The following is a 123,574-nucleotide window of genomic DNA, read 5'->3' on the forward strand; positions in this document are numbered from 1 at the left end:
TTTTCTTTTTCATCTTTAGATGTTTATTTTTCTGTTTGAGTCTATAATTTATTTTTTACTCTCTTTTATCTTTTTGGCCTTTTTGGGATAATTTTTCAACTTTGTTTTTCAACTCTTTATGAAGTGTGTGTGTGTGTTTACCATATTTCTAATTTTAAAGGAATTTTTTTTGGTCATCTAGATATTCCTTTTGTTCTTGCTTCATGAATTGTCCCTTGTCCCTCTGAAACTATCATTTATAATTTTTTATTGAGGATTTCTTGTTTTCTGCATTATCTTTTTCTCCTCTCAGTGTGTGTGTGTGTGTGTGTGTGTGTGTGTGTGTGTCTGTTTGCTTGTTTTGTTTCTGCTTTATGTTGGAGATTTTTCAAATGTCTGAGGATCCTTGACTCACCACTCTTATTTAAGATTGAGGCCTGATAAAGAGGCTAGCAGATCTGTGTGAGTAGAGCTTATCTACTGGTGGGCTTCACCACAGGGTGTTAGACAGGAATATGACTGTTTGATTAGAGACCTCCTGCACATGTAAGAATATGTAGGTCTTCTCCTTTGTGCTTGTCAATCTTTCTAGAGAAGTAACCTCCTGTTTAAAGCCAGGCCGGAGGATGAGATCTAGAGACTTCCCTGCTCTTTTTAAAGACTTTAAAACATGCCTCTTATTTTGTTTCATCCATTACTTCTACTTTCAAAGGTACTAGGTGCCTCTAAATTTTGAACCTCAAGAGCTCTGTAGTCCAAATTAGTTTGATTCTTGTTGGTGTTAAACAACAACAACAACAACAACAACAACAACAACAACAACAACAAAACACTTCCATGGCTGAAAGTCTTTAAAAAAAAAAGTGTATTGAGTCATATGCTAGCCAGAAAAGGACCAAGTCCTGGGCATGAAGTCTAAACTACCGACAACATCGCTAGGTGGAGAAAGCAACATGTCCACCATCTTGGAATTGATGAGCACTTTTATACATTATGTTTTAAAGAAGAAAGATGTAATTTGTTTTGAAAGAATTTACATTGGCTACGGAGAAGGGAGGCAGAAAAAAGTGAAGCGGGGCAGTTCTATGATAGGAGCACAGTCTGCAAGGAAGAAGTATTTACAGACAACATCCTGAAAGTTAATTTAGAACATCTCAAGATTTTTCTCTTGTCATTACTCTGTCTATACTCCTTGTCTCCCCCAACACAATATGTCACTTGAAGGCCCAGAACTTCCTCCACTCTGATAAATCCATTATTACTGTTCAATTGCTTACCTGCTTGTGAACTTTTGACATCATTTGTTGCATTTGTATCCCTTCCTTTTTCTCTTATTCTTTCGAGTTTATGCCCTTTTATTCTCTACTGTCCTTTTAGTGGTGTCACAAGAGGAAGTGGAAGTAAGCAAATGCATTTATTTAGATAAACTATGTTGTTTCTCATTCTTCGACCCTATTTGCTTTGATATTGTAACTAGTTGTAAAAGAGGCATGTTTTTATGTTTTTTTCCCTCTCCATTCCAAGCTATTCTGACAGGAAGAACTTGAGAGGAGACTAAAGAAAGGATGACATTTTTGAAATTTTTTTTATCTCAAGTCATTGACAATTCTATTTAATCTTTTAATGAGAGACTTCTATGTGACTATTAATATTTGTCTTTACACCCATTAGGATACAAGCAGTCTTATAAATCGTGTGTGTCCTATTCCATCTGATTAACTTTCTGCATCTTCTCTCTTGCTTTTCAGTGAGAGGTACCTCTTTTTCTCTTCTCCATGGTTTTGATTCTGTGGTGGTTCTGTTTCTTAAATGGGCTTTCACTACAACTCTGATGTCACAAAACTGCTGCTTATCAAGTTTACTTACAGTATAAAGTAGTTTTGTAGATCATGTTTACTAGCTCAGTAAATAAACATTTTATGGAGTTTTAAAAATTGTTTAGTTCCTGGGCAAATCCTACATGTGTACACAGAAGCAAAAGTATAAAACAATACCTAAACTATCCCCTAAAAGTTGTATAATTCTCATAGCTAAGTATCAGGTAAAATATTTTATTTAAAACATTAAACTGTGGGAGTTTATACTTTTTCTTAAACTGTGCTGCTTTAGCAAAAGCCTGAATAAATTAGAGACCCTTGAATGTATCAAGCAAACAATTAAGCAACAATTATTTGTTGAGTACATATGTGCTGAAGCCTGAGTTGGTACTTGGAGGAATGTAAAGAAAAGGTAAAATACTGTTCTTACTTTTCCCCTAGACATATAGGCATGTCATATGGAGTCCTCATTTGGATCAAAAGCACAGGCTTGCCATTTGATGTAAGAGAACATATACTCTTACTGCCCAGTTGCTGAGACAAAGTTGCATATGAAAAATGCTAGTAACATAACACATCTAAGTACTTAATCATCTGTCAGAGCCAGCAAATACTATAGAAGTTCATAAAAGGAAGTCAAAGGGAATAGGAGCAGAAACTACAAAAATTTATTGAGTTCCTACCCCATGAGGCCTGTGTGCTAGTCTGGGAACATATGGAGGAAGAAATGCCTAGCTAGTTGGGTTGGCCTTGAATGATGCATTGGATTTGTGTGGAGAAAGAAAAAAGACATCCCATGGAAAAAGAAAGGTGTACCACAAAATACAGTAACAAGAGTGATGCCTGTGTGACTTGGAAGGGGGAAGGCAATGGCCTGAATAGATTTGGTGTTTGTACTCAAGAAAAGCAGTGAATGAATTTGGACTGTAGGGTGGGGCAAGAGTCAACAAGTGTTAAGAGAATTTTAGTTTTCAGAAGCAGGAAGACCAGCACATTTCATTACAGAAGTCTCTCGATTTAAGGCACAACTTTGATGCATTTTTATGAGGTTACATGGGGAAACATTTAAATAGCCTCATCATAACTGTGATAGGTCTTATTTTTGGTTGTTGGCTTATTTGTTATTTACTCCACTGGTATCTCTTGGACTTAGGGAAGAAAAGAAAAATTGGGGTGGTTTATGTTTTATTTAAATTATAGGAACAAAGGAGGCAGATGATTTATCCACAGCCCTGGCAGCTATGGGAAAGGATCTCCACCTCCATCTCCCCATCTTTCCAGAACAGAAGAGTGTGAGTGGTTTCTTTGCAGGACTTCAGATGATCTTCATTTCAAAGAACCTTTATTAGGCTCCACTGTGGAGCCTAATTCTCCCCTTCCTTTCTTGGTTCTTAAGGATGGTCCAACAATTAAAATCACATAAGGCAGATTAATAGGAGAAAATAAAATTTAATCTACATGGGAATTCACATTAAGCATGAAAATTCCAAACACTATAAAGCACAATGAGGTATATATGTTATTCTGGACTAAGGAGAAGGAGCTAAGAGTCTGAGACTTCAAAGGGAAGTAAGGCAATTCATAGGGAGATGAAAAGTATTAATGTTTAGTAAACAAATGTTTGCTGGTACATCTAGATACAGTGGGACACAAAAGTTCCTCCCTGCCTGCCATACCTAGTTCAAATTAAACTGTAGTTATCCGTGGTGATAGTTCCTTCCTGGAGCCTGGAATAGGCCTTCCATCTTAAATTCTTTTAGCAGTTAGAGGGAAGGTCAAAGGTTCTTCTCCAGCCTTCTAGGCCTTAAAAAATAACCAGCTTAAAATAAACAGTACCCCAAAGAGTCATATTTTGGAGTTGCAGAATTTGCAGCCCTTCAGGGTCATTCTCCTAAGAGAGCGTAGTAGTGTTGGAAGAATGAGAGTACTCTGGTTACTTGGTTGTTTTTTTGGTAAATAACTTTCTATCAGCTTCTCAAGTTCCACTTCTCAATGGAGAAAGATGCTGGAGAAAGATACCAGGGCATATAACAGAATAGGTTGCGCTGAGCACTGCAGCCTGGTGGGCTGAGCAAATGGAGCTGTGGCCTTAGTTTTTGATTTCATGATGACTAAGCCAATCAGGTTAGTAGGCTGCCGCATTTCTTCTTTGTCTTTGCACACTCTATGCTTGACGAGATGCTTAAGCAAATGGAATAGGCAACCGCTAGGAGGTATCCAAGCTACGCGTCTGCCACCACGGCAAGCATAAATGGCTAACAGTGGGTCCCTGGGCTCCGCGGGTCCAGACTGGTGGCACTTTTCCGAGGTCCGGGTTGTGATGAACTAGTCTGTGAACCGAAAAAGATGAGAAAGACGACTAAGAACAATAGCCCTTTAATCTAAAAGGTGAAGTAGGCAAACGCGCCTCCAAGGCATTGTTATGTTCTGAGGTTTGCGTTCTTGGGAACCAGCTGCCTGCGCATCTGGATGCAGCAGCGCCTTTCCCTGCAGGGCGGAGGAGAGGTAGAGGACCCGATGTGCATACACCTCCTCGTGTGTGCGCGCTGCGCGCGTGCGGGCCCAAGAGCTTCGGGGCGGGTGAGGCGGGGGTGCGCACGCGCACGCGCACGGTGGCAGCTGGAGCCACGGCTCCGGACCGGGCAACAGGGGTGGGGGGCCCAGGAAGAAATAAGTCTCGGCCAGCCTCCTCGCAGCTCACTGCGGGTTAATGGCCAATCAGTTAGAGAGAGACCAGGGCGACAGCAGCAGGGTGACAGTTCCTGCAAGCAGGCTTCGTGTCGAAGGGTCAGGTTATCAGCCCGTCTCTGCTACATATAAAATAATTATATATAGATATATATATATACATTTTTTGAGGGGTATTATTTTTGTTTGTCTCTATCGCCAGAGAACAAGGGCGGGAGAGAGGGCGCGTGCTCCAGCAGACTATCACGAATCTGAACAGGTCGAGGGAGGAAATTTTGCGGGTGGGGAGGGGGGGAACCTTATTTCCAAACCCAATCCCAGCATTTGTCTGCTTAGTCCGGGGCGCAGCGGAAGGCTGCAGTGAATTAACTGATGAGAGCGAGCTCTTTTCTTCTCTGGGAGGGGCAGGGAGTGAGGGTCCTGGTCGGTGAGGAGGAGATGCCTGAGGCAGGATAGCGGTCCCGGGCCGCCGTGGAAATTTCCAAGGACTTGGCGGGGCGCGGAGAGCGCGTCTAGGGCTGGAGGTGGGGGGCGGCTGGCGGCGCAGCAGCACGGGAGGCGGGGAGAGGTGGCAGGGAGGCGGGGAGAGACTAAATGTCTGGGAGGGAACGGAGCCTCTCCCGAACCCACGCCGAGAGCGACAGTGATGCTGCAGAACTGGCCAGAGAGACTCACCGCTGCTGCTCTCCGCACTGGCGGAGACCTCAGTGCCCGCCTTCTGCAGGGGAAGCGACCATGGCCATAGCTCGTGACTTGCCCCTTGGCCACTTCCCCTAGAAAGAAATCCTTGAAAAAGTTGCATTAGAGAAAAATCCTTGCTCTGACCTTTGGGGCTGTGGGGGCCGAAGAAGCGTGCGTGCGAGTGCAAGCAAGAAAGCCAAGGTGTGTGTTCATGGGGGGCCAGAGGTTGGGGCATCCTCCGCTGCTACTTCGCCTAGTGTTGTTCTGAGGCTCTGCCGCCCCGCTCCCCCGGACCCCGGGACTGCCATGAGCCCCTGCGGGCGGGCCCGGCGACACACGTCTAGAGGGGCCATGGCCGTTTTGGCGTGGAAGTTCCCAAGGACCCGGCTGCCGGTGGGAGCCAGTGCCCTCTGTGTTGTGGTTCTCTGTTGGCTTTACATCTTCCCTGTCTACCGGCTGCCCAACGAGAAGGAGATCGTGCAGGGGGTGCTGCAACAGGGCACGGCGTGGAGGAGGAACCAGACGGCGGCCAGACTCTTCAGGTACTCCCGACCTCGCGGCTCCTCCCAACTCGTGTCCTTTCCTCCCAGTGCAATGAGGACAGGGTCACCAGTGGGGACCGCCTCGCAGAGGTGTCCCCTTCATCCAGTCTTTCTTGTCCTACTCCCTTTCCTTTCCATTCCCAACCTGGAGGCTTTAGTCAGGGGTCCTTACCCATCCTTTACCCCAAGAAATGTGCAGACACTTGCTTTGCCCATGTAAGAAGCCTCTGTGATTTCTGCCCTAGCCGGAGTTGTAGCCAAAGATTTGCTGATAACCGTTGGGAAGAGGAAGCCAGGCAAACTTCGTCCCCTGCACTTAATGAGAATTTATCTCTTGGACTCTGAAGACCTTCGAAACTGTAGAGAAATAGAAGCAGGTAGACGATGTCTTAATGAGGTTAGGTGAGTGGTTGGTAACATAAATGACTAATGAGGGAGTAACGGGCAAATCTTCAAAACATGAACACCCAGCCAGGAGCCAGCTGCTTTGTGCAGCATGCCCATAACAAACACAGGGCACTTACTGATGCTTGTACTAAGAGCTGGGTACTGTATGACCTTTATGTTGAAGCCTCAACAACTTTCTAATAACAAATATTAACCCCATTTTACCAATCACAAACTGAGTCTTCAGAAGGATGAGGTACTTCCTCAAGGTCATGTACCTTTGAAGTGTGGCAGCTGAAATTTTCATCACAAAAGTTCTAGAGCTCTCCTGTCTTTCTCTCTGGCTGAGACTGTGGATGCCTTCAGAAGGATGAGAGATGTGCTTTTGGAAAGGACTAGAAATTAGAAAACAAAAAACTAAAACCAGAGGATACCAGAACTCTGAGGATAACTCAGAGGTTATAGTCTCCCTTCCTTTCTGAGAATTTCAGTTTAAGTGTCTAAAAGTAAGTTCTTGGCAGCAGAGGTTGTGTGTAGGTTGGAGGAAAGGCAGAGCTGCTTCTCCTTCCTTTCTGCTTCCCTGGGCATGTTGGAGGACACACCAGTGCTTCCACTGCCACATGCCCCTTTCACTTTCAGTCCCTGGGGCTGATGATGCTGCAGCTGGTTTTTCTTATGATTTTAGTGCTTTCTTTTGCTCTTCATAGGATCTTTCTAAGCAGTATATGGGCAGGTGAGAGCCAATTTAATCAAACATTTCTCATTACTGTTAGTTACAAATGTTCAGAAACACCCATAAATTAAAAAACAAAACAAAACAAAACAAAAAACTTTGCTCCTGAAAAGGTCAAAGAGATAATAGCCAGTTCTTTCAGGGAAAGGTAGCTGAATTCTCCTTTAAACTGGGAGGAAAGAGTTTCCTTTTTCCTCTCTCTTTTTAGAATTCTGCTCTCGTTAAGTTTAAAATAACCCCACTTCCCTTAGAAGTATATAAGGACTAATCTCTCATTTCCATGGTATTGAATGTTGGACTCAAAAGCACCCCAAAGGCATAGCATCCAGCAATTCTTTTCTCAGAAGACAGAAAGCACTTTCAGTTCAAGTAATACAAGGAAATGAGTTAAGAACTTTCCACTGGTTTGCAATGAAAGGGTCCTTTTTTTTTTTTTTTATAGAAGGAATAATAATGAAGCTCTGTTAAGAGAATAAATTTCTTTTGGAGTACATTATCAAGTGGAAAATGCATCATATTCTGATAAACACAGGCCGATAGTTTCTGAGACACATTTGCCCCTTGCTGTCTGTAGCCTGGAGTAATCTTCAGTGTATTTGGCTGTCATTTGGTCTAGTCTCTGTGTGCAGAGACTTACTTATTAAAATGCATACACCACAAAAACTGCCTAAACACATATCCCTCAAAAGTAGTGTTTGTAAAACTTTCTGAGAGTCATCGTTGCGTATTGATAAGAGCTTGGGCTTCAGAGTAGCATTCTGAATTTTTGGACTGTGCCATGACTAGATAAACAGCAGAGTATCTTTAGCAAGTTATTCTATCTCTTTGAGTCTTAATTTCCTTATTTATAAATGAGATGATAACATTAACCTTGCAGGTTAAAAAAAAAACTGATGCTGAGCATATGGTACCTTTACTCAGTCAATGGTGTTATTATCATTGTTATAAATTATAATTTTCTGTATATGTTACAGCTTAAATAAAGACATCTTTTCAGCCCATATGAATTTAGAAAATTTCACCTGCCAAATTTGTAGAGAAAGTTTATTGGTCCATAGTCTGACCCTCCTTATACCCCTCACAGTTAAGCTAATATACAGGGACAAGGAGTTTCAAAAAATAGTAAAAGTATCATAGTTTGTTAAGTCAAAAAATTTTTTTTACTCTATGTTTAATAAAATCCATCTTTTTTTTTTTTTTTTTTTAACCACATGGATTGTTAGTATGCAGGTGGTAGTGTAAGTTTATTAAATGTTAGACAGGCCAGTCAGAAGCCTTTATTATGTTCAGGAGACTCAACTTTGGCAAACAGGTATCTGTGTTTTCAGTTTGAAATATCTTCTGTACAAATATAAATATATGTACACAAATGTACAATGTGCACCTATGTGTGGGAATATATTCACATTTATTCATAAACCATGGAATGATGTCATGTATATGTATTTATATGCACATATATACAAATGTCATCAGTCAATCTATTAATATTTAATAAGTGACTACTATTCAGCTTATATGAGTTAGGCACTGGGGGATAGCAGTGAACAGGATGAAGAGATTGCTTCCTCTGAGACAGCTTACCTCCTGCTAGGGGGTGACTGACAAAAGTAAACGAGTAAAAAATATGATTTAAAGTACTGTTAAATGCTATGAGGACAAAAGAAGGCATTTCACTATGTTTATAAGCACCAGAATTTCAGGATACATCTTCCATTCACTTCTGTGATTTTCTTCTCCTAGCTCAGAACTTGTTAAGTACTGACTTCTTGGAGGGGAATCTTGACAAATCACATCACATAAGAGAGGGCACAAGAAAGTAAGAATGCCAGACTTTTGAACTAAATAGGAAGTTTTCCTAATATTCATCTGGCAATAGAAAGGTAAAGAAATCAGTTGACCCTATCATAGAAACTTAACAAAGTTAAAATACAGCACTTGTTGCTTCTGATTGAATAGTCAAATAGTATGGGGAAAAGCCAAACCAAAGTGGCATTTGGCTCTTCTATCAGGTCCTTACCCATTTCATTTACTTCTCAGAAATAAACTCAGCTCAGAATTTATGTGCAAGGTTTTATTCTTGGCACCTGACATGGTAACATCAACAACAAAACCAACAAATTATTTGGCACTTATTATTTGCATGACACTATGCTAAGTGCTTTAAATGTATTGTCTTATCTAATTCTCCTAAGAACCTTGTATAAATGAATACATTATTATCCACATTTATAAAGATGAACATGCCCTGGTCCCTGTCATCAAGGGATTTGCTGTAATCCCATGAGACAGACGTAAATATATAATTAACTAAGCAACTGGAAATAGGGCCATCAAAGAGAGGCAATATAGCAGAGTGAAAAACCTATGGATTTGAGAGCTGTCAGAACATGGTTGGAATTCTGGCTGTATTCCTTTCTTGTTGTGTGATCATTGGTTAAGTTCAACTCAGAGCTTCAGTTTCCTCATTTGTAAAATGGGGTTTATAATTATTTCTGAAAATTACATGATAGTGTAAAGAAAGCACCTAGAACGATGCTCACCACATACCTTTGTTCAGTATATAGTGCTGGGGAAGTTCACAGAACATAGCATTTAATTCTGTTGGAAAAAGAAATCAGAGAGGAGGTGGTGTCTGTACTAAGCCTTGAAGGATGGTAAGCCGGAGTAGTAGTAAGAGGTGAGGACAGAAGGATATTCCAGGCAGAGACAACAGCAAAGGCCAAAGCAGGGAGGTGTGCAAGTGCCTGGTGTGCTTCCTGTATGGAGAGTTAGTAAGTGGCCCACGGAGAATGTAGTACAAAGGTAGACTGGGAGGAAGGTGGAAGCCAGGGCACAATCTCTGAAGTATGGCTCATGAGAAATGAACAAATTTCAAGTATCTAAGGGCACTGGCTGTGTACTAGCTATCAGCAGAGGTGGCACATTACTGTTACCAGTGGATTTGGGGACAGGGTATAACACACCAAAATACTTTGAAAATCCTGTCAATTTACTGAGTGGTAACCGTTACTCTAAGCAGCTATGTTCCTCTTTCCTTTCCCAAATTCTGAATGAAACACTACTCTAAGCAGTTCTAGCTTTATGTGGCTTCTTTTCTGTCCCTATTTTTGAATGTATGGACACTAGAAACGTCAGTTGTTTCCACAGCTGCCCTGGTGGCCGCAGAAGGGCACTGGGGGTGGGAGGGGGGTGAGGCACAGGTGCAGCCATCTGTATAGATGAGATATAAGTTTTATGTTTGTTAAGTTGGGGGATTTGTAGACTTCACTTTAAAATTAATTAAGGAAAAAGATGGTTTAATAAGTTTTGGTGCTTGAGAAAATAAGTTTCAATTACGTTGCAGATTTACGAATGTGCAAAAACTTCATTAGCAATAACCACAATAGCAAAAATTAATCATTAATATTTATTGAATGCATTAAATGTACCAAGCCTGGTTCTCAGTTCTTATATTTGTTATCTTTCGTTCACATAGCTTCTTAATAAAGTAGATATTTGTATGTTCTTTATTTTACAGGTAAGGAAATGGAAGTTCAGAAAGATCCTTGAACAAAATGATGGGGTTGGCTTTCCAACCCAAGCTATTTGATTCAAAGCTTTATGTTCTTTCCCTAATAATCTCAGATAAATGAAGCATTGCTATACGTACCTCTTATGATCTTGCTGCAATTACTTCTCCAACATTATTTTTTTTATCAGTTTTCTTATTTATGGTTTAGTAGTGTTGGTAATTATTATAGTTCCTGAAATAAGCCAGGCCGTGTTGGTTTTGCTTGTCATTCCCTCTGCCTAGAACGCTTTCCTTCACAGCCACATCTCCTGCTCTTCGCCTGGCCAGTCTTACTCATCTCTTGACTATGCAGCATAGTGGTTAAGAGCAGAGTGTCCAAAGTTAGCTGTACTCAAATCCTGATTCCACTATTTTCTTCAGCAAGTCAATCTTCATTGCCTATTTTCTCACCTGTAAAATGTGTCTTGTAGAATTGTTGTGAGCATTAGAATAGATAATGTGTTGAAAATGCTTAGAACCATTTCTTGTATATAATTAGTGTTTAATCCGTGTTAGCTCTCCTCAAGGCAGTGTCCCATACCGTTTCCTTCCTCCCCAGGCTGTGTTAGAAGCTTCTCCTTTGTTTTTTTTTGTTGTTGTTTGTTTTTGTTTTTTAAACACTTTGTGCATATTACTGCATTTCTTTCATTTACCCAAAATATCTACTATTTTTGTGTATCACTCTTACCATAGAAGATATTGGAATTATAAGAGTGAACTTAACAAAATTCTTACTTTCTTAAAATTTATAGGCTAAGGAGGGGAGACATAATGAACAGAACAATATACAAATATCTGCTAGTGACAGGTATATTTTTCATGTTGTATTAATAATACCAGTTTGCCTTTTCTGCTGACTCATTCATATTTGCATTCCCAGAGCTGAACACGGTTCCTGGCACACTAATTTTTGTTGAATTACTGTGTGAATGAATGTTTTAGAAAGGTGTGGGACCAGATAGCTGATCAATCTGTCAACAAATACTTAATGAGTTCCAGTACTCTGCTTGGCCATGTGGAGAGTAAAGGAGTAAATGATATCCTTTCTACTCTTAGAGAGTTCTTACTCTAGACCAGAGTTTTCTAGTCCAGCACTACTAACATTTTGGGCTCGATAATTCTTTGTTGTGAAGGGCTGTCCTGTAAGTTGTTAAGCAACATCCATGGGATATGTCTATTAAATGAAACAACCACATATGACTCCAGACTTACTGAAATGTCTCCAGGGGGCCAAAATTGTCCCTGATTGAGAACCTCTGCTGTAGAGAAACAAAACTAACCCAGTTGACAGGATTAAAGAAAGAAAGCAAAAAAAAAACACCCAGAAAATATCATGCAATTAAGAGACAAATTTGGAACCTACAAACTGTAAATGCTTTGACTACTGTAAGAGGAGTGAATGAATTGCACTTGATAGATGGCCAGGTCTTGGTTAGGGAAGGGTAAGGAGAGGGGATGCTTTGGGGGATATTTCCTGTGAATGGCTATCTCTATCGAAAGCTTGTGTGAGAGCTAGTTAGGGTTGTCATCAGTGCCCCCCTTAGGCCCTGGCAAGAGGAACCCTTGCTCCGTGCACCTAGTTTCAAGGGCCTCACTCTGCTCTTTCTCTGTCTAACTGGCGCATAATGAGGCAGGGCATCACTGGGGCCTTGGTAGACCCTGGAATTCTCTGCTCAAATAACTGAAGCTCACTTCCATAGCCTGCATGCCTGCATGGGGCATTTTCCCCACCCCTCATCTTGAGGGTGACTTGTCCCACTGCTATGTGCACTCCTAGGCTCAAGAGATGGCCAAGAAACAGCTCTTTGAGGTAGGGAGGGCTGTGGAAGGAACTTAGATATGGGACTGTGGGGTTCGCATGTACACTTGGCAAGGGAGCTCTCCCTGTGTTGCCATGTCCAGCACCAAACTTCCTGGAGTCAGAGAAGCCTAAATTTGAATCTGGCATTCCAAGTTGTTATGCAGGTATATATTGCTAATTCTTAAGCCATAATGATGAGAAAAGCTGCTTTCTGGGACACAACCTATATCTATTACTTGCACCTTCAGTAATGGAATATATGACAATTAAGTGTGACCTTACAACACACCCTCTTCTTCCACAGTGTTAGTGCCAAGGATACTATAAAACGGCCAGCAGAATATTAAGGAAGATAGCAGAGCCCAGCCATAGATCACTTATTCGTTCGTTCGTTCTTTCATTCATTCATTCATTCATTCATTCATTCATCCACAATTACTAAATGCCTATTATGTGCCAGTTAGATGCTGGGATACAGTGTTGAAAGTAAGACATGGTTCCTGATTTTATAAAATTTATAGTCTAGGGTAGTGTCATTAATTAAGTCAGTAAGAAATTGAGTAATGTAGTGTTCTAAGGGTTATAGTTTGTTTGGGATAATAATTCCGAGCTTCGAAGCTATTGATTTTTTTCCCTTTCCGTTGGACTGTGTTCTAGCTATAGCATTGCATGAAAGGGAAGCAGCCAAGACCATAAGAGCTGTGTCACTCCTTTAATTAGGTGCCAGGAGGAAGCTGAAATGAATTCAAAGCTACACATTCTCCATTATTCAGGGCTTAAGAAACAGTATGCTACCAGACATTTCCCAGTGAGTATAATGAGAAAGCACTTTTTTTTTAACAAAGTGCTTGTTTCAGTTATTGATACAACAAATATATATATGATTTATGTTCTCTATCTTATTTTAAAAATTTAGAGTTTTTGTTATTTGTATGATTTTGGAAGTAATAGATACCTACTGTAGAAAAATTTTAAATGTAGTAAGAAGGAGAAAAAAAACACTCATAATTCAATCCCTCAGAAGTATTCATTGTGAACACTGTTTCTTTTTGCGTATTTGTTTGCATATGTGTAAATTACTAAATTGTGTGTATTTTGTATAATTTTATATCATCTTTTATTCACTCAGTGTTATATCTTTAACATTTCCTCACGTAATTAAGAAATTTTTAACTGTCAAACTTATAAATAGCTTTATGATTTTCATTTTGGAAAAAAAATTATTTAGAGTGAGTTAAAAAAAAAAACGTTGCCATATTGGAACAAATAACTTTCTTCAAAAAGATCCTTAAAAGAGATATTGAAATTCGTATGTTAGATTTTTTTTTCTTTAAAAATATCTCTGTATATATTTGGTAAATACTGAACATGAGAAATTAAAAAGCCTCTTTAAAGAGTTCTACTTTCTCAAAGCTGACATTTAAATGACAAGAGCAATACTATTTTCATTTGTAAAAATGGATCACATTTAATCACCTAGAGATAAACATTACTAACATTTTGGTATATATTCTTCTAGACCATTCCATGCCTCTGTGTATATGTGTATAAAACAAAAATATAATGAATTTGACTGTACATTGTGAATATTTTTCTTGTAACAGTATATGTAGACCTATGTCATCCCTTTTTAATGGCTGTAAGATTCTCCTGTGTTAGGATAGTCAATAATTTCTTTAACCAATCCACTGTTATTAGATATTTGTGTTGTTACAGTTTCTCACCTTTATAAATAATGGTGTGATGAACATCTTTGTGTATACATCTTAAATATTATTCTGTTTTATTTTCTTAGTATATATTTCTAAAAGAAGTTTCTTGACAGTTTTTTGTTTGTTTGTTTTGCTACTATCAATTCTTATAACTGGTTATTTGGCTGTTCATAGAAAATATTTGACTTTGGCTAAGGGCAGATTTGAAGTTTCCTCCATTTCAGTGTGAGTAGTAATTTATTGCATAAGTAACAGACATATAGTGGTTGTTAACATTAAGTGCAGAAATTTGAAGTTTTGAAGTTTCCTCCATTTCAGTAATTTATTGCATAAGTAACAGACATATAGTAGTTGTTAATATTAAGTGTTGAAATTCCCCTTAGGGAATTTTCAAGAGGCCAAAAGCAACTAAGGAAGATTTCTAGACAATTGGATATGTATAGTGGCAGATTCTCCCCTCATTGAGCGTGGTGGAAACCTAGCTATGAGGAATTTATTATTACACCGGAACATGTGGCTTTATCTGTCACAGTTATCCTCCCTGTTGGTACAGTGTTTCATCTACATTTAAAAAGCAATGCCTTTATGGGACCATTTGCATCATTTTTCTAGGACTTCAACAATTAAATAAAACTGTAATTTAAAAAGAAAAAGAAACTTTTGCTTTATAATAAGATAGAGATTTCAAGGAAAAAGAAACCTGTCTTAAATAGAACAGTTATATTTTCTGACTCTGTTTTAAGAGTTATTTTCCTATGTGCTATAATTAAAAGTCGGGCTTGAATCTGAAGCAGATCATTCCCACCTGGGTAGAGGATGAGGAAGTAGTAAAAAGGCACAAAAATCTTGTGATGATATTTTGTTGGGTTGAGTGTTTGGAGGTTGAGTGTTGGTGGTTGTGCTGATATGTCATCTCTACCCCATGTCCTTTTCCTCCCTTGTATTTGTTTTTGATTCCTTATCACAGTCTTATTAAGTATCTAATGAGTATTTGTTATATGAATAAAAACATTAGGTTGTCCGAAAGGCCTGGAGACAGTTGTCTGAACCCCTTTAAAGGGGTAGTTTCATTTATTGCCTAATATTGATTCCATACTAAAAATATCCACTACCAATTCGCTTATTCACTTATCTATTCATCCTCTGTTGAACAAATATCTATTTAGTGCCTTCTATGTGCCAAGCATATAGGTGCTTATGTAGGTACTGAGAATAAAGTTTTAGGAGTACACGGCCTTCCCTCATAGAACATATAAGTACACAGTACACATTATTTATAGAAACAGCTATAGTCTCCAAAAAGTCTCTCGACTCCTTTTTATGGAGGAAAATCAAGCCAAAGTATAACTTTGCTTTCAGAATTTAGCTGTGCATATCTGTGTTTTGGTACAGTCCAGAGAATCTCAAAGTGCCTCCTCTGGTCCATTCAGTGTTTGGCTTGCATCGTGACTGTGAGAGGCCTTCATGCAGTTTGGTGTCTAATATCTTTTGACTCTGGTTAACCTATGCATCATGTGAAATGTTAGAGAGTAAAAGCCCTTTAAAACACTGCTAAAAGATATATGAGTCCATGGGGGAAAGCAAGGCTCAATTACCAGTAGAATGAAAGAGACTAAGAGGCAGGCAAGCTTGGATGGGGATTGCTGACTTTGTAAGCAACAGACCTCCACTCAGCCCCCTGTCGTATACAATAAAGAGAAGGAGGGGAATTCACTAGGAAGGGGAGGGGCGGGAAATAGGACGTGGGGATTGGGAGTCTCAATCTAGGTAAAGACACGAAGGCATTTCATCTTTTCCTAGTAACTGCTTTAACTATGTGTTGTCAAATCTACCTTTCACCCTGCACCCTTACTCTACTTTTCTGACTCTAATGGATCTCTGACCAGCTTGGCCAGATTTAGTCAATTTGCATCCACCTTGATTACTGGGATACTCTTATCTGGTATTTAGCTCAGTTTTCTTGATTTTAAAGCACAATGAAAACTCTTGGGTCTACTGGCTCTGCTTCCTTCAACACCACCTGAACTTCCAGCAGCTCTGAGTAGAAGTGTGAAGAGCATTCTCTGATGCAGACCCCATCCCCCACTTCCAGGAGCCACTTCTTCTCCATTGGGCAGGAAGTGTATTTATAGTCCTCTCTCTTGGTCATTGCAGTTTCTCTGGTGAACCTTGACTGGCTTCCTATGTTCTGTAATGGCATGTTGTCCTGGTTCCTTCACCTGGTGGGCAGCCTTCTAAGGTGGAGAGCTAGTAAACATGCCATCCCTGCTATGCCAAGGGGATTTTCAGCACTCACCCCCTCTTCACCTCACCATCTCTTTCTATTTCTGTCTACCTTTCTAGATAGTGCACAGCGGCTAGTGCAGCAAATGAGCCAAGAACAAAATGCCTATTTCTCTTTATTGCAGACCCTCACAGTATTTATGAGTGATCTTTTTGGAAATTTCCCCATCTTCTCTTGTCCCTTTGTTGTCAGGGAGGGAAAGCACTTGTCTCCAGTTTCCATGGGGGTGGGCAGGTAATAGCCTCACCCCCAAAACGTGACACTCCCAAGGCTACTCACTCCTCTCAGTCCTTCCTCAGTATGAATCACTTGTGTGGTGGCAAGACTAGTTTTCTGGTCTGACACTAGTGCGAAAACCTGTAGAGAGGAGCTTGGCTCTGACTTTTGGCAGCTCCCTGAACTTAAAAGATGGGGTACTTGGCGCATGTTGGTCTCTGTTTTGTCCATAACCATAATTCCAAGATAAAAGGTAAAAACCCTCACATTTTATTTTATCTTTCCCCTAGATGTTTTGGACCCTTGCAAAACTCCATTATTTTATAGTGTCCCTTAAAGGATCCCTGTGTCCTCCTTAAATAGCAAATGCTCAACTGGGTCAGTTTACTTTCATCTTGAGCAGGTAATCAAGGTTTCATCACAAAAAGCTGTCCAAGCCCTCCACCCTCTATCTTGGGGGCTTACTACGAATTTCTCCAGCTGTCACCTCACCATTTAGTGTTACTCTTCTACTACAAATTCTTTCTCAGTTCCTTTTTTTTTTCCTGCTCAAGAAGCTTGGGAGCAGACCAATAGGTGCTGCTTAAACAGAGTCTAGCTGGGGGATGAAATCTCTCTGGCCAGGTACCCTTAGTCCTGATTCTCTTGGGGGTTACCTCTTCTTCGGGGAAGGGAAGAATCCCCACTTCTCAACAGATTCCTCTCTCAATTTTCCCTTTTTGTTGATTAGAGTTAGGGGCTGGTTATGGTGGTGAGGCCTGATTGCTGATCAGGCCCCCTCCCCTCAAGCCCTGAATGGGGCTGGCCACATATCCAGTGGCTCTCTCAATTCAGAATGTACTTAGCTGCTATGTCTCAGCTTTGGACTTAAACCATAATTCCAGCATAAAAGCCCACTGAACATCCTGTTATAAGAGGAAAGAACCTATAAAGAAGCCAGAAGATTGCTCCTGATGTATCAGATTTCAAGATTTATAACTTATAAGCAGTCCAAAACATTCTCTTTAGACTTTTAAAACAGAAATGTAATATGGAAAATTAAGTTCATATTTAATTAGCATTTACCGAGCACCAGTTGTTCAAGCTCCATGCTAGATGCTTACATGCACAATATATCAATCTAACCTTAGATTTTAAAATCAGCTCCATTTTTTCAGACAATAATGATGATATTTTTAGTAGCATAGTTGTTATTTATTTTGTGTGTGCCATATGCCAGGCACTGTTTTAAGCACTTTATACAGTTATCACTTAACATTCACAAATATTCTATGAGGAAGATATTATTATCCTTATTTTACAAAGAAACAGGCTATAATTATTTGCCTAAGGCCATTTAGATTGTAGGTGGTGCTGAGAGCTACATTTAATGAATGCTTACTGTATTTCAGACCCTCTTTTAAATAATTTATGCATGTTGACATCATCATAGCAGCCCTAAAAGATAATACTTCCTCTTACCCCTAAACAACACAAATTTCATATTTTTGCCTTTCTGTAGGACAGAAGTCTAACATGAGTCTCAGTGGGTTAAAATCAGTGTCGGTAGGCTTCATTCCTTTCTGAAGGCTCTAGAGGAAGATCTATTCCCTTTCTCATAGGAGTCGTTGGCAGAATTTGCTTCCTTATGGTTGTATGAAGGTCTCCATTTCCTCGTGGGCTGCCAACTGAAGGCTGTCCTTAGCTAGAGGCCACCCTCATTGCTTGACCCTTGACTCATGCTTTCCTTCTTCCTCCTTAAATTTCCCAAGGGAAGATTGGGTCTTTTTTTTTTTTAAGCCTTTTTTAGAGCAGTTTCAGGTTAACGGCAAAATTGAGAGGGAGGTACGGAGATTTTCTATATACTCCCTTCCCCGACACATGCATAGCCTCCCCCATTATCAATGTCCTACATCAGAGTGGTTCATTTGTTATGACTGATGAACCTATATTGACACAGAATAATCATCCGAAGTCCATAATTTTACCTTAGAGTTCACTCATGGTGTGGTACATCCTATGGTTTGAACAAATGTATAATGACATGTATCCATTATTACAGTGTCATACAGAATTTTTCCACTATCCTGCCTATTCATCCCTCCCCTCTCCCCCGACCCTTGGCAACCTCTGATCTTTTTGCTGTCTCAATAGTTTTGCCTTTTCTAGAATGTCATTTAGTTGGAATCATATAGTATATAGCCTTTTTGGATTGGCTTCTTTCTCTTAGTAATATGCATTTAAGGTTCCTCTGTGTCTTCATTCCTAAGGATTTCCTCTCCTATGAAGTACACGTCTGTGTCTTTGTCTATTTTCTTTTTGAGTTGTTTATCTCTTCTTCTTTGATACCCAAAGTCTCCTATGTTTCTTAAAAGAATGTAGCTTTTGGTCATATCTGTGGCAAATATTTTTCCCAATTAATTTGTCTTTTGCTTTGCTTATTTTTATATTTAAATTATTTTTCTTGTAAAGGCTTTAAAATAATCAGACAATCAGCTTCGGTTTTTTCTTCTATGGCTTTTGAACCTTTCTGTCATGATTCCTGCAGCCCAAGATATTTTAATGATTGAATTTTTTGCATTTAAATTTTAGATCTATCTGTGATTTATTTTAGCATGATGAGATAAAGGTAATATATTTTCCTTCTATCCTCCAGCATCATTATTCAAAAACAAAAACAAAAAACTTACCTCCTCCCACTCATTTGAAATGCCAAGTTTATCCATGCTAGATAATTCTATATGTGGGTCTATTTTGGAAGTCCTGCTGTTCTTCCTTAGTTCTGTCTAATTAGTTCTATTCTACGACTATAATATCTCAATTACTATAGCTGTATAGTAATTTTTAATATCTCATTAGGCCATTCACTGTTCCTTTCTCAGAATTTTCTTTATGATCCTTTCATATTTTTGTGTTAGGTACATTTGAGATTGTTTTTCAAGTTCACATGATTCCTGTTGATATTTTTATTTGAATTTCATTAACTGATATGTTATTACAAAATCGAAACCTTATATCCAAGAGTAAGATATATTTACTTATATATTCAATACTTATTTTATTTCACCAAACAGTATATAGTTTTTTTCTCTGAGATTCTGCATATTTCTTATTGAGATTATTCCCAAACTATTTTATATGTTTTTGATGCTTCTATTTTTATACTCAGTAACATCTTGTTTTCATAACTATTCCTGTGGTTATTATTTATATATAGGAAGGTTACTAATTTTTATTTATAGCAAGCCACTTTGTTTAAGTTTCTTAGAGTGTTTTTTGTTTGTTCAGTTTATCCTCTTGGGTATTCCAGATATGCACTTATATATTTATATATATTATAAATAATGAGAATTTGTTCTCTTTTCTAGTATTTACTTCTTGTGCTTCGTGTTCTTTAATGGCATACTTTTAGTTTTTTTCAATGAATTCAATGCTGGATTTCTTTCTCCTTCCTCTCCTTCTCTCTCTCTCTCTCTTCAATTTAATCTTACCCCTTATTAGGGGTAAGATTCTGGTTTTGTGACCTTGAGCAAATTAAGAAGAAAATGGAGCTTAGAAAGCTAGTGAGTGGCTGAGCCAGGTTGTAAACTCAGGAGTCTCTGACTTCAGGGCCCATGATCTAACTAAGCATTCCCTCTTATGGTCTCAAAAATGGTTTTAGATGCTTGCTTGCTTCCAGTTCCTTCTCTTCCCTTCCCTTCCCTTCCCTCACTCCTCCTCTCCCTTTCTTCTCTTTTTCCCTCTCCCTCTTTCCTTCCCTCCTTCCCCCTCCTTATTCGTTCTCCTTCTGCCCTCACAGCTATGCTCAACTCTTTCTTTCTCTTCTTTCCTTCTTCTTTCTCCTCCCCTCACTCCTCCTCTCCCTCCCCCCCTCCCCCTCTTCTTCTCACTCCCTCTCTCCCTCCTGCCCTCCCTTTCTCCCTCTCTCTCTCTCTTCCACTCACCCTCTTTCCCCCTGCTTATTGTTCGTGGATCCTCTAAATCTAACCACCAAACCTCATCCCAGAGTGCATCCTGTTTGAATCATTGTGGTGGAAATGTGCAATTGATATATTAGGCATCCAGATATATCACTACAGTGACTAGAAACAGGTATGATGGACCTCTGAATTTAAGAATAACAAGTTTCATCACATAGCATTGCTGTCTGTGATGGATTTGGGGGGAGGCGGGACTTCCTGAATTTGTTTGTTTGCCCTAACCTCTTTCATCTTTTCCAGATTATTCCAAGTACTTAATTTCTTTACTACTTCAAAGACTCTTGCTGCATAGTCTTCTCTTACCCTTCGGTACCCTAAGGTCTTCAGTTTGACAGGAAACACAGCTCACTGTGAGAGTCTTAAATCAAACGAATCTGGTTTCTGGAAATGTCATTATTTTAGAAGGGAGCACAGGAGGGTGGGTAGGAAAATAGTTTAGATTTTTGTAGGGAAATGGAAAAGAAGAGGCCAAATAGAAGTTTTGTTCTGAAGAGAGGAAAGAGTGATAGGTTTTAAAAATCAGTGTATGTTAATTTTGCTGTATTTTCTCTGCATGACTCTTACTTCAGAGAAAGGTTGACTGCTCTAAACCAAGTCTGTTGTTAATAAAGCCCAAGTTTGTCATAGGTGATTGAGATGGGGATGGATAAGGAGTAGAAAAAATTACAAAAATAGAAACTTCTTACTTGCAAGTGATAGAATTTGTAACTCTGCTTAGCACATCTTTTATGCAACAAATCATTGTCGAGCTCATGGTAACTTTGAAGGGGACACAAAGGAGGTTGAGGCATAGTCCCTGACCTCCAGGTATTTGTAGCAATGGTCAAACCACTAAGTAATGGCACCTGAGAGTAGAGAAGAATACTGAACTTATTCCTGAAGGATGGGTGGAATTTGAATTGACAGAGAAAGAGTAATGGCATATTCTGAACCTGGGAAAGAACATGAGGAATGATTTGAGGTTTCAAGTTAGTCCTGAATGGTTGGTTTGAGCAGAACATGTGAGTGTGGCTTAGGATGAGGTTTAATAGGAGTTTGAGAGCCACCGTAAGCCCTTGGTTATGGAAGTAACTTGATAACTATGATTAGGAGCACGAATCTGGTAGTGGTTTAGGGGCAGATTGGCAGAGGCAAAGACATGAGTTAACATACAGTTATGCCAAGAGCCCATGTAGAGTGAAGAAAATGGAATTAGCATAGAATGGGTAGATCTAAGAGACTCAGCAGAAAACTCTCCAGATTAAAAAAATGATTTAGTAGAGTTAATGGAAGAGAAGGAAGATACACAATAAATAAGGTCTGAGTCTCAAATGCTACTATTCAAAACTGAACTGACACGCAAATTTGATATTATTTACATATGCTTCTCCTGAGTCATAGAAACTGGGCTAGAATTGAGGTTACTTTTGCCAATTTAGCCAGTTATCATTTTATTTTTTTCTTTATTTTTTTCCCACTTGTTAGGTAGCGTTCTTCATGCATTCCCATAGTTCTTTCATCAGTTACGTATTGAATTGTCTTCAAATGATCCTCCAGTAGATGCTCCAGTGAGTGAAAAGTCAAAGTTTTCACCAAAATGGCATAAATAGAGAAGGTTAAAACCTCTGTTAGGATTGGCTTCCTTCTTTCTCTTGGATAATACAGGATAACTGTATTTGAGAGCTCTTTTATGACTAATGATCTACAATGAATGCTAGTATTAGTGAGGAGGAGGGAAGGGGAAAGTGTAAGGTTAGACCACTTCCACATTAGCCATTTTGAATCCCTCTGTTCTGGCTCATCGTGCAGTGGATATTGATGCACCAGTTTGAGCAAGCGCGGGTCTGATAGATGGAAGAGGCAGACTCTCTGACATGCTTATTCTCTTTATCCATCCTCAATAAACCAACTTAATACTTTAATGACCACAAAGCACTTATTCCAAGTGCATCCCTTGCCCTGCAACATACCCAGACTTAGGTACTCAACAGTGGGCAAATGCAATCAAAATATTTTTTCAATAGATAGACACTTTTAAAAAATATAAATCTCTAAATTTGCATTATGAGCAAATACCAAGGTATAAATAGAGCATATCTGCTGTGCCAGGTATTTGACCACGGATTGGTCAGCCCATATGGCCTGGGACAGTTTCCCGCTGGCAACACATGCCCTTGGCTCCATGGACATTCCTAGCATATTCCAGATATAAAAGCACCTGTGTGAGAAGTTAAAGCACTTACAATAAAATTGGTAAATTGAGCATATGCATAAATTCATCAATATTGGTATAATTAAGTATAGGATTCTATTTTGTTGTTGAACATCAGGAGTATCTGACTTAGTTCTCTAGGTTTACTGATATAAGGTGACATTTGTGGACAAGTGGTTATCCCAGCCCTTTGACACAGGCTGGAATCCTCTTGATTCTCATTTTCAGCTCCCTTGGGTATTATCCCATTTTCTATCTCTGCTGGTTTCTGTGTGGAAATAACTCTTCCAACATTTGTTCTGGGTTTTTCTGTTTTCTTTGTTGACAAAACTCATGTGTTTATATTGAGGCTTTAATGCATTGAGTTTTCTTGTCCTCTTATTTTATCTATTTTTACTTTATGTTGAAAATGAATTCAATAGTAATAATTAATAAGAATAACTACCTTTGAGAAATGTGACAGGTTTGGTGCAAAGAGATTTACATGTATGTTCTTATTTAGTGCTATCTACTAACCTATGAGGTAAATACTATTTTATTCATATTTTCCACTTGAGAAAATGAGGCTTAGAGAGTTTATGAGACATAATCAAGGTCTCATATGTAACAAGATATAGGGGCAGAACTCAAATTCAGGATAGCTTGTTTCTAAATCCTACTAACTATGAGCTATTACTATATCAGCACATTTATGGATAATCCATATTTGAAATGTAACTAATACAGATATGTCCAAAATTAAAGTTGTTCAAAAATTATAGCATAAAATATTGTCCATATAAATATTCATCTCTATATACCAAGTGGTTAGTCTAGTAATGCACAAGAAAATAAATTTATTTTTGCTAAAATGATCAAAAACATAATATGATATTGGGTTTAGCGAATTCTTTTAAAAATTTACCCATAAAGACTCCTTCAATGTTTTTTAGGAATTCAAGTACAAATTATTAAAAATTATTTAAAGAATTTTTATAATGCCCCAACTTGGTTGGCATACCAGATACAAAAATAGTCTGCCTTTTAGTTAATCCAGTAATGACTAAAGTAATTTATATTTACAAATAAGAGCAGTAGCAAATAAAAATCACAGCCAATTTCCTACAACACTGATGATGCACTGATAAAACATGTCTTTTCTAACAATTGTGGGAATTTCAAAACTGCATGTGTCAGGCACAAAGGAGCATTGTTATATAGCCAAGCGTTGCACAGCAGCCAAGCTTCTTTGTAGAATGTTGAATGAGAATCTCTAAAAATGTGGTAATTCTAGTATCTGAATACTAAATTTTATAACTCTTAACAATTGTAGATTGTTAGTAGGTAGTTCTTGTCACAAATAAAAATCGGAGTGTGTAGAGAGATATGCCATTTGTCTATTAGAGCTCAAGAAGTGTCTTACTGTTTTCGTCACTTCATGTCCTATCATTAGGATCTGTCAGTCCAGTATCCTGGCCAAAAGTAGTCAGGGCAAAAAGAACAGGAGGCTAGATTTTACACATTTGTTAGTTTATATGTTTATTTAGAGAAGAGGGAAGATAATATTGATATTAACCTTTTACCTTTAGAGTATACACTAGAATTTATGGAGTATTTCTTCAACTCATCTTGATTTTGATTTAAGCACCCATAAGTCTGGTAGGTAGGGTGGTTGCCAGCATTAGCATTTTATAAACAAATGTAACATCAAACTTGCTAATTCCTCACCTTTTTGACTGTCTCTACCCTCCTTTTTGCCTGTGGGATAAAGTTTAAACTTCTTAACTAGCCATATAAAACCCTTCATAATCTGGTCCCTGCCTACTTTCTGAATTTAATCTCTTTTGTAAACTATTGCATATTTATTTGCCAGCTTTCTTCTGTCTTCTAAACATGCTAAATACTTGTGGCTCTGTTAATCGTGGTCAGGATTTCCCAAATTTTGGATTTAATGAGTTAGAAAATTACCAAATAAATTAATAAATGGACAGTGTTGATCATTTTGTATTTTGGCAAGTAAGGAAATTATAAAATACAACCATTCCATTTTAGACTTTACACGTTAACATCAAAATATGTAAAGGACATAATCTCAAAAAAAAAAAAGGCTGCTAATTAAAATAAAATATGAAAGCCTCACTCATGGCCTATATTTTCCTTATTTTGCCAGAGACTATTGAAAAAAATTGTTCTGGACTGGCACTGGCTTGTGGTGTTCAGGAAATTTGTGTCGGTACACACTGTTTTCTCTGTCAGGAATTCCCCAATATTCTCATGCCTCTAGCCTTTGGTCTCTGTCCCACTAAATCTTAGTCCTTCAATTCTCAATTCACACATCCAGCTTAGAAAATCTTTTCCCATCGCCCTCCACCTGTTCTCTCCCATCCTACGCACCCCTCCATTTATCTCTTCTTGGTGGTGTTCTGTGCATCCTCTTCCATGCACCAATAATGTCCTGGAGTTATTTGCTGCTTTCTCTGGCCAAGACCATGAGATTCTAGATGACAGAATGCATCTTATTTACCCTCATTTTCAAAGTTTAGTATATGGTCTTTTACACATAGTGCGTATTAAATATTTAATAGATGATTGAATGAATGAGTGAATGAATCAGTAAATACCTGGGTAGTTTTCATGCCCTTTCTTTGTGTCTTATTTGTCTGCTGTGACCTGCAATTTCAAGCACAGAGGATTTATTCAAACAAACACACTCACTGAATTGAATTAATTTGAGTTTTGACCTCATCGGTTCTTCCATTTTTCTTTGTCAAGGAAAATTAATTATGTTCTCCATTATCAGAGTGTATGAGAACAGTTTGCAGCTGCTGTCTGCAATACTCCATGGACTATAATGCTTCTCTCGGCTTTTTAGGTCAATCTGTGTTTTTCTTTTAGTCTGTTCATTTTTGGTTCACCATGTTGGTTTACACATTTTTATTTATTTTTATGGCAAAAGGAATGTTAAGACATGCTATAAAGTACATATGGAGAATATTCAGCATTTTTCGTAGTCTGATCTTTCTAAATCCACAGAGGCTTATGACGCTTTGCCATTTCATTGTTATTTCTTTCAAAAATATGCACATTTTTTGCCCTTTAAAAAAATTTGTTAAAATATCTTTATCCAGAAAAGATAGCCACAGCTTTTCATATGATTCAGTGGTGATACGAGCACCTCATTTGGGGGTTTATGATTCCTAGGCAATGTGAGTTACTGGGTTGAACATTTTCCCAGCTCACAACATGGCTGTGACTCCTGTTATTTCGCTGACTCTTGCTCCATCACAGGGGAACATGCTTCTTTGCCTTTCTCATAGAGATACCCCCTGTAGACAGAGAATTGCTGAGAGCTTTCCTTTAAGGTTGAACAGCCATGAAAAGCTCAGGCAGGCTTCAGCCTGGGCTTGGATCAATGCCTTGGAAGAAACATGAGTTCCTCTTCTTGAAACTATTCCTAGAATTCTCATTTGTTATGAAAGTAATCTGTTTTTTATAGAGTCAGAATAATAACAACCACAACTACTTATGAGCACTAGCTAAGTACTGGGTACTTTATACACCTTATTCACAATTCTTTCATTTGTCATCAATGAATTTTGTCCTTATTTTATAAATGAGAAAGCTGAAAGCAAGTGTGTTAAGTGGTTTGGCCAAAGCCATGCAGCAGCGAGTGGCAGATGACCCCCAAACCTCTGTTGTTTCCATTACACAATGCTGCCTTCCTTATCAGCCAACCTGGATCACTTCTATGTGGTTTTGTGCTGCTGCTTAACTCTTTTTAAGAGAAATAAATTAGCCGACACACAAGATTGTATTGAAAACTAAATGAGGTAATATGTATATAAGAAGACCTGGTATAGTGTCTTGTGCATAGTGAGAACTGAGTTTTTTCATAATTCCTTCCTTTTCCTCTGTGTCTTCCTTTCTTTACTGACTCAATCCTATCCACCCACCCCCAACTTTAGACATCTCCTTATGGCCCATCCTAGGTCTGCTCTGTTTTGTATCTCTTTAGGAGATATTATTAGTTCTCTTGTCAGTATGAGAAATATGGCTATGCCCCAATCTTTCTTTATTATTAGAATAAAAAATGCTAAGAACCAAAGTTTGAGCCTCAGGATATAAGGATATTTAGGTGATGAGAAGAAGTGCTGTTCTGTCAGGAAGAGAGGACAAGAAAATAGAGAGGATGTGATTGGGTAAGTTCATATGCTGCCATGGTTGCAAGAAGGAAGTCGTCGGTCAACAATGTCAAATACCAGAATGATCATTATGAGTAAGAATTGAGGAAAGGCCATTTGATTTCATTTGGTGATTTGGATGTATTTGAAGAGCTTAAAGTGGGCAATTTCAATGAAAGTGATGGGCTGGAGGCAAGTGAAAAAGTTGGTGAAAAAATAGAGGCAATAGTGTTTTGAAATGTTTGGTTTGTGGCCCTTCAAGAGATTTTAGCATATTTTAAAGAGATGGCATATTTGTGGGAAATTATTTTTTTTTAGCTTAGGACAGAAGTTTTTATGAACAGAAATTAAGGATTTAGTTAAGAAGACTTTGAAGAAGCTAGAGAGCAGGGATAATTGATCAATAAATCTATATCAGTTTTGAAGAAAATCTTGATAACATCGGGACCACAGGGAGAAAAAATGTTAATCATATTTTTCTTTCTGGGGTCATATTATTTTTTAACTTTTAATTTCTTCTTTATCCTTTATAATATTTCTGGCTTTTCTATAGCAAGCATCTATTACTTTTTATTTTTTTAATAGCTCTTATAAATTATTCAGATTTAAAATGACAAATTGATATGTGTTCACAGAACTAAAAAAGCTATAGAAACATATAAGATGAAAATCGAAAGTGCCCACATACCCCAATTTTTCATTTCCATTTCTTTAGAGCAACTACAATTAAAATATTTCTTGGCAGCTTTTCAGTTTATAAACATTTATTTTTTTAATTGAAATATAGTTAACATATAATATTATATTAGCTTTAGGTGTACCACATAGTGATTTGACATTTAAATACCTTACAAAATGATCACCACATTAAGTCTAGTAACCATCTGTCACCATACAAGTTATTACAATATTATTGACTGTATTCTCTATGCTGTATATTATATTTCCATGACTTATTTAATTACTGGAAGGTTGTACCTCTTAATCCCCTTTGCCTTTTTCACCCATCCTCCCACCCTGCTCTCCTGTGGCAACTATCAGTTTGTTTTTTGTGTCTATGAGACTGTTTCTGTTTTGTTTGTTCATTTATTTTGTTTTTTGGATTTCACATGTAAGCAAAATCATATGGTAATTGTCTTTCTCTGTCTGACTTATTTCACTTGGCATAATGCCCCCAAGTTCTATCCATGTTGTCTCAAATAGAATGATTTAATTATTATTATTTTTTTATGGCTGAGTAATATTCCATTGTATAAAGATACCATCTCTTCTTGATCCATTCATCTATTGATGGACACCTAGTTGCTTCCATATCTTGGCTATTGTAAATAGTGCTACAATAAACTTAGGGGTATGTATATCTTTTGAAATTAGTATTTTCATGTTCTTTGGATAAATACCCAGAAGTGGAATTGCTGAGTTGTATGGTAATTCTATTTTTAATTTTTTTTGAGGAAACTCCACACTGTTTTCCATAGCAGCTGCATCAATTTATATTCCTACCAACAGTGCAAGAGGGTTCCCTTTTCTCCACATCCTTGCCAACAGTTGTTATTTGTTGTCTTTTTGATGACAGACATTCTTATAGGTATGAGCTGGTAGCTCATTGTGGTTTTGATTCACATTTTCTTGATTTTTAGTGATGCTGAATCTCTTTTCATATGTCTGTTGGCCATATGTTTGCTTTCTGTGGAAAAAGATCTCTTCAGGTCCTCTGTTTATTTTTTAAATCAGGTTGTCTATTTATTTTTTATTATGAGTTGTCTGGGTTCTTTATATATTTTGGATATTAACCTCTTATTAGGTATGTCATTTGTAAATATCTTTTCCTTTTTAGTAGGTTGCCTTTTATGTTTTAAAATCAGAAAACATTATCAAAAAATCATAGATAAAGAAGTTAAATGTGAAAGGGTAAGACTACATGGTTTTCTGACCTCTTTTCAAAGACTAACGATATTATAAGAGAAGAATATAAACAGAAATAAACTTGTAAAAATGAAAGGAATGGAAAAGGAGACAATAGCCAACAAAAGACATCAATAAAATTTTAGATGAAAAGCAGATGGCCCAGTGCTATCTAACTAGAAGGGTACAGAAATCTAAAGCTTGAGTGCTTGCAGCAGGGAAAGCCAGCAAGAAGGAAGCCAGTTCATGTTGCAGAATTCCTGAAAGACTCAGCACTAGGGGTGAGTGCTAATGAGACTAAAAAAAAGGGGGATTGGTTGGAAGTGTTCCAAATCTCCCTTTACCCATAGACACAAGAGTTGCCCTTGTCCATCTGTTAGAAGACTGAAGATGAAACAGAGAGACCCTGGACTTGAGACATCAGCTGAAAACGGGAATTAAGAGAAAGATTGTATTCTGAAGAGTAAGATCTCGGCCGCCCGTTTTCACTTAGCTCCCAGAATGTTATCGACTAGGCTTATACCTTATCACGAAATTGGAAGATTCCTATCTGGGGAAACTGACTAGTACAAGAGAAAAGGCTGTGAATACTGACATTTGGGGATCCTTTGGTGAAATGGCTGGGTCCCTGCTGGATCACACTCTGATGAGGCCCAGCAGTTGGTAAGCACTACCCAAGCATAAAGAGCTTTCATTAGTACCTCATTCTTAAATGTGAATGGACAGCTGTGGATCAGTAAACATTTCTAGAAAGCTTCTAAGATGAAAGATGGAGTCCAAAACAAACGAATAGAAAACACACACGTGAAACAAACAATGCAGGAAGCAGAGGAACACATAACAAATGATTCTCACAAAGAAAATACATTGCATTTACAAAGGTTAGGAAGCTATGAAAATAAAACTTTTTGAAGATAAGAAAGAACATTCTGATATTAAAAATGTGGTAGTAAAAATTAAAAGGTAGCTTGATGGATTTGTAAAATAATGTTTAAGAAATAATCCCTCAAAAAGTAGAAAAGAAAAATAAAGAGGTAAAAATGGAAAGAAGGTGAGAAGTTCAGTTAGTAGGAATTTTAGAAAGAGAAATATAAAAGAAGGGGAGGGTAGCAGTTTTTAAAGAAATAATAGAAGGCTATTTCTAGAACTAAAGGACTTGTTTCCTGGTTGTAAGGGGCCAAGTGTCCAGCACAATGAATGCAAAAAAGACTTGTCCAAGGTATATTGTTATGAAATTTCAGAACCCCCAATTTAAGATCTTAAAAACTTTCAAAGATGAAAACTAATTATAATCAAATAATTCACTGTAAGAATGATGTCAAATTTCTCAAAAGAAACTGGAAGTTAAAAATAATGGACAGTGCCTTCAAAATCTGATAAAAATTATTTCTAAACTGGAATTTTGTATCCAGTCAAACTAAGAAGTGTTTTCAACATTTAAAGACTCAAAAAAATATACTTTGATTGCACCCTTTCTCAGGAAGACAATGGAGTATATGCTACACCAGAATGAGGAAATATTAAGAAAGACAAAAAAATGGATAAAAGAAACAAATGCATACAATTCAGAAAAGAGGTGAAGGCAGTTTCCAAGATGACAGGTATTTATGGAGACTAGCAAGAAAGCAGCCCAAATTAGAGAAGGAGGACAGAAAGCTCTAGATGAGATGTCCCCAAGGAAAAAAATTGAACTGATTGATTTCTTGTCGTGTTTGACTAAATTGAGAAAAACTTACAGTTCTTTGAAGAATTAGAAAAGTACATGAAAAATGAAATGAAAAGTGTTATTAGTTAATAACTAACTCCAGGAAGATCACATTTAAAAAAGGCTACAAGAAAGAAATATAGTGATAGTACATTACATTGCTCAGCTATTAAATAACACTTAGAGACTTATAATACTATGAAAATAATTGCTTTAACTAAAAATTTTCCTGTAATTCTGTGGGGAATGTAGGGTGAAGAAAAATTGATTCATGTCTGTTTGGGGTAGGATTAGAAAATGATATCTTCACCTTTCATATTAATAAGTAGTAAGATAGTATAAAAATTTGGAAAATAAAAATAGCACTATATGAATTATAATCAGAAATATGAAAACCATTACCTTTTTGGTCTAGACATGGAGAGATGAATATGAAAGGAAACTCATGTTTTTATTGCCTTATAGTAGTTTAAACTCTGTACCTATTTTGCTAAAAATAAATTAAAAAAAAATCAAAGATGGTATAACATCTTTTTTTGAAGCAAGAAGAATCTCATTAGTATTTACTCGTTAATTCAGCAAATACTTCTAAATATTTATTCCAGAAAACAATCATAGATATGTTCACACATCTAAGTATAAGAATGTTTACCGCAGAATGCTTTGTAGCATCAGTAAATTGTAACCAGACTAAACTCCCATTTTAAGAGGGCAAGCACTGAGCCTATTTTGTTTACTGCTGTATCTTTTGTCTCTAGAATTATATTGGATACATACTAAGTACTCAATAAATATTTGTTGAATGACTAAAGGAATAATTGAATTTGCATAGGAAAAATGCGCACAAAACAATCTATTAATAGTTGCTCTGTGTAGAGGGATTATCGTGATACTTATTTTTGCCTATTTTTCTAATTTATATTTTTGAGAATTTCTAAAATTAATGTTTTAAAATTATAAATTTCTAAAATTTCAAAATATAGTTCATTACCGTTTAAAAAATAACCATTAATAAAGCGTAGAAGCAATATCAGTTCATGGAATTGAGGCTGAAATAGTCTTATATCTGTATTATATTTACTTCTGAACTTCCTGACCACTCACCAAAAAAATACTTAATGGGTCAAAATAATTTTCATTGTTTGATAAGTAGAAGCATACATTTTTATGTAATTACAAAAATGTTCTTGATACTGAATTCAAGGAAGGAGTTATCATGTAGGTAAATAGGACCATGGCTATGTTATAAACGCTATCTTCAACTTTATTTTTATAGAAAATTGAACGCTGTTCTTTATGTCGCTGTTTCTTACAGTGACCCTTAATAAAAGCATAACTCTGTAATATAACTTGGTGGAGGCATTTCTAAAACATGGTTAGTTAATTCAGAAACTTTTCAACTTTTACATAGCTTACAATTTCAAAAGTTGTTTTTAAGTCCAAAATAACCAAAAGAATTTTTAACCTCATGTTCCCCAATATATTTCTAGAGTGAATCTGTCCTTTGAAAGCATTGTTCTGCTGTTTTTAGGTTCATAACCAATTAGATACATTTTCCCCAAATGGTTAGGTTTTGTCTGCACTGAAGGATTTTGAGGCAGCTGAACTCTTTCCTTGATCTCCTCAGATGTTGTGAGGGATTCCTCACAATGGGTACTCCATAAACGCTTGCTACTACCCTCTCTACTGGGCAGATTCAGAATGACCTTAACATAAGGAAGCAGCCATGGCTTGCTACACATTTTCATCAGCAGTTCTTGCACCATTTAAATTTTTTCATAATGCTCTACCATTACCCTGAATTATCATTGGGTTAATAGGAATTTGAAAGCTATGCTTTTTTCTTTAAAAAAAGAAAAAAAGAAAGAAACCATTTTTGTGCTTCTCCCAGTTGTGTGTAGTCTCATTAATCTCTGAGCACTGAATACCTTTAGTTTTCAGCCTTATTCTTTATTGAGAAACTAAAAAATTGCCAATTTCATTTATCATTTTCCTTCTCTTTTGCTAATTGTTGTTTCTTTGTTCACTTTGTCAAATGACTCATTCCATCTATACTTGTAATATCCTTATTTTCTCAATGCTTTCAGTTTTGAAAAATCATCTCTACTTTTGTTTCTATTTCCAAGGCTACATCTCTCTTTAACTGTTGTTGTCAACTCTCTCAATACCTCTGCACTTTTCTATCACTGTGGGGATCAGTGATATTCAGAAACCAATTCAAGATTAAGTACAAATGTAGCGAACATAGCAATAAGGTGAGAGATGATGAGTGGATGAGATGAAATGTCTACCTGATTGTTTTCACGATATGTTGGTGGTAAACTGTGTTGGCACGTTTGACCCAAAAAACAGCTCTATTCACATCTATAAAAGTTTAAAAGAGGATGTTTAAAAAGAATTACTTTATTTAATGCAAATAGCTGACTTGCTCATGATTCGACTTGATAAGAGAAAGAATATAAAGACTCCGAGGAGAAAAATCATCTACCATATCCCTTTGCCTCTCTCAAACATCTATTCCTTTAATCACACATTTAATGGGAACTAGATTACAGTCAATTAAAGGTTGTTGACAATCTGAAATGCTGATATTCTGTGCTGAGTAAAGAGCACCCCATATGTTTTAGACAAGCAGGTGGCACAGTAAATATTCTGTTAAGAAAACTGAGAATCCCTGGCTTGTGTTATTGCACAGAGTTCCATCTTGTGGAAATGGGTCATAACAGAAAGCCAGAATTTTTCTCAGAAAATAATTTTTGAATCTGTTTAAATACTGGAACAGTTATAGAAATACTAAAGGTGTGTGCCATAAATCATGGAAGAGACAATTATAGTCTGGAAAAATTTTAGAACAAATGCTCCAGTCCTGCATCTATCTGGTAGGCAGTGGAGCTGAGGTGAATCTGAGGAGCTTAACTCCTAGACTTCACTTTCTAAAATTTACCACTCCACTGCTCATCTTAAAACAATGTTTGTTGGTTTAGTTCCCTAGTTTAGAAAAATCTGTATAATTTGAAAATCTCATAATGCAGTTTCTACAATTTTTGTCTCCTTTTCATTTGCTTTCCTTCCATTAAATTCTGCTCATCTTTCACAGAATAATCTCAGATCTAGATGTCATTAGATCAAGAAAAGAAAAGATGTTTCTGAATAGAGTTCTTAGATTTAATACATAATATCCGGCCTCCTAGTGCTATTCAGGAGCACCGCTGCTCATAACGTAAAAAAAAATCCCGCTGTATTCCTCTCTGCTGTGTAAATTTATGCATTGGAGAAACAGCTCACTTTTACATCAATGTAATTTATAATTTGGAGTATTTGCCATTTGGGCACAAGTTCAAAATTCAGTGGAGTATGGAGGTTTATGTGTGGACTGGTGCTTCTGGTCCAGACCTCATTTCAGAACCTCATGGTCCCACAGATGGCTACCCAACTATTTCTTTGAGTGGATGCACCTGCCCCCTCCCTGTGCTCCTACCCAAGGCTCCAAAAGTGAATTAGTTGCATTCTTCCAAACCTGTGTTTTAGTTTCAGACCACTGAAAATATCCTATACAAATTTGGTATATATCTATTTAGCTCTTTTATTGTGATCCTGTGAATAGACCAAGAGAGAAGTAATTTTATTCATAATGATTAAACATATATAACTGGAAGTTTTTCTTTGTCTTTCAAATCCCTCCATTCTCCAAAAGAGGGAAAAATCCAAAAATAGTTTGTATAATGGTTTTTCTCATGCTTAAGCATAATTTTAAGTGATTATTAGGGGAGTAAAAAATAGAGAACCTTATAGAGTAAAATTGCTCTGATAAGTGAGCAACGTGATGGAGAGAGGGCAAGCTTGCAGGTGGTTAGAAGAGATGACAGAACTGTGTCCAGGGGAGAGACAGATATCCATTGAGAGATTTTATGACATTTCTGCCGTGTGGTGACCTCCATTACAACTTCTTTAAAATGTCTTCATATGATTCTGGAGTTGGATTTATTCCCTGTGAGTGACTGGGCTCCTTTGGATAGCACTCATTTGATTTGCTCAAGAAATATTTATTGAGCACATTCTATGTGCCCAGCACACTAGTGACGGGGGGTGGGAAAGCAAATACCTTGCCCTTTTAAATTCTAATGGAGAAGCAGGACAAATAAGATAAGCAAAGTATGTGGGTAAGGAGGAGGTACGTTTTTCAATAGGGAGCTAAGAATGCATTGGATAAGTGACATTTGAGGAAAGACCAGAAGGAGGTGAGGAAACAAGTCGCAAGGATATCTGGGAGAAGAGCATTCAGGTAGAGCAAACAGGTGCAAATGCCTGAAAAGTCATGGAGAAAACCAGTAAAGCTGGAGTAAAGAGAGCATGTGCGAATGTGTGTGTGTGTGTGTGTGTGTGTGTGTGTGTGTGTGTGTATTGTGTGTGTATGGGAGGATCATGTAGGGCTGTGTACATGTGGCTTTTACTTACGGTGAAAGAAATATAATCTACCTTCACCACCAACCTTCTTTGGCAGCATCCACAGACCCTCCAAAATCCAACTCCAAAATCATACAAATCCAATTCCACCATGTGGCCTTGTCTAATTTACTTAAGTAAAGTTTTATGATGGAGACAAGGGGCTATGATAGAGGGGTCTGGATTTCAGGGTCCACAGTGGTCAGGAGACCCAAAGAATGTTTCATTCCCCAGTTTTATTGAGAAATTATATATATATATATATATATATATATATATATATATCACTGTATAAGCTGAAGGTATACAGCATGATGGTTTGATTTACATATATTATGAAATGATTACCATGATAGGGTCAACTAACATCCATCTTCTCCTGTAGATACACTAAAAATAAAAGGAAAAGGAAAAATATTTTGCCATATGATGAGAACTCATAGGATTTACTCTCTTAAATTTCCTATATATCATACAGCAGTATTAGCTATAGTCATCAGGTTGTACTTTACATCCTTGGTATTTATTTATCTTACAACTGGAAGTGTGTACTTTTCACTACCTTCCTCCTATTCCCTCTCCTCCCTCTTCCCACCTCTGGTAACCACAAGTTTGATCTCTTTCTATGAGTTTTTTTTTTTTTAATTTCACTATAAGTGAGATAATACAGTATTTTTTTCTCTGTCTGACTTATTTCACTTAACATAATGCCTTCAAAGTCCATCCATGTGTCACAAATGGTAGGATATCCTTGTTTTTGTTTTTTTTTATGGCTGATTAATGTTCTATTGTGTGTGTGTGTCTATCTGTATCTATATATCTCTCTCTATATCTATCTACGTGTGTGTGTGATCTATCTATCTATCTATCTATCTATCTATCTATCTATCTATCTATCTATCTATCAATCACAATTTTATTCATCCATTCATGGACACAGGTTTTTTCCATGTATTGGCTATTATAAATAATGCTTCTGTGAACATAGTGGTATAAATATCTTTCCAAGTTAGTGTTTTCATTTCCTTTTGACTATATTCCCAGGAGTGAGATTGCTGAGTATAAAGGTAGTTCTACTTTTATTTTTTGAGAAAACTCCATACTGTGTTTTCTAGTGGCTATACCAAGTTACAATACCACTAACAGTGCACAAGGCTTCCCTTTTCTCCACATCCACTCCAGCATTTGTTATCTGTCTTTTTGTTGACGGCCATTCTGATAGGTGTGAGGTGGTAGCTCATTGTGGTTTTAATTTGCATTTCCCTAATGACTAGTGAATTCAGCATCTTTTCATGTATCTGTTGGCCTTTTGTATATCTTCTTTGGAGAACTTGAAATGTCTATTCAAGTTCATTGCTCATTTTTTAAAATTGGGTTATTCGTTTGTTTGTTTGTTTGCTATTGAGTTGTATGAGTTCTTTATATAATTTGGATATTAGCCCTTTATCAGATATATGACTTGCAAATATTTTCCCCCCATTCTGTAGATTGTCTTTCTCTTTGTTGATTGTTTCTTTGCTGTGTAGAAGCTTTTAGTTTGATGTAATCCCACCTGTTTATTTTTGGTTTTGTTTCTTGTACTTTAGGTGTCATATCCAAAAAATCATTACCAAGACCCATGTAAAGGAGCTTTATTCTTGTTTTCTTCTAGGAGTTTTATGGTTTCAGGTCTTACATTTAAATCTTTAATCTATTTTGAGTTAATTTTTGTGAGTGGGGTAAGATATGGATCCAGTTTAATTCTTTTACATGTGAGTATTTAGTTATCTCAACACCATCAGACTATCTTTTCTCTATTGAGGTTTGGCTCCCTTGTTGTTAAATATTAGTTGACTGTGTGTACTTGGATTTATTTCTGGTCTCTCAATTCTGTTCCACTCGGTTCCTGACAGGCTTTTAGTTAGAGGAGAATATAAAAATGGCCTGTAGAATGGTAGCAGGGCTTCCATTTGAGGGACAAGTAGAGAAGCAGCCGGCCTAGAAGAGTAAGATGATTCAGCAAACCCTGGTTTTCCAGAAACTAAGGGAGCGAGGAGAGTTTTGCAAAGGTCGTGGTATTCAACTGTGTCAAATGCTACTGAGAGTTCAATTAAAATAAGAACGTAAAAGACCTATGAGATTTACCAGTTAGAAGGCAGGTTGCTTACCAGTGTCTGAAATGACATAACTCATCTCATTTTATTTCTATTCAAAAGGGTTTCTTAGGGGTTGTTCTTTAATCTTGTCCCCAATTTTGGGAGTGCACTGTCTTTGAGTGCACTGGGTTCATTCTCTATTTCATACAGCTCATGTAAAGTCCTTTGTCACTGAACTTAACTACCTGATTGTTAAATCACTGTAAAGATACATTTCTGTTATAGCTGAATAGCTCAACAGTCTCCAAAGTAAGCCACCCCAGTCTTTTTTGGACCTGGATGTTTAAATCAACCAATAATTCTGCAATTATAATAATTATTTTTACCTTTGGACATATTTCAGCTGCAACTGAGAGCTGATGTATTTTTCTTAAACTTTTTTTTTTTAATTATGAAAAATTCCAGTCATGCATCTTGATAGCTGGAAGAGTGAATTAATAGTAGTCTAATCACCCTGGAGACACAGATGCTTTTGTGAGCTGGCTCTGAGGTAAGGCTGCACATCTCTGTGGGAATGACAAGTGAATGAGTCTACTGCTCACTTAACCTGCTGTTCTTTTCTCTCTCTATTTTCTCTCCTAGGAAACAGATGGAAGACTGCTGTGACCCCGCCCATCTCTTTGCTATGACTAAAATGAATTCCCCCATGGGGAAGAGCATGTGGTATGATGGAGAGTTTTTATACTCATTCACCATTGACAATTCAACCTATTCCCTCTTCCCCCAGGTTAGTATAGAGTTTATTGCCTTTTAATATTCTTACATGTCTTGATTTTATAGTTTTATAGGAAAAGTGTAATTGAGTTTGCCTAACTAATTGGATCTACTTCTTTTCACCTTCTTCCTTCTCTTCTTAATTTTAAATGTTTTTCTTTATAGTTGTCATTTTTTTGGTGAAGGAATCACATACTATTTTGATGCAAGGGCCGAAGTAGGATGCTATAGAGTTACAGTTTTCTTAGCCCTGATTTGAGTCATATGAGACTGAAGGAAGCAAGCAGAGAAGGAAGTAAGGACAGGGGATTGTGGAATTCTAGTGTTTTGAGGTTGGCTGTGAAATGATCTTGAAGATTTGCAATACTGGAATGTTGTCTTTGGGCTATTGTTACTCTCAGGGAGTGGGCACCGTATGGTCAGAAGTTTGCCTCTTAGAGCTCTCGAACCTTCTTCACCCTGCGGTTAGATTACTGCTATGGTACATATGGAGAGAAAGAATTTGACTATTTTCAAAGTGGTCTAAAACAAACTTTGCCTATTTAATGTTTTTCTTGGTTTCTTGAGCATTGAAATCAAATATTCTACTAAATTATATCTATGCAGCAAGTTAGGAAAAAAGAAAAAACATTTCATTCTAGGGAGCCCTAGTTGGGGAGGGGAGTTGTTCTTAGGTGAAATTACTATTAGAGAGAAATCAAGAAATGAATCTTGGCCTCCCCAAGTCTTCTAGCCACTCTTGGTTTGGCCAGATGGTTGTGCAGAAAGAGAATTCATGGTCAGAGCTAGAAAACAGGACTGAACCTTTCATGTATTTGTATTAATTGCAAAGAGTCTTCAAAGGAAAGATCCTGTAAAGTTGAGGCACAGGCTCTCCCAGATCCAAGGTCACACTTTCTATGAAATAGCCCATATTTACTAGCTGTCCTTAGGTGTTTTAATCTAATTTATTGTTTTTAGAATATAATGATAAATTACTTTTATTTTTTAATAAGAAATAGAAGATTTGGTCATTGTCAAGATTCTTGTGCTTTCCCTCTCTTCTTTGTTTGCCCTTGGGAGACTTTCTAGCATCAAAGGAAATGATTAAGAGTCATAAAATGTGGAATTGAATTTTATCTACATCTCTTACCTAGTAAATGCCTTGCTAAGTCACCTAACTCTTCTGAGACTCAGCTTTCTCATCTGTGCAATGGGGAGAGCAGCATCTGTCCTGCCACCTCTCAGAGTTATGGTCTGGATTAATGTAGATAATGCATGTCCAGGTACTTTATAAACTACAAAGCACTATGTATATATTAGGTATTAATATTGTTCTGGTTCATATATTGACTCTTCAGATGGAGGAATAAAAAATATATTAGTCAGGGTTCCAGCAGAAAGATATTTCATATCAGGAATTAGGCACTTAAAAAAATCATTAGGAGAAAGGAGAAGTGGGAGTCAAGAGGTGGCTCCTGGAATTACTTAGTTCAAGAACCGACTGCCATAATTGTGGTTTAGGGATTAGAAAGCCCCAGCTGCCATTGCCATTAGCATGACCACAACTACCTCCAGTAGAAACAGGGCCAGGGAGATGGGTTCCAACTCACTTCCTCCTTTCAAATCTCTCTCGAGTGAATCTAGTGGGTAAGATTAATTTGCATCTGGAACAATAGTTGCTAAGAAGTCCAGGAGAGGAAGTTTTTTAAGCAAGCTTCAGCAGGGAGCTAGAAAAAATGTAGACTAGAAGGTGAACGGCCAATCTACAGTATCCTTTTTGCACAAAGCCTGATATCAACTCGCTATGAAATGAAGAGATAAGTAAGCAACTGCCTTTAACAGCTCATCAAATAGAAACATTTAAAAAGAAATCCAAAATAGGCTTTTTATACATGAGGGCTTTTAGTCATACCAACTGACTTCAAACTTTGTGCTAGAAAACAGATTTGAAGAAAAGAGATGATTAAAGAAATACAAACTAGCTTCCCATCTTATCTGTCAGTTGCAGAAGGAGGAGAGCAGGAAACATTTCCTTTTTAAAGGGCAAGCACAGAATTCTGTGCCTCTTTGTGCTAGTTCCAAGACCAAGACCAATAATAAAGGAAAAAAATGCCTTTTTCTTAGGAAGCAGAAGTCATTACATCATTGTGTGTGTGCACAGTCATTACAAATGGTTGAACCAATTTGAATAGATTTTTTTAAAAAGTTATGTGTTATTTTTCTGTTGAGATTATGAAATGACTCTTAATTTATCAAAATCCTGGAAAATCAGTTTGCATCAACATTATTATTTCTTAGTGAACTATTTCGAGTTCGTTATCAGGAAGCTAAATTGCTAGTAATTGATGTGCTTCATTCGTGTTCCCTGTGGGATGAAAGTCATGTGTGCTGATTAGGCAGAAATGCAGATGAGCGAGCTAGGCTCAGTGTTGTCAGTTGAACAAAGCATCCCTCCTTTTCCTGAGTTTCAGCAAAAATAATGCCAAATCACTCATTCTCTAACTCAAATGTATAATTTTATTTTAATTATATGTTACACTTTTCTCTTAAATTCTCAATATATGTTAGCCATCATTATTGTTTTTATTCCTTTGCTGACTTTTATCCACTGTTTTTGTTATTGTTGTTGTTGCCAAGATGCAATACAAGATGCTCTGTGTGTTGTGGAAAATTAGCAAGTTCTGAGTCAGGGCTGAAGGGTCCAGGAGGGTCCTATTGAAATGCTGAGCACTTTGAGATGCCATATTGAATCTCCTTAATTACAATATTTCTTATTTAGATCTCTCATGACTTCTCATAGCATTATTAGCAAATTTACTCAACTCCGCCTCATATGCAGTTATCTATGTAACTATATATCTACATATTATAGTTTTCTTAAAGTCTATATATCTATATGTAACTATATATCTACATATTATAGTTTTCTTAAAGGAAAAAGAACAGTTTTTTTATTTTTGTGCCTAGTACAGCACTTCCCACTGAATTTCCAGCTGCTCATGTTTGCCAAGGGAACTCTGTCTATGACCTACCTGGGCTGGATCACTGCAGTGCCCTTGCCTGAGCTATATGAGACCAAATAGGACATTTTGATGCAGCTGTTCCCTGTGTCTCTATAAATGTATTTTGGTAAAATATTGGTTAAATATTATTAGTCACGAAGAGCCAAATTTTGACCCTCACATAGGTTTTCTATAATATTCAGTGTGTGTGTGTGTGTGTGTGTGTATGTGTGTGCGCGCGCGCATGTGTGTTAGGAGGGGACAGTAGGATGGTCAGTATTTCCACTTTGAGAATCCTCCCATCCCCTGTGTTGGGATGTACTCCTTTCTGATTTACCAAGAACTGTCCCTTTTAAGCCTGCCTGGTCCCATGTTTATAGATATTACCAAATAAATGCTATTTGGGCCTAAAACACATTTATGTTCAGAAAGAGCATAAATTTCCTTGGAAATAAGTGACAAAGTAGTAGGAATGTTAGTAGCAGCACATAACTGTGCTGATGTAATCTGAAAAATATTTCCTTTTGGTGTAATAAAAACACATTGGCTCATCATTCTATTACATTGCTCTGAATAGTCATGTGATGAAAATGATAAACTAGATTAGTCACTTTTCCTCAGACTAGCCACCCAAGGTCATATGTAAGAAATCACAAAACGTCACTAATGTACCCCAAATGGACACTCATTTCTAGCTCCTCTTGTTGCCCTAAGCTCTTTGACATGTTCCACTTGGCCTGGACCCACAGTCTTCTCGGCCCATGAAAAACCTAGAAGGGCATTTTCAAATAATTTTGTCAAAATGGCTTTGTTATAATGAAAATACATGTTTTTTTTTCCCTTCACAATAATGTGCTTAATAGAATCCTCTCAGTTCCTGGATATCTCTGGATATCAATTATTCTTTTTCCTAACAAAATTTGGATCATACTGTATAATCTACAGCATTTGGTAGCTTTTTACTTATCAATATTATTGTAATCGTTTTCCAAAACACATACCTTTTCGACTACAAGGAAACTAAAAGGACTAATGGTTGGTAGGCATAGATTTTTGCTAATCATTTGCTAGTTAGGATTGTGTTGACAGGCTGGCATTTAGTTGCTTTATAACAGAAACCTGATGCAAGTGGTTAACCAAATACATGCTTATGTATCTCAAGCAATAATGAATTAGGAGGTGGGTAGTTCAGGGTTGGATGATGCTACACAGTGCCATCAAGCTCCTAGGATATTGCCTTTCTACTCAAACATCCTTAGCCGATGGCCAAGGAACCTTCCAGTTTGGGTTCAGGATCCTGCTGATATGTCATTAGTTAGGACCGAGTCACATAGGCATGTCTAGCTGCAACAAAGGCTTGAACTTTCAGTATTTCAGTTCTAGGCAAATGAGCTTCATGGCCAGTCCGTACTATCTGCCTCAGTTTCTTCACATGTTATCTCTGTCCATACAACAACTCTGTGTGATTATCATTATTGTCTTCATGGGTGAAACTGAGACTGAGAAGGGTTAAATAACTTATTCGAGGGTTTAGAGCTGGCAGATAGAAAGGCAAGGAAATGAAACCTGGCCTGATATCAGCAGTTTTATTCTTTATTATTATTTTTTTAAAGACATGGGTTTTAGTAGATCAGTTGTTTAGTTTTATCACTCAGCCATCTTGAAACCATTTTAAGGTGTTTTACCTCTGTTATATGAATATCCTTAGAATAAATGGAGAAGTGTCTTTCATAGCTATTTGAGAGAAAAAAATGGATATAGATATGCAGGCTATAGGAAATGTTTGAATTTCCCTTGACTTTGAGCTCCCTAGCGGCCCACACCTAAAGGAGAAATAAGACCAATTACATTATTTTGGTTTCTATAATAGAGAAATCTAGGTTTTCAAAAGGAAGTAAAATTATTCTTTGCACATTGCTTCTTTATTATAGGAATCTGGAACATAGTTCCACTACCATTAAATAATTTAGGCCATTTACTCTATCATTCTTGGCAAATGCAGGCATTAGAGAAATAGTGAAAGGAGTCTAAAATCTAGGTTTTAAACCTGGCCTTTCTATGATGACATGTATGATCCCAGACAAGTCATGTAACTGTTTTCGGCCTGAATTTTATAATTTTCAATTCAAGACTAATAATACCTGATCTTCAGATTTCAATGTTATTAAGAAAAAGTTAAAATGAGATTATAGATGTAAATGTAATGAATGTCCTATACAAACATATCATAATGTTACTGGTATTATCTACTTGAGCATTTATGACACATAAGTAATCTCTAGGCATTTCAGTAACAACAAGAACTGATGGAGAAAAAATAAAAAACACCACTAGAAAAGGGTGAGATCAAGTTTCCAGGCCAGTTAATGGTGAGAAGAGATAATTCTCTTGAATCTGAGTATTTAGTGAAATATAAGGTCATAATGGATACAGACTGCCAATTGTACAATTGTATCACTATAGTTAGAAAATAATTTTGATAAACTCAAAGTGCAATGTGAATTATTAATTTTCATTGAATTAAGATTGTGTATCTGAATAGTAGATAAACATCCACTATTCTTCAAATTGCTTTGTAACAGAGAAGATGAAAAGAGTGGATCATCATGGGGTTTCCAAGTACCTGTTATCTCCATAGGAAAGGAAAGCAAATGATTAGAAGTGAGATAGCACAACGGAGTTGCCCCACAGAGTAGCTGAAGAGTAAGGTGCCTTGTTTTTCAAAGAAAAACAAGAAATAATAATACCGTAATAGAAACAGAAGTGCTTAGAAAATAATTACAAATCAAGACCTTTCTCTAATGAAAATTCACAGGTTATCTATGGTTGAGAACAAAATGAAAATTAAATGTAAAGAATGGTTTCTTGTGCCATGGTGTAGCAGTAACCACAACGTCTAAAATATTTGACGTTGTGTAAAATTTAGTTTAATGACTGATTATGGCTTGGGCATGTAGCTTCTTGGGAACAATAGAAAAGGATGCATGACATCGATTACCCCCAACTCAAATCTCATCCAGTAGGTCTGATGGAGTGATAACTTTTTTCAGAAGGTGTTAATGTTCTATTTAACATTTTCTTAGGGTTAGTGACATGACAGGGTGTTTTCCTGCAGGAAAGCTGGTTTATCTTTATTTTTTTCTCCTTCAATGGATTTCTTCATCTTGATCTTCCTTACCGGCAAAAGTACAGGTAGAAAGGAATTTCCATTCTATTTTAATATAGTTTTGAACATTTTTTATATACCAGGAGACCTCTGTTTCATTTTTGCTACTGATACGCTCATTCACACCTTTTAATTCTATTAGAGAGCTCTTAAATGCATAAAGATACATTTCATTAACTTATAGAGAGGGGTATCAACACTGCATTTTCTCTGGCTTAATTAATTTGATTAGGAAATAAAAAGATACAAATGAGTTCAGAGAATGTTTTTTTTTCATGTTTGTATCTGTTCAAATCAATTCATTCTTTCTCTTCTGCTCATATACTTACAATCTATAGATTACATGGGATATAGCAAAATATTCTCATCCCTCATGGCCTGACTGGTCATACCCTGTTATTTCCAGGACTGAGAAGTTCTGGGTAGACTTGCCCAACAGAGTAAGAGAGGTGTGGTGTGGGGATGAGATAGGGGAGTGAACTTAGCTGTGGGGACTAGAAGGAAGTCAGAAAGAGTATTTATTTAGATTCTTACCATAGGTAATTTTTAGCAGTAATCAGAAAGTACTAGGAGTAACATGATTTGCTAATAGTGTGCAGAATTCAGAGATAAGGGATGAGTGAGGATGGAGCTCTACCCAGAGATCCAGTTTAAACAGCCATTAACTTCAAATTCCTGGCCACTTGTCTGGAGGTTTTAGCAAATGGCAGCTTCCAGGAAGTACTGGTCAAAGAAGGCAGGACCCTACCCTTCTAGATGCTTGGGAACTAACTATATTATCAAGTTAGGCACCCCAGCCTTGAAGTCAAAATTAGGGACTTGTTTTTTGAAAACAAGACTGAGGCACATTCCCAGAACTAGGTATGACCTGGGCAACAGAAATATGAAAGGCTATCCTAAGGCTATGTTTTGAAACTAAGACAGAAGCCAAGTTAACAGAGCCACACTTCAAAGCCAGGAACAGAAGAATGTAGATATAATTTGATGGTGATTCCCACAGCTTTGGGTGACCACTCCCCAAATTACTCTCCTAAAGCTAGGATTGACCCACATTTCCCAGGGCTCAGGCCAGATCTACAGATGTCCTAGATGTGGGTTCAGGATATATATAGAGGTTGAGAATTAGGCCAGATGAAGCAGAAATTTTTTAGACAAAATTATTAGGTTCTTACTCTCTCCTGTGTCTAGCTCTGTGGAGGCTAACAGTATGGAGGGAGCAAAAGCTAAGAGAAGGAAAGAATCTGGGAAAATTGTTAATTAAGATAATATATTTATGACTTGTCAGAAAAATAGGTGAGAGGATAAGTGTAGTAGAGAAATTTAGGATAGACGGGGTATGGACCAAGATCTGCTGGCTATAATAGAAACAGAAGTGCTTTTTGAGGATAATCAACATTGAATACTCTGAAAACTAATGCATAGGATGTTTCTTGCTAAATTTTATTTTTCCCATCTACCCAGACTCAAAGTCTTAGCTCTGCTAAGAATAAAGAAAAGGTGCTGAGAAAAAGGCAATTGCAAATTAAATTCATTCAGTAATTTCTTTAGCTGAGGCGGTCTGCTATTACTGAAGCACTGGCTAATAGCTCCTTATAAAATATACATCATGTAATTATTTTGCTAAAGTTTTCTCTTCCTAGAATTCAGTCTAATCTGATTTTATATACATTTTGGGTCTAATCTACTATTAAGCTGATAGCATATTCACTAAATATTGTCAATTCTTGAGCCGTAACTTATGAATTTCCTTTTTTCCCCCCGTCATATGTTGTAACACACAAGGTCAATAGGAACTGAAGTTAGCTACAATTTGTAGGTGCTTCCAGATGCCTGAGATGAGGATTGCTTGAGGATTTTTTCCAAACCCAAAGGCCAGTGATATTTACAAACTCAGAAAAAAAATACAGGACTTCTATATGAGCCATCAAATTTAGTTAAATAGAGAATCTACAAAATAAAATCAGAGTTGAAATTAAAATTTAAATAAGGATTTTACACATTAGAAATTCCCTTTCATATTTGTTGGAGTTGTCAACCAAGTGAATAAGTCCCACTGCCAGCAAATCTATACTTTCCTAAAATTTTGATGATTCTATGTAAAACAAGTGTTCAACCATTCATTCATTAAGCATTTATGGAGCAACTACTACTGTGTGCTAGGAACTGTGTTGATTCTTATGGGAATAATGGTGAATGAAAACCAACCTAGATGCTTTTCCTATCTCTCCCATTGAGTAAGCTTTGATGTTTCTTAACATCAAAGTAAGAAAGATTTCTTATGTTTAAAATTAAACTCTCCCTCATTCTGCTGATTTTCTCTATTCCCTGTCTCAAATAATGATACCATAATCCACCCAATCAACTTGAGTTGAGCTGTATACCTGGGTCTTATGTTTGAATCCATCCTTCATATTAACCACTCTCCAAATCCAGCGTGTCTCTCTCTCTCTCTCTCTCTCATGTGCTCTCTCCTTCCCTCTCTCTCTCTTGCCCCTCCTACCTTCTCCCTCCCTCCATCCTTCCCTCTCTCTTCCTCTCCCCTTCTCTTACTTCTGCCTGCCCCTCTCCCTCTCTCTTCTGCCACTGTGTAGGCTCAAGGTTTATTATCTGTTATCTGGACTAATTCAAGAACTTTCTAAAAAGTTTTACTATTTGAACTTGCTTCTCTGAAACATCCTCTACCCTGCTGTCGACATTGTCCTCATAAAAATCTGTTTCTATAAGTTCTCTTCAGTCACTCTTCACTGCCACCCATGCAAAACAAAAGCACATGGCTAAACAGCACACTTGAACAGCCTGCTGGATCAGGGATCACTGGAGAAAACTCGTGGAGAAGGAGAAGTAGCAGCTAGCAGATACTCTGTGTAGCCTTCTCATGATTAGAAATGATGAAATTCTAGATGTTCTAGACTCCAGGAAAGGGACTCTGAAACTGGGTTGGGCGTTTTAGTTGTTTAATTAGAGATGCACTGACTCTTCCCCTGGTATCATTCAAAGGCTATGATTTTATAGTACTAAGATATGGTGAAGCCCTAGCTTCAACCTGATTTATTAGCTAGTGTTTGTGATGCATGGGAACCCTCTGTCGCCATGATTGGCAGCTAGAGAACAAGCTTATAGATGCAGGTGAATGACGTAGCTAGCCAGAAAAAGGATTTAACACATCAGCTCACGGTTGGGCAGGAGCTAGCTTCTTCCCAGGCATGTCGGGAGTGCTGGGATCCCAGCCTTGTCTTGGCAGAGACTGAAGGTCTTCAGCACTGCATTGATGCTGGTTTCTATGGAACTGTACCAGAGGCCTCTTCCTTTTCTGGACTGCAAGGGATCACTCTTGGATAAGTTAACCCTTCCTTATTACCACCTATAGGATGAAGTTCAATCTTCTTTGGGTGGCACACAAGGCCTTTGAGAACTCTGAACTCTCAGAGTATATAATGTATGCTCATTAATTGCCATCTACCTCCTTTCCTCTGCTCCTCATTACTTTATACTGTGTAATTACCAAGTGACTTGTATTTCCTGAAACAAGTTGTGTTTTTTCATTTCTTTACATTTGTGCACGCTGTTCCCCCTGCCCAGAATGCCCTTCCTTTCCTTGTCTGATGAATTCTTGTTTATCTTCCAAGATCTAGCTATAGCATATTCATTTCGGTAAAATCTTCCCAGTTCCCTCTCCGAAATCTCTATTGCTCTGCCATGTTGATTAAAAATCCCCTCCCCACCCAGTTTGTATATATCTCTGTTACTGTATTATTGAAAAACAATTATTTGTTCACATGTTTTTTGCTCACTGGACTGTGAGTCCCTTGAAGGCAGCACCTAGATAGGGCCTGGTACATAGCACAGCAGATGCTAAATGCAAATGTACTGAATGAACAACAGAATGGATGGCTATTCTTCCAACCACATGGCAGCAGCATAATTCTTTTGGAAGGATGTGCTGTCTATACTAGAATGACTCTGGATCAACCCCATGGAGGCAACGGCTTTGGAAGAATGAAAGAAAGGGTCTGGGTGTTGACAATAATGTGTGGAGTATGGGATGATGTGTTGTCACCTTGTCAGTGCTCAGAACTTCATCCTAATTTTTAGATGACAAGATCTTACAGTTTTAAAGTTGAGCCACACTTTAGTGCTTGACATGTAGTTAATTTTTTTTTTCTGCCATTCTTATTCACTTTAAAACATACTTTATTCTTAAGCAGTTGTTTTTGGATAGAGCTTAAGGACATTTTGATGTTTACAAAGATCATTTTTCTCTCTTCTAATATCTCTTTTTTTTTAACCATTACCTCTATCATCTTATTTCAGATGACAATGACCTCTTGCCTAGAATTCTACAACAGTCTCTTATTGGCCTACTTGTATCTAATCTGGTCTTCTCCCCAGGCTATTTCCACATTGCAGTTTGAGTTATTGTTTTATAATGCAAATCAGATTATGCCATCACTTTGCTTAAAACCCTCCATTAGCTTCTCATTGATTTCAGTATAAGACAAACTTCTTAAAGCCCATGAGGCTGTGCTCAGTCTGGCCCCTGCACATGACTAGAGCATTAATTTCCATAGTAGGCTCTCTTACCCTTTACATTTTGCCTTCCCAGCCTTCTTTCAGCTCCTGATAAACACTATACTTTCTCTTTCTGTAGAGCTTTTCAACACATTGTTCCTTTTCCTAGAAGACTTGTCTCCTCTTAGTTCACTTAGATTAATCCTTTACATCCTGCTTGAGTATTACTTTCTTCAGAGGGGCCTTCCTCACACCACCAGGTACTTCTCATTTGCAGCTTTGTAGTCAGTTGTTTAAAGTATTTGATTTAAGGTTCTCTCTCAGTAGTTGGGAAGCTCTCTAGGGACAGTATTTAATTTAGGTGGATAGGGAGCTGTGGTATCTCAGTTACGGGTAGCATAATGCCTGAGACATAATAGAGATTCAGTAAATTACAGTGGAATGAAGGAATGGAGCCGCTTGGTTTTGCTATATAAAATCACTAAATGTAATCCTGGTATACCCCATAGCCTATGTTTTGGTATAAATAGACTTGGAGTTCATTATTGGGGAGTGAAGAGAAAAGTCTATACAATAGAAGCAGTTCACTTAGTAAACCTCAGAAAAACTATGTCAGATTGAAGCCTTTAAGAGAAGACTGGACATGGACAAACTAAGATACAGTGAGGCCCTTTTGTTACTGCAGCTGTGTTTTGCCTTTGTGTGATTATTTATCAATACAGGGTCTCAGGTGTTGCAGTGAAATTAATCTTACGAGGTACTAAGATGGAGCAATTACTGCTCTTTCTGAAGATTTAAAATCACTGTCTGAGATGTCATTTTGGCCAATCTCTACCCTCTTACCCCCTGCCAAACCAGAACTAAATGGCAGAAGCAGTGATGGAATCAAAAGGGGGTGACTTGTGGGTCTACTTCTTGCAATGAGCTGCTATCCCAGCACTAGGCCCCTGTGTTCAGGTCTTGATGCTCTCTTTTCTTCAATCTTCTAATCTTCAGGTATTCCTGCACCAATTTTCCCACAAAATAAATTTGTGGGATTTATATTTTGAAATCACAACTACTATAATACCATCATCTTTCAAATTAACATGCTGCTTCCCTGCTTGTTTTCAAGTTATCTTGGTTCAGCTGCTGCAGGAAAACATTTTTTAGTCTTTGTAGCACTTTGGAACCAATATGTTTAGGAAACAAGCCAATCAATATCACTCCCAAAGAACCTCTTGCCAGAGACGGTAATAATTTTTTTTAACTCTTGGGAACTCTAACCAGGAAAAAGTTTTCAGCCAAATTATAAACATTAGACTAGTGTGTAATATGGGCAGTTAGACAATCATCCTTTGACTTGAAAACATTGCAACTTTTCTGGAAATTAGTAAAGGACATAAAGTCAATCCTCTAAGACTTCTTTTTCATATTGTAACCACATTTCATGGCCTTGTCACAAAGCAGCTAATTGCGCTGTAATATTCAGAAGGAAGAACATAATAGGTCAAAAATTAAAAGAAAATGACAGTCATCAAATTCTTAAGGCATTTTATAATTTCATTGTTGATGGTTTGCATTATGAACAGAGGAAAGAAAGGATTTAGAAGATGAAGGTTTTCATTAGGGGAAATAACTAGTGAGCAAGAAAAGTTTATAAGACGTGAGATAAATGAAGTGAGGGCTAGGAAACATTAAGGAAATAAAGGCAAACTCTTATATTAATAAAAATAGTAACAGTGTCATAGATAATGTCATGTCTTTAAAAATAGAGTGCCTGAGAAACACAAATTTTGAGTTTCAGGCTGTGTTAAAAAACAAAATTCAACTGAGTAAATTTGAATATCTAATTGGCTTTATTAAGCAATTCATGAATCTGGCAGCATCCCATCTAGCAAATAGAAGAGCACTCTAAGGGGCTATATGAAATGGAAGGTTTTTATTGCAAGATGGGTGTGGCAGGTGAGTTATTAGCAAAAGAAAAAAAGGGATTATTTTGGATCAGAACATCCTCTTTTGGGGGAAGGGAGCAGCAGAGGTTTTGTCCCTGCAGACTACTAGTGCTAATCAGGAAATTTCAGATTGACAGAGGCTGCATTCTTGGAATAGGTTGAAAACTGTACTGAAGTCTTAGTTTGCTGTCAGGGGGCAAATGACTCCATTTGGGGCCTTTTCTTTTTCTTTTTTCTTTTTTTTTAACAGTTGTATTATACCATGGGAATCTTGGTGTGTAGAAATCTCCTTTCATGTTTCCAGATGGTTGAGCGATGATGTAAGCAGAACAGTGGAGGGGTGCAGAGCCTACGGGGACAGGAAGGGCAGTTGTGGGAAAGAGGGCACTGGAGAAATTACAGAAAACAGGAAAGAGATTAGAGCAATGTGGTTATTGGAACTTTCATACTTTAAGGTGATTAATAGCTAATATTCACTGAGCGATTTCGAAGTACTAGGCTTGCACTTTTAATAATTATCACCTTATTTAACTCTCTTAATACCTCTGTGGAGGTAGTTTCTTATGTTTTCCCCTGTTTTAGAGAATTGAAAGCTAAGGCTGTGAGCGGGGTTCAGTAACCATCTCAAGATCACACTGATAGTAAGTGGCAGAATCTCTGACCTTATTGTTTGTGTGCTTAACCATTATACTCTCCATGACTTGGAAATCATTTCCACAACCTGGGCATTTAGCAGATGAGCGACTCATAATTTAGGTGTTATGCACATAAATATAGAATCTATGTATGTTATTGTTCTGTCGGCAAAATTTTCTTCAGTTAAGGTGTGCTTGATAAATGCCGAGGATTAAATTGGCCAACTCTAAAGTTTCTATTGCCAGTGCTTCTTTGAGGCTTAGCATTATAGGAAGTTTAGTACACTTGAAAGGAAATCATTGTAGCCTTGAAAATCACCCTGTCAATGCACATTTTTTTCTCACCGGGTCAGTTTAAGGGATGTGTGAGATGAATGGTCCATCAAAGCCACTGCTGACAAAATAACAAAAGCTATATTTACTTGAGAATCCTATTGGTAAGTGAGAAAAAAAAATGGAAATCTATGTATCTCTGGGAAATGCAGACATCATGGAACTATTCTACAGTAGCATGTGAAAGGCTGCCACGATTGCAAAAAAGACAAGGTGGCAACGAAGAGTAGATGCAAGTGAATATGGCCAAATAAATAAGAAAAAAAAGACATTTTAATGAAGTTTCAAGTTCCTTCAATTTTCTAATTACGACTATGCTAAACATATGTACAAATAAAGCAATGAATAAAAACTGCTTATAACTCCTATAAAAGTTTCTTAATTGAAATATTTCTATGTAGAAGAAAAATTATATTGAACACATTTTTGTTTTAATTCAATGTTTTTATTTTAAATTAGAAATAGTAGATAGTACATTTAAATAAATTAATTTAATTTCTAAAAATGTAAATTTTAGGTAAGATGTCTAAGCAATATTAATGAAAATCAAATATATTATAGGAAATCTACTAAATTGTGAGTTAATTATGTTTTTGTAATTTAATTAGGTTTTGTGAATATACTCTAGAGCTATAGTTTGCTGAGAACTTACTGTGTTCTAGACTTTTTGCTAAATGTTTTGCACGTATTGTAATTCCAACATACAAGGCTGGTATTATTCTCTCCATTTTACATGTAGAAACTGAGGCTGAGAGATTCTAAGTGACCTGCTCTGGTCTCCCAGCTAGAAACTGGTTCCAAACTGTGATTCCAAGCTGAGTCAGGGTTCGAACTCATGCCTGTTGAAGCCAAACTGTGAATTTAATCACTTAAGCTACTCTGCCTTCCTCTGAAATTAAGTAATACACCATTGAATGATTACAACACAGTCGAGTCTCTCTCCTGGTATGTCCGATATAGCTGTAATAGTATGTAAAAGATTCCCTGTGAGTTTTTCTTAGGAAAATGCATGGATACTTGCTCAGTTGCTAACATTTATTAATATGACCCAAGTTGTCTTGAAGTAGCCAGATGAGGAGATTGAGATGTAAGTACTGTCAGGCACTCTAGTACAAATTTTCTGGTGAGTAATTTAGCGACGTGTATCAAAAACCTGAAATATGTGCTTATTATCTGACTCAGCAAATCCACATCTAAGGATTTTTCTTAAGGAAATAATTAGACAAGTGCTCATGGTCGTATGTATCAGGTCAGTGACAGCATAAGGAGTTCTATGTGGAATGGGTTAGGTGGTCTTGAAGAGGCTCTTTCACAGTGCTTTGCATAAAATTAAGCAAACTTTATTGTATATGCCAAAGGAGAAAATAGAGTAGGCTGATCCCTTCTTCTCCATCCACCTTCCTGGATTTACCACAATCCAAAGGTGTTTACAGCAGTGTTGTTTATCATAGTGAAAAATTGGGAACCACTTAAAATATTCACGGTAAGGATTGATTAAATTATGAGCCACCTATTCAGTCAAATAGTATGCTGATATTAAAATAATGATGAATAGGTGTCTATGTATCTTATTTAGTAAACATACATGTTGCTACAGCATGGATAAAGTGATCCCATTTTGGTGAAAAACAAAAACAGGATAAGAGGCCTCAGTCGCAGAAGGCTGACAATTCACCGTAGGCAATAAATATCTGAATATTTCTTAATGTTATTTTGAACTGGAATTAGGGACTTTTCAAGAAGCCTTTGGTCTGCTCTCTGTCTCTTGGGAATCTTGAATTTTTCACAAATTGCTTTATAAAAGGATCTATTATTTCATCTGGGCTCATCAAGGAGAATGAGGTTGTTCCCAATCTTTGGCTAAAAATTCCCTGTATTTTCCTACATATTTCTGAATAATTTAAGATTTACACTCATCTCTAACCTCCTACTCTTTGAATAAATATAAGTCTGCCAGGGCCCTGCCTGGGTTCTGGCATAAGAAGTGCAAACTGGCCACCAGCGAGCCAAAACTGGCCCTCAAGTGTATTTTGTTTGGCTTTTACTGTTTAAAATTATCCTTTGATCTATATTTGCCAATATCAAAAAGTAGAAGATTTCACATAAAAATCTGGATTTTTAGTATCACTTGGGAAAAAAAAATCAGAATATTTGGCAGCACTGGGTTCTATGTCCATCAACAGGGTCTGATCAATTGCTAATTTTTTGCTTTGGTCATGTGTCCTGTTTACCCTGTTGTCTTCCTTCCAGTAGCTTTTGCTCTCTGTCTAGATTTTGTAGGTATTTGATTTTGCAACTCTTGTGTTCTAGACTCCTTAGCTAAGTTATGTAGTCTTAACCTTTATTCCAGTGGTCTGAAAAAATTAACAGATTTGCTTATATTCCTGGCATTTCTGGGTCAATCAATCAAGGAAAGCATCTATGTACTTACTATGCTCATAATACATAATGTCTGAGGACATTAGAAGTTATAAGACGTGGTTTATACCCTTGAGTGGCTTATCCTCCATTTGTGGAGGATGGGTATATACATAAAATGGTGATCAGCAAATGGTACCAAATGCTAAGTGTCTTGAGTGTCTGGTTAAAGGGAGTGACAATCAATGCTGTAGGTTTTTTCATGGCAGTGGGCAGGGTCATGGATGCCAGTCCCAGAAGATGAAATTGGTAAAAGAACATTCTGGGGAACAAAGACCTTAGGTTGTATTTGAGAATGTGTAAGATCTGGTGGCTCACAGACTTTACAGTGCACATGTGTTATGTAGGAGAATTTCAGCCCTCCATGCTCTATCCAGATATTCTGTTTTGAGAGGGCTGAAGTGGGACCAAGAATATGCATCTTTAATATGAATTTCAGGGTAATTTTGATATACATGGGCCATACTATGTAAAAAAGGGAGAAGATAGTCCAAGCAGGTAGGGTGAAATAAAGCAGAGGTAGGAGTGTGAGTAGGAAATTTAGGTACTATAAAAGCCAGCTGACTGGAGGCTTGTATGGGGCAGTCCTGGGAGATGGTTAAGGGAGCAATACTGGGAAGAAAAGGATACTCCAGAAAAAACTTCTTTTCTTTTCTCTCCCAAGAAAAGATGACAGATACTTTTTATAAAGTTGCAAGGAAGAAAGAAACAGGAGCCAGTTATTGTCAAAGAAAATATTCTCTGCTTGATTTCATTTTAAAATGGAAGAGTTATATATGAGACAATACCTCATTTGAGTTTTTTAAAATTTCATAGTTAATTTAATAGTTAATTAGCAGACAGTTGATCCTGGTCCTGCTAGTTCAGGTACTTAATCAGTTAAATTGGATTAACAGTTTAACAATCTGCTACATTATTGAGTAATTACACACTATTTATAGTTAAAAACAAAATAGATATCTTAATTCACAACACATTTTAGTGGAACAAACATTGAGCTGGGGGTCAGGGGTTTTGTCCCAAGATTTCATATACTGACTGTCATATGACTGGTTGGCACTCAATAAATATTTGCTAAATGGCCCTAACTGAAATGTGCTTGGTGTTAATAGTTTTTCATTTCTGAAAAAAAATGGGGTTTGACTAGATGAGTGATTTTCTGCACCATCAAATTCCTTGGGGGTGTCTAAGTGTCACTTTCAGAAATAAGAGCAGGACCAAGAAATCAGGGAGGAGTACCCACCTCTACCTCAAACACGATCTTCTCTTTTGTTTTTCTATTTTTGTTATTTAATGGGGTTTTTATGTATATGATCTTGTTTGAAAAACAACAGACTTCTGCTGCAAAACAAACAAAATAAAAACATCGACAATAATTTTGAAAGTCTCTGAAGTATTGAAGAAATGATTTTATTCAATTTCACATATATTTACAAGCCACTGTGCACAGTTTAATACATAATTCTCATGACTCATTGAGGATAAATGAATTTTAATGCCTTTCTGATCTGTTTCAAGTTTTGAGCATTCCTTCAATTTGTAGGGGATCTTACTGAACACAGTGCTTGAAGACACTTCACAGATCCTAAGGATAAAAAATAATTTGTTAAGTAAATAATAGAGTTGGGAAAGGAGAGCAAGAAGAGGAGGACACGTTATAGCTGCTTTAACAAAAGTAGGGGGTTGAAAAACTCAGACTATTTTGGAAGAAACACAGATAAATAAAACTGCATGGGGGTAATATTGGGTGTGAGCACAGATCATGCAGTGTGAAGAAAGAATGAACAGGGAGTTTGGGGTGTTGGTGGGCCATGAGTGCCTCAGTGAGGATCTCAAATGTTTTTGTCTGTGGACAAAAGGGCAAACATGGTACATTTTTTACATTTTTTAAAAGGGAATGATTTGCACTAGCCTTTATTTGTTTGTTTATTTAAAGATTTACTGAGGGATAATTCACATATAAAGAACCACACATATTTAATGTGCGTGATTTGATGTGTTTGGATACATGCAAACACCTGTGATACCATCACTTCGTTTTAGAAGAATAACTAGTATATGAAAGTGAAGGATGGGTGGTGAGCAAGAACTGGAAGTTGACTAATAGTACTAAGCCAGTTAAAAAATATTTACAATGAGGGTGGAAAGAGGAAAAGAACAGAGCCTCTGCAGAAGTAGGTGTTAGGATAATATTGAGAAACGAGCAAAAATAAATCCAAGATTTCTAGGCTGTATTGCTGAGAAAATGTCAGCCTATTAAAAATAAAAATAAGTTATTGATTATTTATCTTATGCCAGACAGAACTCATTTAATCCTCACAACAACTATATGAGGTGGGTGGGTACCATTATTACAAATAAGAAGGCTAAGGCACTAAGGTTAAATAACTTGCCAGTAGTCATAGAGGAAACATTAAGTCAGGACTCAGATGCAGGCAGGCAGGCAAGCAGGCAGGCTCTAGGGCAATGCTCATCAACAGGAAGATAGATGCACTGTCTGTATGTGCAGGAAAAGAATCCTTCAGGAGTACTTCCACCACGGGAGTTGAGGATGCAAAGTCCCGCAATGGCATGAGGCTTTGTTCCCACTGCTGCTATGGCTATTTTCGGCTCCACTACTAAGAATCACTGGCCACTACCTTTGAAATATTGTGCATGTCCTTCATATTTTCTTTTCTTTCCACCACGAAAAAAATACTCCACAGTTTTGAGGACTCTTGAAATGAGGCCAACCTCTGACCTAAAGTATAGGCACAGCCTTCCAATTGTTTTGGCATTCATGGGTCAGAAACAACATTAGTAACAAATTTCAGTTAACCAGGAGTTGATTATGAAATGTTTAATAAATTCTCTGCATAGCCACATGAATTGATGTTATATTTGGCTTCCAGAGGTTATATACAGAAAAACAGATTATTTGTAAAAAATACATAATACTCTTTAGAATACTTAAGTGTTTTTTTTTTTTAAATAATAGATTAAGTAAAATTTTTAATAGGGAAATAGTATCCATATATAAATAGTCACATCATTCAATTTCCAAAGATGCATCCTGTGCACAAAGGATATTAATACTGCACTTTGTAAAATCCCACTTTCATTAGTGGAATGGGGAATACAACTCTGAGGAGCAGCTTTCTGGAAATTCGTTTTCATGTATTTGAAGAATAGTCAAACTTCCTTGAATAATAATGATGTTCAAATATTCTATAATTAGTACTTATAAATACATATCCCCAGGCAAAGTTTTGGGTAATGTTTTTTTAAGGGTTCAATAATTAAATATCTATAATGAGAAACATTTGTCTCTGATATAAATTACTAGATATTTTCATCATAAGAATACTTACACATGCAAAGTAAGAAAACAGCTGAAATTTTAATTTGGACTTCCAAGAGGTTAGTTAAATGACTGAAAAAGCAAATACATATTCACTTATTTACTAGAAAGAACCAAAGCTGCTTTCAATTCAGCTGCATCTTGTCATTATTTTGCCTGTTTAGCTGGGCACTAGGCTTATTAGGAATTTGCCTGTGGGAAGTTGCCAGTCCTTAGCTGAAATAATAAAGCGGGGTACAGAGTTAAAGAGATGTACATCTGAAGAATATTGTTAAAGGGTTGGGGGCTTAATTGATGCACTGGTTAGAATGTAAGTAGGTTCTTGAGCAGGGCAGTACAATTAAATATGTCAAGGAGGGCATAATTAGATGGGTGGCTGAATGGTGTAATTACATTCATAAGAGAGGGGCTGTAATTAGATCTGAGGCAGGGGGTGTATTTGGATGCTTAGGTTGAGGATATAATTAACATATGGGTGAGAAATTAAATTATGTGTGTGGGTGGAGCATAATTATGTGTAGGAGTCCCTGTGGATACGTGGGTGAGAGTACATAGAAACGAATGGGTCAAACTGCAATAAGATATATGAGTTAATATGCTTATGGACAAAAACTTGATTTTCATCAGTAAGAGCAAGCATATATTTTGACATCGTGACTAATAGCAGTTGGCATATAGTGACAGCTTTTCAGACCACTCTGAAGAGTTGCAAATCAAAATCTCTGCTTTTCTATTAAGACTGCTTTTCTATTAAGACATTGACATTGATTCCTCTTCTTAATAATGGAATTCGATGGTGTTCTCAATACTGAATAGCTTGGTAATTAATTTTGCTAGCTTTGAAACACAACTGCGTGACAGGGAAGACTAGCTTCCCCTTCCTATCAAAGAGAGGAGTTTAGAGGTAGCAGTAGAGCAAAACAAACAAACAAAAAAAAAACAAAGATTTTTCCTTTGAATTGTGAAGTGTGAAAATAAAAGTGCTAATTCTAGTTAAGAATATCAGCATAAAGTTGCATGTGTAACAAAGTCAGCAAGATTTAGCTTGAAAGCCTCACCTTTTTTTTCTTTTAACTATGAGACAAAGTTTATTCAGAAATATATATGGCATTGCTCTCCCCACCCTCCCCTACCCCCACCTAAGTATAAAAGCACCAAGGCAGGAAATGTAGGTTACAGGTCAAATAGGAGCAGGGAGTGGTGGAGGGAAACTAGAGGAAGAAGAATCTAGAGCAAGGTAGATGCAAAAGGTATTCAATGCATCTGAGAAATTTATATTGAAGTAGTGAAGTATGGTGAGAGTTATAATAATTGATATATACTGTATTAAATTTAAAACCTGGAGTCTTTTGTTGTCATCTTCAAAAGTAAGAGAGCATTTAAATATACAAGTCTGTTGCTTAAATTCTTGAAATTAAAGATGTTTTATTGGCCACTACTTTGCTTGATCTGACAGTCTATTATTCGATTTTCATAAAGCCGTGTGCCTAAGAGCCTCCTTCCATCTGTCCAGGATTTAGAGGTGCACTATAGATAGAATTCTAGTGGGCTGCTTCTGGGATTATAAGCTTTTTGGCTTCCTTGGACACCCAAGAAGCCTAGATTTAAGGTTAGATATTTCTTGTAACCTGGATATAGGGACATTAAAGCCTGCTCCCTGATTTCTGCTCTTGCTCTATAATGGTTCTATAGAACGTTTTTTTCTTCTTCAATTCTGATTTTATGTCAGTGCATGATGCTAATTTTTTACATTGTACACATGCCTCAAAGGTAGCCTTTTTCAAAGACTATTGTAGTATTCAGAGGTGCTTTTACTAAAATGTAGTGTATTTCTGTGAAAATAATTATCACAGCATTGTTTAATCCAGTTCTCTATTAAATGGTTTACATGTTTCTTTTTTTCCATGCACCTCCTACCTCCTCCCCTTCTCCCAAAGCAAACTCAAACTCTAACACAGTTAGTGATCGATGGTGAACTCAGTTGTTTATGGAGACAGTGTAATTTTCATTCAGAACATCTAGTTATGTCTATGGAGTGGAAGATAAGTAGGCATGATTGTGTTGGTGGTTGAAGTTACTGACTCAGTGCTTTGTCATGTGTGAATTGCACGTGAAGAGGAGGAAGAAGTGAGGTATCTGGCTTTGGAAATGACTCTGGTAAATAATGCTTTATTCACTTAATTATAAAAACCATTCTGTGATGCTGAAGAGCTATTTACATAACGTACACACACGCAAAAAGTTTAAATTCTTCAGATTCTAGTGTAATATTTGTTCAGAAGTCATATTGTCAACCAGGAATATTTTCACAGTTGGCATGTGTAGTTCGTTTCCTAAAAAGTCTTCTAGCCTGTAACAAGTCTTTTTACCCTCATTTATGCCATAAAACATCTAAGACCCTAATTTTTGTCTTTTTTTCTAAACTTCCTAAGATTACCTAATAGACTAAAAATCTCAACTACTTTTCTTATACCTAAAAATGTTTGATCTCAGTGGCACTTCCTCAGACAGATACTCCCTAATCCTAAAGTACTCTGCTCTATCATATTTGTTAAATTCTGTTTTTCCTGTTAGAATGTGAGCTCCACAAGTGGGGTACATGTCTGTTTTGTTCATCAACGCATTCTTGGCATCCATCACAACTTCTGGTCTATAATAGGTGCTCAACAAATAGCTATTGAATAAAAAAAGAAGTTAGACATCTGGACTATTTAAGGAGAGGCATGGGCAACGTAGGCAGTGGATGATGATTAAGGATAAGGGGTATATGAGAAGCAAGGTTCTGAATGGCTTTATTAATAGCCTCATATGGCTTTATTAATAGGCTCATATTTTAGATAATGGTTAGGCTTATGTTTGTTCTTTAAGTTTAGAAATTAAATTACACATTCATTATGACAGTAAGGAAATACCACTTTACATGAGGTATTGAAAATAGATTAGATGCTCAACATAAATCTGCTGATTAAATAATTAACTTATTAAGCAAATTGTTGATCATCTCATCTGTGCTTTGTTTGGATGTAATGTGTTAAGCAAAAGATATGATACCTGTAATGATTCATATAAAAATGAACAATTAAAAACTCATTAACTGATAGAAGTGGTAGATATACCCTCAAAGGCCAATGATAAAAAATATTTTTTAAAACTCTGTATAACTCTTTGAAATTAAAAGTATCTCACACAAAGATAAATGACACAGTGGTCTAGCAATATAATAATAATTTTTCCTTATAGAATTTAATTTTTTAGTGTATAATAATGTACTAATATCATATGTTGATATAGGACTTTAGAGATACCTGATGATGTTCAACACCTCACCTTATTTAATTCTTATAATCACACTGGGAGATGGATGGGAGAGTTATTACCATGCCTGACTTCCAATGAAGCACTGAGATTTTGAGGGACCTGGCAAACCAGAATATGAATCTAGATGGTTAGTATAATATGATAATTAAGAAGATGGCCATTAGCAGATGGGCACAGTGATAGTGAAAACATTTGGACAGAGATCCACAAAATTAACTTGTGGTCGAGCAATATTTTGAGCTTGTTGTTAGTCAATCTGCATAATTCATCCTTTCGTTTAGTGTAGTATTTTTTAAGGTTAGCAGGGGAAGTGTTGTACTGTATTATAGTCTCAGATCCAATAGATTTTTTTTGCATGGATGAATGAAGATACGTTTGAAAAGAAGGGATGTAGTGCCTTAATAAAAATAATCCTTGACAAAATTATAATATTCATGTTAAAGTGGATGACCAAAAGTTCTTTCTATGTATGTAATATACCCAAAAAAGAGAACATCTTGTTCATTCATTATTCTGGTAAGCATTGACCATTGCCAAGTTGAGATGTATTCTAAAATAGAATAATGATGTTATCTCAATTAGTTAAAAAAATTCCACAATGTTTTCTCAATTAAAATTTTCCTCTCTGTAAAGCTTTAGTGAGGTCTTATAGTTCATCGATGTATTACAGTGCCCAGAAGAGTACACTCAGGCACTCAAGAAATATTTATTAAAATGAAATTGCTTGTGTGAGGGCTAGCAGTAGACCAAATGAAGAAGTAGCAAACAAGTATTACCAAGTAGCAAACAAGTATTACAAAAAAGTTAGAAATGGTTTTTTCCCTCTCATTGACTTTTGTTGGAGGGCTTTAAAAACTTTTTAATAGTATGTGGATATAATAGTTAAATGTTCTGCTAATAAAATTATTCTAATTAGTAAGATAGAGTTAGATAAATTACTATTGTACCATTTTCCCCGAAACCCATGGCATCTAGGTATTTTGTGGCTTGAACATGTCAGTAAACTTTGTTGGAAGGAAGAAGGGGATGAAAGGGGAAGGAAGCTGGTGGTTTGGCAAGATGTCTTACATACGTCACCTCATACAACCTTATGAAATCTCATGCAATTTTAGAGACAAGAAGTGGAATGCTGAGGGACCTGACAACCTACTCCCCAAACCCCATTATCCCACAACCTGAAAGTTAGGAGGCAGTGTTTGTACCCAGCTTTATGCTGCTGCTGCTGCTACCACTCCCCAGATCTGCTTGTTTGGGACCCAGATTTTCACCAGTCAATCTGGTTCAAGAATCTCTCTAATAACAACGAGGGGCGTTTAAACTGGCTTTTACAAAGCAAACTAAATTTTAGTTGAGGTTGAATCAACCCACACTTTTCAAATAAACGACAATATATTCAAACAGATATGCAAATATACAGTATAAGTCACTGAATCAGACCAGTCTTCTGTCTTCACTACTGAATTAAATCTGTCCTTGTTAAGGTGACCAGTGACCTCAGTGTTGCTAGATCCAGTGGCAATTTTCAGCTGTTTTCTTTCTTCATCTATCAAGCATTTGATGTAATATTTTCCTTCCTTCTTGAGATATGTTTGTTCACTTGTGGCTTCCAGGACACCACACTTTGCCATTTTTATCTCCCATTTCACTGGCCACTCTCCTTTAACTTCCTTTACTGATTTCTCCTCAGTCTCCCAAGGAGTGCCTCAGGATTCGAGTCTTAGACCTCTTCTCTTTTCTGTCTACATTCATTTCACACCATTTAGTCTCCTAACTTTAAATACCTACTGTATGTATGCTGATCACTCCCAATTTTCTATCTCCAGGAAAGATCAGTTTCCAAACTATATTCTCATACGTACAGTTGCCTACCTGACATTGTCACTTAAATGTCTAATAGGCATCTCACACTTAACATATTTAAAATTGAGCTCCAAATTATTCCGCTCAAATCTGCTCCTCTTGTAGTTCTTCCATATCCCACTAAAATGGCAGGTCCATCTTTTAAAGTTATTCAAGCCAAAAGCCTTGGCATGATTCTTGATTTCTCTCGTTTTCTCTTACCCTATTTCCACTGCATCAGCAAATCTGCTTGCTTCTGACCACCCTCACTGCTGTCACCGAAGTCCAAACCACCAAAATCTCTACTTTGTGTTACAGGAAACTCCTAACCAGTCTGTTTCTTTCCGCCCATGACATCTTACAGCCTATTTACACAGCAATAGAGTGATTGTTCCAAAATATGGCATATTGCCACTCCTTTACTCACCATTCATTGACTTGTTTCCCATCTTAGAATAAAACTCATAGTCTTTTCCATGCCCTACAAGGCTCTATAGAATTTTTTCCTCAACCTCCCCAACAGTTATTTCTCTGTTCTGCCCTCCTACTTCTCTCTCCCTTGCTTACTCATTGCCACACACAATGTTCTCTTTGCTCTTTCTTCAAACCCCAGGAATGTTTCCTCCCCAAGGTCTGCATCAGTGGTTTCCACTGATATCTGTATGTCTCACTACCTCATCTCCTTTAGGAATTTACTTACATGTCTCCTTTGAGTTCTTCCCTGACCACCCTACTTAAATTGCAGTTTCCCTTCAAAAGTATTTCCTGATCTTTTAATGCCAATGTTTTTTTTCTTTCTATAGCCCATATCACCACCTGACTTACTGTTCATTTTAATTATTTATTCTTATTTATCTTCCATTTCCCCACTATAATGTAAGCTCTGTGGGAATGCTTGGAATATAGTAAGCACTTAATAAATACTTGTGCAATAAATGAGCACCAACAGTTAAATCTATATCTAAGAAATTATAGATCTAACTAATGTGTCTCCAGTGTCGATTTCAAACCCTCCTTTCTAGAGTGACTGAGAAAAATGCCACATATCATCCTGAATCATCCTGGATGTGTTAGAGTGCTGGCCTCTGCCCTCTGTGTGTCCTGCTCTGGAGTTGAGTGGACCGGTCTCTGTGGTGGCCATACAGAGAATTCTCAACTCTCCGTTGGCAAATGCTTAGACTTTACACTTTAAGTACTGTGTCTTTGTCAATTAAGTTTTCATAGCTTTAGTTGTTCCTTTTACACATCAGAAATCACGGAAGTAAAATTCTCTTCTTTTGCTGCATAAAGTGCCTACCTTAGTTACTAATGACCACGAAGATTCCTGTATTTTTTTTTTCTGGTTTAATTGTTTTATGCCTATGTAAGACCTTTATAATATACGTTTATGTATTTATTCCATTTATTCTTTTGGTATAATCCATATTATTTACTTCGGATTCATCTGGGATGGCCTACTTAATACCAGTATAGTTATCTTATGTACCAGTTATATATAGTAAGGTTCTCTCCCAAAGAACTCCAACCATTATGCATTGTTTCAGCAAGCAGGAAATTCTGTACCTGGCGGTTCTTGCTGATCCAGCTAAAAGAGGCTGAATGACGCATTTTACTTTCAGGGGCTATTGCTGGGTTTTGATATTCCCTGTACTATAAATAGCACTTCAGGGAACACTCAGGTACAGTGAACATTTTCTTTGCAGTCCAGCTCAATGTTTGCAGAAAGAAAGTCACATGCTGTCTGGTTCAGCACAAGTCACTTGCCCCTCAGTGCCTCCTAACTTCTAGACAGACCCACCCAGAATTCTTAGTTGCTCATAAACACAGCATTTGCTCTCAGCATACTTTCATGCCTTTATTTATACTGCTTTCTCTGCCTGGCAGAATCCTGCTCATCGTTTAAGATTTATCTTGAGTGAGAAAGCTTGCCTTGAGTCAGCTTGGCAGAAATACCTTCTTGCTCTTCTATAGGATTCTCCACAGCATTTGGAACATACCTGTTCTACAGTAATTTCAGCATTATATTAGGGTCTGTTACATAAGTATATATGTTCGTACTCTCCTCATGTCCCAAACTGTGAATCCTGAGGCCTGTGACTTCTGTATCCTTGTATCTATCCTCAAGAGTTAGTGTAGAAAACACTCAGCAGCATTTGCTGAGTGAATGGCTGGTTGTATGAATGAATGAAATTGCATTCAACTAGGGGAATAGGATTCATCTGAGTTTGTTCTCAGCTTAATGCTTTAAAAATAATCCTATATGTAGCTTGGATTTTTCTACTTTCCCAAGCAGACATCCTGTACTAAATGTATGGCCAATTTGATAATGAAAAAAAAAAAGTTATATTTATATATACTTCAGGGTGTTAATTTTTTTTTTAAATTTCAAAAGAACAGGCTAGTTTTTTCCTTACAAACTTCTTGCATCTTTCTTTCTACATACTGTCTTCACTCAGCCCAGTCTTCAGTCAAATTCCTCCAAAGGGTCTGCTGTAAACAATGGTTTCGTGAGCAGTTGTGCATTCTCTGCAGTGAAAACCCGCCTTGTTTTCTGTTGCTAGGCAACCCCATTCCAGCTGCCCTTGAAGAAATGTGCGGTGGTGGGAAATGGTGGGATTCTGAAGAAGAGTGGCTGTGGCCGTCAAATAGATGAAGCAAATTTTGTCATGCGGTAAGAGCACCCACAGCTCGGCCTCTGCTTTTTCTCCTTTTCCCCACCCCTCCAACAGCCCCAGGGCCTTTTGAAACTAGTCACTTGTGATTAATCAGTTGTAGCTGCTCTTTAGCTTCCCTTCAAGTTCACATACAAGTAAGTTCAGGAGAGGGACAGGGGAGCAAGGGAACGTGCCTCAAGAAAGTACAAAGCCAAGAAAGACTCAGAGGTTGTGGGCAGATCTCAGAAGTGGAAACATGCAGATTTTATTTTAGATTACACATTCGAGTGATTAAAACTTTGAAAATTGTTCCAAAGACTAACTCTCTATGCATAAGCATATTAATCTATTCATTTCATTCTATGCCCATTCTTCATTTTTCACAAAAGCGTTCTCAAGTAGTGAGTGGGATTTGAAGAGAGATTTGATCTGTGCTTGACTAAGAAAACTGAAGGAAAGAAGGGGAATAAATTCCAAGCAAGGAAGAAGCTTGGAAAAAGGACTGAGTAGAGTGATGATGTGCACGTCACTTCTGGTGGAAAACATGAAGCTTCTGCCATGACATGTAAAGGAATTGCTGAGACACACATCCAGCCAAGGGTAGAGAACATCACACTGTCGTGGCACCAACCTGTACCGTTGGGTGATTTTGGCCAGAAGTGAGGACAGCAAGTGATTGGATTGACACAAAGTTGGAGTTGTCTGGATGAAAAGTAAGAAGGATGGGGGGGGGACAAAATGTGGAAGGTTCTAGCTAAAGAGTATGTGAAGTGACACATTTGGTGTCTGGGCTGGATAGGAAGTGGGCCCTGAGAAGTGTGAAGGAGAAAAGAAGTGATAGGGTCAGAGCCTGGAGGGGACAGGTGGGAAGAATGAGAGAAAAGTGGAATGATAAGAACTAAAGTCAAAGAATGGCCCACTGGAGTATATGATTTTCGAGCTTAGCTTCTCTAGGGATGCTCAGACTGTTGTAGAAAAAGAGAACATTTGTTACTGAAGAAGTGAAGGGATGTCGAGGCTAGACTGTGGTGGGTCTTTCGGCTGAGCTCTAAAGCCTCCCCCAGGTGGGAATGGCTATGAACCAGGTGCCTACAGGCTCCAGGGCCAGGAAGGCTGAGGCCCAAGCAACACAGAGGATGGAAAGCTGAGCAAAAGAGGGAGGGGTATTTGTATTTTGTGTTCATTTTTAAGGATAATAGGTAATGGTCTAAATGGCAAAAGGTAGCCAAGAGAACACTAAATCACCTCTGAGCTCTGAGCTAAATGGAGTAGGGGAGAGTCTAGACTCTATTTGAGAGTGTTTCAAGGGAAGCCATGTACGTGAGGGAGGGCCCAGTACCCTCTTAGAGAACAGGAGATGGGCTTCTTGAAAGACTTGTCATCTCATTGGCGAAGCCTGCAGCAGAGTGGGGAGATCTTTCTACATTCATCTTTCCTGCAGGGAGATGCCCTGCCATAGTTTTTCCAGCATAGGACTGCAATTTCTCTCCATTGCAAATACTGTTATGTTTTTGGGAATACATTTGAACCACAGGAAAATGGAGAAGATAAAAAGAGTTCTCTTTATTCAAGTCAATGTAACTTCTGTTTATTGAGCATCTACACTGTATTAGCTGCTTCTGTAAATGGTATGTTGAACAATCCTGTCATGGCCTTAGAACCTGGAGATGTGCTAGTGCTATGATGGGGGCAACTGAGAGACAGAGAGAGAGGGGAGCTGGGACTTTCTGAGGAGAAGTGGTGTCTGGGCTGAGTCATTCCACTCCCAGTGCAGAAACAGCCTGTTAGAAGACTTTAATGTAGGAAGGACACCAAATACTGCCAGTGTCATGACCCATGAGAATGGCTTGAGGTGGGGCTGGAGACGTATTAAGGCTGTAGGAGTGGATACAATCATCTAGAGAGCATAGATAGAAGAGAAGAGAGAAGACCCTGGGCCAAATTCAGGTATTCATCTCATTACGTTGGCATTAAGGAGAGGCTGAGAAGCCAGCAAAGAAAATAGGGGTAGGAGGGCAGGCCCTTGCCACAAATTAGTTCTGTGATGTACAGCGAGTCATTTTATCTTTGCTGGTGCTCAGCTTTCCAAGCTATGTGAGGAAGTGGGAGCAGACAACTCCCAAGCCTTTCCGCTGTAGAAATACTGATTCTATCTGTGATTGTATGAATACTGTATAAATGTAACACAGTTCATGTGGTTTAGAGTAAATTTCCAAATTACTCTCGATTATACATTTATTTGGTCTTTCAAAAACTATGTAAGGAAGAAGGAATGGATAATAATATACTCACAGATTCAGGGAAGTTAAGTGACTTCAGGAAGTCTCAATGCAATGTAGAAGGAGGCAGCATGATAAATGTGTTTTTATATTATTCCCGAGTACATATATGGATGTGCCACTGCCATTTAGGAAGATGAATATTTTAAATGTAACATGTGGAAGACTAGTTCTAAGTATCTTAGGGGGTTATCTAGTCGGGCCATGTTTATCATAAATATATAAGACTAAGTTTGCATTATACATAATTTGGTGTTGATATATTCAAGTTCAGAATTAATGAGTTCCTGTGATGAGAGTGCCCAGCACAGTATTCACACAATACTGTGAGGATTGAAAAGAATTCGAAGAAGATAGCATCATTACTAGACCTATGTGTGCATGTGCCTTTAATTTAATTTCAAGAATAGTGCTATTTCATAACACATTTAAAATTTTAAAAAGCTTTGTTTATGGTTTACAGTGGTAAATTGTTTTAAAATTATTTTTATTTGCCCATTTATGGATCTACTTATAAATGGCTGCTTAATACACAATTTTTTGGGCACCCTTTCAAAATTGAGATAGTAGCTTATTTTCGGCATTAAACATTTAGTGAGTAAATACGATTAGAAATTACATAATATGCCTGGTTCTAGATTATAGGGTGCATGGACAGTTACAGCAAAAGAGGATATCCCAAAATAGCTTTACCTGTACTCAGGTATATACCAGATTATAGTTCAAAATGTCTTCTAGGACTAGGGTAGAACACTTTCATAATTTTCTTTGCTTATATGTTTTCAAATACATCTTTCAATGCTAAAAGTCGATTTCCCAGTTTTCAAAGTAAACATCTGTTTTATAACCAAAAACTTTAAAATAACATAGTTGAATAAAACGTATCTGAAGGTCTATAAGAGAAATGAGTGCGTGCATCTTGGAGAGGACATGGGTGGATCAGGGACACAAGTGAGGGCAACATAATTTTGGTGCCTCGAATTATGCTCATATCATGTTTTGCATATTTAAGTATATGTAAAATTTAAAAAGTAATTTTATGATTTTTTTCTATTTAAAGATTCCTCTCTATCAAGCCTATTGCCTACTTACCTCCATCCCCCCTCCTCCAATTCAAAGAATATATAATTCTTCATCAGTTCTGTGATCATATCTTTTAGGATCATGAGCACAGTTACTAAGATACTTCAGCCATCAATCTCTGCTAATTGTGTCAATAAGTGATAATGCAAGTTTGAAACACTTCTACACAATTATGCCTTATTAAAAAACAATTTGACTGTATTAAATGTGCATTTTATGTAAATTTATGTAATTATCAATTTAGGAGCTGAGGAGCTAGATTATAGTGTGCCTTTTCTAAGAAAGGAGCTACAGGGAAGTGTCACAGACATTTGCACTTGAAGAGAAAGTTTATACAGAAGAACTTAAAACAGATATTCATACCAAAATGAACTTTATTATTTTCTAGGAATGCATTTATAAAATAGTATCTTTATTGTTTTAAGCATTTCCCTCTGCTGTAGAATTTGACAATATACACAAGTTTTTCTTGAGCTTTTACTCTGTGGTAGGAGGTATGAAAGAACCCAGACATATGAACTTTGGTTCTACTTGCAAGAAACACATAGAAAAGCAAAGTATTTACTCATGAGAACCAGCTCCTTTCATTTAATAATGGAAAAGTAGGTTGACAGCACTCCCTGGCAATATTTAGAGTCCACAGTTTTAATATAAAGTGGTTAGTTCTCAGATGTTACAAGGACCATCAAGATCAAGGCTTTTTCAAGAGACAACTGTCCAAATTTTACCCTGTGTTTTATCCCAGAAATCATTTTTCTCTTTGCAAAGATCAGTTAAATCTCAAGACCACATCCAGCACCAGTGCCGGATGAGCCTGGTTGTTAATTCATAAGCTTACTCCCTCACAAGGGTCCTCAGAAACCACATGAGATGTGGTGCAACCGCTAGACGGGAGACACCTCAAGATCAGGCTTTGCAACTTGGCTTCACCTGGGCTTTCCACAATGCTCACTATGTTTGTTCTCAGGGGACACTCAGCAAAAGTCACTGACTAGCTGACTAATTAATCTGTGGGTAGCTGCCAAAAGAACCAGCTCCTCATTACCAAAGAACAGATGAAGGGAAAATTCCAAATTGACTGCGACAGGTTTCCACCCAGGACACCCCTATGTGGTAGGAGTCACAGGGTATATGTAAGACATTAGGGAACTAGAGATGGTAGGCTGAGTGGGTGCCCAGACAATTCCATGTCCTGGGGAAAATTTATATGGAAAATTTATTAGTTGGGGAACTGGCAGAGACATTAAGATTCATAGGATCTCTTTACCTACAGATAAACAATAATTTAGTTTGTTGAAGTAATAAAAAGTTAGAAATGCCCTGATGTGGTAGGAGTCAAGTTAGATTTATGGGTGGAAAGGAGAAATGAGAACACAGTAGTAAAAGTAAACCTAATGGAAACTATAGACTCATTTGGGGATGTCATAAATAATGCATGCATATTTAATTATATTTATATGCTATTTCTGGTATGTGATATTTTTGAGCTTTTACTATGTGTGAGACATTGAGGTAGGGACTGTTTATACATTTCTTCTTTTAATATTTACAACAAGCTTATTAAGAGAGAAAAAGTCTTTGTTTTGTGTAATGGGGAAACTGAGGCCAGGCAGATGAATTAACTTGTCTAATGTCCCACTGGCAGAAAGCCATAGGATTAGGATTTTCAGTTGCCTTTTTTCCATTGTAAACATTCATAAGACATTGTGGCCAAGGAAGGCAACAAGAGCAGGGTGTGTGTGTGTGTGTATGTGTGAGGTGAGTGAGAGAGGGAGGAGAAGAGAAGAGTGGCTGAGAAGGGCGAGAGAGCGAGAGAGAGAGAGGAAGGGAGGGAAAGAAAGCAATTTCTATCACCAAGAAAATATCACCTATATTCTTTCTCTTTGCTAAACTAGGATGGTGGAGAATCATTGTGTTTCTTTACAGGCCATACCATATGACATCACCAGTAGTCAACCCATACATTGGTCATGCACATAAAAGTGGGACGTGCATTAATTTAGGTGGCAGAGTTGCATTGAATGTACAATTATGATTTAGAATTTGGGAAAAGAAAAACACAAATACAATTCCTCCCTGTCTCTTGAGGTTTATGAGTATTCAAAGAACACTGTATGTCTTGTGTCCTCTAGTGTACCACACCCTCCTGAGCTCTAATTTCAAGTCTAATACTCCCTGTCCTACCACCTCAAAAATATTTTGAATGGAATAAATTCATTCTAGCTATGTGTCTTTCATAGATCATTTACTCCTCTAGCTGACATTTTTTCATCTAAAACAAGACTAGTTTTTATGACAGCGTTTTGATGATGCTGATAGTAATCTAATGTTTATTAAAAGGGAAAAGCGATAAAAGTTATTCTTAAATTGAGCTAGACTTAAAAACTCCTATTTGTCATGAGAATTGACTTGATTTTAAAGTAGATAAATTTTTCTAAAATGTTTGTTATTTTTCTAGATGCAATCTTCCTCCCTTGTCAAGTGAATACACTAAAGATGTTGGATCTAAAAGTCATTTAGTGACAGCTAACCCCAGCATAATTCGGCAAAGGTAAGAATTTATGACTTATGTTGGTGAGGAACTAAGGAGGAAGGCTTTTGAAGTATTTAGCATCTTAAAGGCAATGAGCGCAATTCATTTTGGGAAACCAAGAAAATCATCTTCACAGGCATGAAGGGTGAAGAAGGGAATTGTAAATAAATTAGGCGGAATTATGAGAATCCAAACACTATAGAATTCCTCTGGGATTCTATTTCTTGCCTTTGGAGATGGTAGAAATAATATGAGGATCCACTGTTTTGCTCAAAGCAGCAACACAATATCCTGCTTACTCAGTTCCTACTTTCTGATTTGTTGGTGAACAGAATTAATATCAATTTTGTTAAGAAAAAAAAAAAAGAAATGACCAATCTACTGCATATGCATGCATAAAAATAGCAATATTGTCAGAATGTACAGGAGTGTATGATTATATGATAATTATAATTGCATTATATTCAATCATATTTGGGAAAGCAGACAGAAAATTCTCTAGTATGATTCCAGAAATCTTGGCAGCTGTTGTGGGAGCTTCTGGGGCAGTCTCTAGTTGATGAAGCCCATTAGTAGTAAACTATCAGCCTTTTCTCCAAGGACTTTTCATTGTGGAGAATGACTCAATCTCTGTAAAAAGACAAGTCAAACATTGCCTTTAGACTCCCCCGTGTAGCTAGCATTTAAGAGTGAAATATCTAGACATTCAGGGCTCTGGTATTTGTCATCTAAAGAAGTCTTATTCAAGTGAATAGCACTTGTGTGTCACTTTATAAACAAAGCTGCATTACTTGTTTTGGTTCCTAAATAAGTAGTCCCATAGACGTCTAGAAACACAACCAATTTTAAATTTTGACATATTGTGAAATTACAGTTCCAAACTGTTCCATTTACTTTCTCTTCAGTAATAGATAACACTGCCTGTTTTCTAATACTGAAAACAGTACGTACTATTAATCTTTAAAATTTTTGTCAGTTTGTATAGTGAAAAATGGTACATTACTTACTTAAAATGTATTTTTTTTCTGAATACAAGAAGGGCTGAATGAGTATTGGCTATTAGTATTTCTTCTGTGAATTGCCTGTTTGTATTTTTGTTCATTTTGTATTTTTTTCTTTTTAAAAAATATTTTTCTGTTGATTTATGGTAACTGTTTATATTATAGATATTATGTCTTTGTTTGCTATATATGTAACAAATATTTCCTTTTAGTCTGTCACATATATTTTAACTTTTATTCTATCAGAATTTAACATTTTTATACAACAAAATCTGTTAGTCTTTTCCTTTATGGAATTTTTTTTTTTTATAAAACAATCTTTCTTTGGATGATCTTTTTTATCTACAGTCCCTCCAAAGAGAAAACATTATACTGTATTTCTCTAGTACATTTATAGTTTCATTTTTCATATTTAAGAAATTTAGTCTATGTAAATATATTTATTTTTATAACAACAATTTTATTGTTTTTCAACAAAAATTTATGCTCACTGTAAGAATTTAAAACAAAAAAGAACAAAGAAGGGAAAAAAATCACGCAAACCTAATTATTTGAAAATAACCATAATTAACATAGATAAACTTTCTCCAGATGCTTCATGTATTCTTCTTTGAACTTTGAACTATGAAGCTATTGTTTTGTTATCTTCTTACACCCACAGTTGTCAATTAGAAGGCTAATGGGGATCTATTTTATGTTCAGGAAAAACTTTCTTTCCTATTGCCACTAAAAGCTTTTAAAAGTTTCTTTTTATCATTTAATTAAGACAGTTTACCAACATATATCTTAGAGTGGGTCTTTTAAAATTAATGTTGCTTAGTACATTAATGAGAGGTTCTTTAGTTGGAAGACTTGAGGATTTAGTGGTTAAGAGTCTACTCTAAAGCAAGATGATTTTGGTTTTATTCACTGTTTGCGCCTTTACCAGCTATGTGAACTTGGCTAAGTTACTTAACACTTTTTCCTTCAGTTTTCTCACATGTAAAGCAGGGATAATAATACTTACATAATAGATTTATTATAGTGAATTGTATGACATATGTATGTATACGTATATATATATATATATATATATATATATATATATATATGTGTGTGTGTGTTGTGTGCCGTTGAGTTGGCTCAAACTCCTGGTGACCTTATAATGACCGATGTCCACAATGTCCTGTCCTCAACAGCTCTGCTCAGAAACTGTAGACTCATGCCTATGGCTTCTTTTATGGAGTCAATACATTTCACACGTAGTCTTCCTTTTTTCCCGGTGCTTTCTACTTTTCCCAGCATTATTGTCTTTTCCAAAGAATTCTGTCTCCTCATGATGTACTTGAAGTAGGACAGATTAGACAGTCCCTCTCTTATGTGTCTGATCATTTTCTCTTCTTCATTGTATTTGCTCTTTCTTTCTCATCCTCCTATTTAGTGGATATTAGAACTTCTAGATCTATTACCCATGACTTCTAACTCTTTTCTTGTACAATAGAATCTCGTGCGTGTGTATATTGATGTATTGTGTCCCATGAATAATCCCTTTCAGCTCACTAAATCATATTTTAGTTATGTCTGTTCTGCTATGTAGCTTATCACTTCCATTTTTTAAAATCATGCTTTTGTTTTATATGTCTTATTATTTTATTTTCAAAGCAGCACATTCTTTTTAATGGAATGTGATGTCCTCTTAAATTTTATCACAACTGTTATTGGACCTAAAAGTTTTGTATTTTTGTTTATTTCTGTATTCCAGATTATTTCCTTTAGTTTTGAATTTAATGCTGCATAGATGATTTGACTTTCTGTAAAATTTGAATTTTAGTTTTCTGTTCATTTTTGTATGATGTCTATTTTGTTGTTAGTGAATATAGGTATATTACTTTCATATTGAACAATTAGTTTTTAAAATGTCACTGGAAACCAAGAATGCTAGTCAAATTTGTGAGTCAGTAAATAAAAGACCAAAAATTTGCTTGATACTCAGTTTTCAGTGTGGTTTGTTAGTTGATATAGCTAACATAGAATGAGAAAACAAAACATCAATCTCCTATAGTTTAGTTATTGACTCTCACTCAATTCTTGTTTTTAAATTTTTTTAAATTATTTTTTAAAAACAATTTTTATTTTTTAATTACAGTTGACATACAATATATTAGTTTCAGGTGTACAACAAACGATTAGGCATTTATATAACTTACCAAGTGATTCCCCTGATAAGTCTAGTACCTGTCTGATATACATAGTTATTGTAATATTATTGACTAAATTCTCTGTGCTGTATTTCACATCTCCATGACTGTTTTTATACCTGGCAATTTTCACATCTTAATCTCTTCCCCCTTTTCACCCTCTACCTACCCCTCCCATCTGCTAACCATCGATTTGTTCTATGAGTTTGTTTGTTTTGTTTGCTTGTTTATTTTGTTTTTTAGATTCCACATATAAGTGAATTCATATGGTATTTGTCTTTCTCTGTCTGACTTGATTCACTTAGCATAGTACCCTCTAGGTCCATCCATGTTGTTGCAGATGACAAGATTTTGTTCTTTTTTATGGCTGACTAATATTCCATTGTCTGTATGTACCACTTCTTCTTTGGCCATTCATCTATCAATACACATAGGTTGCTTCCATATGTTGGCTATTGCAATTATGCTGAGATGAACATAGGGATGCGTATGTCTTTTCAAATTATTGTTTTGGTTTTCTTTGGATAAATATCCGGAAGTGTAATAGCTGGGTCCTTCTTTGTCTCTTGTTATGGCCCTTGTTTTAAAGTCTATTTTGTCTGATGGAAGTATTGCTACTCCAGCTTTTTTTTGTGTGTCTATTTTCACGAAATATCTTTTCCATCCATTTCCTTTCAGTCTGTGTATCTCTCTATCTGAAGTGGTTCTCTCATAGGCAGCATATGTATGGGTCTTATTTTCTTATCCATTCAACCACTCTTGTCTTTTGATTGAAGTATTTAATACATTAACATTTAAAATGATTATTAGTAGGTATATAGTTATTGCTTTGTTATTCATATTTTTGATCTTTTCTTCTTCTTTCTCTCTTCCTCTTTTCCCTCCTCTTCTCCCTCCTCTTCTTCCTCCCCTCCCCTCCTCCTCCTCCTCCTCCTCCTCCTCCAACTTCTCCAAGAAGTCTCATTAACATTTCTTGTAATACTGGTTTGGTGATGATGAACTACTTCAGCATTTTCTGGTCTGGGAAGCTCTTTATCCGACCTTTGATTCTAAATGATACCTTTGCTGGGTAGAGTAATTGTGGATGTAGGTCCTTGCTTTTGTCACTTTCAGCATTTCCTCCGAATCCCTTCTGATCTGAAAAGTTTCTGCTGATAAATCAGCTGATAGTCTTATGGGAGCTCACTTGTAGGTAACTGCTTTTCCCTTGCTGTTTTTAAGATTCTCTTGTTTTCTTTAACCTTTGGCATTTTAATTATGTGTCTTGGTGTGAACCTCTTTGGATTCATCTTGTTTGAGACTCTGCACTTTCTGGGCTTGTATGTCTATTTTCTTCTCCAAGTTAGCACAATTTTCACTCATTATTTCTTAAAATATGTTTTCAATTCTTTGCTCTCTCTCTTCTCCTACTGGTACCCCAGTGATGTGAATGTTAGTATACTTAATGTTGTCCCAGAGGTCCCTTAAACTATCTCCGCTTTTTTGGATTCTTTTTTCTTGTTGCTGTTCTTATTGGATGTTTTATGCCACCTTAACTTCTAAATCACTGATCAGTCTTCTGTTTCATCTAATCTATTATTGATTTCCTCTAATGTATTCTTTATTTCAGTTATTTTATTCCTCATTTCTAACCGATTATTTTTTTATCACTTCTATGTCCTTTTTAATGTTTCCTATCTCTTTGTTGAAGTTCTTACTGAAACCATTGAGCATCCTTATAACCAGTGTTTTGAACTCTGCATCTGGCAGATTGCTTGTTTCCATTTTGTTTAGTTCTTTTTCTGGAGCTTTGTTTCGTTCTTTCATTTGGGACATGTTTCTTTGTCTTGACATGTTTCTTTGTTTCCTCATTTTGGCTGCCTTCCTGTTTATTTCTATGTATTAGGTAGGGCTGCTGTGTCTCCCAGGCTTGGTGGAGTGGCCTCATGTAGTATGTGTCTTGTGAGTCCAAATGGCACAATCTCTCTGATCACCCAAGCTGGGTGCTCCAGGTGTGTCCCTTGTATGTGTTGTTTGTGCTCTTCTGTTGTACTTGATCTTTGGTTGCTGTTGGCACATTAGTGGGTGAGATTGGCCCTCGGGCTGACTGCCTATGAGGACTGGCTATGACTACAGTGGAGGAGCTGTCCTGCAGGAGCTGACCCCATGGAACAGGATTTGCTTTAGTGGGGCTCTGGTGACTGCCAAGTCTGCCCTTTGTATGTGTTGTTTGTGGAAGTGGTTGGGTAGTGCTCTGGTCCAAATCTAGCCACCAGGTGTGTTGGTTCTGGAGCCTCTTGGGGGCTCTGTTGCAGGCCAAAGTCAGCTGCTGCCTGTGCCTGGCCTGAGGCCACCTGGTACAACCTACAGAGTGATCTACGGATGGATGACACTTGTGCTGAGCTTGGAGGTGCTTGGGGAGAGCCTAAGCTGTGACACAAGGCTGGCCGCCACTAGTGTTGGGCTTGGAGCCACTTAACTAGAGATATGGGGCATGCTGAGGCCAGATGCTCTTTGTTTGGGGTTTGTGAACCATTGAGAGATTTTAGAAAAGTTCTTATCATGAATTGAGATAGTCCATTTATATGGAAAAGCAACTTGAAGCAGCTTTGGTAGGCCTGCACACTGGGTGGGGTGGGGTCTCAGGGAGCAGGGAAAATGGTGTTAACCAGTTTGATGGAGACTCAGACTTAGTGCCACCTATGCTTGTAGGCTTGGTGGGGGGGAGGGCTCAGCAAAGAAACAATACCTTCTGCCAGTATTTCTGTCTGGGATAAAGCTGCCCCACCAGCCCCCTCACTCTGAAGCCAGATAATTCATTTCCTCCCCATATTTCCCTGGCTCTTTTCAAGCTGCTGCCCCAGCACTGGAGCTCAGAGTGAGTGAGTTCATCCTTGAGTAGATCTATTCACAGGTCCTTTAGGAGGAATGCCTGGGACTCCAGCAGCTCTTTGTTTCACCTGGACAAAATCCTCGCTGATTTTCACAGCCAGAAGTTATTGGGACTTCTCTTCTCAGCACTGAAGCCTTGGACTGAGGAGCTGGGTATGGGGCTGGAACTGTCAGGGGAGGACCTCTGCAGCTGAAGTATCCTTCCCATTTTTTAACTGCCACATCCTGAGTGTGGGCCCACACCATTCTGTTTCTGCCCCTCCTGCCAGTCTCTACTTGGCTTCTGTGTATCCTTAGTTATCAGCTTTGTGTTCAGCTGGTCTTCAGGTAGTTCTCAATGATGGTTTTTCTGTAGTTTAGTTGTAATTTTGATATGGTTGGGGGAGGAGGTGAGCATAGCATTTACCTGTTCTACCATCTTGACTGGAAATCAATTAATTAATTTTTTATGGGGTCTTATCAGGAAGATTACAGAAAATCAGCAATAATAATGATGTCTCTTTAATTCAGTTAATTGGTTGAGGTTCTGGGAATCCTAAGACTGCAGTTTTTAAATTGGCGGGGGGCGGGGAGTTATCTCAAATTCAAGAGAATGAGCAAAGGGGCAAGAGAATTTACAGAAATATTTTTCTTCAATTCTTTACAAAAAATTCATTCTAAAATAATTGCAAATTCACAAAAAGTTGTAGAAAAAGTATGGGAAGGTCTTATGTACTCTTCATTCAGTCACCCCCAACGGTAACATCTTGCAAACCATAATATAATTCTTTAACTATTATTTTGAGTTAAGAATAAAATAATTTTTAAGAATGAATAAGTGTTCTTGTGGAGGGAAAATGAAACATTCAGCATATTACACTCAAGGGCAAAGGATTCAGTTTTCCTACCTAAATATGTAGAGTTGGTGGTAAGATTTTTTTTTTTTGGTGGTAAGATTTTAAAAAGAAGGCAAAAAAGAATAGAGCAAAATTTAGAGCAAGAGATAGAGATTGTGTTTTTGAGGAAAAATTATAAAAACTATAGGATAAAAAGGGTAAAAAAATGAAATATTTAAGAAGAAAAGTAATCATGTTGGTTAAGACTTAAGTTCATTATAAATAATAAATGCAAGGAAAGCAAAAATCATTATGATTAATATTGGTCAACATTTAGCCAACATTTCTATGTGCCAGGTTATGTGTTCTTTATATGCATTACGTCATTTAATCCTCAAAACAATCCTAATAGGTGGAAAGTCTTTTAATTTGTGTGTTTATAGGAAAAGAAAACGTGATGTGGTTAGTTTAGTCACCTGCTCATACTCACACCTGCTAGTCATCATTTGGGGATTTCACCCAGACATGTCTCAATGCAAAGCCCATGCTCCTAATCAGTGACCATCACACCACTTGATCTTTCCAGGTGATCCTTGTATTGCACAAGGAGACAGTTGAGTTTTCACAAGTGATATTATTTTGGAAAAGTGAGTGAATGTTTTTTCACTTAAAAATGTATTCAATGTAGCAATGTTTTTGGATACAAAATCAAAATGCATATAGCTATTCCATTTCGTGAAATAAGGAAAAACATACCATTGACAATAGCATCAAATAATATGATATACTTAACAACTACACAGAAAAGCAAGCCCTCTATAGAAAAATTATGGAATTTTATTGAGACATTTCAGACAACTTGACTAAATGTACTGATATACCATGACTAAAAGATTCGGTATTGTAAAGCATCAGTTGTACCCAAATTGATCTATAGATTCACTGAAATTCCAATAAAAACCCCAATAGTGATGTGTGTACATGTGTGTATAACTCGACAAGTTGATTTTAAAAACTATGTGGAAAGGCAAAGAGCCAAGAATATCAAAGAAGCTCTTGAAGGAAAAATGGTTGGATGAGTGCCCTACCAGATATTAAGACTTATGTAGCTATTGTAATTAAGACAATGTGCCATTGGTGCAGGGATAAAAAAAACAAAACTGATTAAATAAAATAGCCTTCTCCCAATCAGATCCATATGCATATAGACTCTTAATATATGACAGAGGTAATAGTGTAAATCAATGAGAAAAGGACAAACTTTTCAAAACAATGTTGAGACAGGTGTCTATATGGGAAAAAATGAAATTATACCGCTACCTCATACATTATACCAAATACCATATCTAGATGGTTAAGACCTAACTTTGAAAAGCGAAGCAAGAAAGCTTATAGAAAACAACATGAGCTTTGTAATTTCTGAAATAAATAGCACTAATTATAAGGGAAACTACTGATAAGTTAGATTTATTAAAATTAGTAACTTTTATTCATAAAAAGACATGATAAAACTAGAGCAAGTACAGCCATAGTGTAGAAGAAAACTAACGAAGAACCCGTATCCAGAATATATGAATAACTCTTTCATATTTAATTTATAAAGAAATTAATTTAATATGAAAAACATAAAACCTAATAGGAAAAAAAGTCAAATAGTTAATCCAGACTTTCAAGCACAAATCCAAATAGCAAATAAATGAATGAATATATGTTCTACCTCATTAGTAATCAGAAAAATGCAAATACAAATCCTAATGAGATATCATTCCATATCCATCAGGCTGGCAGAAATTATTCCAACTGTTGAGGAACCTGTGGATCCACAGAAAGTGTCATGTATGCTAGTTAGAGTGAATATAGTTACAACCACTTTGGAATATGTTTGACATTATCTAGTAGAGTTTAGGATGCACATACTCCATGCTTCAATAGTTTCATTCCTAGGAATATACCCTAGAGAAAAAAAGCAGTAATTATTAGTGAGAAATGTATAATTGTTTATAGTAGCTAAAAACTAAAATAGTTGTGTGTCAGCGGTAGAATGAATAAATAAATCGAGATATGTTCGCTTAACGGAATGCTTTACAGCAATGAACTGTAACTACCCACAGTAAAATGGATGAACTTCACAATCCTAATGTTGAGAAAAAGTGAGTCATAAAATATGTAGTAGGATTTCTTATAAAGGTAAAAATAAAACTAATTAGCAATATGGTTGGGGACACATACATAGGAAGTTAAACTGAATAACAAGTGGTTCTTCTTAGGGGAGGGAGAGTGATTCAAAAGATTTTTTTTATTCATATCTTGTAGTCTTCTCTCAAAGCTGTGCAAACCCAAAACATTGGCAGTGTCTTGCACTTTCATGTGACAAAAAATTAAATTTATTGGATGAAGCTATGCAGTGGAAATGCTAAGTACCACTGATTTTTATAGCTGCCCTTCAAAGCCTTGATTCTTACAAAAATTTTCTATTGAGAGTTAATAAGCATTGTGAGTTTTCACTATAGAATTCTCTTAGGAAATATCAGTATCAAGATAAAATAGGTTTGAGGAAAATTAAATATATATGAGGGGCACATATAATTTTGGTAGCAAAAATAAGGTTATAGAAGGTAATGTTTGTTGATATATTTAACAGACTTTCTCAGTAAGAAGGAGCTTTGCTGTAGCTTCTGTTAGGATATCTTGTTTAGAGTGCATTCTTATTTTTTGAAAATCAGCTTTATTGAGGTATAATTGATATAAAAAACTGCACATCTAATACATATATACAATTTGATGAGTTTGGAGATATGCATACATCCATGATACTGTAATGACAATTAAAGTAATAAACATGTCTGTCCAACCTCCAAAAGTTGCCTTGTTGTGTGTGTGTTTGGTAAAAACATTTAGCATGAGATCTACTCTCGTAATAAATTGTTCAGTAGCTATAAAGTGCATTCTTCTTGACAGTACCCAGAACAAAAAGATGACTTAGGATGCCTAGGATACAAGACTAGAAAGGGCTCTACAGTCACATTCATCTGATTGCATTTTTATGAGTTTGGAGAAGAGAGGTTATTCTAATATAGCAGTAGAGCCTGCTGAATCTTCAATTGATATTGTCCTCTTCCTTTCTTTGCTGGGTTTTGTAGGTGGCTAGCAGCAAGAATCTGCTCATGGGGTTACTCTTTTGCAACATACCAGATCTAACCTACTGGTCCTTAAACATTTCTGTTCAAATACCCCTTAAAAGAATGTTTTAAATACATCATTATTTCCTTGATCTTTTTTTTTTTTTTGGCATCAAGTTAAGTTGTTGGCAAGTATGTATTTTCAGTACATCATATATTGTGCATATGCTTTAAATATATATTGTCAAAATCTCAGAAGTATAGATTTAGCTCTTCTGATGTTACATGTCCTCATAGCAAATTCAGTGATCTTTGTCAGATTGTCTCATTGAGTTAACTTTCTGTCAGGAAAAAGCCGACTACCTTTTAATTCAAGTGTTAAAATGTAACCCCATGCAATCATCTCACTTCTGAATTCTAATTTTTCAATATGTAAATAAGGGGTGGGAATTGCTAAGAGTTTGTTCCCCTGAATAAAATAAGGTACAATCTCTTTCTATTTCTTATAAAGATCTTTTTGCTTTTTCTCACAGGACACTCCCTTAGGAGCTGTGTATCTTGGAAATATTTGGTGGCTTGGTGTTTTTTTTACACTCTGGGCAATGCGTAATTGTAATATTTGGGATAAGAAGAGGTATGCTTTTCTTTTGTAAAGTAGAAAAAGGATAATTAAGAAAGTAGAGTTTGGGAAAGAGATAGCTGTTTAGATGATCAGATTAGTCTCAAGCAAATAAGTTTTAGAAAAGTATATATGTAAAAGTTGAGGATTTAGAAATTCATAGAGGAAGAGAGATGAAACTGAGAGCTTCACAAGAACAAAGTTGCAGAGGCGTTCAGTCGGCAAATACTTTTTAAAAATTATTTTTATTTTCTCACTTTTTAAAATTTAAGTATATAAATATAGTTGGTATACAATCTTATATTAGTTATATGAGTTTCAGGACAGACTCAGAAACAGACCAAAGGGATGGTTACCAGAAGGGAGGGGGTGGGGAGATGGGTGAAAAGGAGAAGGGGAGTATAGTCAATAATATTGTGATAAACTTGCCCAGGGGCAGATGATTACTAGAATTAGTGAGGTCATCACATTGTAAAGTATAAAAATGTTGAATCAGCAAATACTTTTTGAAATCTGCTCTGGAACAGGAAATACAAAGTTGAATGAGACACAACTCATACCCTAAAGTTGCTCACGGTCAGCAGATATTCCTATGATCTTAGGGTCTGAGGAAGGGCTTTAGGGATTCCCTGAACCCCTTCTGAAATTTATACATAATTTTCATGGATGTATATGTGTATGTATTTTTAACTTGATTTCCAAGGGTCCCATTCCTCACAAATGATTTAAAATTCACTTGGCCCAGTGTGAGTTATTATATGATAACGTGAAGTAAAAGTTGAGAATGACAAAAGTTGAGAGTTCTCAAAGTTTATTTCTCAGTTTTGTGGTAGCATTGAAAACTCAATTAGCCATTTTGCCCATAATAGTAGTTCAGGATATATTTAGGCAAATGATTGTTAAAAAGAAAGATAAAAACTGGAACTTAATTGATTAAACTATTGTGATATTAAGAATTCATTTTTAAACTTTGAGGCTCCAACTTGGGAAAATGATTGTTGTTCGCTGCTAATAAAAAAGAGCAGTAGGGTACTGAATGTGTGTGTTTCCATATTAGAGGCAATTGTATAGGTGTGAGCAGCTTGGGGTCAAGAATCTTATCCATGCTCTTGAGCCCCCAGCAAGTTGTTTAGCATATAGGACATGCACACTATATGTTTAAGAATGAATGAATAAGTAAATAAATATATTTAAAAATCTCCTCCAAACTGAATTTCTAGTTTAAAGTGTCTTATAAAAGGAAATTTAATGACTCTTTTGATGTCAGTTAAAATACTTTATGATCTTAAGCTGAAGAGATGCATGTTTTAATAATAGATACTAGCAGGGAGAACAATTGTTTATTTTCTTTGTGTACTTTTTAAAAAAAACTTAGTGTTGAGGAAAATAACTTGGGTCCAAAGATTATAGCAGTTTCTCTTTAAAATCCTATGTGACTCATGTCTCAACTTCTGTTTCTAAAACCTTCGTATCTATTCTGCTGGCTGACTCTCTTCACTACAAACTCAGAGCAGCTTATCAGTGTTTGCATCAAGGTTTGGCAGTTATTGATAGCAATTCTGTCTAACATCTGCCATCATACAAGGGAATTAAAAGGCAGATGCTAAAATTGGAATTAATAGCAAGTAGAAGATAGAGAAGAGATGCCTTTAAAAGTGTATAGGTCAGAGTTTGTGTATGAGATGCAGTATTACATAGTGGTGAAGAACACAGGTTTTGGCTTAAAATAGATTTGTGTTGGAATTCTAGTGAGAGTGCTAGTATGTGCTTCTACTTACTAGCTATGTAACATTAATTACTTAACCTCCCACCTGTCAATTGAGAATAAAATTATTTACTTTGAGGGTTGTCGAGAGATATAAATGAAATAGTGTAGCTCCGTCCAGTTAAAGCTACTTTGAGTCATATCTAGAATAGCTACTCAGGAGAACTCTCTTGGAATACATTTTGTTCTTGGATAAAACATATTTTTAAATGCATTAATGGGCTCATCAAGGAACTGTCCAAGGTTATCTCCGTACTTATCCCCCAAACAAACAAACAAACAAACACAAAACAGAAAATCACAGACCTAAAACCATACCAAGCACTGTGAAGTATAAAATTCAGATATCAAAGCTGAAAACAGGAGACCAATCTCTGGATTTACCATGTAAACGTGTGTCCCATATTAAGCCCTGAGAAGGAACCTAATGTGGTCCCAGGTCATTAGCAGCCCCTGGCTTCCAAGAGAAGCAAACACAAATTTCTTCTAGAGGAAAGCTCCAAGAATTCTAATATGTCACTTCCAAACAAATATAAGCTCATAAGGAAACACTGAAATTCACACATCAATATTGAGAGTCTTCAGAGACAAAAAGCAAACAAAAAATTACAGGTACAAATGCTTGAAAATGTATTTGAATTGTCAGATTCAGTATATAACTAAGTATAAAATCTTTATAGAAAAGAAATAAAGTCAATAAAAGAATATAAAAATTAGGTAGCCTTGAAAAAGAACCAAATAGAACTTTTAGAAATGAAAAATGTAATTGTTGAAATGAGCACACATTGTATTAGACATAACTGAAGAGAGACTTGGTAAATTGGAACATAGAGCAAATAATTTTCCAGGTACAAGGATATAGAAAATGTGAAAACAAGACAAAGAAACATAGTGGATAGAATAAGAAGGACTATATTAAAGTACAGGTCCACTGAGAGTGGGTTGTACCCTAGTGAGAAAACATTAGGGGGTTGACTCAGCAAGGGCACTGGATTAGGAATCTATACACGGGACTTATAATGACATGTGACATACTGAGACCACCAGACCAATAATTTGTACTGGCTTTCCCTGAACCACCCCTCCTCAGCCTTCTTTTTAATGTTTACTTTAGGTAATATTTTTCGTGATCAGCAGAATGTCAATGAGTTTCAGTTTCAGTGGAAGGAAAAATGTTTGGAAAGATTTCTAGAAACCAGTATGACAGCATTAGCTGTGTGATCTAAGTAACTTATCTTAAGTTACTTAACTACTCTCTGCATGTAACATGATAGGAAGAAATTTAACAGTTGGCACCAGAATTCTGTTTAGAGAGTGAGCTGTGTATGGAATTATCTCTTGCTAACTTCTAGGGGTCAGGGAGAGATTCAAGGGCCTGGTGTTGTTCCAAAGTTGAATCAGAGTAATAGAAGAATGTAGAACTGTTGGGATGAGCCAAAGAGAGGAGATAAGAGTAAGGGCTAGAGAAGCTAGAGACAATGAAGAACCAGGAGAGAAACTTTTGGGAACCTTAGGCAAGTTGATTAGAAAAACACTGAAACGTCTAAAATCGATTGTAAATTTTTTTTTTTTTTAAAACACATGTTCTGAGATTATTTTCCCTCGACCTCTCTTTCACTTTTTCTCATTCTTCAAATTTCTAATATATCTACCCATTTTTGCATACAATATCTGTGTGTATGCATGTGTGTGTGTAAATGGTAAAAGGCCTTTTTTTAAAAAATCTGGGATCAGCACGATTTGTGTTCTGAATAATGGCACTTAGGGGGCAGAGATAGCCTTGAAAATGTAACCCTCCTAGGAATGTTTACATTGAAATCTTGAGAAATGTTACATTTGTACTGACTATATGCCCCTTTTGAAATGTAGACGTAGCCTTGACTCACAAAGATATTTTGTTACAGTCAAGGCATTTGTGCCTCAGCTTAACAGTGGAAGGCAATTTTAGAAGTGAAGTCTGGAACTAGCTAATTATTTCACCAAACTCCTTGTATTTTAAGAGCTTCTTCGGGCAAGATGGTAAAGTTCCATCTGTGAGCACTTACATTTCATGAAGTTCATTATGTATTCAGTGATTTCAGATTATTCAGCTATTAATGAACTTTCCTAATTATCATAAAAAAGGATAAGATAGCAATAATTATTAGTATGTGTATGAATATTTCTGTAGTCTGTGAAAATCACATTATCATTAAATTTATATCTGTAGTTAATTTTACTAGAGAATATGAACCAAGTGGAGTAAGTAGAATATAGTTTTAGAAATTGTTAATTGCAATTGTATTTGATTATATGTTGGTTAAAATAATCAGTTATATATTTTTATTGAAAAATGTTTGCTTTCCAACTTGAATTATAAGAACGTGTCTCTATAAGTTTCTGTTACTAAATCTCTTAATTTGTTTAATAGAAAGATTTTTTTGAAATTAGAGCTTTAGTGTTTGATTGGTTCTGTTCATCATGATATGTATTTTAACTTAAGTTTCCACTATTAGTTTTTATATCTGGAATTCTATATGACACATACTTGCGCACATGACCACAACAACACAACAAAAATCAGAGTAGTGATATAAATTAACAAGGGCAGAATATGAATCAGTGGAACAGATAGCATATGTGGTAAATATACAATTGCAAGTACCAATGAAAGGCAGAAGGAAGGGATGCACACAATATAAAATTACATATTTTATTGATTATGAGATGTACAGTTTTTCATATTTTGATATCTATGAGACTGAGCTGCTTTTTACAGCCTCTGTTGACCAGGTAGAAGCTGAGGCATAGTTGGCACTGCCTGGACAAAGACGACTTTGGCCATGGCTGCTCCTGTACTGTCATCTCAATTGAAGTTTGTGCATCATTGGTACTGTGCATATTGAGTCTGACATTTAAAATATCTCCGAAAAGATAGAATATCTAATGTGTATAAATAAAGACATAGAAACAGAGCAATGGGTTGCCAATGTGATTTATAAGCAAATGATTATTTCAGGGAAATAATGGAAGCAATCTATATTTTCATGTAAAGCAGCAAAATAAAAAAAGGTAGAAAATACCCACAAGTAGATGAAGCTATATTAGAAATAGTTACTAAAATGTGTGTGAAATTATTGTCTCTGTGTTACATGCTAAACAATGCAGCTGAAAGCTGGAAAAATCTCTCAATTTCTTCAAATGGATGAAAGAAATGTCAAAATAAGATGAGACTAGTGCAGGACTATCGTAGCGTTATTGTAAAAACATTGAGTCATAGTTCTATTGGCAGTGTTTTTTTTTTCCGTATTGGTAAATAATTTAATAGCATCTTAGATTTGATGAAACATAATTTCTTTTAAATAAGCAATACCTGCCAATTACTCAGAAATAAAAATGATTAGATAGAAAATAAAAGGATGAATATTTGGAGGAAGAGTGACAAAAGAAAGAAAACTCTGTGTTGCATAACCAGTAGGTATATGGAACTGACACATAGGAAGGCAAGTAATGCACGTATTAACACTATCCCGATTTTTCAGTGAAAATGTGTGTAACAGAAAAGGCAAGTGATTTGCTTTGATCAGACATTAACTGGCAAAACCAGCTTGAACCTGGGTCTTTGGACTCTTCTTTTCCCTTCCCTTGCCTTCCCTTTTCCCTACCCATTCCCTTTCCTTTTCCTTTTTTTCTTTTATTTCCTAGGGAAGTAGCAGGAGAGATACTACCTCGGGGTTTACGGTTGGTATCACAGCTTAGCCAGGTCTCACTGGGAGAGAAGAGAAAAGTCCAAGAGGCCAAGGGAAAGGGAGAATTTAGTGATTTAGAGAGATAACTGGGTGAAACTCCTAGAGAGGCAAAAAAGAATGATTCACATTCCTATATAATCACTTTGTAATACTATATTGAAAGATTCTGACAGCAACAGGAGGTACGAAATAAAAGTTAAAAACACCAGAGGAATCCACAAGACTACATTTAAACACCATGAGCCAGCAGGAAAAAGACCATAGGACACTACTAAGTAATACATGAAACTTTTTTATTGAAGTGAAATTCACATTATTTCCAATTTCCACATTTTTTTTTTTGAAGCTTTTTAAAACAGAAGCATCTTATCACAAAATAATTGCTTGTAGTAGGAGCCTTAAACTAACTCATAACCATTTTCCATCTGGATAAAAGGTAATTACTTGTTTCCACAATAAGCTGTGATTATCCCTTATCAGGTTCTTTGCTTCTATTATCATCTGCTTTTTTACAATCAATTCTCACAGCCAAATTATCTTGTGATATTTTAACCATGAGGCCTTCGTCTTTAAAGTCTTCGGAAAGAAAGATTACTTTCTTTCCAACGAGGCCAAGTGATCATCCTGTTTCACACCACTTCTCCAATGTGCTTATTTGTGGTAGTGTCCCATATGGCTCCTCCTCTAGACCACTCGGCCATTTCTCCCCTGGAGTTGACCTCCACCCTTATTAGTGACCACATAGACTTATGAGCCACACCTTCTACTTGGTCTTTTTTTTTCTTTCTTTTTCTTATTATAATAGTTGCTGTTCTTTATTGCTGCCATCACCTTCCTTTAGCTATGTTTATCATTCTGAAGAGATGGTGGTTGGCTAGCTCTTTTATATGCCACTAAGAATTGGTGGGCACTCCCACAGCATTTCTCGGGTCCATTCTCTCTCATTTTTAGGTGACCGTACCATATCTTCTCTCTCAGATTTCCAACACCTTCTTAATAACCTGTATGGTGTCAGATGGTTACTAGACTTATTGTAGTGATCACTTAGATATATAAATGTTGAATAACTATGTTGTATACCTGAAACTAATATAATATTGTATATTAACTAAATTTAAATAAATAAGTAAATAGATAAATAAGTAAATACTATCTATGTTCTGATGATTTCTACACTTGTGCCGCAACTAGTACTTATTTCTTTATTTCCAGGCTTATATACCCAACTTTCAGCTTAGTTAATCTAGTTGGAAATCTAATATGAATATCAAACCTAAAATAATCATTACGGGATTTCTAATCTCCCTTCAAAACCTGTGTTCTGCCATTTTTCCCCCTCTCAGAGAAGGATCTCCATTTTTCCAGTTGGTCATTTCAAAAACATTGGAGGCCCCTTGGCTTATTTCTTTATCTCACATCTCATATTTGATTAAATTCACTGCCAAATTATGGTGAACATACTTTCAAACACTGTGACTATTTCTCATCTCCTCCACTGCCGCTACACCGGTCCAAGCCACTATTACCTCTCTCCTTGAATTATTGCACCTGTCTCTCAACAGATTTAAGTGCTTCCACCCTTACCACTTGTGCCATTTAGCAGGTTCCTGTGGTTCCTATGAGCCTGACCCCAGCAGCAGTTCCTTTTCAGAGCAGTTATTATTAGTTCAAACACAGTTTTGTTTTGTTTTTTAAATTAAATGTGAGCAATAGAGATTTCAAGACCTAGAAGACTGAAACTAGTGGTTGTTAGTACTTGTATTACTTGACCTCTGCTGCGCTTTATACTATCGTTTCATGCTCTGAACTTCTTTTTCTCTTAACTCCCAACACACTTATTTTTTTCCTGTTTCTTGTTAGATTCTTTTGCTGTTTTTTTTTGTTGTTGTTGTTCATCTACCCCTTTAATGTTGCTGTTCTCCAGTGTTGCCTCTCGGCTGTTTTGTTTTCCTTATCTATTTGTCTTCCCTCAGGAAGAACATCCATGGCCGTCACACTCAGCCGTAAGTGCCACTAGTACAAATCATCCCAGGCCTTGATTCTCTTCTGTGCTTCAGACAGCTATGTCTACTGGCCATTTACATTTACAAGCCCCACAGGCATCTCACATTCAGTGTGTCCCCAACACAAATTAATTATCTTTCTCATCAAACCTTCTTTGTCCCTGTGGGCCCTGTTATAGTTATAAGCACCATACATCAAGTCACCCAAGTAGATGATTTTTAAATCATCCTTGCACCTCCTTACTTCCTCATCCATATCTACTCAGCTATCAAGCCCTATCACTATTACTTTCATATTATTTATTAACTGTGTGCTATCTCATTATTTCCATTTCCATTCCCTGTATGCAGGTCTTAACAGTCCTTTGTCAGGGCTCAAATAATGTCCACAGATCTTCCTTCAATCCAATTTGTTTTCTTCTACAGTATAGATTTGTCTTCTAAAATTCAAAATTAAAATTTGTCACTAGCTCCCCATTACTTTCTAAATGAAGTCTCACCTAATTATCCTTCACCATACTCTCTCATTTGCCTTAGACGCCAACATCATTCTTCACTCTCCAAGACCATGCTCACCAGCACTCTGCACGCATGCAGTGCCCTTGGCCTAGATTGTCCCTCTCCTCGGTATCTCTTATAAGGCTTAGTTCGTTTTATTTCTAGTGCCTAGCAGACTGACACGTAGTAACTGTGTTAATAGATGCCATTCTGTAGAAATGCTTTATTGAACTTTTAAATTAAATCATCATAAATGAATAAATGAACCAAAAAATTTACAAGAGAACTGAAAAATAAGGATAGGAGGAAGTCAAATGCTATAATCTTCAGGGAATTTCCACTAACTGCAGTGAGGAGGGAGTTGAGTTGAGAGTCGTAATTCTAAATTAAGCCTGCTGAACCAGAATAGCACAGAAATCTGGGAAGAAGATGGGAAAAGATTATGACTCAACCTTACTCTCCCCACTGGCAAAGAAACAGAGAAAATTCCAAAGACATTTTAGGTCTTCTTAGCTTGATAGAGTCATGCCCTTCCTTTTCCTCATCATTTCCTCTCATTCTTCATTTACTTGAAAACCATCCTTCACAATACATAATGTGACCGCGGGTAGAGAGAGAGTGACAGGGATGGGGAGGCAGTAGCACTTTGCAGGCCGAAATGTGTAAAAGCTTTAGGAAAATGTTGAAGAAGGGAAAATAAAGATGAGAAGAAGAGCCCAAAGAGTAGTGTAGCTGCAGGCACAATTTTTCCTTCTGCCACTGACTGAAGAAGAACTGAAGTCTGCATATGACTCCCTTGTAGTCAGACAACTGGCCAGTTGGAGTAGAAGATCTTTCCTTAGTGCATCAGAAACATGGGATGAATACTTGCCAGACATTGGAAACCAGGCTCATGGCTCAGCACTTAAGCATTCTCTCTAGGTCTAGATCCAAAAAAGAAAATGTACAAACATCTAAATGATCAATAACTGTTAGTAAGAAGACAGCATTCAACCATTCTGTAGTCAAATATTGTTCTAGATCAGATGTGCGTGTTTACTATTTAAGAAAAAAAATATATTTGGTATGGATCCCCCAAAACATTCTGCAACACAAGGGAAAGTGAGATAAAGACTCAGGAGAAAAATACAAATAAAAATTATCTTCCAGAGAATAGAGGGAAAATTTTCAAAGCCTTAGCTTAATGTACTTAATAAGAGTATATTCCTCACATTGGGTGCCAGGAATGTTTAGAAGAATAAAGAATGAACCAAAAGTAGAGATGAAAGGGGAGATGATTGAGAGAAGGCAGAATTGAAAAGGAAATAAATTTTACATTAGATGAAGCAAAGAGCAGAGTTAGAGAGTACAGAAAGTAAAGTCTATAATATTTCAACTTTAGGAATGTAGAGGTGGAAAAAAACCCAGAAATGTACATGATAAGAAATAAGATGGAGGAAAAAGAAAGGTTATCCAACCTATAGGTTATAGGTTTTCTGAAGAACAATCAAGAAAGAATAAAATAAGTAATTATCAGATCCAATTAGAAAAAAAATGTTAATAAACTAAAAACTTTCCTGAAACAGAACCTGATCCACAGATTAAAAGCACTTATCACATTCTAGGTCAAATTCATGGAAAAAGAGTCACGTTAAACATTCTGACGATATTTTTACATTTCAAGGACAAAGAGAAAAATTCTGTAAGCATCCAGTGAGAAAAAAATGTGGTTTACTTATAGAAACAAGGTGCTTCAGATTTCTCCATATCATTAAATTTCAGGAGCAATGTCATAGTAGATACAGAGATTTGAAGAGCAGAATTCTTTATCTAGCCAAGTTGTCATTCATGTATAATGCAAGGGCTCATAAAATACCTTTCTCAAATACCTTTCTTGAATTACTTATGCTACGTTTCATGTATATATGTACTATAGCTATGAGCCAAATACCAAGAATAAGAAATTTGCAGTCGAAGGTACTAATAGTAAAATCCAAAAGCAATTAAAAATGTAGAGACTGAGCAGTGCTGTGCTGGTAAATGTTTTAAAACCAGTTCTGGGGGTAGGGAGGAAAGATGGATTTGTAATTTACCCACTTCTCTGGTTTAAGTATTGCCACTGTGGCCAATTTGAAGCTACCAATGTGATGTCGATGTGAAGTGGGAAAGAAATGTGCACAATTGACTCACATGCCTTTAAGGAGCTGGGATCCTTAAAGTGAACCAATTTGAGAAAAAATAAGTAAAAAATTTTATCTCGGACCATATACCAAAATCAATTGTGTCCTCATTGTATTAGCTTCTTAGGGTTTCCATAACAGATTACTACAAACTTGTTGATTTAAATCAACAGAAATGTACTTCCATTCTAATCTGCTATGACCTAATTTTAACTAATTACATCGCAAAGACCTTATTTTGAAATAAGGTCATATTTTGAAGTTCTGAGTAGACATGGATTTGGAGGGGACACTATTCAATCCAGGATAAGGATTAACACTTAAATGTAAGAGACAAACCACAGAAAAAAATAGAATTAATGCAAATTCTTATTTGTGCTGAAGAAGGAAACTTTCTGCCAGAAAAACATCATGGAAAGATGTTGTATACATGTCTCTCCAAAAATTTTAAATTCGTTCTTGTCAAAAACATAACCTAAATTTAAAATCCAAAAATAGTTTGGAAAAATAGCATCAGATATAAAAAGAAAAAGGGTACATCTCCTTTATATATAAAAATAGTATGTAAATAGATATGAAAAATATTAGTCTCAGGAAAAATTGGGTATAGCGGTAGAAAAGTCTTGAAGGAGTAAATTCAGATGCTCATGAAATTCATACATATTCAACTATATTATAATTAAATATATTTATATTAAAACAGCAGCAGGCTATCTATATTTAACTATAGAAGTAGCAATAAAATAAAGAGAAAAGATAACAATGACGGCGAATTTTCTCATGGGAGAATAATAGGAGAATAAATTAGTACAACCTTTCTTCTAGAAAAACAAAAGAATTGACATCTATCAAGAACCTTAAAAGTGTTCCTACCTTTTGAATTAGTGACAACACTTCTTCTAAAAGTCACTCCTAAAGTAATAATCTTGAAATCTACAAAGTACAAAAGAGTAGAAAGCAAAAATGATATCAAAGATTTAAGTATTGTCTTGAACAATTAGAAACATTCTATTGTTGAGGGATTGATTGCAGAGAATGCAATCATTCTAGCTAGTTAAAGCATAAAGGTATTTATTTAAATAGGTTTTAGAGTTGGTGGGAGGGTGATGAAACATTGAGGAAGAGAACAGCTCCAAAAGCCACACTGCGGAACCTGCTGCAGTCAATAGAGTGCAGAATCAGGAAGCCACCTGCCACACAGGGAAGCCGCAACTTCAGCTAACTACAGACTGGTGCTATGTTAGCATCTGACTTTAAAAACAAAACTTCTATATCTCCTCATTTAACTAAGTTCAGAATACAAGACACAGGGTTATCCACATTTCACTGGATGAAAGCTATATCACCACAGGAACCCTAGGTGTAAGGAAGTTCGGGAGGTGCCGTTGTTGGCTTTTCAGCTTCTGAGTCGTGGTAGGCACAAGAGGTTGGAATGGATACTGTGTGAGCCCGTCCATAGATCTACCATACCCTAAACATTCAAAATATAAGAAATGCATTCAGTGGCTCTAAATGGCTTTGGAAACACTTTTGATTTAACATTTATCTAAAAAGCACGAAGTAGAATCATATGTAATGCCTGATCTCAGATTTGTAAAACATGTATAGGGGACAAAACACTGTAGAGAAAAATGCCAATGCATGGGATTATGGGAGATTTTCTTTTCCATAAGTATACCTTTCACCTCTTCTGCAATGATCATAAATTAATGTGGAATCTTCATTCCCCATGAAAACAAGCAAACAAATGTTTGTTAAATAAATGTAGGAATTAGTGACATGGATAGAGAATAAGTTTCCATTGCTATTTGTTTTGCTGTTTTAGAGTTTAAAGAAATCCAAAAAAAAGATTGTTAATTTCCCTCTAAACTTGGCTTTTTCATGGCAGCCATGAGTTGTGGCTGCTGATTTAATAGTGTAGGTATTTAGATATAACAGTTTAGCTATTTAGATATAAATTTAGGGTTTTTTTGTATATGTGTTTGTCTTAGGCAATACATAAAGATATACAAATATGTATATTTATATATAATATATGTCCATATAAATATATAAAATATAAATATATAATATTTATGTTAAAGCATGACTAGTGTATTAGTTAGGGTTCTCCAGAGAAAAGAACTAATAGGAGACAGAGAGAGACAGAGAGAGAGACAGACAGAGATACAGAGAGATAGAGAGACAGAGAGATAGACAGAGACAGATTTATTTATTTACAAAGAATTGACTTATGTAATTATGGAGGGTGGGAAGTCCCATTATCCACTTTCTGCAAGGGGAAACCAAGGAAGGCCGGTAATGTGGTTCTAGTCTGAGTCTGAAGGATGGAGAACCAGGAAAACCAATGGTGTTAAGTTCTAGTCCAGATCCAAAAGCCTGAGAACTGATAGCATAAATTCCAGTCTGAGAGCAGGAGAAGATCGATATCCCAACTCAAGTAGTCAAGTAGGGAGGACGATATCTCCATTTCTCTGATGTTCTGTTCTATTCAGGTCCCCAGTAAATTGGATGATACCCACCCACATTGAGAAAGGCCATTTGTTTTACCCAATCCACCAATTCAAATGTTAATCTCATCTGGAAGTACCCTCACAGACACACACAGAAAGAGTATTTAACCAAATATCTGGGCACCTTGTGACCTAGCCAAGTTGACAAATAAAATTAACTATCACAACTATATAGAATATTATTTAATATTAATATATAAAGAAACTGCTTTTGTTTATCAGTTATAATTATAAATCAGTGAGTATAATAATTGCTTGGAAAGAAAAATAAAACCCGGAAATGCAGTATATATCTGCTCTTTTCCTAGTTAACAAGTGGTAATATTATATACTTCTCTTTCACATAGAGTGCTACTTTTAATTAAACTTCCATTGGTAGTTAGAATGAATAATTTTTACTGTTTATAACTGTGACAAAAAATCATACAATCTTCAATGTCTTTTCTTTTTCCTCCTTAGGTATTAGAAATTTTATTTTTGGAAAATTAAAGATTTTCTAGCTTAAATAAATTCCCAGAATAAAACTATGTAAGTAGAACAAAAGTTTGTTTCTATAGTTCCCCCTTGTGAGGCAGCTTCTATTGCTAAACTTCTTTCTGGACCATGCTTTCCGACCCAGCATTTTCCTAGCAGACTTTCCTCGGAGATTCCGAAGGACGACTTAACTGACCCACTGCATTCTAAGAGGCTCCTACAAGGTGATGCTAACATGTGAAAATAAAACTAACCCAAACCATATGTAAGTTAATTTTTCCCATATTCATGTTTGATGTAAATATATTTGGTCTCTTATCCTAACACATTGTGATTATAAAGCACACTATTAAGAAGAAGTTTCTGATACATGCACTATTCTGTTTTTTTGTTTTTGTTTTTGTTTTTTTTACTTTTCCATTTTTAAACAATGGGCTAAGAATGGTGGTATGAACCATATCTTAAAGAGATAGGAGAATGACTACTGCTGTGTATAGATCTGTTACCCAAAATGCTTTTTAGCAAAGGCAGACAGTGAATGAGGACTGGAAGAAATTGCTATTTGCCCTGCATCTAATATAGGTGTAAGTGGGGAAAATGGTTTACTTTAAAAGCTGATGTAATCTGCTAACACTTGAATCACAACATGAAATGAAAGTAGATGTTCTGTTTTCAACAACTGTAATATAATTAACTCTTAAGCTCTGTTTTTACTTAGCCACAGAATCAACTGTTTTGCAGTCTACTGAGGTTCATCTGGGGCTGTTTGCAGTTCATGATTTGAAAGAATTGGAGGTGAAATGAGTATATAATTAGTCCTTGAAGTTGAAGAGAGCAAGTGAGACACACCTTCTCACCTCTTCTTTATTTTCTTCACTTTGCTTTTCCCATCTCCATCTTTGTTCAATGTGGCAGAAAATAATGGGATCAGTGATAGGGAGAGAAGTGATTTTTGTTCCTTTTGTGTCTTCATATCTCAAACTCTATCACATGAGCTTCTGGTTGCCTGATTTTATCTTTCCATTTGTTTTTTGGCAATATCTTAAATTCACGTTCTCATTCTCTTGTCCCTTTGTTTTCTATTCTTCTGTTCTCTGCCTCTTCCTTCTTCCTCATCTATCCTCACTCTTTCTCCTCTTTTTTCCTGGTGATGGCATAAATTGGAGAGTTAGGGAGTACTAGTGTGGATGAGCAGGGTGCGTGCCTGAAAGGACTGTGTGCCTTTCCAAGAAGACTGGCAGCTCAGGTGAAGTCCATCTTGGTGCTGGAAGGTAAATTAAAAATGGCTGAAGAGAGTGCTCAGGTGCGGGCTTGAGATAATATCTCCAGTTCTTCATAGCCTGCATGTGATATTTTGGAAACCTTGACATTCCCACACTTCTAATAGAAAGATACAAAAATATTAAAAGTACCAGTAGAGAAGAATAGGCTGGGAAAAGGCAGCCATGGATTACTGAGACAACAGAGCGGGGCCACAGACTTCAGTACTGGTGGCCAGGTTGGTGACCAAACAAACCAGAGGTACGAGCCACACCTTGTGGACACCAGTGCTGGACCCCAAGGACAGAACAAGATCAACCACACCACTTTGGAAACAGCCCAAGGATCCACCATTTCTATGAGGATCAAGAAGGGAGAGAAAGAGAGACCTTCTGAGAGGGAAAAACCAGCTGAGAAAGACTCTTGGATTTTAAATGAATGGAATATTTACACCAAAGACTGTTTTACTTCAAAGACACTGAATTACTTTTAATTGGCAAATTTACGGTTTCCTCCTGCCCTTGGTGAGAATGGGAGCACTAGAACAAGATGAAGGCGACTAGTAGAGGGAAAAAGCTAGACTTTTTCACATGAGAGTTGTGTGTAAATTTCCATCCTGCTACTAGGGCTGTGTGTGTGCATGTGTATGTATGAGAGAGACAGACAGACAGACAGACAGACAGAGACAGAGAGAGACAGAGACAGAGAGACAGAGAGAGACAGAGAAATAGATATGTTAATAAAGGTGAACTCTGAATGGTAGAATTGTGGGTGGTTATTGTTTTATGTCTCTCATATTTGGCATATATTTATTGAACATTTATTATATGCCAAACCTACTTCTTTGTGTTTATCTTTATTTCCTAATTTCTCTAGAAGTATACAATTACTATTTGCTTTTGTAAGGGGAGAAAATAATTCAATGCTATTTAAAAATAAATCTATCTAATTCGCTTATTGTGGTATTTGAATGATACATGTCCCACCATGTGAGTTATAAACCAGGACTTGGAGTTGGCTCTTCTGTTTCTGAGTATACGCTTTTGAAGTTGGTTAATGGTAATTCAAGATTTTCAGAAACTATTTTGTAGAGCTTAGATAGAGCTTAATTCTCATGCAATTCCTTCATTCATAATTTTAACCTACCATGTTGTGATTCTATACAAACCAGCATTCTGCTTTGGTCTTTGGAAGTAGAGCACATTTGCTGAGAATAACGATACCCTAGTACTCAAGTGATCATACCCAAAATGGATTAGAAAGGTTCTTGTAAAAGTCAAGTCTAGTAGTTGATTCTGTTTTTGAGATAATGATCTCTCTATACCATACCAAATACAATGGGCATTCTTTGCAGATAGGTCATGGATATCCTGATACATCTTGTGGGAATCTGCAAAAGTAAACTTTGCAAGGTACAGGTGGCACATACTAGTGAGATATTTCCATCTACTCTCTCACAAGTATCGAATACACACTCTAGTGGCTTTGGGGATTCATAAATGATTAGTTAATGATGATTTCCTTTTGAAAAAATTCTCATCAGGAAGTTTCCTCAAATTAATTATATCTTTTGGCTTGCAATAGCCAACATTCAACCTGTCAAGTCACCCAGCCAAAGGCAGCATGTAGAACGTTAAGTCCTCTTTTGTTTCTCAGATTTAGTCAGTGCGGGTACGCAGTGATATCAAGCGTCCTTGCTCTCAACTCTGTCCAGGTTCTTAAGGGCTGCTGGCCACCCCTCTTATTCCCTGGATACTGAGAGGAGAGAGATTCCTACCTTCATACTCCTCCTAGATTTTTAGTTTGGTTTGAGTTTGTGTCACAAAAGAGAAATTCAAGTTATTTTCTAACTTTTCAATTGATAAATAGCCAAAGAAATAGAGACTCCAACTCTAAAAATATAATAAATTTAAAATACTATGTGATTTAGATTTATGACAAAGATTTTACTAGCAAAATTTTAAAAATTGAATTATAATTGAGTAATGGATTATGTAATTAAATAAGTGTGATACCTAGGATAAATGTTCAGTATATTAAAAATATTCCTGCAAATGCAAAAAGTTTCATTAATTGCTTTAAATTACATTGTGAAGAGCATTCATAAATTCTTTGTGATAAAATTAAGATAGTTCATTTTATAATATTTTGGAGAGATCTCATTCTTTCATAAAACTTTACTTATATTTAGCTTTTCTCTTTTTGATTTTGGAAAAGAGAGTCTTTGATATTTTCTTCCTGCTCTAAATGAATGTCTACCAAACTATATGAAAGTGACCATTTTTACTGACCACCTACACTTAATCTTTCCTTGTCATTTCTAAGTTTTCACTGACAGTTTGGAATATCAGTCACATATTTAAATTTTTTTAACAAAATAAAGATAAAGGAATATACAGTTATACTCACCTCAGTATTCCAATAATGACTATATAAACACATGCCAACTACATTCTGCCTATGAAGTGGTTTTGTTGTTGTTACTTTATAATTTGCTTCCTTGGAGATAATGTTTATTTCTCTGGAGTTCTTTAAGAATTTGTTTCTTATCACTTGTTCTTTCAGAGAGGAGAGGAAGGGTGGTGATGATGATCATGATGGTGATGGTGATGGTAATAGTGGTGATGATGATGGTGGTGGTGATGATGGTGATGGTGAAATTTTAGATGAAAGCTAAAAATGATGAGACTTCTTATGTGCCGAGCACTTTAGAATCTAAGTGCAACACACATGTGAACTCACCTAGTCTTCACAGCAACTCTATAACTAGGTGCTTTTATTGCCTCCATTTTTTTTCTTATGAGAAAATTGAGATATAAAGAGATGAAGTAACTTGCTGAACGTTGCAATTAGCCTGTGTGGAAGAGGCTGAACATTCAGTCTTCTCAAAATGACTTCTCCATAATTGGAAGCCACATTTGAGATCATCATCTATGTTAGAAATTTTTGTAAGATACAATATGGCAAAATCAATGGGCTTCTAATGCAATCTATTTTTTAAAATTCAAGGTTATTGCTTTGTGCCAACATTGCCATAATTTTTTTTAACGTAGAGGGTGATATTCCACAGATCAGAACATGTCTTACTTAATTTTATATGTTTCAAAATAAATAAATATCTGTTTTTTAAAGTTTAGTAAGGTTTTAATTTCATATTGAAATTTAGAGAAATTAATATAATTGCTATTTTGAAAACTAGAAAAGTGAGAAACTGTAAAAGAACACCTCTAGTCAGAAAAACAAGCACAATTTTGTCTTGGGAAAAATGAGATTTTTCTAAATGGTTCTGAGGATTAAAAATGATTATATGATTCTTGCATATTTGTCAGAAATTTCCATATTCTGTTTACAAGAAAATGAGCTAGTGTCTAATGAGAGATTATTATTTAAGAGTGCTATTCAGTTTCTAATTACCCATTTTCTGGTTTAAGGCATAGGAATAGTTTGCATAAAAACAAGTGAAAGAAAATGGTGCTCAACAAATGTGAAAGCAACCAAAAGTATCTCTCATATTATCTATCTTAGTATTCCTGAAAAAAAAAAAAGCATTTTGTGTGGTTTTTTTTTCCTGTAGCATATTTTGGAAATAGCTAAATACAGTTTGTGAAAAAGTTTCAAAAATGCTTAGAAATTCACTCATTCTTTTATACACTTATTCATTCAAAAATGAATGCTTATATTGTGTCAGGTATAGTATTAGGCTTAGAGAACACAAAGATAAAGGATGTTAGCTTTTTCTGAAGGAATTTAATAAAGAAGACATAAAAATTCAAGAGATAATTATATGACAGGGTGATAAGTATCTTGATAAAAATAAAGTATACTAAGTTAGATACCTAATCCAGCCTTGGAGTCTTGGAAGACTTTTCTCTGGTAGGTGCTATCTATGAGTTGAGTCCTGAAAGATTGGTAGGAATTACCTAGGCAGAAGTGTCATTCACTTCAGACAGAAGGAGTAGTATGTGCAATGGCTTAGAGGCATGACTGGGCATGACCCATTTTAGGAACTTCAAATAATTTGACGGGGCAAGGGTAGAGGGTGCTGATGAACAACAGCAAAAAGAGAAGCTGGAGATGTAGGCAGGAATTATGTCACAAAAGGCTTCGAATTGCTTCGACTTTATCTGAAAATGAGAAAATGCCATTGAAGAACTCCCCATTTATGGGGAGTGACACAGTCAAATTTGGGACAGTTACTTGGAGTGTCATGAGAAGTATATACTGGAGACTGAGAGATGAGTTTGGATGCTATTGGATAAAGAGGAAGATTGATGGTGATCTGAAATAAAACTGTGGCACTGAGGATATGCATTAATTAGAGTGGATTAACTGCCGTAAAAAACGAAAACAAACAAACAAAAACCTACTTCCAAACCTCTGTAGCTTAATGCAACAAGGTGTTTTCTCACTCACATACAATTTGAGGGCACGGAAGGAAGGGTAAGAGTTCTGCCGCACGGTATTTTTTATGGACCCAAACTTCTTCCATCCAGCGGTTCCACCATTCCCCTAGGGACACGTAATGCTTGACCATATCCTCTTTATTCTGTGCTGCTGATGGAGGAAAGACGAGAGCCAATATTGGTTATTGAGAAGAGATTTTAGGGTCTAGGCCTGGAAGTGTTTACAGCAGTTTTGTCTAGAACTTAGTCGTGGCACAAGGGAGTCTGGGAAGGAGGAAAATAAATTGGGTTTGGCAAGCACATGCTAGTATTCAACAGTGTTTGATCTGAGGAATGGCCATTTCATGCGGCTCAAACTATAAATAATAGGTAGAGAGAGGTGGGAAAGTAGACCCCAAAGATGTTATAAAAGGGTAGCATAAAAGCTGTGAGAAAGGGAAGGATATATGTTTATGGCTGTGTTGAGTCATTGGTGGATGATAGTGCCATTTGTTCAGATAAGTAACACGGATTTTGCAATGGATTTTGGAGGGAAGGTGCTCAATTTGGGATACTTCTCACAGATCTCCACAAGACTTGCTCCTTTATTTTCTTCAGAATTCTGCTGAAACATCACTTTACATAAAATAGCAATACCACCACCCTCTCTTTTCCTCTTACTGTATTTTCTTTACTTCCTTCATGGCACTCCCCACATATTGCTCTTTCTTTATTTGCTTTTTGGTTGTCTCTTCTCACTTGAATGGAAGCTCCATGAAGGGAGAGACTTTGTCTATATTGTTCACTGCTATATCCTGTAGTGCATAGAATAGTGCCTGGCACATGGTGAGTACTCAGTAAAAAACTATTGAGTGTGTGAATGAAATCAAATGGAAATGGCCAGTGGTCTATTGGTTATAATAATAAATGCTAATATTTTTAAGTATTTACTGCAGAACAGATACCATTCTAAATACTTTGTAACTATTAATTCATGTAATAAATAATTCCTATAAACTAGATACAACTAATGTCCCTCTTTTACAGATGAGGAGACTGACGTCCATGCAGTTTAAGAAATTTGACCAAATTCATGTTAGTAAGCATTAGAGATAAGAGTAAAATCTAGGTGCTAGAGCTTCAAAGTTCAAACCCTTAACCGTTCGGCTCTTATGCCATGTAATTTTGGAATGTTAGAGAGCTGGACTGGAGACAGAGATTAGGATGTCATCAATATGAATTTAGATGAGAGTAAAGGTCAGCCTAGCCCTTGAGTTTTTTTCAAATTGACTTGGAACTCCTAACCTGTATTTGCCAGAGAGGTCAATGCTCTTTCCAATACTTTGAGAATTTCTGTAAGTTTAAATTTACATGGCCATCATTTATTCCAATTACCTGTTTTTTGTGATTCCTTTCAGTTTACCTATCTCCTTAGCTTACCTTCTGTGAATGTTCCTTTTTCTCTACTCCGCAGGAATGTAGACATGGATGAAAGCTTTCTTTCCTTGATTTATCCAGAATACTATTCCCAATGGCATTATGTATATGTAGCAAAATTTATAGGTTTGAAATGACAGAGGGGAAACACTGAAAAATTATCAAGCAAAGAACATAAAAATTGAACATCAGCCATCTCTGTTCTTAAAAGGAGTTCAAATATCCTATCATTGAGAATGTCCCTTGGTTATGTTACATCTGGTCTCTAGCCTTCCGGGTTGCTGTTACTCCTCATTCTTTTCTCTCATTTTCTCTTATCTCACCCTTTGACTTTCCTCATCCCCAAATTTCTCTTAACTACTTATGCTGGAGAAGTTAGTTATCACTTACTTCCCTTGCTGCTCCCAGGACATGCTCTTAGGATTACACCTTCAACACCCAAAGCACCCTCTACGCCTAAACAAAGAGAATTTTTTCCCCACAGGGAACTCTGGTATCTGTTATTAAAATAATGTTTTCCACCCTATTACCAGTTTAGGTCTTAGTTCGGGTCATGAAAGTGAATGAAATCTCCCAGAGAGTATGGGTGACTTGAGATAAGAAGAAATCAGCTTCGGATGGAAGGAAAGAGATGAGAAATAGCTAGAGAAAGATGTATTTTGGAGGAAATACTTGTTAGTTTGTTTTCAGCTGGGGAGACTTGGGCAAGAGCCTGTATAGGGTCAGTCAAAGGGACTGCATGAAGACAAAGGCAATAAAGAGGATTAGGAGGACCAAGTCCCTGAGAAAGTAAGAAGGGGTGAAACACAGATCACAGGTGAGTGAATTCATATAGGACAAAAGGCAATAAGTCTACTCCTCAGGGAAAAGATACTCATATAATTGAAAGAGTGTTTTGTATGTAGGCCCACTGCTCTTCTGGGTGATCTCATGTCCATGGATGGCTCAACACATCCAAAACTGGGTAATAATCTTTCTCTTCAAACTACCTTTTCTTTTTGTGTTACCTATCATAATGATAGGAGGTACCCGAAGTCTAAGCCACTCAACCTCCCAAACTGAAATCACCATCACACCTAGAAGTGATGTATATATTTAACAACATGTATAGAATAGACACTAAATCAGAGAGTATACTTCTCCATTGCTTCCCAACTGAAGATCTGCCCTGCTCCTCCCAGCCACCAAAGTCGACTTCTCCTTTCTTCTCTCTACCTCCTGTGGTAGGACTCTCATCATTTCCCCTGTAAACTAATACATACTACTTAATCCTCATTTTTCTTTATGAGTAAAATCTCAACCTTGATTGGCAGTAGGTCATTCTTTTATTCTTCCCTGTTCACCTAGCTGGAGATGCAAATAGAGCTGTCTATGTCTAAAGCTTTACCATATTAAATTGTTTGCATTTCCCAGAACACCTCTCTCTCTCACCTCTGCGCCTTTCCCCACACTGCTGTCTCAGCTCAGAATGCTCTTCCAATTCAACTCTGTTTACATAGCTAACTTCTATTCATTCTTCAAGATTCGGTTCAGATATATCCATCTCCTGATTGTCCTAATTTTCTCTCCTCTTAGCAACATTCTCAGTCTAGTTTGGAATCTCCACTCTTCAAATATTTTAAAAGTTTGCATTCTTAGGACATATTTTAACATAGTATGTGTGAAGGGAAGAGCTTGGTATGATATCTTTTTTGAAATCTGATAAAATATTTTCCTATAGAAGAGACACCCCCACAGGATAAGAAGGTACAGAGGAGGAAAGATTTATAAGTCAACAAAATTAAGCTTCATTGACAGAGGAAGAGGAAACAACAGCTGGGTAAACAAACAGCTGTGCAAAAAGACAGAAAAATGACAGTGAGCAACCTTGAAAATGGCAAATGGTCCAAAATATTAAAAAAGCAAGTAAATAATATGAGGAAATGAGTTAAGCTACTGGAAAATTACTGAAATGTTTGAACAGGAAGTAAATAATAAGGTAAGTGTTCAAATAAAAGTTATAGAGAAAAAGAAAATATTTATGTGAACTTTTAAAATGAAATATACTTAAGAGATAAATTTACTTGAGCATTTGTGACTTTTTTTGTAAATGTGTTTTATATGATACAGACAACATAATAATAATGTTAAAAAATTTAAAAGAATAAGTTACACGATAGTTCTAATTTATTGTGTTGAAAAGAGTAAACTGGGAACTCATAGTTTTTTGCATTTATGTGATTACTAAGGCACATGACCTTTCAAAAGGAAATATTTAATAACACAAGTAACACATATATGTGCTCATCTTCTAAAAAAATGAAAGCATTTCAGATGAAGCTAAAGTTTCCCTTGACCCACTACCCATACCCCCATACTAACTGCTCTCCCCAGAGGTAGCCATTGTTTTCAGCTTAATGTGTATCCTTCTAAAATTTTCCTATGCATTTACATACATACAGGTAACTATATAAAAATATATCTCTATCCTATATGATAATCCACTGTATAAATTGCAGTAGTAATTATGCAAATTTCTTTGTTTTTCATGTAATGTCTTGGAAATATGTCTATTTCAATACAAATAATAGAGCTATCTGTGTCACTAAAAGAGCTGCCTAGTATCCATTGTATGGTATAACTATTTATTTCACCATTCCCTTAGTGATGTACATATAGGTTGTTTCTAATTTTCTGCTTACTTCAGCAAATATTCATGAATATTTACTTAGTATCATGTGCCAAGCATCCTTCTTGGTGCTGTAGATTTGGCAAGAAACAAAACAAGGTCCCCCTTGTGGACATTCAGGAAGACACAAATGATAAAAAAGGCATATGTATAATATACACATACATGCATGTGTGTGTGTGTATGTGTGTGTGTGTGTATCTATATGTGTATCCATATGTGTGTATGTGCGCGTGTGTGGTGTGTGTGTGTGTGCGTGTGTGTGTGTATAAAATAATATGTTGTGTAGTGATAGATACTATGAAGAAATGCCACAAAGGCAAAAGCACCTTCTCTGAGGTGCTTTTATTTGAATCAAGACCTAAGAGAAATGAGGAGGGTTGCTCTGCATATATCAAGGGCACCAGCTGAGAACCGGAAGAGCTGGGTCAGTAGGTGTGTGTACTGAAAGTGCCGAATGACCTTCTAAATTGTCTGTAACAATTTATACTCCCATGAGTATAAATGGGAGTATGAAAGTACTCATTTCTCACACTTTTTAAAATAATTATTTACATGTTTCTTAATTTTTACCAATTGGATATATGGAAAACTGCTCTTTTGCTGTAGTTATAATTGGTATAAATTTTATATTTGTGATTGTGCACATTTTAATATTGGCCCTGTGAATTTATCTCAGACTTGGCAGTTCCATATCATTGTTCATTTTTCTATTGTGTTATTTGTATATTTGTTATTAATTTTTAATTTTTGTATTCCAGATACTAATTCTTTATATTTTATAAACATTTCTTTCAATCTGTTGCTTGTCTGTTTAATTATGTAAATTTTTTCTTATAGAAATCTTTAATTTTGAACCAGTCATTTTTATCAGTCTTTTATGGATTTTATGTTTAGTGCCTTGTTTAACAAGGCCTTTTGTAAGATATTAAAAATATTTCTCATGCTTTCTTCTAATTTTATAATATCTTTAATTTATCTTAGTTTTAATTATCTGAACTTAATTTCTGAACAGTGTGAAGTAAGAATTTGTCTTATTTGGTTAGCCAGTGGTCCTAGTATGATTTTTGAAAGTTTCTATTATTTGGTTAGCCAGTGGTCCTAGTATGATTTTTGAAAGTTGATTTTTTTATGATTTGGTTTGAAATGTCACTTTTATAATATAGGAAATCCCAAGATATGCCTAGGTTCATTTGTAGACTCTGTCTCTTGTTCCATCATATAATGTCTGTTCTTACCTCAGTCTCATTGTATTTTTATTACTATGGCTTTATAATCAGTTTCATTATTTGTTAATTCCTCTCTGTTTGTTACTCATTTGTCAAAAATTGCCTTAAGTGTGTATACTGATTTACTTTTCATGTGACTTTTAGAATCATCGTATCAAATTTTGATGATAATAACATTGGAAGTTTTGTTGAGATTGCACTGAACCTATACATTTATTTGGGGAGATACCTTTCCATATACATTATTGTCACCATAAAAATGTTATATATTCACTTTTAGCTTTATTTCAAGGTATTTGGGTACATTGTTTCTATTACAAAGGAAGTTAGATATTTTATTATGTCTTTCTAAAATGTGATTGGTATTGAAGTGAAGCTATGATTTTTTTTCAAGACTTTATTTATTTTTTTTTTTAGGAAAGTTTTAGGTTTATAGCAAAATTGAGAGGAAAATACAAAGATTTCCCATATGCCTCCTACCCACGCACACATAGACTGTCCCATTATCAGTATCTCCACCAGAGCTGTGCATTTGTTACAATTGATGGACCTACATCAACATATTATAATCACCCAAAGTTCATTATTTACATTATGGTTCACTCTTGGTGTTGTACATTTTATGGGTTTGGACAAATGTATAACGACATGTGTCCATCATTATGGTGCCATGTGATGTATTTAAATAGCCCTTAAAATCCTCTGTGCCCTATCTCTTCATCCCTTTCTTGCCTTCCAATCCCTGGCAACCACTGATCTTTATAGTGTCTTCAAGTTTTGCCTTTTGCAGAGTGTTATATAGTTGGAATCATACAGTATGTAACCTTTTTATACTGGCTTCTTTAACTTAGTAATATGCATTTAAATTCCTCCCTGTCTTTTCATGGCTTAATAACTCATTTCTTTTTAGTGCTGAATCATAATCCATCATATGGATTTAACAGTATCTATCCACCTACTGAAGGAAATCTAGGTTGCTTTAAATTTTGGCAATTTTGCATAAAACTAAGAATTATGAATAAAGCAGCTATCAACATGCTTGTGCAGGTTTCTGTTTGAATATAAATTTTCAACACTTTTGAGTAAATACTAACGAGTGTGATTGTTGGATTGTATGGTAAAAGTATGTAATTTTGTAAGAAATTGCCAAACTGTCTCTCAAAGTGGCTGTACCATTTTGCATTTCTTACCAACAACGAGTGAGAGTTTCTATAGCTCAACATCCTCACAAGCATTCTATATTGTCAGTGTTCTGGATTTTGGCCATTCTCATAGATGTGTAGTGTTATCTCACTGTCATTTTAATTTGTATTCCTCTGGTAGTGTATGATGTGAAGCATTTTTCGTATGCTTATTTGCCATCTGGCGAGGTGTCTGTTAAATGCCTTGGTCCATTTTTTAAAAATATTTTTATGTTGAATTTAAAGAATTCTATGAATATTTTGGATAATAGTTCTTTATCAGCTGTGTCTTTTGCATATATTTTCTCCCAGACTGTGCCTTGTCTTATTCTCTTAATATTGTCTTTCACAGACCAAGTTTTTAATTTTAATGAAGACCAGCTTATCAGTTATATCTTTTGTAGATCATGCCTTTGGTATATCTAAAAGTCAATGCCATAGCCAAGACCATACAGGTTTTCTCCTGCTACCTTCTAGAAGTTTTTTACTTTTGCTTTTTCATTTAAATCTATGATCCATCTTGAGTTAATTTTGCAAAGGATGTAAGGTCTGTGTCTAGATTCATTATTTTGCATGTGAATGTCCAGTTATTCTAGCAGCATTTGCTCCACTGTATTGCCTTTGTTCCTTTCTCAAAGATTAGTTGACTGTATTTATGTGGATCTATCTCTGGGCTCTCTATTCTGTTCCATTGATGTATTTGTTCTTTTGCCAGTACCACCCTGTCTTGACTATAGCAAGCCTTGAAGTAGGGTAGTGTCAGTCCTCCAACTTTGTTCTCTTTCAATATCGTATTGACTATTCTAAGTCTTTTCCCTTTCCATATAAATTTTAGAATCAGTTTGTTGATATCCACAAAATAACTTGCTGAAATTTTGATTGGGGTTACATTGAATCTATAGAACAAGTAGAAAGAACTGATATCTTGACAATATTGAGTCTTCTTACCCATAAACATGTAATATCTCTCTATTATATTTAGTTCTTTGATCTCATTCATTAGAGTTTTGTAGTTTTCTTCACATAGATCTCACACATATGTTAGACCTATGCCTAAGTATTTCATTTTTAGAAGTGCTAATGTAAATGTTATTGTGTTTTTTATTTCAAATTCTACTTGTATATTGCTGGCAAATAGGAAAGCAGTTGACCTTTGTATATTAACCTTGCATCCTACAACCTTGCTATAATCATTTATTAGTTTCAGGAGTTTTTTGTTGATTTTTACATACTTGAAATATCTTTTAAAAGATTTTTTTCTAGTGCAGTGTATGTATCGTTATGTTGTTGACTTCTCATTTTATTTTATTTCTGATATTACCCGTATGATAATTATTTTAATATATTTTCTTTTGTGATATACTGTATGATCATTTTTAGAAATTTTCTTTTTATGTTTAAAAGTAATCGACTTTTTCATTGAAGACTCTCACTATGATTGTGGATTTGTGAATATCTGACTTTTAATCAGTTTTGCTATATATATTTTGAAACTATCTTGTTAGGTGCATAAAGTTTCTTGAGTATTATATTTTTTAGTGGTATTGTTCATTTGATCAATATAAATTGCTTTATGTTTTTATGATTAAAATTTTTTAATTTCCATTTTTACCAAAATAGTACATGTACATAGTTTAAAAAATCAAATAGTATTAAAACGGGAAGCTTAAAATGGAAAGCAGCAATCTCCTATCTTATACTCCTGTAAGTAATGTTCTAAGACTTTCAACTTCTCTAGCTGTTTTTTTCTTGTTACATTTGAAAGCAGCATGCTTACTTACAATTTAAAGTTTTTTCATTTATCTACTGATTTCTTATGGAAAAGGTTTATCTTTTTTAAAGCACTCTTCACAGTATTCCCTCCTCCCCCTATATACACTTAAAATTTTTGGCCTTTCAATTCAGTTATATCACAATCCAAATCAATAGTCAGTAGTTACCTTAGTGTCTACAATAAGTACTATTCATATCCGAGACAAAAAAGTCTATTGCAAGTATTTAACATCTTCAACTTTTAATTTTTCCCCAGAGCAAATAAAAGTTTTCCTTGCAACAGACACTAATTCATCTCCATACTCTTGCTGGAGCTACAAATCTTCTTTCGTTACTGCCAACATGTTAGTTTATCAAGGGCACTTTTTTGTTGTTGTTAAGACATTGTTTCAGGATCTATTTTTTTATCTCACTAGAATGTGATTGATGGCTTTCGAGGCCTGCTGCGTAGCTGCTATCCTGGAGCTTTTCCTTTATTGTTATATGTTTTAATTACCAATAGCTCTTTCTTATTACGTAAATTTCCTTTTCCTTTTCATAGCATACTACTCTTACTTCATAGATGCCATAATTATTAATATTTCTAAACAAACTAATTACACATTTTTTTAAGAGGAATTTTTTTTTTTTTGGTCCGTTGAATAATCTTGGTTTCCTCTGAATTCTTTTGTTCTTTATTTTTGTTCTCTGTCTCTCATGCTAGAGACTTTCCTTCAGTCTCCTGATCTTGACTGTCTGTTCTTGTTTGGCAACTGGAAGCTCTGTGCAAAGACCGAACTTGTTAATAGTTGGGCTTTACTTTCAGGTGACTCCCAAACGTCATTATCTACAGGTATGTCTTTTGGCCTGTCAGTTTCAATATTCTACTTGAGAACTGTAAGCTTTGCTTCCAATATTGCATGAGTTGAAAAGATTCCCCAGTTTCTTCTAGGCTGGGCTAGCTATCTGGGCATGGAGTCACTATTCCTTCCTAGCGTCTGACATCCACTACCACCACCCACCATACACACACACACAGTGATACTTGACTAGTTCATGATTGTATGGTTCAATCCACCTGAAAAACCCTGATGACCCATAATCTTAATAACTGTGTTGAATGTTCCGAGATACTCACCTTCTCTAGTATCTCCTGTCTTTAGGCACAGGGCACTTCTACCATCTAGAACAATGCTTGGCAAGTTAGTTTATGCTCTGGTTTCCTTCTGTAAGCTTTCTGTAAGTTTTTCAGAGGTAGCCTAGGTTTGGGGATTCACTGAGTGTTGCCTTTTTTGTCAGGGAGGATGTAGATTTTTAAAATCATTTTTTTCCTCTTGTTTCTAGAGATTTGCTGAAGGAGGAAAGAGCTGGACCCTTACTTTTCCTGATTCTTTTCATTTTGCACCTTGACTAGCAACCTGAAAAATGAACATTTTAACATTTTTTATTAATTGCAATTTCTTTTAGATTGTCTCTGTTTTTGTCCATTTTCATGTCACTATACTAATATATTTAGACTCAATAGTAACCTTCTATTTGTTATATTTGCTGAAATGTTTTTCAGTTATTTTCTCTTTATCTTAGTTATCTTATTTCTCATAGGATTGAAATTTCACATCTTGACATAATCAGTTTTGTCAATATTCTCCTTTGTAGAGAATATTTTGTAAATGTCTGATAAGTTCACAATTATTTTTAGCTTTTCTTGTAATGTAGACTTTAAATATTTATCTTACTTATCCTGAAATTATTTTATAATTTTCTTATCAAGTATGAATCTATTCTCCTCCAATTTACAAATTGTTAACTAGTTATCTTGACATTATTTAATTTAAAAAATTTCATCATTTATCTTTCTAATGTCACATATTGCATTTATCCATAAAATGTGCTATATTTCTGCTTTCTGCTCTGTTCTACTGATGTCTTTTCTATTTCATGCCATATTCATTATATTACTTTTTATTTTTAATAATTCATTGGCTGATCTGATTTCATTTGCTTCTTTTTCAATTATTATTTAATAGTTTTTCATTCATAATGTAACAACTATTCTGAGCTAAGTTATTAAATTTTAAGTGTGAATAAGAGTTGTCCTTTGTCTTTAAAGAGTACATATTCCCAAAGAGTGTGGTCAGTCATATTGAGGAGTTCCAAGAAGACGTCTTTGAAAGATCAAGTTGTAAGGAAGGAATAAACTTTTGAAGGAAAAGCTTAAGTTGTATCTTGCTATATAGAAAGAACTTCACCAGGGCAATGAATGTATGAACATAAAGGAATCTATATATCCAAAAAAAATGTAAGCAGGTGCCCATACAGAGATGGCTGGAGTGTTGGGTGAAGGCATGGAGAGTAGCTGAGTATGAGGCTGGAGAGATAAGCTGGAGCACCAATCTTTTACATTTTTAATTGAATTTTGTAATTATTTGGTGAAATTCAAAACCATCTTTAATAAACTCGTGATCAGGATAATATTCAATATATTAGATATACCATAAATAATTATTTAATTGAATTGAGTTCTTAATATCATTTGTTGAAGAATGGGATAGATAAAAGTAATAAAATATACAGTATAGACTGTTTTTTAAGTGTCAATAAAATGAAGAGTATAGTAAATCCAAGATGTGTGTTCTTTTTCAAAGTTAAAACTGAAGTAGAGAAGACTACCCTCTGCAAGAATAGTCAGTCAGCTTTAAGACAGGGCACACAAAATCAGTTGCCCTGATTTTATCATGGCTATCTAATTCTCATTAGTATGTTGTCCACTACAAAAATAGGGATAAGTTCCATCAGCCAGCAGAGTCTTGTGGAATAGTAGTCATTCTTCACAGCAATATGGAGGCAGTTCCTTAAGGAAAACAAAAGGAACAAATAGAAGTATACTAACTGCTCTAGAATGTTGATGGTGGAATGAAAGAACTAGAATATACTAGTTCTTTCTGGGAACAGTATGAGCATAGGAAGAATTTTATTATGTCCTAACAAAGTTTAAAAGACAGAAGGGAATAATTCAGTAGATATGGAGAGGCTGAATATTTTAAAGAAGGGAAACCTACTTGAGAACAAGAGTTCTTTAAAAAGTGTGATATAGCTTGTTCCAAGACACAGAGGGGACGAGGGAACACTTCTTCCTCTTAGAATTGCAACAAGGATAAAATTAGAAGATGAAAAGAAATAGATGTTGAGGGGTGGATGCAGAGAAGTAGACAGCTTACATTGTTGACTTTGATCTTCTAAAGAAGAATATCCCCTGGGCACCTGCATCAAAATCACCAGGGAGTGCTGGAAAAAAAAATCAGCTCCCTTGATCACTCTCATCAGAGTCCAGGAAGCTGTGATATTAGGTTATTTTAGCTAAAGTTTGAGACCTACTACTCAAATGAAGTCGGTGATTATCTGCAGGTTGTGTCTACATGACTGGGAAAGCATTATTGTTTTAGAAAGAGAGCAGAAGATAGGGATGGGCAATGGGGAAAATAAAAAAAAATTCTAATCAGAGCCTATTTTGAAGTTGAGAATTGAGAATTTGTGTTGGAAAGGCTGGCTCAGCCCCAAAATATGGTTCACTGTGCTTCCATGACTACCAAGGCAGAGTGATTTCAACCTAAAAACCCTGTGATCACTTCCCTATTTGTCAATGCCTGGGGAAAATTGCTAAAGCAGGCTGCTGAATCAAGGACATAAAGAAAAACTGAGTGATTCCCCTTCCTTTGGGCTTGAAAAACATACTTTTCTTGGCAGGCAGAGTTAATAACACTGATTACTACATAAAATCCTGTGGATTTGTGTATTCAGAATTTGGTTTCGCATATTTACGATGAGCCCTGCCAAAATGTCAGGCCAGACTCACCTCTGCTAGTTGTGGCTCAGATCCATTCTTAGTTGATGCTACTCCACTAGCACATCACCTGGGATGGGCCACTTCCTTGTGTCAAAGTAAATAAAAGTTGCAAGGCCCTAGTCTAATTCATTTTTTTTCTCTCTCTTTTTTTTTTTACTTGAGCTATATAAGCAACCTCTTAACTGATCTCCAGGGCACCAGCCTCTTCCTTCCCCAGAATACCTTCTAAACTGCCAGAGTTACCTTTTTTGACATAAACTCACAACTAAACAAATGAAATATTTGTAGTCCAAATAGTAAGTGCTATAAGTACTCACTGCTGTGAAGGTTCTTCATCACCACAGAGTGAAATCCAAACAAATTAGAGATGCGCAAGTTTTTCGCAATATGCTTCATCTTCAACCACTACCTCCACCATTCCTGTCTGCTCATTACAAGAACAATAAATACCTTTGTCATTGTTTTAGTACCCTGTGCACCTTGTCAATGACCAAAGTGTCTCTTCTAGTTTAATTGCTGCTTTTGTTGTTTCCCCGAGAAGGTGCATTTAAATTTCATCTCTGTAGCTTTCTTGGACACCACGTTCCTTCCCAAGGTAGAATTTATTATTTTTTTCATCCGTATTTCATAGTTCTTTATACAGATATCAAATGTCGCATTTAGAATATTAAATTGTACTCATTTATATTTTTGTTTCCACATGTGGACTTGAATTTCTTGAGAACAAAAATCAGGTCATTAAATTTTAATTCCCCAATGCCTGACACATAGGATGTATACCATCAATTTTATTTGAATATATCTGAACTTTCATTTTATGTAATCCAAAGTAAAAGAACATAGGAAAGAAGTGATCTTTGGCACAAGCAACATGGGTAACATTTAACATCATTTTATAATAGTAATGAGTCTTTTTTCTATGTAATATTATAGTTACGATATAGCATTGATTAATCTAATTACTCGTAGTATCATAAAATTTCAATGGGAAGAAATATTTTAGAGGAAGTTCCATTGATTTGCATGCAGATGAGGAAACCAGTCCTGTGCTTATGTTAGGCCACAGAAGTAGCTTTTATCAAAAGCCTATCCAATAACCAGAAACCTTTTGAATTCATGAGTATTAAACCATCTTTAAATTCCAGGCAAATAAATTCTAGGAGATAACAAAATGTGCAATGCACTTCAGTTCAGAGCGAGTCCCATTAAGGAATTTTAACCTGAGTTTAGAATGTTGAGGTGGAGAAAGCCAAGCTAGCTACATGATGAGAGATAATTGGTAAGTTCAAGGAAGATTTTAATTATAAGTGAGTATTTTTCATGGTTTTTTTTTTTTTCTTTTGGTTGACGTTATCTTTCAAAGCTGTCAGAAGGACAGTAGAGTAGGTGTTTATACATTTCTTTCCTCCAGGTTTACTTAAGCCTCTTTTTCTCTACAATAGATTTCAGAACCTGCTGTGGTCCAGAAAGACATTTGTGGACAACATGAAAATCTATAACCACAGTTACATCTACATGCCTGCCTTTTCTATGAAGACGGGGACAGAGCCGTCCCTCCGGGTTTATTATACACTGTCAGATGTCGGTGCCAATCAAACAGTGCTCTTCGCTAACCCCAACTTTCTGCGTAGCATTGGGAAGTTCTGGAAAAGTAGGGGAATTCATGCCAAACGCCTGTCCACAGGACTCTTTCTGGTGAGCGCAGCCCTGGGCCTCTGTGAAGAGGTGGCTCTCTATGGCTTCTGGCCTTTCTCTGTGAATATGCATGAGCAGCCCATCAGCCACCACTATTATGATAATGTCTTGCCCTTTTCTGGCTTCCATGCCATGCCGGAGGAATTTCTCCAACTCTGGTATCTTCATAAAATTGGAACACTGAGAATGCAGCTAGAGCCATGTGAGGATGCTTCACTCTCACCCACTTCCTAGGGACAGTGGGCAAAGGAAGAACTAAGCCAGGGTATTTTTGTTAGGTTTCTATGTGACTGCAAAAGGAAATCATCAAGTCGTTCCATGGATTTGCATGGGCTGCTTGGAAACAACAATGACCCAACAGAAACTCCACTTTTGATGTTGATTTGGAGGACAAATAGGAAGCCAAACATTCTCTGAAACATTTTATAGCACAGTGTGGATTTGTGCCTAATAATCTGACAACAAGATGTCGGTAAAGCACATTGACATGGGTTAAATCTAGAAGGTGCAGTTCACAAACAAGATGGAACTCTGGTTGTTGAAGCTGAAAAGTTAATCAAGGTAAAATAAAGGAATTGCCAGAGCAAAAGTATTGCTGGTTATCAATACAAAATGGCTTAATTAAAAAAAACAAAAAACAGAAAAACAAAAAAACCTACTTATGGAGACTGATATTAGAATTATAGATTTTTAAAAAATTATTATTTATTTTTGCTCTATTTAAGGGCAGTGAGTGGGTGATTGGGTAGATTTAAAAAAATCCCTTACTGAGTACTAAGAATATAAAACTGATATTATGATTTGTTGAACCAAGTCTATGTTAACTATAGTTTTCCTCCATTTAAAAAATGTTAAATAAGAATTGTTTTGTCCCCTTTTGTCAAGTCTACTTAGACAATGTGAAGCATTATTGAATTTAGACTCTGTTGATTCATAGTCTGGATAATTTGAGCCACTTTCCCTCCTTCTCTGAATTTAGGGCATAGACTCAATTTTAGGTCTGCATTATGTAAGACTGTTTGCATTATTATTATTATTTTAGTGCAAAAAGACTATAACTGTGAGTGCATTATTTGCATAATTGTCTTCATAATTTAAAGCACAGTGATATAAAGCTTAGTCTCTGGAAGACAGACTGGAAGGCTCATCTCTTTTCTATCTACTTTGGTATATTCAATCCAAGATAAAGCATATGCATGCACACCTACGAACATGCATATTTTCATGGACATACACACACATAAACACAAACACACAGTTAAACAAAGCTCATTCCTGTGCAACTATGAAAGCTGAACCTATATGACCTGGTCTTTCAAAAATCTGCAACCAGTGTTAGAGAGCCCACTACTCCTTGATATCAGACAAGCCAGCTTACTAGTTGCTGCTCATAATGCTCAAACCAGCATGAGATGTAAGCCTTACTTCCAAATGCTGACCCAAAAAGAACAGAATTGTTTTACTCATTCTGACTCTCCCCAGCATCTCATGAATGGACCCTGTGTTGAGCATGGTCACACAAGGCAGGTTCATATAAGTAAAGGGATGCGAATTAGTAGCTATGTATTCTTTTAGTAGCAGGTAGGACTAAGAAAGCTAAACAAGCAGCCAGATATGTTTACCTATAAGAGAAAGGTAAAGAAAACCTTTTGTTGTCTTTGTGCTTTGGGATGCCTGAATCTAAAAGGAGATACTAGAAATCACTATCTTTATTTAGTTGAAATATGACTGGTTGACATAACACAGATTACATTGATACTTAGTTAAGAATTTGAGAATATTGATTCTGCGCAGAACTGACTTGCTATTTTGATCCTATTTGGCAGCAAAAATGTAGTGAGAATGTAATATTGAGTGAGCTGTGTTAAATATTCACTATATGTTCAATCTTGAATATATTTCCTCTTTTGAGCTATTGTTATTATTTAATAATTACTCTAAAAAGGAATACATTTTTACTTATATGTTTCATCAGAAGTATAAAAAGACTAACCAAAAAACACATACAAATATTAATAAAGTATGTCACTCAAATTAGTGCTTTAATTGTTAAAATTGTTAAAGTGTAATTAATGAGCTTCATAAAGACCATGTATCACAGTTCCATTGAAAATACTATCTGGTAATGCTACGTCTTGTTATGATTCCTGGAATAGATATGTACAATGTTTAGTCTATAAATTTGTGGCTTCTGAAATGCAAAACCAAAATATCCCAAACTGCTAATGTTCAATTAGACCACTGCTTCTCAACTGTGGTGATTCTTCTCCTCCATCTGCTGACATTTGGCAATGTCTGGAGACATTTTTGATTGTCCTGATTTGACGGGTGCTTCTGGCATCTAGCTAAATATCCACAACGCGCAGGTCCCCCACAACAAAGAATTACCCAGTGTAAAATGTCAATAGTGCCAAGGTTGAAAAACCCTGGATTAGACTAAAATGATGATTTGATTGTTCTATATTGTCTTCATGTAAGGATACACATACATGGTTATGTCATTCAAAGTATGACTATAACGAGAATATTTTCTTAGAGTAGATTACAATTTGGCATTACTTTATAGTGACAACTCATAGGTTTGCTACTCATATTTCCTTTTCTGTGGTGAGATAGATGTATCTAAACTTAGGCTTGTGAGTGTGTATGTGTGTGTAGAATAAACTTATGTATCTCTATCCTTATTAAAATATATGTGTTCCTAAGTGAGGATCTCTCTAGAATTATCTTGCAGAGTACTCTGAAATACTCTGTTACTATTAAGAAATTGAATTCTATACTCTCATTATTTTATTCTGTTTTCTTGAAATTGAGGCCTTCAAAATTGCGCCTCATACTTTCCCAAATTTGCTTGATTATATATTTCATATTATTGACCCTTAAGATTCGACTCAGAAGATATTCAGGTTGCAGTAGACACATTCAATAAGAAAAATTTTATCACTTTCAAGGCAACTGCCAAGAGAGGGCATCACCCTCTAACATCAGTCTAATTTTTAAAAAGTTTTTTAGTGACAAAACTAGGTTGCTCAATGGGGGCGAAAAAGGGGGTGAAGGGACTGAAAATGAGTATCTGATGAGACTTTTTATTAACTCCATTTAAGAGTTGCATTGATGCTAAGGGTCATGAATGAAGATGACTTCTGTTTAATTTTAATTACACCAGTAAAATTAAGATAGGTGAAGGATTAAGTCATTTCATAAGAGAGAAAAATAATTTTTCATATGAAAGCTTTTTATGTGGAAGAGGACATTAGACACATAAGCTTTATATAGAGTATTTGACCAATAGTTTATGTAATGTTGTGCATCTAAACTGTAATTAATACAAGAAGTTAAGGAGTGGTTCCTGGATTTTGTTTCTGTTTAGTTCACTTTTAGCTATTTTAACAAAGGTAAATGATCCAGAATGATCCAGATGATCCAAAATGACAAATATTCAGACAACACTTTGTATCTGACTTTGCCCTTCTTTTGGCTAAAAACTTTGTTTAAGTTAAATATTAATTGTACCTGAATCAATGGACAACAAGGCTTTAAAAATTTACTTGGAAATTAAGTGAAAAATTCTAGGATTTTAAATTTGCCAAAAATATTCTTAGATTAGTCAAAAACTTTACAGGAGTATTATAGATGATTCCAAGTGGAAACACTATCAATAACATTTCTTCTTGTCAGCAACTATGGTAGTTGTCTATTATATATAATCTCTTATTTCTTTGAAACAGTCTATAGTTTTAATTTTTATGTTTAAAAATATTGACTTTGTGAAATTTTTAACTCACAAATCCTTGTTAGGAGATAACTAAGGGGAAAAAATGTCACAATTTGCTGAAAACTTTAGGAAATTTTTATTGTGTTGTATGAAAATTTTCTCACCCAAACCATATAATATCTCTTCTGTTCGTAGAGTTTCAAAGATCAGAGCTATAATGACTTTTATGGGAACTTGAAAACAAGTATATGTGCAATGAGGACTGAAAATAACACTATGCTTTTATTTCTTTATCTTCTTAGTGTAGAAGTTGACTCTGATTATATGACTTTCGATGGGTACACATCAGGGCTGGAGGTGGGTAAGCAACTCCAGGCACCTGCAACTTAGGTCAAGCTTCTAATGAAGTAAGCAGTAACTATAACTAAATATCACTAGTGATTTTGGCAACTTCAATCCACTGTGTGCTAGAGAGAGGATGAGGTAAGTGGAAAGGAGGAGCTAATCTCAGCATACAAAGGGTCAGAGAAGTCTCTGCCCTCAACCTTGGCTTTCCAGCACTATCTATCTCTGTCTAATACCATGGAAGCTGGCCTTGCTCTGGGGCTGATCTAGTAGCCTTGTGACTAGACAGCTGGTGTGAAAATTTGCTGAGAAGCTTAAAACGTTACACTATCTTAAACAGAGTTTTTTGTTGTTGATTTTTTCCCCCTTAAACTTGCACTTTCTAAATTTGAGTGTCTTATGACAGAGTTGTGGTCACCCTGACCTAATTGTGGTCCTGCCAATGATTATTAAAAATGGAAATTTTCCCTTTTAGATGGATTTTTTGAGTCCTTGAAGGCAGGGAGATAGCAAATATTCTACCAGTTCCTGTAGACCTCTTTGAAAGCCCTGGAAATGAAACCAAGGGAATTCTGAAGCCTAGAGTGTCTTTTTTTAAATTCCTAAATATGAGGCCATGATATATAGCTTGGGCGAGTGGAAGGAGACATATATGAATCTACAATTGCCTTAGCCTTTTTTCTTCCTATCATAAGAAAATCAATACTATCCATGTTATCTTCAGCTAATATTGTCTTTTGACTATTTACACACACCTTAGAGGTGAGAGATTGAATCAAGAGCATGAATGGAAAACTCATTCAAACACAACACAACCTCTGCTTGTCATTGCAATAAGGGAAAAAAAATATGGTTCCATTATCTTCTCTCTGGTGCCGGCATTTCTGATTTATTCTATCTCTAACAAATAAGGTATAAAGAATTTAGAAATATGCTTATAATACCTATGAGCATTTGTGTGATAGCCAAAGCCCATAACTGTAACTTTTTTAAAGCACAAAAGAGGAATTATATTTTGTTTATGGTCATTTATTTACCTACCTTCTCTGTATTCTTATTAATCTATACATTGTACTAAAATTCTTTCTGATCTTGATTTCCTGTTCAAACAGTGGGAGATAATCAATGTTGCAAAGCTGTCTAGGAGTTTTATAGAATAATACCCAAATATATTGACTATGACTCTTTCTGCTTCTATGTAATTAGATTTTCTCCAGATATTTGTCATTTTACAAGTGTGTGCTTCACATGATACCAATAAGCATCTACAAAATATGATTTTATCTGGGGCAGAGAAAACCAGGAGTCATATGTCTGCTTTTCTCTGCATAGTAAAAGAAATGGAGAATTATAAGGTTTAATTAATAAATGGAGAATTTTAAAGGCTTAACCAAAATGAAAAATAAAAGAAAGATAAAAATCAGGGTTTTAATTTTGAAGGACCATTGGGAAAGATCTTAGAAAGTAGCTAAGCAGAGAGCACACAGGCTTTTGTCCCTGAGTACAGTCCCCAAAATAGAACCTTTTCAAAAACATTTTAAAGGAAATATACTGTCATGCAGTTGTTATGACTAACGATGAAAGATGCCAGAGGAAACAGTGTGAGAGCCAGATTGTGAGACACTTAGGGAAAAAAAACAGAAGAGGGTCACCTGTTTACCTCTCAGGACCCTCATAGTCTAAATGCTTCTCCCCTTCCTGTCCCTCCCCAAGTTTTGCTTTCTTTGGTGTTTGAGCCTGGGTATGCACACACTCGCATTTTCATATTTGTCTTTCATTTCCACTTTGACACATACTTCCCAAATAAGGTTATTTTGATCTCTTGCCATGATGAGGTAGCAACAGTAGGAAGTGTCACCTTGAACTTGACCCTTTGAAACACGGTGATCTTATGCCGTGCATAGTGAAAGTTTAATAGCTTTAGCCTCCTGCTCCCACAATTACTTCAGTAAGAGGCTTTTATATTCATTATTATGTAAGCAGACTTAGATACATTTTCTCCCCTATGTTCTAATGTTTACACACACACACACACACACGCACTTAGTATTATTTATGTCCATTGAAAAGAGAAAAATGGCTGACCTGGTTGGGGGGTGGTGGCAGAGGTGCCTTAATTTTTTCTGGCTTGGCTCTTTTTTATTTATTTCCTTCATGTACCCCGGTCAATTTAGAGTCTGTTCCAAGTTGTGTCTTTATCATCAGCAAGAACTCTTACAAATGTAGTGAATGTGGCTGTTTTATATAAATGCACAATAGTGTGTAGGCCTTGGAGACATCTGATAAAAGTATGTAAATATCCTTAGTTGAAGTAGTAGAACCTTCTCATAGGGAGCTCTTTCTGTGATAGCTACAAGAGGATGCATAGATTAAGAATGTTTTCTCCTGTGAATTCTAGCATTCATGGACGCAAAGAATCAGTTTGCTTCTGTTTCTCATTCATTCTTAAGCACCAATCCCTTGGTCTTTCTTGTTGGTAGATTAGTGTATACACTGCTTTATAATATACGGGATTCACAATTTGGGATGATCGATGGCCATTGGGGTACAACAGAGTCAGAGACACAATAGGGAAGATGGAGAGAACAGACAAGGACATTGCAAAGATTACCTAATTTTTAAAAAGTCTGGAATATTTCTAGAACTCTAGTTACTATACAGCGTAGTTGATCTGAAAAGCTTTGAAAAAGAAAGTTTCCCTTTGATCTCTAATTCAATTATTGCATATTATATATTATTCCACATGTTGTGTAAGCTGTTTTTCAAGAGCAAATTTGCAGAGGTTAGAGGTAAAAGGAAAATAGAAAAATTCAAATATTCTTTCTAATACAGTATAGTCTATCAGTCTATAAATACAATAATTCTGGAAAAGATTTTAGATTAAACTATAAAATGAGATTACATTTGAAGTATGCATGGAAATACTTCTTCCTAATATAGCCACATTCCACTGGCAGGAGGTGTGGGAAAATCAGTGCTCTTCATTTCTTCTTCTTTTTTTAAAAAGAGTTTCATGTAAAATGGAGCAGGTAAGAAAAAACTTTAATTGGTACTTTTTATAGTGTGACCTGAAAGAACAGTACCTATCTCTGTTGGTTCTGCCGAATTGTTCCCTTCCACAATCTAAATGTAATGTCATAGGAGGAGGTTTGCTGTAAAAACATGTCTTTTCCTTTGGTGTGTTCATTGTAATTATGGCTGGTAGTGAGAAGGTTCAGTAAGTCTCAATTTCTCTACCTCCCTTACTTGGAGAAAGTTTGGAAATGTACCCTGTGAATAAAATGATTTTTTTTTTTATATATATAGCTTGTGAAGTCTTTTTATTTCCCAAAAGTGCATGGGTAATCCTATTTCCTTTTCAATTCCTCCTTTATTTTGTATCTTTATCAGCTACATTGATTTTTTTTTTCTTTTAGATGAAAACTCAAGCTGCTTAGTGAGAAAATTACTTTAGAAATACAGAATTATAAATGCCAAAAATAGAATATAAGAACACTATTGGTACCTCTTATGTGGGTGAAAGGAACTATATTGGACAAAGTAAAATAGAAAGAAAATTGAACATTTATTTAGTATGACATATGTACATGAGCCTACTTCCTTCAATGATAAAATTTTTCCTTTATGTAATGAATTAATATCAGTATGTTGTCCTAGAGATAATTTAATAAATTTCTAACAAGATTCAAAGCATTTAAATTTTGTTTCTGTTTGTGTAAGTGACTGACAAGCCCAAGTGTGCCTTCTTGTCTGAATTATTTAAATAATTGCTTCAAACTCTCATTTCCCTTGGGCTCTCAGAGGGAGGGACATCAGGAAAAGTGACCTTGGTTCATCCTTTATCATACTTTTCTCCTCAGGAATTTTTCAAGGTGTTTTATACAGATCTTGTTACTTCTTTGACTTCATTCTCACATAGCAGCCTTTTGGGCTACTGCTGTTTTAGGAAAGGACATTCTATTACTGACTATTAAGTCTTCACGGTATTTAGCTGAATCATTTGGGGTGGGGGAGCACAGAGCACTAGTGTAAATGTGGGTACCCTAACCTATTTTCAGACTGTTTGAGGAAAACAGATTTAACTTGTTTTGAACAACTATCATTAAGTTAAAAAAATCTGGATATTACTGAGTCCTGCTGTTCTACTTTGTTTCGATTTAAGGGTTCAAAAACAGATATTAAAAATCCAAAGGCATTAATTACTCAAGAATTTCTAAACCTAAAATGAGGTTAATTACAAGTCACAGACTATATTTTTACTTGAAAACTTATTATTTGGGATATACAATCAGATTCTGATGACATAAAGAACTAAAGATGTAGGCTGATTGAACTGAATCTTGTGAAGTTCATTGTGAATGAACAGGAGACTGAGCAGGAGACCATGGGATGAAATAGAGGCCATATCTACTTATGTTTAACATTTATAATTCTGAGACATACCTGTTTCTGGGATTTTGAAATTATGGGGAAACAAGCCTTTTATTTATTCTTTTATACAGATATGGTGAAAGTTATTTCTTTCCTCCTCAAGAGTCATGGTTTCCAGGCATGAATTCAAAACCCAGCTTCAATATTTGGAAAAGTTTTCATGATAAACAATGCAATCAAAAGTTAGCCTTTAAAGCAATCAAGAGTTTATGGGACTCGAGAAAGACTTCAATCAAGAGGATTCCTACCTTTTGTGTAGGGGAACAGTAAAAAATGGAGTATGAGTATTTATTTGGTGGGTCCACTGTAATCAATTTCCCAAGCACGAGATGCTGATCTCCTGGAAAATGGTTTTCTGCTGAGGGTTCAACATTGGCTTTTGCTATTATTTGTTGGGTACTCAGCAGTGGTGGAAGCCAGACGATTGATTTCATGTATAACCTCTATATCTGTTACCAAACTATAGAAGCCCATTGAGAAAGTAGTAGGGTAATTTAGAAGATAAATTAGCTGGCATCCTTTCAACATACTGTTTTGTCCGGACCTCTTATAAAGGTTAAGACTGAGACAGGACGATTAATGCCGAGAGTAGTTATCAGTGCTTTCCATCATGGAGCATGCAATTTGGTCTTACTGAAATAGACATTTATTCTGGATATGCCTTTCCTGTCCTCAATGCATCTACCAGCATCATCATCTCTAAACTTACAGAAAGATTTATTTATCATATTGTTATCATATTATTCTTTTGACCAAGGGATAGCAAAATATGCTTACAGAAAAAATGAGTATTTTACTATTTTACCATGAGTATTATGTAGAGCATTCATTCTCAATGGAAGTGATATTGCCTCTACAAGAGGCAAAAATTGGTTCTAGGGGACAAATTTAATCTTAGATATTACAATGATTCGGGAAAAAATATCTTAAAAGTTTCCTTGGGGCCACTTTGTAAATTACATAAACGTCTACTATTCTCTCCATCTGCAACTAATATAAAATGATATTGAATGTCAACTGCAATTGAAATGTTTAAAAAATGTAGGTAGGAAGATGAAGGGGAATAAGAGGTTCAAATTTCCAGATATAAAACAAGTCAGGGGAATGTAATGTACAGCATAGGTAATATAGTCAATAATATTGTGGTGCCGTTGTGTGGTAACACGTGGTTATGGGATTTACCATGGTGATTACTTCTTTAGGTATATAAATGTTGAATAACTATGGTGTACACCTGAAACTAAGATGGTATTGTATGTTAGC

The 123,574-nt window shown here is 36.1% G+C and overlaps 1 protein-coding gene across 1 annotated transcript; it reads left to right on the forward strand.

The window, feature by feature from the left end:
• The first annotated feature begins 4,901 nt into the window (after positions 1 to 4,901).
• ST8SIA1 (ST8 alpha-N-acetyl-neuraminide alpha-2,8-sialyltransferase 1) lies at positions 4,902 to 115,160 on the forward strand. Its single transcript, XM_039882518.1, has 5 exons — positions 4,902 to 5,707; positions 37,474 to 37,618; positions 64,643 to 64,752; positions 70,556 to 70,648; positions 113,568 to 115,160. The coding sequence occupies exons 1-5, from the start codon at positions 5,472 to 5,474 to the stop codon at positions 114,052 to 114,054; spliced, it is 1,071 nt and encodes a 356-aa protein (XP_039738452.1). The 5' UTR covers positions 4,902 to 5,471; the 3' UTR covers positions 114,055 to 115,160.
• The last annotated feature ends 8,414 nt before the right edge of the window (positions 115,161 to 123,574 follow it).

This window comes from Pteropus medius, unplaced genomic scaffold (genome assembly GCF_902729225.1).
Source record: "Pteropus medius unplaced genomic scaffold, Ma_sr-lr_union100, whole genome shotgun sequence".
NCBI classification, from domain to species: domain Eukaryota; kingdom Metazoa; phylum Chordata; class Mammalia; order Chiroptera; family Pteropodidae; genus Pteropus; species Pteropus medius.

Coding starts and splice junctions, on each gene's coding strand:
- ST8SIA1 (XM_039882518.1), top strand. CDS start 5,472: ATGAGCCCCTGCGGGCGGGCCCGGCGACACACGTCTAGAGGGGCCATG. Junction 37,619..64,642: donor CCTATTCCCTCTTCCCCCAG/GTTAGTATAGAG, acceptor TTCTGTTGCTAG/GCAACCCCATTCCAGCTGCC. Junction 64,753..70,555: donor GAAGCAAATTTTGTCATGCG/GTAAGAGCACCC, acceptor TTATTTTTCTAG/ATGCAATCTTCCTCCCTTGT.